The sequence below is a fragment of the Neoarius graeffei genome, chromosome 8, assembly GCF_027579695.1.
Source record: "Neoarius graeffei isolate fNeoGra1 chromosome 8, fNeoGra1.pri, whole genome shotgun sequence".
NCBI classification, from domain to species: Eukaryota; Metazoa; Chordata; class Actinopteri; order Siluriformes; family Ariidae; genus Neoarius; species Neoarius graeffei.
Genome location: NC_083576.1, coordinates 70,193,808 through 70,337,986, shown reverse-complemented (window position 1 = coordinate 70,337,986; position 144,179 = coordinate 70,193,808). Strand labels below are relative to the sequence as shown.

General features: G+C 40.8%; 4 protein-coding genes across 5 annotated transcripts in view; all 4 read right to left on the bottom strand.

Annotated features, from left to right (window-relative positions):
• Positions 1–7,763: 7,763 nt before the first annotated feature.
• On the bottom strand, positions 7,764–9,944 carry kcna1a (potassium voltage-gated channel, shaker-related subfamily, member 1a). The gene is made up of 2 exons (XM_060927024.1): positions 9,904–9,944; positions 7,764–9,264 (listed from the first exon to the last, which is right to left on the bottom strand). Exons 1-2 carry the CDS (start codon positions 9,942–9,944, stop codon positions 7,764–7,766), a joined length of 1,542 nt encoding a protein of 513 aa, XP_060783007.1.
• Positions 9,945–17,171: 7,227 nt separating this feature from the next.
• Positions 17,172–24,391, bottom strand: LOC132889928 (shaker-related potassium channel tsha2-like). Its single transcript, XM_060926738.1, has 3 exons — positions 24,308–24,391; positions 23,906–23,938; positions 17,172–18,554 (listed from the first exon to the last, which is right to left on the bottom strand). The coding sequence occupies exons 1-3, from the start codon at positions 24,389–24,391 to the stop codon at positions 17,172–17,174; spliced, it is 1,500 nt and encodes a 499-aa protein (XP_060782721.1).
• A 9,778-nt stretch (positions 24,392–34,169) lies between these two features.
• On the bottom strand, positions 34,170–116,595 carry gramd4b (GRAM domain containing 4b). The gene is made up of 19 exons (XM_060928142.1): positions 116,329–116,595; positions 92,948–93,155; positions 81,142–81,262; positions 63,134–63,254; positions 62,987–63,045; positions 59,682–59,817; positions 59,194–59,219; positions 58,947–59,038; positions 55,760–55,851; positions 53,894–53,942; positions 53,677–53,748; positions 53,521–53,564; positions 53,254–53,363; positions 52,490–52,644; positions 43,815–43,965; positions 43,499–43,592; positions 41,576–41,666; positions 40,905–40,973; positions 34,170–40,784 (listed from the first exon to the last, which is right to left on the bottom strand). Exons 1-19 carry the CDS (start codon positions 116,355–116,357, stop codon positions 40,668–40,670), a joined length of 1,836 nt encoding a protein of 611 aa, XP_060784125.1. The 5' UTR covers positions 116,358–116,595; the 3' UTR covers positions 34,170–40,667.
• A 12,720-nt stretch (positions 116,596–129,315) lies between these two features.
• celsr1b (cadherin EGF LAG seven-pass G-type receptor 1b) overlaps positions 129,316–144,179 on the bottom strand; it is a 146,999-nt gene continuing 132,135 nt past the window's right edge. Inside the window, exons 29-35 of one of the 2 annotated variants that reach the window (XM_060928140.1) lie at positions 143,702–143,827; positions 143,406–143,542; positions 140,876–140,970; positions 140,148–140,291; positions 136,892–137,104; positions 134,054–134,321; positions 129,316–130,382 (exon numbers count right to left, since the gene is read on the bottom strand). In XM_060928140.1, the coding sequence (XP_060784123.1) occupies positions 130,358–130,382; positions 134,054–134,321; positions 136,892–137,104; positions 140,148–140,291; positions 140,876–140,970; positions 143,406–143,542; positions 143,702–143,827 (1,008 nt within the window). In that variant the 3' untranslated portion in view covers positions 129,316–130,357. The remainder of the gene's footprint in view (positions 130,383–134,053; positions 134,322–136,891; positions 137,105–140,147; positions 140,292–140,875; positions 140,971–143,405; positions 143,543–143,701; positions 143,828–144,179) is intronic. The other variant, XM_060928141.1, reaches the window with a different exon arrangement.

The window sequence follows — 144,179 nt, the reverse complement described above, 5'->3', positions numbered from 1 at the left end:
TTCAAAATGGACCACATTCGCAGGTGTTCTAGCACAAGTAACATACGAACACTGAAAGGAGGTGATGTGTTTTTTCAGTTTTTAGTTTCATAGCAGCTAGCTTTAGCTAACTTGTGCCAGAATCACTGATTATGCCTTTAAATCATTGTAAAGGTTCTGTCATGAGATGTTTCTGTTTGAAACATGTATTTAAAATTTCCTGCATTGGATTGGCATCCCATCCAATTTGGATTCCCACCTCTTTCCTAGTGTTCCCAGGATAGGCTCTAGATCATCGCAAAATTGACCAGATTAAGGTATAGGAAAATGAATGAATAAATGAATCCATCCATCCATCCATCCATCCATCCATCCATCCATCCATCCATCCATCCATCTAACCATGACAGAAACATCAGATAAAATTGTTGGTTATTCTCACCAACAGCACAAAGATTCCCAGGAGTAAAATGTCCATTGATTGGTCACTTCAGTAAAGACTGTATTAAAGAGCTCCTTGACGTAAACTTTTTTTAATCACTTCAGTTTGGAGCAACAGAACAAATGTCTTCCATGGGCATTCATATTTTGATGTTCCTTACTGGGCTGCATCACTTCAAAATGCAGCACCATGCAGGCATTCTTACTTAAACAAAATGTGCGTGTGTTTTTATGCGGTGTGAGAACACTGAACAGAGATGCTGTACGTGTTTGGGGTGCCAAAACAGCCATATTCATCTAACGTCTGCCAAAATCACTGATTACACTTTTAAATCAGTCAAAAAAAATTACTCTGTTGCAGCCCAGTAAATTTAAATATGCAATGGTTTCAGAAGCTCCAACACTTCATGGAAGACAATGTTTATGATTACTGTGTATCTGTTTGTCAGTCTATTAGGAGTTCTGTAATGGAGATCTAGTTCAATAAAAAGGTGTAGTTAGAGCTGCTGGCCCATGCGGCCTGTCTGGCAGTAACCCAGGGCTATATGTCACTCGAAAGGTGCCAGAGACTGAACAGGCAAGCAGAAAGATCATGACAGCTCACACATCTGGGTATGTCAACCCAAGACAGAACTGAGATAAGATATATTTCTCTGTTTACTGTCAAATCTCTCTCTCTCTCTCTCTCTCTCTCTTCCTGAGGAAGATGCACTCGGCCTGATTCCAGCCCAACCCACACCCAAGGCTGCAGCAGAGAGGAGAAAAGAGACAAGCTGCAGAGCTGTGAAACAGAAGACAAGTGCAGTGGATCTGTTCATACTCTTCTTCACCAACGGACCCAGAGTCATTAACTGTCACAATGAATGAACCAATGCATGAATGAATGCGAGAATGTGAATTTTCATAATCTTTACATTTTCAAAGGTGTATGATCTACATTTGAATGCTTACTGTAAGATCCCTCCTTTACGTCACTAAAATTGAACTTAAAGTAAAAACTTTTTGCCAGGTGACTTGAGCTTTGAAGAGGCCTATTAAATACATTACAACTGACAGGATATGAAATAGGCGGTTATTTGTAATACATTTTATATCCCATGCAGAGAGATACAAATTTCATAACATTTTAATTTACCACTATTAATATTTTAACACATTAAATGTCCTGAATGTTTAAGTAGGGTCCATGGTTATCTTGATTTTTCCTGAGGCTATGCAAACTTTTGCACTCAACTTTATGTTGACTTGAAATACGGCCTAGGTGTTTGTGGACGAGAGGCTGAATTTGAATTTTAACACATGCTGAGAAAGAGGCTGACTATTGGGACCAAAAAAAATTGGAAAACATTACCAGAGGTAAATACAAATGCATTTGAAAAATTACAGATTAAGCTATAAGATCACATCTCTGAGATGGATTATAAGATGCAAACACATGCTATAGTGATATCACAGTAATGTCTGTGGCATTGTGAAACTATCCATCCATCCATTATCTGTAGCCACCAGTGGTGTGCACAGATAGACACGAGGTGGTGCTCAAGCACCTGCCCCTCTGCCCTCTGTCCAAAAAAGTGCCCTTTTGAATTTTTTTTTTTACAGTTTACTGAGGCCAATGTTGACATGACCTTTTAGAAAAGCTGCGGCATTAAAAGCGTGTGTGAAAATAATGTCCCGATGTGTGCCCCCTCCGCACACACACCGGACCTCTGTCTCTCTTGCTCTGTCACGTGAACAAGCGTGCAGTGCATTCAATGTGAGGTTGCAGCAGCATAGCGTCCTGGAAGCCACGGCCTTGTCGTAGTGCAGACAACACATCGGGCAGTCAGTCAGCTCTTCCCCTGCCCCACCAGCCAGGTAACACATGAATCGAGTGAAAATGTATTGTTTGCCCTCTAAGCCCAAGCTGTAATTATTTTGTCGTGAAGTAGCCCGTCGCATACAGAAACAACTGCACATAAGTATTATATTTTTTGCTAGACCATTTTCAGATTTAGGAAAACAAAAATTTCTTTTTCTATTTTGTTCAACTAGAGATTCCTGGCAAAGTCAAAAAGCCTTGATGTAATAAATTAACATTAAGTGGTTGTTTTACACCTTTAAAATCTAAAACGGGTCAGTGGCGACCCGAACACAAGAGGAGGGTTAAATCTCAGACTTTTATAATAAGGTATTCCACATGCGCAAAAAAGTGCCCTTTTTTCCCCCCAGAGCACTTGCCCCCCAAAATGTCTGTGCACGCCACTGGTAGCCACTTATCGTGTTCTACAGGGTCACAGGGAAGCTGGAGCCTATCCCAGCTGACTATGGGCAAGGCAGGGTACACCCTGGACAAGTCACCAGGTCATTGCAGGGCTGACACATAGAAACAAACAACCATTCACACTCGCATTCACATCTATGGTCAATTTAGAGTCACCAGTTAACCTAACCTGCATGTCTTTGGACTGTGGGGGAAACCAGAGCACCTGGAGGAAACCCACGCGGACACGGGGAGAACATGCAAACTCCGCACAGAAAGGCCCTCGTCAGCCTCTGGGCTAGAACCCACCACCTTCTTGCTGTGAATTATTTTGTAATTAATTATAAGAATGTAATTCGATTGCAATTTTGAGTACACTAAAACAATAAGCGGACATTCAAGGGCTCACACTTTCTTTTGGATTTTGCACACATAGACATGTCTTCTCTTCTACTCATTTCATTCATTATTTCCTCTTAGATTGCTGTGTTCTGCGAATCGAATTACCCATGAGTAAGGGAAAAGTTTTTTTTGCTTAGGACAAAAGGTGACCTCACTGTAAGAGTCAGCCAGGTTCAATCTAGATTTTTCACTGTCCGTCAACATTCGACAGCCAAGACACAAAATATGTCCTGCACTGACAAGCACTGTAAGGATAAAAAATGATTCATACACATAAACCAGAGAACTGATCCTTAAAAATTTATTGATTTAAATATATGGTGAAATTATAAATGACAGGAAGAAACAAAAATACCCTTGCATAGATCACAGACCATGCCTCTGTCAGCATCTGACAAATAAAAGCATTGTAACGCAATCCTTATAAGAAAATTCTAAAATTAAAATAAAAAAATCCCCCCCCAAAAAAACAACAGCATGAGTGTTACAAGGAACAAGCATGAGATCATTTTAAATGGGACAAACATGGAACTTGAACCATCATTTGTTTCACTTGTAGGTGATAAAGTCAAAAGTCAGTGACTTCTGCCGGTGTTTTGAGCATACGTCCACCAATTTCAGATCAAACACATGGCTAATGTTAAACTCTGTAGCCTTCTTCCTCAGCATCCTCACATGATATTCTGAACTATATGAGAAAACACATGATCTGTGAAGTTTGACTGAATTAAACATGAACAGAAAAGAATTCCCCAAAATGGAAGGTAAAAGATTGAGACAGACTCAGGTGTACACCAGAGCAAGGGCTTTAAATATGGTGCAAATAGAATATAGTCGATCTGTTTTGAAAGGCTTAAGCTCATGCAGTCATAGACCATGCATTTTTGGCGAACCGTTGCATTTGGGATATGTATCTTTACAGTACAATTTCAAAATGGTATTGAAGTTTGGTACGCTTGCATGATGGTGATAAAGTAATAAAAAAAAAAAGAGCTGACAGTACATTTTGGATGCTAATGCCATTTTACAATTCCATTTGGTGGTACAGATAGGAGTGGTTATAATCTTCCCATATATCAGTCATGGCTTTCCAGATGGGACACGTGATCAAGTCTTCTGTGGTTTTTCCAAGTGATAGTGCCACAGAGCTCAAATGGTTAATAGATAGCAACATGAGGCCACACAGGTGAAGAAACTGATCATATCTATAGATATGTCCTCTGAATCTGAATAGCCATGTCCCGCCTATTGACTACGCCATTTACTTTGGCTTGATAGCAGGAGTGTCAGACTCCAGAGAAGTGTTCTTGTGAACACAGCTGTTCAACTCATTTGCAAATTTAAAAGGCCCTCCCTCATGTGGTGTGTTAAAAGAAGTAAAAACACAAATCTCTATGACTGAAGTCCAGAATCTGACACCCTGCTGTATAGGAATTCTTTTAGCGCATTAATAGAAACTGCACTTACAGGATGGTGTGCCATTTTTCACTCTGTGAAGAAAGAAATCTTAACATGTCAGGGTTGTTCACTTTTTCTTAATGAAAACCTTCAATAATGAAATAAAACATGGTGTCTTTTACTCCGGATTACACACTAAGAGAATCACTTCAAACAAAAATTTCTTATTTTTTGGGGCTCTGAACTTAACCAGAGATTTCAGGTCAATAATTACAAGAAATGCACAAACACTGCAACAGCACAAAATCGAACAAACAATGTGAATAGCAGCTATTCGTTTAACCTTCCTGTCCCAGAAAAAAAAGTTCTTTCTTCAACATTAGAAATTACTAGACTACACGTAGCATATAAACAGAAACTAGTATTGCGACTTTTCCTCTTGCATCGTGGTCATAACTTAAAAAAAACCCCACACACATCTAGCCTTTAACAGCTAAACTACCCGCAGCCCTTAAATGTTGCATTCCTAAGAGACCCGTTGTAAATAGTAACGTGTAATATGGATCTCTAATCTCTATTGCTGTCATAGTGTATGTTGGTGTTTAATATCTGCATAGCACCATATGGCTCATTCGCTGTTGATGTACCATTGTTAGCTGATTCCCTCTAACATGTACATTTCAACACGCTGTTTGTAGCTTTGTCCTATTAATTTCCTAACATACCGTTAAAATGCTTTCTAAGGTTACATATTAATATGGTTGGTTAACCCTGTGTTAGTTAGCCTAAAGCCTTTTTTGTCTTATTATTGAAGGATCCTCTGTATAATATACAGAGGGGTGCTGAGAAGCCTCAATGTTTCAAATAAGTTTGAATCTAGTTACATATATATATATATATATATATATATATATATATATATATATATATATATATATATATATATATATATATATATATATATATATATATTTGTTTATTTATAATATTGTATGCCCAACAGAGTTATACTTTTCTACATACAGGTAACCTTCCCATTTAGGAAGGAATAACCTACACCAATGATGGACAATCTGGGATCATTTGATTTTATTAATAGCACATGGAAGACATATATTAGATCTAAATCCCAGTTTAAAAGGATCTAACCTGATTCTAATTTTAACCCTGTAGTTTAAGACACTGCTCTGTACATTATGCTTTGCAGGTCAGGCTGCAGATCCTTCCTACAATATAGCTATATGGATAAAAAAAAACGAATGAAGATGTAAAACAAGAATGATTGAGTCTTGATTGTGCGTAGCTAGGAGCATCAGGGAGTGGTTGCATTGTTGCATTTGTTTTAAGTGCTTCTCTGAAGGCTATTTGTTGGGCGACTCCAAATTTGGTTTACTGGAGTATCACTGGCCATAATTTCCCCACATGTACAGTCTCAACACCAAGGAGCTGTTTCACTCCATGGCAGGACCCACAGTGATCACCTCACTGAGGTAGACGCATTATGGCACATCGCAAGTGAAAACTACAATGCAAGGCAGATTTGAAGCTCTAAGAAATCCCATGCACTTCCCTGCCCTTCAAATGTGGCCCAATTTTAATTATGTAGTCAGGGCCTTAAGTGCATGACAACAGAAACTGTGAAGTTGTGCCTGACACCCATGTGTCGTTAGTTAGTTTTTGTACCCTTGTTTTGTTTTTTGTTTTCTGTCTTTTTTTTCTACACTTAGACACATTAGTACTCATCCTCAACACACGTGCTGTGGCAGGGGACTGCCCTAATTCCATGAAATCTGTCTTACCGAGGCACTTTCACCTATCCTGTTTTTAAGAGGGTCAAAAGGCACTATAAACTAATAAAAATAATTCTGCCATATTTTCTGTTGCATCCCACTAAATGAAATCCATGACATTTAAAAGATTTAAAAGTTTTGACTGCAAAAATGGAAGCATGAATTATATTTTGGTCGTTGTGTTTTTTTTACATTTTTTTCTTTGGAGGCCCATGCACAGCATTATTGACATTATATTGACTTTAACAGGTACTTAGTATGAGTATATGCAATTTTGTAGTATTATTTGTTTTGTTTTCTCTGCTTCTTTGACTACTTTTTAGATTAGAAAGTTTGCGTCCCTGTGCTGGGGCTTGCCTATGGTTTTTTTGTTTGTTTGTTTGGTTGGTTTTTTTTTGTTTGTTTTTTTAATTGTTGTTGTTTTTTTTGTTTTTGGTTTTTTTTGTCACATTTCAGAAAATTTCAGGACTCAAAGTCCACCGTTTCCCTGATTGTAACAATAACACCCCAGAGGAGTGTCTAAATAGCAAGAAACTGTATAATACTGCTGTCATGCATTAAATATACTAGGATACACAGTACCTTAGTTTGAATAGGCCATAATGCAAGTTATTTTAACATGCTATGATCCCATCAAGATCCTGTTTCCCTTACGTTTAAACATTCAGTCCTTACGATATGCTTAAATGTGAAGCATTTCAAATCATATCAAACCAGTGCACTTTTCATGGAAACGAACTATAGGGAATAAATGGCAAAGAAAAAAGATATCATATAGAATGAGGTAACGTCTCACACATGCTGATATCAAAATGAGAATAGTCTAAACATGCTTATTAATAAGCTATTTTTCCCCATCATTGTGCTGTCTTGCATCTAAAGGGCATGGCATCAAATCACTTGGTGATATCTATTACAGCTTCTGCTGGAGAATAGCAGCATTGCGGATGTCCAGGAGGAGATGACTTTTTCCCTCACAGCATCCCAGCAGGAGATCAGTTTTGTTCGTATAAGGTGCTTTGCTGGTCAGTAGGTCTGGAGTACTGTAGGGAGGACCAAATATAGGCCAAACACTGCAGATGACTTGGGCTTGTCCTTGTGGAACTGAGAAATTTTATGCTTTTTGTTTTGGATGCACTGTGCAACTTGCTGATATGTAATCTGTAATCCATGCATAATGCTTCAACATCACTTCACTTCTATCTCGGAACAGTCATCTAGAGTCCTCTCCATGGCCTTTTGGTTAAGTAAGAGTGTTCCCATACATTCGAGAGAGGGATGTTTTTCCTATGCATAGCCTATGTGCATTGCCCTGTCATAAATTCAGTAAACTAACTATATATATATGTACATATAGGTATTTAACTCATATTCTAACAGCATATTGTATGTTTTTGTCCGTTCTCCTTTCATCTGCAGAGAATAATGGTTGTAATGCAGGAGCACACTAGGGAATTAAATAAAGTATTCGACTACTGAATCGTGACGGTCCTGTCGTACATATCTGGACTCTAAACATCAGTTAGCAGCTTACTTTTGTTAACACAATTTTGGTTAGTTATTGTGCAGTTGCCAGTTCTAAGGTTGGCCTCTCTGAAGTTGTCCATGCTGTTGTTCATGTCTCCATCGATTTCCATGTACTCAGACTTGCTGACAACTGAGGAGCTGCGGCGGCTGGAATCGGAGTCAGAAGCGATGTTGGGGTTACTCACATTCAGAAGTTGGGCTTGCTCTTCACCCTCAGTTTCCCTGTGGTAGAAGTAGTTGAAGTTGGATACGATGACAGGCACTGGTAGGGCAATGGTCAGCACACCAGCGATTGCACAAAGAGAGCCTACAATTTTGCCCCCTATAGTGACAGGGACCATGTCTCCATAGCCAACTGTAGTCATTGATACAACAGCCCACCAGAATGCATCAGGGATACTATCGAAGTATGACTCTGCCTCTTCAGCTTCTGCAAAGTATACAGCACTCGAAAACAAGATGACACCAATGAAGAGGAAGAAGATAAGCAATCCAAGCTCTCGCATACTAGCTTTTAGGGTCTGCCCTAATATCTGCAGGCCTTTGGAATGTCTGGATAACTTGAAGATCCTAAACACCCTGACCAGACGAATCACCCTGAGAATGGCCAGTGATGTTGCCTGTTCCCCCTTGCCCTCTTTACCATCTGGTTCTTCTGCCATCTCTGTGCCCAGTGTAATGAAGTAGGGGATGATAGCTACTACATCTATGGTGTTCATCATGTTTTTAAAGAAGGCTGCCTTGCTGGGACATGCAAAGAATCGTACTATAAGTTCAAATGAGAACCAGATTATACAGAGGGTCTCTACAATGAAGAAGGGGTCTGTAAGGATGTTTGGTTTGTAGTAAAAGGTGGTGTTCCCTATTGTCTGTATTCTCCCTGCAGGGTCCTCCTTCAGTTCTGGCAAAGTCTCCAAACAGAAAATGACAATGGAAATTAAAATGACCATAACAGATACTATGGCAATTCCTCTGGCTGGCCCTGAGCTCTCAGGGTGCTCAAACAAAAGCCAGATCTGGCGTTGGAACTCCCGTTCGGGCAGGGGTCGCTCTTCTTCTCGGATGAATCCCTCATCCTCACGGAACCTCTCCATTGCCTCATATCCAAGTTCATAGAACTTAATTTCTTCAGAGAACATATCCAATGGGACATTTACTGGCCTCCTCAACCGCCCCCCAGACTGATAGTAGTAGAGGATTGCGTCAAAACTAGGACGGTTCCGATCAAAGAAATACTCATTTCTCAAAGGATCAAAATAACGCATTCTCTTCTTTGGGTTCCCCAGCAGCGTCTCGGGAAACTGAGCAAGCGTTTTGAGTTGTGTTTCAAAGCGCAGCCCAGCGATGTTGATGACCACCCTTTCACAGCATTCATGGTCATCGTGGTCAGGGGAATATGTGTCCTGAGGATGCCCTGGGACAGTTGATGTTTCGTCCATGTTATCTCCGGCCACTACGGTCATCCTGCACGTCTGCGTTGAAGCACTGCAGGAGATGTGGAACTGTGGTTAGTGTAATGGAACAACCATGTAGGCTAGTTCTCGTCCTGAATTCCTCCTCGGCTCACTTTCCCTGTCCTGCTTTGATTTTGTGGCCACAGTGCTGGCTCAGTTGTGCAGCTATGAGCTAGACCAGTTTTCCTCAACGTGGACCCACTGCAGCTCCTGCTGACTCCACCATCGCTCCTTTCCACTGCATCCGCTACTGCTGCCTCTGCCACCCAGTCAGAGAAAAAAAAATGGATCGAACAGTGGAGATATTCGCCAGCTCAGCAATTTCCACTATTTATTTATTTATTTATTTATTTCTCTCTCTCTCTCTCTCTCTCTCTCTCTCTATCTATCTATCTATCTATCTATCTATCTATTGATATGTTGTGCTGTTTCTTGCATTAAATGTGTACATTCCAAACCACTGCTCTGGTCCAAGTGAAAAAGATCTGACATGACCATGTCACTTTTACTCTTAGCTCACATGCAGGCTTGGCTACTTCTCAGGTTTGGAACACTAGCTCTCACTAGCTCCAAAACAAAAAGAGTAGACTGCACTTTTTGGAAGTAAATAAAGAGAAGCAATGCAGAGTAAAGCAAAAGAGCTTCATATCCACCAGATATTGGTGCTTACCTCTTGAAGAAACTGGAAACAGATGAAATGCTTCTTGTCATCTATTAGTAAAGCTCTTCTTTCGTCTTCTGTTCATTCATTAACACTTCACATGTCTTTTCGTATACTGACAGTCCTGAGAAGATGCAGTTGTTTTATCCTTGGCCATATGACACCTGACCATCTTAAGTCACAGCCGCTGACGTGTTATATTTATTCAAAACAAACGGGTGCTTTTAAATGCACACACAATATCATGCAGGTGAAATTGAGATGCAAAGATAGCAAAATGGAAATAAATAAATAAATAAATAAAAGTGCTCAAATGGAATAAAAACCGAAGCCGGGAAGCTGCAACCTCCCTCCTCTGGTGCCGTGCGGTGCGATGCGGTGCGCGTGTGGCGGCACCTCGGCGTGTGAATAGCGTTTATACCGCAGGAGAGATTCTACTGCTGCAGCTCGGAGGAAGGGTGGGGGGATGCATTAAAGTTGGGTGGGTGGGTGGATGGAGAGGAGAGGAGAGGAGAGGAGAGGAGAGGAGAGGAGAGGAGAGGAGAGGAGAGGAGAGGAGAGGAGAGGAGAGGAGAGAAAAAAAAGGGGGAGGTAAACGCAAAGCTCATGCCATTTCCAGACATCACTGAATCAGCAGAAATTTCCTCTCTTCCGCGTCAACAAGAGGACGAGAGTTCTGCTTTATCTGTCCGAGCGAGCAAGGGGGAATGGAGGTAGAAGAGTGCTTAAAGGGTGTGTGTGTGTGTGTGAGGGATCAATGAGAGACTAGAGAGTAATTCCTTAATACTAGGCAGTGTATACTGGTGCACATGGGGAAGCAGGAGCGCGCGAGGGTGGGGGAGGGAGTTCGACGCAATGCAGACCGGCTCTATAACGCAAGCTGCTGTTCCGCCACAAACACACCGGCTGAGACTAAACCGCATACGATCATACTTTCTGAATAGTATATCACGCCACCTATGGGACAGTTCAACCCCTGGGACAAAGGGTCGGTGATGTAAGGTAATGCACAGGGCAAATGATGAAGGGTTTCAGCTGTCACTTCCCCTGTACTGAACAGGACACCACACCACAGGACAACGAGTGTCAGCCACCTTAACTTTATTCACAATTTCCAGCTGCTGAAGTATAACTGACTAACAAGGGTTAAGAGCACACAGTGGATATATATGTCTATATAAAGACATATTAGCCTATGGAGGCATTTTCAGTACATATGATTCATGCGAAAACGAATGACCACACAATGACATAACAGCACTGACTGCATAGTTTATCTGCAGTTCCTAAGACTCAAGAGATTTGGACAAAATTCCAGCAACTAGATATGATGCGCTATAGATGATGAGCAATGAGTCCTTGAATCTGCATGATATTTATAGGAGTACTACACCTTGTAGAGATGAGACCCAAGACCTGAGACTTGGGTGAGTTGGGGAGGAAAGACCACAGCATACACCATTGGCAGCATGGATAGAGATGTGCCTGCATGGTTGTTTTTTAGTAAGCAGTGTCTGTGTTATATTTTCTTGGATTTTTTTTTTTTTAAGATTTGTTTGTGACTTTGAACTTTTTCGGGGGGGGGGGACAGAAAATATTCACAAGCCTGTTCTTCCAGTTAATTCCAAACTACTGTTCAAGCTGAACAGCACTGAAACTATATCATTATTATCAACCTAGCAATATAGATTTTGTCTTCGGGTACGACTGTAGGGAGCAGCTGAGGTACACTCTAAAAAATAATGGGGCCAGTACCGGTTCTTCAGGGCGATGCCATAGAAGAGCCTTTTTCAGGGCTTCAAAGAACCATTCATGCAATAGTTCTTTAAAGAACCATTTAAACCATTTGTTTGAGCAGTGAAGACAGATTTGTGTAAACATAGCCTATGTGCATTGACCAGCAAATGGTAAGAGAATGCCAGACTCTGAAGAACCATTTCCAATGTGAAGAACCTTTCGCATAATGTAATGGTTCATCACAGAGTTTTGACTCTCCATGGAACCATCCAGAGATTTGAAGAACCACTGAAGCACCTTTATTTTTTAGAGTGTACCAACAAATTAAAATGTTACCACTCCACACTGTAAGTGTGTACGGAGAGCTATAGCTTTGTGCTGTCTTCAGAAAACCTTGGATTTGGATACAATTTAATTACACTGCCTCGTTTAAAATGTTATATTGCAAGCATCTACTTTGAAATAGATTTTAATTAAGGCCATTTTATTTTCTATTATTATTATTATTATACATTCCATCCATTATCCATAATCGCTTATCCTGTGCAGGGTCGCAGGCAAGCTGGAGCCTCTCCCAGCTGACTATGGGTGAGAGGCGGGGTACATCCTGGACAAGTCGCCAAGTTATCGCAGGGCTGACACACAGAGACAAACAACCATTCACACTCACATTCACACCTACGGTCAATTTGGAGCCCCCAATTAGCCTAACCTGCATGTCTTTGGACTGTGGGGGAAACTGGAGCACCCGGAGGAAACCCATGCAAAACATGCAAATTCCACACAGAAAGGCCCCCCATCAGCCCCTGGGCTTGAACCCAGAACCTTCTTGCTGTGAGGTGACAGTGCTAACCACTACACCACCGTGCCACCTATTATTATTATTATCCATCTATCCATTATCTGTAGCCGCTTATCATGTTCTACAGGGTCACCGGCAAGCTGGGGCCTATCCATGGTGACTAGGGGCGAGAGGCGGGGTACACCGGACAATTGTCACCAGGTCATCGCAGGGCTGACACATAGACACAGACAACCATTCACACTCACATTCACACCTACGGTCAATTTGGAGCCACCAATTAGCCTAACCTGCATGTCTTTGGACTGTGGGGGAAACTGGAGCACCCGGAGGAAACCAGCAGACATGGGGAGAACATGCAAACTCCACACAGAAAGGCCCTCATCAGCCACTGGGTTCGAACCCAGGACTTTCTTGCTGTGAGGCGACAGTGCTAACCACTACACCACCGTGCCATCATTATTATTATTAGTCGTATCATTTGTCAATCATCAATGTATATTTTGTAAATCATAATACACTAACATCCATCCATCCATTATCTGTAGTCGCTTATCCTGTTCTACAGGGTCACAGGCAAGCTGGAGCCTATCCCAACTGACTACGGGTGAGAGGCGGGGTACACCCTGGACAAGTCGCCAGGACACTAACATTAATATGCTTAATTTATAAATTCATATTAAGCATATCAGCGTTAGAGAATACACTTTTCATTAAACTCCTCAGGAGGACTATGTTTCAGGTCAACTTGTATTGCTTGTTCAAGCAATATGAAACTATAAAATTATAAACAAATACAATATATGAACACTTTTGCTTGGAAAGGCAATTATCATACAGTATGCAATAATGACTGAATTTTAGATTTCCATTCAAGTAGCATACTTTTATTCATTAAATTACTGTACATTGTATATGAACTACTTAACCCTATATCAGTCAGAGAACATTTGTGGCTCCTAAATATTAGATAAAAACATAAATGTAAGTAAGAGCTAAGTTTGTTGACACCAAGGAACATAACAATGTCGATCTTTCAGCCAGCGTGTGTTTTAAACCTTAACAGTTTTCACCACGAGATGCTGTTTGGTCAGCAGCAGAAGTGAGTGAGTGCTTAACTGCTAAATGTCATAAATAAGAAATAGGCAGGCTTTTTCCACTCTGCACTTTGCATCTCAATCACTTCCTCCCCTTTCGTCCTTTTGCTTTGCAGAGCTACTCAGTCATTTATCTATAACAGTGTCATTGATCTCCCCTGATGTACGTACATGATTAATAAAAAAGTTTTCACATTTTTGATGAAGAGAGCATTATTTATTCTTAGCTTCTGGGAAGGATGTTGTCTGACTATAAGACAATGGGAATACTTGAGTGAATTTGATTTCATATCAGTCTGCTTGAACCTGATTGAGTAAGGCTGAGTAAAGCTAATCACCAGGGTTATATTTATCTTTCTATGTAGAAACCTACAACAGAGTGCTTCATTATGTGAAAAGGTTCCACATAAGGGACATTTCAGAGGGGAAAAAACTGTGGATAAAGAACCCACTGAGAAACCCTTGAAGTCTCTCTCTCTCTGTCAGAGTGTATAGCTTTATCACTGTTTGAATGCTGATCTAAAATAAATACAGGTATGAAGTTGTTGACCATGATATACTTCTGTTTAGCCTGTCTGGGGAAACTAAATGTAATCAGAAAAGAATAAAAATGTTTATGAGAAATACATTTATTTATCAAAAATAAAACAAAGTGCACAAGGATCATTGTAATGCAGTTAAGTTCCGTTAACCTGATATTTTACGCAGATTATAATATTTGAATTCAGTTTTTTTTTAAATATCATCATCATTCTGATACAAATGTAAATATTTACTAGGAAAGAGTATTTGTAGGCCTAATGGCTAGCACATTTGTAATTTTTACTGGCATGACAAATACACAAATTAGACCTATACATTATTTTACAGGTTCAGTGTCTAAGTAAATAGTCCTGAGTAGACAAATTGTGTCTTTTAGTTTTTCAGTTCTGAGACAAGAGCCACAAAAAGATTCAAATGCTCTAATTTGACATCCTCTAACCAGCAAATAGGATAAAATTGGCCAGAAAATTCAGTACATCTGTACAACAGAAATGCATGAATGAAAGCGCACAGAATTCGCCACAAGAGGGCGCCAGATAATGTACTGTAGTCCTCTGGATGCTTTTGACTATTTCGTATTACATATATTCGCTGGTCACTTTATTAGGAACACCATATTAATACTGGGAAGGACCCCATTTGCTCAATAGCATGTGCACATTCATGCACATTGAATATTTTCTTTTTCTAAAGATTTTTCTTTTTTTTTTCTTCTAATCTTCATCTGTCCTGTTTTGGTGAACATGTGTCCATTGCAGCCTTGTATTCCTAATATTGGCTGATGGGATTGAAATTTTGATGGTGGCTTCTACTGTTGTAGCTCATCTAGCTCAAGGTTCAACGTGTTCCGTGTTCTGAGATACTTTTCTGCTCACCACAGTTGTAAAGAGTGGTAGCCTTTTTGTTAGCTTGGCCATTCTCGCCTGAATTTTCTCACCAGCAAGGCTCACTGGAAGCTGCTCACAGGATGTTTTTGTTTTTCACACCTTTGTAAACGATAGAGACTGCATGTCGTGTGTGAAAATCCCAGGAGAACAGCAGTTTTTGAAATGTCCAAACCAGCTCATCTGGTACCAGTGACCATGCCATGGTCAGAGTCACCCCTGATTTTGTGCTGAAGATTGGCTGATTGGATAATTGCATGAATAAGCACGTGTACTGGTGTTCCTAATAAAGTGACCAGTGGGTGCAAGTATTAAGTGAAATATAAACAATGCCCTTAATGCAACCAAATATTCCTCTTACATATTTACAATATATTCTTTACATCAACAACACATAAGGCAAATGCGGTAACTCATTCACTCGTTTCACATAAACATCAAATTTCTCTTGGTTTCTGATGGAAATTTTTCATTTCCCATTCTTGTTTCTGGAGCTGATCCATAACACATCTGATACACATGAGCTTGAAGGGAAGGTGTTCAGTTTGCCAACCAAAACAGGGTTTTTATAAGACTGCAATGTTCTCAAATTCAGTACCATTTGTTATTTTAACTTTAGATTGGCCTATAAATCAGCTCTCTAATACAAGCCAGCAGGGACTCCTTCAACTGTAAAATACATTCCACAAACCCCATTAGCACATATTTATTTCATGAACATAATCCAACTATTCAAATAGCACACTCTCAGAAAAAAATAGTACTCAACTATACCTTTTCTCATGTGGTAGCCTCAAAGGTAGTGTTTGTGCCTTTAATATACAGTATATCTTTCACCTGGAAATGTGAAAGAGGCTTTAAAAATGATTTAATAAATAATCATAAATGGACCTCAAAGGTGCACCTTACTATATATATATATATATATATATATATATATATATATATATATATATATATATATATATATATATATATATATATATAAGGGGGCTGCAAAAGTAGGTATACAGTAATGAAAAACAAAACAGTATTAAATGAAACCTACCACCACTATTATAATACTGGTAATACTGGAATAATCCTTACTGTACCTACTTTTGAAGTTCCCTGTGTGTGAACACGCACACACACACACACACACACACACACACACACACACACATATATATATATATATATATATATATATATATATATATATATATATATATATATATATATATATATATATATATATATATGGGGTGGCACGGTGGTGTAGTGGTTAGTACTGTCGCCTCACAGCAAGAAGGTTCTGGGTTCGAGCCCTGTGGCCGGTGAGGGCCTTTCTGTGTGGAGTTTGCATGTTCTCCCCGTGTCCGCGTGGGTTTCCTCCGGGTGCTCCGGTTTCCCCCACAGTCCAAAGACATGCAGGTTAGGTTAACTGGTGGCTCTAAATTGACCGTAGGTGTGAATGGTTGTTTGTCTCTGTGTCAGCCCTGTGATGATCTGGCGACTTGTCCAGGGTGTACCCCGCCTTTCACCCATAGTCAGCTGGGATAGGCTCCAGCTTGCCTGCGACCCTGTAGAACAGGATAAGCGGCTACAGATATATATATAATTAAAGCAGCTTGAAGGTACCACACTATAGATAAGGAATGGTGCAGTACCTTTTTTCTGCAAATTAAGGGTTCTCAAACTTTTTGCAGACAAATGTTAATTAATTTAAGCACTCTTTAACAGTAAAATCAATTCAACAAACCCTTTATTTCATGAACATAATCCAACTATTGAAATATTACGATCATTACAAAAAATGCAGCTATTTATTGGAGTCATAGAGCTTTTACTCCTGACCTTTTCACCCACAGAACTCAGTATGTCCAAGCTGACATCATTTATAGGCCTTTTGAGTTATTGAAGTTTGGATTAAACACATTCAATGAATGCAAGGGACCAGTCAAACACTTAATGATAAATGTATTATAGCTTTCCTTGCTGAAATATCCAGTTTAGTCTGACCAGCTACGAGTTGCCAGAACACAGGCTGAACTGGTCAAACTGGTAGACCACCTTTGCCTGCTGCTAAGTTATTTTCCAACTTTCTTATTCATTCATTCTCAATAGCACTTATCCATTGTGGGTCAGGGTGCTTACTGACCCATCGAGAACCCATCCTGCTGCTTTAATGCCACTCTGGAAGTGTTATATTGTTGTTGTTTTGGGGGGTGCTCATACATCTGTCAGCCTCCCTGTGTACTTATCATGGTTAAAATTACAGTACATGGAGGAATTAGACTCATTATCCTCATCATGATCATCATTATTTTCTGAGCATTCTGATTTAATGAGTGTGAATTTGCATTTAGGCATGCTGTTTTCCTCAAACGAAGCCACCGGACGTGCACATGTTACATGCGTGTATGTGTTCGAATCCTTCACGTCGTTTTCCTGCTTGTAGAAATAGCTGAAGTTGGACACAATGACAGGAACGGGCAGGGCAATGGTGAGCACACCGGCCACGGCACACATCGAACCAACGATTTTACCACCGACCGTGACAGGAGTCATATCCCCGTATCCTACTGTAGTCATGGTAACCACAGCCCACCAAAACGACTGCGGGATGCTGGTGAAGCTCGACTCAGGGTCGTCCAGCTCAGCGAAGAAAGCCGCGCTGGAGAACAGGACAACACCTATGATGAGGAAAAAGATGAGCAGGCCCAGTTCGCGCATGCTGGCGTGCAGCGTCCGGCCCAGGATCTGTAGGCCCTTGGAGTGGCGCGAGAGTTTAAAAATGCGCAAGACGCGCACGATCCGGATCACCCTGAGCACGGTCAGTGTTGCGGTCTGTTGCGCGGCCCCTTGGTACTCTGCAAGCTCCAATCCCAGAGTTATGAAGTACGGTAAGATTGCTATGATGTCAATGGTGTTCATGAAGTCCTTGTAGAAAGCCGGCTTGCTCGGACACGACACGAACCTCATGAACATCTCGAAGGAAAACCACACGATGCACAGAGTCTCGAGCAGGAAGAACGCGCCTGAGAACCTGCTGCTGCTGCTGCTGCTGGTCCAGTTTGCTTCAGTGGTCTCGTTAACTGTTGCCTGTCTGCCCAGGACATCATCGGAACCGCTGAAGTCTGGGATCGTCTCCAAGCAGAAGATCACGATTGATATCACGATGATCATCACTGACATCACGGCGATCACTCGGGCCGCGCGCGAGCTGTCTGGATACTCGAACAGGAGCCAAACCCGGCGCTGGAGCTTGTTGGTGGGCATCGAGCGCACTTCCTCTCTGCCAAGCCCTTCATCCTCGATGAAGTTCTGGATCACAGCCTCGTCGATCTCGTAAAACTTTATCTCCTCGATGAAAATCTCAACCGGTACGTTCAGGGGTCGGCGGAGCCTGCCGCCGGATTGATAGTAGTACAGGATGGCATCAAAGCTTTGTCGGTTCCGGTCGAAGAAGTACTCGTGGCGGAGCGGGTCAAAGAAGCGCGTGCGTTTGTACGGGTTACCCAGCAGTGTATCCGGGAAGCGCGAGAGCGTCTTGAGCTGCGTCTCAAAGCGCAGTCCGGACACGTTAATGACCACCAGCTCGGTGCCGTCCCGCTCGTGACGCGGAGACGCGCGCACAGGCTCAGCCGAATCCGCCGGCATGCTGCCCCCTGGGACCGAGACCTGCCTGGCGTTCCTCCACGATCTCCTCCCTATCCACCAGTTTCTAGGGTCGGGCAAATCCAGCCTGGCGACTTAATCTACTGCACAAACTGGTGTAATAAAGCGACTGATTTTCCCCCCCTCTTCTTCTTCTTTGTAGGATGCTTAAAAAGTACCGAAAACGTCCCCAAACATGCTGAGCGTGCAGCGCACAGGGTAATACTCACAGATCGGTCCTCTACAGCTCTTTAAACAGCAAAGCCCACCCTGAGTGTGATTGGCAAACAGACTCCCAGCCGCTGGTGCCATGCTCTTTATAGCAAAAACAAATGCTCAGGTCACTGACTGAGCAATCCATGTGTTCAGAACAAAGCTACCAACATTATTAATAAAATATTTTCTTTGAAATATTTCTTACAATATATTTGAGTTAGGGCGGCACGGTGGTGTAGTGGTTAGCGCTGTTGCCTCACAGCAAGAAGGTCCTGGGTTCGAGCCCCATGGCCGGCGAGGGCCTTTCTGTGTGGAGTTTGCATGTTCTCCCCGTGTCCGCGTGGGTTTCCTCCGGGTGCTCCGGTTTCCCCCACAGTCCAAAGACATGCAGGTTAGGTTAACTGGTGACTCTAAATTGACCGTGTGAATGTGAGTGTGAATGGTTGTCTGTGTCTATGTGTCAGCCCTGTGATGACCTGGCGACTTGTCCAGGGTGTACCCCGCCTTTTGCCCGTAGTCAGCTGGGATAGGCTCCAGCTTGCCTGCGACCCTGTAGAAGGATAAAGTGGCTAGAGATAATGAGATGAGATGAATGAGATATTTGAGTTATTAAAGTTGTAATTGGTGTAGTGGTTAGCACTGTCACCTCACAGCAAGAAGGTCCAGGTTCGAGCCCAGTGGCCGGCGAGGGCCTTTCTGTGTGGAGTTTGCATGTTCTCCCCATGTCTGTGTGGGTTTCATCCGGGTGCTCCGGTTTCCCCCTGCTAAGTGGTGACTCTGGATTGACCGTGAGTGTGAATCTGTTTCTGTGTCAGCCCTGCGATAACCTGGCGACTTGTCCAGGGTGTACCCCGCCTCTCGCTCATAGTCAGCTGGGATAGACTCCAGCTTGCCTGCAACCCTGAAGAACAGGACAAGCGGCTACAGATAATGGATGGATGGAAGGCTGTAATTGTGCAGAGAATAAGCAAGTTTATTTTTGTAAAAGAAATCAGAACTATTAAAAAACTGATAAGGAGTAAAAGGCAATCCATCCATCCATTATCTGTAGCCTCTTATCCTGTACTACAGGGTCACAGGGAAGCTGGAGCCTATCCCAGCTGACTATGGGCGAGAGGCAGGGTACACCCTGGACAAGTCGCCAGGTTATCGCAGGGCTGACACAGAGACAAACAACCATTCACACTCACATTCACACCTACGGTCAATTTAGAGCCACCAATTAGCCTAACCTTCTGGGTTCGAACCCAGCAGCCAACAAGGGCCTTTCTGTGTGGAGTTTGCATGTTCTCCCCGTGTCTGCGTGGGTTTCCTCAAAGATATGCAGGTTAGGTTTATTGGTGGCTCTAAATTGACTGTGAGTGTGAATGGTTGTTTGTGTCTCTATGTATGTGTCAGCCCTGCGATGAGCTGGCGACTTGTCCAGGGTGTACCCTGCCTCTCGCCCATGGTCAGCTGGGATAGGCTCCAGCTTGCCCCCCGCGACCCTGCACGGGATAAGCGGTTACAGATAAAACAAACAATTAGCCTAACCTGCATGTCTTTGGGGGAAACCAGAGCACCTGGAGGAAACCCATGCAGACACAGGGAGAACATGCAAATTCCACACAGAAAGGCCCTCGCCAGCCGCTGGGCTCGAACCCAGGACATTCTTGCTGTGAGGCGACAGTGCTAACTACTACACCACCATGCTGTGGTGCAGTGCTGACACAGATACTAGTAAACGCTAGCCGTTGTCATGACACAATTCTTGTGGTCTTGATCGCTTTTCGCAGTGAATAAAAACAAACAAAATCATGTCACATAAAAATGCAAGAAAAAAAAACTTTCTTGAAAGAAAAAAAACCACTGTGAGTAGCCGGCGATGGAGTGTTTATAGGCGGCTAAAGGCTCTCAAAAGCTGGGTGCGTGTCTGCTTACTGTTTACATGTGTGTGTGTGTTCAATACTTCAATGATCAGGCTTATTTTTACAGCCAAACACTTGACACTTGGGCATCTTTAGGGTTGTTTACAATAATTTAGAAGTGATGTATCCACTAAATCTCAGCCTCGGTAAGTCACGTGGCATATACAGTGGGGCAAAAAAGTATTTAGTCAGCCACCAATTGTGCAAGTTCTCCCACTTAAAAAGATGAGAGAGGCCTGTAATTTTCATCATAGGTACACTTCAACTATGAGAGACAGAATGGGGGGAAAGAATCCAGGAAATCACATTGTAGGATTTTTAATGAATTAATTGGTAAATTCCTCGGTAAAATAAGTATTTGGTCACCTACAAACAAGCAAGATTTCTGGCTCTCACAGACCTGTAACTTCTTCTTTAAGAGGCTCCTCTGTCCTCCACTCGTTACCTGTATTAATGGCATGTGTTTGAACTCGTTATCAGTATAAAAGACACCTGTCCACAACCTCAAACAGTCACACTCCAAACTCCACTATGGCCAAGACCAAAGAGCTGTCAAAGGACACCAGAAACAAAATTGTAGACCTGCACCAGGCTGGGAAGACTGAATCTGCAATAGGTAAGCAGCTTGGTGTGAAGAAATCAACTGTGGGAGCAATTATTAGAAAATGGAAGACATACAAGACCACTGATAATCTCCCTTGATCTGGGGCTCCACGCAAGATCTCACCCCGTGAGGTCAAAATGATCACAAGAACAGTGAGCAAAAATCCCAGAACCACACGGGGGGACCTAGTGAATGACCTGCAGAGAGCTGGGACCAAAGTAACAAAGGCTACCATCAGTAACACACTATGCCGCCAGGGACTCAAATCCTGCAGTGCCAGACATGTCCCCCTGCTTAAGCCAGTACATGTCCAGGCCCGTCTGAAGTTTGCTAGAGAGCATTTGGATGATCCAGAAGAGGATTGGGAAAATGTCATATGGTCAAATGAAACCAAAATAGAACTTTTTGGTAAAAACTCAACTTGTCGTGTTTGGAGGAGAAAGAATGCTGAGTTGCATCCAAAGAACACCATACCTACTGTGAAGCATGGGGGTGGAAACATCATGCTTTGGGGCTGTTTTTCTGCAAAGGGACCAGGACGACTGATCCATGTAAAGGAAAGAATGAATGGGGCCATGTATCGTGAGATTTTGAGTGAAAACCTCCTTCCATCGGCAAGGGCATTGAAGATGAAACATGGCTAGGTCTTTCAGCATGACAATGATCCCAAACACACCACCCGGGCAATGAAGGAGAGGCTTCGTAAGAAGCATTTCAAGGTCCTGGAGTGGCCTAGCCAGTCTCCAGATCTCAACCCCATAGAAAATCTTTGGAGGGAGTTGAAAGTCCATGTTGCCCAGTGACAGCCCCAAAACATCACTGCTCTAGAGGAGATCTGCATGGAGGAATGGGTCAAAATACCAGCAACAGTGTGTGAAAACATTGTGAAGACTTACAGAAAACATTTGACCTCTGTCATTGCCAACAAAGGGTATATAACAAAGTATTGAGATGAACTTTTGTTATTGACCAAATACTTATTTTCCACCATAATTTGCAAATAAATTCTTTAAAAATCAGACAATGTGATTTTCTGGATTTTTTTTCTCATTCTGCCTCTCATAGTTGAGGTATACCTATTATGAAAATTACAGGCCTCTCTCATCTTTTTAAGTGGGAGAACTTGCACAATTGGTGACTGACTAAACACTTATTTGCCCCACTGTAAGTTACGTCACAGTCTTGGATTCTCTTGTGTACTTTGCACTCAGACTGTGATATTTGAACCTCGGAGAGAATAAGATGTCAGTGCCCAGGGACATTTTATTTTGAAAGAAAAACAATCTGTACACAGTGTACAGGTACAAATATGAATAAGTGAACATTCGAAAATGTCTTATATAGATATTATTTGGGGCGGCACGGTGGTATAGTGGTTAGCACTGTTGCCTCACAGCAAGAAGGTCCTGGGTTTGAGCCCAGCGGCCGACGGGGGCCTTTCTGTGTGGAGTTTGCACGTTCATCCCGTCTGTGTGGGTTTCCTCCGGGTGCTCCGGTTTCCCCCACAGTCCAAAGACATGCAGGTTAGGCTAATTGGTGGCTCTAAATTGACCGTAGGTGTGAATGTGAGTGCGAATGGTTGTTTGTCTCTGTGTGTCAGTCCTGCAATGACCTGGCGACTTGTCCAAGGTGTACCCCGTCTCTTGCCCATAGTCAGCTGGGATAAGTTCCAGCTTGCCCACGACCCTGTAGAACAGGATAAACGGCTACAGATAATGGATGGATGGAAACATTATTTGTCAGTATAAAGGAACTTATTTTATGGGTTTTGTTTGCCTTTGAGCAAGGTATCCTATGTAATGTTCCAAGGAATGTAATCCATTTTATGATGAACCTAAAATTTGACATACATCATAAAAATGAATATACTGAGCCCAAATTTTCTCCCTTACACTGAAACAATGAACACAAGGTCCTCATAAAACCATAGCAATGGAAACTTCAAGCTTGAGTGGCATCTGAGCAACAAAACAACACTCCCAGCAGTTATAGACTCTGGTTATACAGCCATAAACATCAGGAAAAAGTTGCAAGGCTGATGAGTTAAAAGAGAGCAATCTCCTGTGAATGATGAGTCTCAATCAGCATATATTTGAAAATGAGCATGGTTTCACAGACTCCCACTCAAGGGCAGGGGCCAGGGGAGGTAGTCCGCCGACCTCTGGTTAATGACGTAGAGAAGTACCAGGGCGGCACGGTGGTGTAGTGGTTAGCGCTGTCGCCTCACAGCAAGAAGGTCTGGGTTCAAGCCCCGTGGCCAACGAGGGCCTTTCTGTGCTGAGTTTGCATGTTCTCCCTGTGTCCGCGTGGGTTTCCTCCAGGTGCTCTGGTTTCCCCCAAAGACATGCAGGTTAGGTTAACTGGTGACTCTAAATTGACTGTAGGTGTGAATGGTTGTCTGTGTCTATGTGTCAGCCCTGTGATGACCTGGCGACTTGTCCAGGGTGTACGCCGCCTTTTGCCCATAGTCAGCTGGCATAGGCTCCAGCTTGCCTGCGACCCTGTAGAAGGATAAAACGGCTAGAGATAATGAGATGAGATGAGATGAGATGAGAGAAGTACCAAATGGTCGACTCTACATCAGCATCAGCCTTGAAAGACTCAGGATGACTCTAACCAGTAGATAGCATTTTGAACGATTTTCAACCCATAAAATGGTGATTTTTATTAAAATGGTCATTTTATTAATAGTAACACAAGCACTGATGGGCTTGATCACAGTATAGTCATATCATTTAGTTTACAGCTCAAAAACACATTTAAGTTTGCAGTACCTCTTTAACTAGCAATATTCGAGAGTGTTAAGCAAAATGATGTTAATGTGTGATGTTGGGATTAATCTGAGCTCTGCAGAAATGTGTTTAGGTGTCTCTTGTTTACTCAAAACATGAGGGTAAATATCTGAGCCACACCTATCTGAGACCCTTCCGTAGATGTTGTAGATACTCTGGATCCTAGTTTAGGCTCCAGCATCAAGTAACATGCATGTGCTTCCTGCTGATAATTGACCCTGCTGTGTTCACTGATGGACTGTCTACAGCAGGGGGAAAGGGCTCACCACTCATCGTGTTAGTACCAATATCTGCATGATTTTTCACTGCTAAACCATTTAGTGAGAATGTTTAGGATTTTAGGATTTTTTATTTTAAATATAGATGATTTTAGTGAGAGTCACAGGTTAGATTCCACGAGTTTACTGTGTTTTGTGAGCAACTGTTAAATTCTGATCAGACGATTCTGCATCTCATCTCATCTCATTATCTCTAGCCGCTTTATCCTTCTACAGGGTCGCAGGCAAGCTGGAGCCTATCCCAGCTGACTACGGGCGAAACGCGGGGTACACCCTGGACAAGTCGCCAGGTCATCACAGGGCTACGATTCTGCATATTTATATAATTTTAATAAAACTATGTAAATCACCATATACTATAGTGGTATTGAATTCTTGAATCTGATTGGTCATAAGGTCTGGATTCATTTTCTATAACAGCAGTTCTAACAGTGATGCCTCCTGCAATTCAAATCACAGGTTTATATTAATGCGCTTGTTCAAATATGTTATTATTTCTATAGTAGTGACTAATACGCAAGGAACTTTATGGCAGACACTACAAATAATCTAAGTCTAATAATAAACAGATTTTTAAAAGTGTTCTATAACAAAGATAAATGTATAATTAAATAAGATTGGCTGGTGTTGAGTGGTATATCAGATATATTCCATTCAGCTAGCATGCTGGATGAGTCGAAGACAAGTTATAGCTGAATCGAATATATCTGATATACCACAAAAAAGCCATTATTATTATTATTATTGTACATACACATTTGACAGTTTACTGCGGGGGCCGCTGGCGAACAAAGAAATGCTTCTGCTCATGCACAGCAGAAAACTTTCTTATTGGATATTCGCATCAGCAGTGATATGTGACATCATGTTATCTTGACATCCATGCAATATTGTAAACCATATTCAACGGTCATTCTCCATTGGGTAGAGTGATGTAATACACGTAGGATAAGCAATATGCTAACAATATTGCATGCTATCAAACCAAATTAATGGAACCCGCTAGAAGGGAGTAGAATACATGTTTTTATTCCATCGAAAAAGTATCCTGTATGTATAATAATTAAATAATGTTGGCTGGCTTTGACTGGTATATCAGATATATTCCATTCAGCTAACATGATATTGAAAGAGTCTTCGACTCATTCAATATCGTGCTAGCTGAATGGAATATATTTGATATACCATGAAAAAAAGCCAATATTATTATTATTATTATACATACATACACATTCGGGGCGGCACGGTGGTGTAGTGGTTAGCACTGTTGCCTCACAGCAAGAAGGTCCTGGGTTCGAGCCCCGGGGTCGGCGAGGGCCTTTCTGTGCGGAGTTTGCATGTTCTCCCCGTGTCTGTGTGGGTTTCCTCCGGGTGCTCCGGTTTCCCCCACAGTCCAAAGACATGCAGGTTAGGTTAACTGGTGACTCTAAATTGACCGTAGGTGTGAATGTGAGTGTGAATGGTTGTCTGTGTCTATGTGTCAGCCCTGTGATGACCTGGCGACTTGTCCAGGGTGTACCCCGCCTTTCGCCCATAGTCAGCTGGAATAGGCTCCAGCTTGCCTGCGACCCTGTAGAAGGATAAAGCGGCTACAGATAATGAGATGAGATGAGATTGTACATACACATTTGACAGTTTACTGCGGGGGCCGCTGGCGAACAAAGAAATGCTTCTGCTCATGCATAGCAGAAAACTTTCTTATTGGATATTCGCATCAGCAGTGATATGTGACATCATGTTATCTTGACATCCATGCAATATTGTAAACCATATTCAACGGTCATTCTCCATTGGGTAGAGTGATGTAATACACGTAGGATAAGCAATATGCTAACAATATTGCATGCTATCAAACCAAATTAATGGAACCCGCTAGAAGGGAGTAGAATACATGTTTTTATTCCATCGAAAAAGTATCCTGTATGTATAATAATTAAATAATGTTGGCTGGCTTTGACTGGTATATCAGATATATTCCATTCAGCTAACATGATATTGAAAGAGTCTTCGACTCATTCAATATTGTGCTAGCTGAATGGAATATATTTGATATACCATGAAAAAAAGCCAATATTATTATTATTATTATTATTATACATACATACACATTCGGGGCGGCACGGTGGTGTAGTGGTTAGCGCTGTCACCTCACAGCAAGAAGGTCCTGGGTTTGAGCCCCGTGGCCGGCAAGGGCCTTTCTGTGCGGAGTTTGCATGTTCTCCCCTCGTCCGTGTGGGTTTCCTCCGGGTGCCCCGGTTTCCCCCACAGTCCAAAGACATGCAGGTTAGGTTAACTGGTGACTCTAAATTGACCGTAGGTGTGAATGTGAGTGTGAATGGCTGTCTGTGTCTATGTGTCAGCACTGTGATGACCTGGCGACTTGTCCAGGGTGTACCCCGCCTTTCGCCCGTAGTCAGCTAGGATAGGCTCCAGCTTGCCTGCGACCCTGTAGAACAGGATAAAGTGGCTAGAGATAATGAGATGAGATGAGACATACACATTCGATGGAACAATTATAAATTTTTACAAAAAGTTAAGAACGGGGGAACTTGCCAATATTGAATGCTGATTCTGATCAAATGTAATTTAATGTTCTGTCAATCCAATGTACATGTACAAAGTCATAGTTCTAATAATAAAAATGATACAAGTCCAAAAAGCCTGAACAATAACCCAACTTATATGCAAACTTTATATAGGTTGACAGTTCAAGTTCAAAGTTACTTTTGGTCAGAGTTAATTGTTCCATTGCAGTTGTTCAAACCGAAAGGACTTTGCTGAGTGAAGTCCACGAGTGAAGTCCTCTTGTAAAAGTCTCCATCACTTTTCCTCACCTCCAAGTAGAACTTTGACAATATTTCCGCTATTGCTCTCTTTTCCAGTTTTTCGGTGTCCGTTGGTATGTTTTTCTCTTGTAAATATGCGTGAAGAAAATTTAGTGAAGTTTTGGTAGCCTTTCGGGTGTTCAGTGCATCTTTCTCTTTAAATCTTCCACTTTTAATGAAGCAAACATCGTGGCCATGTTTGTGTACAAACTGTCACAGTCACTCACTAGCCCGGAAGTTTTATGTCTCCAATGTGTCTCTTTTCCAGTTTTTTTAAATGTCCGTTGGTATGTTTTTCTCTTGTAAATATGTGTGAAGAATATATAATGAAGTTTTGGCAGCCTTTCCGGTGTTCAGCGCATCTTTAGTTTCAATTTTCAGTGTATTTATTTTGTGCTTAAACTGAGCACTAAATTAACCCCGTCTTCTCTCTCTCCCGGCTGACAAAGAAATGATTGTGTGCATGCACAGCAGAAAACTTTTGTAATTGGATCTTCGCATGAGCTCCGATGTATGACGTTGTGTTGTCTTGACAATGTGCAATATTATAACAATATTGCACGTTCATTCTCCATTGGGTAAAGTGGTGTAATATATGGAGGATAAGCGGTATGATAGCAATATTGCATGCCATCAATAAATCCACTAGAAGGGAATAGAATACATGTTTTTAGTCCATGGAAAAAGTGGCCCATATGTATAATAATTAACAATAATTACACTTGCACCCGTGTAGTTCTTCTGAATATTGGCAAGGCTGTGATTCGGCAGGCCACAGGTCTCGTGCTGGAGATACAATTACAGTTTTAGGAATAAGAAATTAATATTGAGGAATTTACATCTGGGGCACATTATGGCTAAATAATTTTATTATAAGTTTATTTTTGCTCTGCAAATGGAAATAGCTCACAATGATTTGTACATTCCTGTTAAAGGTCTATCTAGTGAAATTGGCTTCCCTTCTCCTTTTTATCTTCATCTGATGAGCTTTCATATTAATAATAGTTTGCAGCTGCTAAAAAATAAATGATATGCAGAAATAACTTGTTTTGTAGAAGTTACACAAATAGCTAATAAGTACGGTAACTATATTGTACCCACATTTAGCCTGTGGACAGGGTGTTAATGCCAAGTCTTCATAGTTTGATCTACAGTATCAAGACGTGGAAGAATCAAATGAGACATACTTTTTATATCAGTTAATAGGACTACATAGCAATTATTAGATTTTTGGCTCGGTCAGCAGGAAATAGTACTGTGCCAGAGAAGGGATGCCAGGGATTCCCAGGAGTATAAAACTCTGACAGTGGGCAACCCATCTCAGTCAATTGCAGCAGCCTCGCCCACATAGACGGACATCCCTGCAGAAACATGATACTTCCATGCCCTTCTACATACACAATGTATTAATGCCAGCCCCCTAGAGAAGATGAATGGACCCAGAATGTACTTCCTGAGGTTCACTATGGTTTTATTAGTGTAACTTCATGTATGTTAACCTACTGATACTTATGTTCCATCCTGGATACCGGACATGATACTATGAACCTTGTGATCCTGAACACACCTTAATGGTGCACTAAATCTGTATCTTGAATGAGCTTGAACTGAATCTTGTTCTGCATTTAGTTCCTGAGCTCACAAGCACTGGCTTGTGTCACTGTCACCTTCTGGGAGTGTGTGCAGTTAATATATATGAACAGGGGCCACGTGGATCATGTTCATTCATAAAACAGAAAACATTGCTTGGTGAAATGGGTCGCAAATTATGTACGCAAAGACCTGTGTGTTAATTAAAGTATGGATGAATTTTAACAGGTGTAATCCTAGCAGTCATCAGCACCTCTAATCAGCTTCTGGAACATTCTGTCACTGCGCCAATCGTATACAGGATCTTGGTTTGGTTTGGGTAGAGGATCACATATAGAGTTAAAGCTTCAGTTTAGTGGGACCAGTTGATGTGATAAGATGTAAACACATGCAGTTTTTCTATCCAGTTAACAGGTGCTAAGCCACCATTAGTCCATATCTCTAGCACACACGGAAACGCTTACTTGAAGCGCATCCATCTCAATGAAGACAGCATTTGTCCAAGGCAAGTGACAAAATTTCACTTATAGAAATGTTTATTCCCATTGAGCAAACCTCAGTGCACCTGCTGTTACATCTCAGCAAGCTCATACCTTGAGATCTTGCACGGATCAATTTCTTGAAAGGTGCTGAAGATCAAGACATCTTCCCAAGAAAGCTGATACGGAGGCAAGGCATCATGCCAGTTCCTGGCATTTGATTGCCACCAGTTTTAGCAAGCTGACATCTGAGTTGATGGACATGTTTTTGCTGATAGGTAAGCAAGGCATTAAGCAAGGGAATGAAACCTAAGCTTGAAGATCCGGAAGGGTAGACTCCTCTGAATATCGCTCACATTCTCCACTCAGGCATTGCTTATTTCCGGATTATGATTACAGTCCTTGGTTAGGCCTTGGCCTTTTTTAGTCGATGCCTCCAGTGGTGAAATGTCTGCAGGACATCCTGTTTGACTTGGACATACTGTAAACTGGTTATGAATCAGGAAGAAAACCAATGTTTTGTTCATGGTTCTTAGATGCAACAGTTTCTGCAGCAATGTTCAGTATTTCAACAATCATACTGATACACTTTAAAATAAAAAAACTTTAAGGGTTCTTGAAAGGTTTTGTATATAATTAAAGATTCTTAGCTTGCTAGAAGGGCTCTGCTTTGAAACTTTTCTCATAAAGAAATACTCAATTCTAGAGGAGTCAAGGTTTCCAGGTTGAACCTAGACTGGGTAGTGTTGCTGCCCCACAGTGCCAGGGTCTTCAGTTCAATCCTGAGCTTGGGTTACTGTCAGTGAAATATTTCACATGTACTTCCCAGGTCTGTATGGGTTTATTTCAGTTTCTCCAGTTTCCTACTACCTCCTAAAATGCATGTAGGTGGCTTAGCTAAGCTACTCGTGTGAATGTGTGTGCTCATAGAGTCCTACAATGGACTGGTGTCTCCTCCAGGTTGTTTTCTTGCCTCATGCCCAGTGTTCCTAAGATCGGCTCTGGACAAACCAGAACCCTGATCAGGATAAATGAACTGTTTTTATTTTTTAGGTTTTTGAAAGCGGAATACACAATCCTATATGTACCTGACTAGCATACTAATGTCTTGAAGACTTTGAGACCTTATAATGAGCAGGTCTTAAGCTGCATTCTTCCAGCTTTAGGATTAAGCACAAATATATGGCTGACTGTCTGAGTCACACAAACACTAAACAGTAATGGTTAAAACGAAGCCCCTCTCTGCAACCCGTTCATAAGTTTACTAGGACTGAAATACAGTTGAATTGATTATACATATTATTATAGTTATGTTATATATTTACTAGAAAGTATAGCTTTATGCAAAATAGTAAAACATTTTGGAGATGTAAAGTAATCCCTGGTGACCTAATGCCCAGTGAGGGCATGCTTACCATTTTATATAGCCCACATACACTGGAACGAGGACGATGAACTCTCCAAAGCTCAACCAAGAACACAACCTTGGAAAAGCTGTATGTTTACAGCTGGACCATTTTGATCCAAAATGAAAATTCAGCATCGGTTGCATTTGGTCCAATTTTGGCCCAGATTCTTACCACTGGGTCAATTTTGATTCACAACACACTCACCATTGTGATAACTGGCCCTTACGTGACTCAACACAAACATATTTGGCACACGTGTATTTAAATTAATCTTTTTTAAAAAAATATTTATTTATTTCCACGGGCGGCACGGTGGCGTAGTGGTTAGCGCTGTCACCTCACAGCAAGAAGGTCTGGGTTCGAGCCCCGGGGCCGGCGAGGGCCTTTCTGTGTGGAGTTTGCATGTTCTCCCCGTGTCTGCGTGGGTTTCCTCTGGGTGCTCCGGTTTCCCCCACAGTCCAAAGACATGCAGGTTAGGTTAACTGGTGACTCTAAATTGACCGTAGGTGTGAATGTGAGTGTGAATGGTTGTCTGTGTCTATGTGTCAGCCCTGTGATGACCTGGCGACTTGTCCAGGGTGTACCCCGCCTTTTGCCCGTAGTCAGCTGGGATAGGCTCCAGCTTGCCTGCGACCCTGTAGAAGGATAAAGCGGCTAGAGATAATGAGATGATTATACATATTATTATAGTTATGTTATATATTTACTAGAAAGCATAGCTTTATGCAAAATAGTAAAACATTTTGGAGATGTAAAGTAATCCCTGGTGACCTAATGCCCAGTGAGGGCATGCTTACCATTTTATATAGCCCACATACACTGGAACGAGGACGATGAACTCTCCAAAGCTCAACCAAGAACACAACCTTGGAAAAGCTGTATGTTTACAGCTGGACCATTTTGATCCAAAATGAAAATTCAGCATCGGTTGCATTTGGTCCATTTTTGGCCCAGATTAACATCTTACCATTGGGTCAATTTTGATTCACAACACACTCACCATTGTGATAACTGGCCCTTACGTGACTCAACACAAACATATTTGGCACACGTGTATTTAAATTAATCTTTTTTTAAAAAATATTTATTTATTTCCACGGGCGGCACGGTGGTGTAGTGGTTAGCACTGTCACCTCACAGCAAGAAGGTCCGGGTTCGAGCCCCGGGGCCGGCGAGGGCCTTTCTGTGTGGAGTTTGCATGTTCTCCCCATGTCTGCGTGGGTTTCCTCCAGGTGCTCCGGTTTCCCCCACAGTCCAAAGACATGCAGGTTAGGTTAACTGGTGACTCTAAATTGACCGTAGGTGTGAATGTGAGTGTGAATGGTTGTCTGTGTCTATGTGTCAGCCCTGTGATGACCTGCCGACTTGTCCAGGGTGTACCCTGCCTTTCGCCCGTAGTCGGCTGGGATGGGCTCCAGCTTGCCTGCGACCCTGTAGAACAGGATAAAGCGGCTAGAGATAATGAGATGAGATGAGATTTATTTCCATGACTCTCTAATGCAGCATACATTGCTTACATTTTCATTTGATCATTATTCTATAATTGTTTGCATATTTACTATGCATATGTACAAAACAGCAGTCAAGTAATATGATGTTTATGCAGAGAACAGAAATAGCAATATTTGCACTCAGGATAGACTTCTGTGGAGCTACATCCATACAGTAGTGTTCATTAATGTTGTTTTGCACCCAAGGTTGATGCGAGTGTCCACACTTGTCATAACCTCAGAGACCAACTCTACGACACTGCAGGCCAGTTGTAACTGTATCTGGGACAGGATCCTCTGGCTGAACTTCTGGGAACTACAGTTTCTATAAATATCCACTCCAATGTGAACAAGTTGTTATGGTTGCAGTGGTGATTCAAAAGTTGAGCCAATCAGTCCACCTGCTTCTACATGTACATATATAATGAATTCATTTAGCACAGAATGTGCAATTTGAAAGCAAAGCTTCCTTTCACACAATTTTGGTAATTCTTGTAATCAAGAGTTTATGCAATTGCTATGATAAGTAGTGCTTTCGGTTATATTTTGAGTTATTAGTAGATTTAGTTTATAAATAATTATTTTCTTTACTTACAAATCCTTGAGTCTTTGAGAACATTGTTGTCAGTAAATTACAATTTCTTAATGGAATATTTTATGCTACATCATAAAGTCTTATGTTAACAAGAATACATACTATACACTGTTAGAAATAGGGATACAGGAGTCCATTTCTGTCCTCCAAGTTACAGTCTACACCAATGTACCCCCAAAAGCACATTATTAGACCTCAAGGTAACTATGTGCACCGTTTCAGGGCCAAAAAGGTACATATGATCCCAAGCAGTATAAAAAATAAGTACCTTAGAAGGTACTGCCCCAGTGACAAGCCATTGTACCCCTAAAGGTACAATAATTTACTTTATTTTCTGAGAGTGTACAGTACCAGTCAAAAATTTGGACACTCCAACTCGTTCATAGGGTTTTCTGTATTTGGACTATTTTCTACATTGTAGAACAATACTGAAGCCATCAAAACTATGAAATAACACCTGGGATGTACGGTATATGGAATTATGTGGTAAACAAACAAACAAAAAAAGTGTTAAAAAACAAGATGTGTTTCATATTTTAGATTCTTCACAGTAGTCACCGTTTACCTTGATGACGCTTTCCACACTATTGGCATTATCTTAACCAGCTTCATGAGGTAGTCACCTGGAATGCTTTTCAATTAACAGGTGCCTCGTCAAAAGCTAATTAGTACAATTCATTTCATTCTTAATGCATCAGAGATCAAACAGTAAATAATAAAAATACAGTAAATAGCCCTATTCCATGCAGTAATCTATATTATGTCAAGAACCGCTCAACTAAGTAAAGAGAAACAACATCCATCATTACTTTAAGACATGAAGTGACTTAATTAATAAAAATAAAGAAAAAACATTGAATTAGAAGGTGTGTTCAAACTTTTGACTGGTACTGTATGTCCAAGTCTCCTAAACAATCACTGCTGCTTATCACCATCTTGCATGTATGGGATATATTTAGCATGAATTTCACTAAAGTGTTCAAAGAAAATGTATAGCCCAAGCGCTCATCTCATAGCAATGATGCCCTCTAGTGTGCTGAGAACATCCATGAGGAAATAAAGGACTACATTTCGAAGAGTAAATTACATTCAGGTTCCAGATCCTGAACACACAAAAAGGCTCCTCTCACTGAACCAAGTGCTGGTTGGAACACCGGTTAGGTGATCATTCAGGAGGTGATATTCACATGGGGACTTGTGTGTGTTTGTTTTTTTGTTTAAGATGGATAGTTGGCCTGAATGTTTGCTGTGATTTCAGACATTCTGATATAAGACAAGGGAACAATAAAGATGGAGCCATCACCTCTTCTCCTGTTCAAGCTTTGATAAATCAAAGCATACGAAAGCTCAACATACGACAGAGGAAGAGAGAACAAGACAGAACATATGTTAAATTAGTTTAATTAAATAGAAAAAAGGTACAACACATTTATATTAGACAAGTTCTTTAAAAACTGTTCAGAGGCATGTTAACATGATTTTTTTTGTGTGAAATCTTCCTTTCATTGATCACAGGGCAGCTCTATAGCTTACTGACAGATTGAGAACTTAGTAACCAAATGACCATAATGAACATTTACCTAGTTTTAAAAATGGCATCAATTAATTGATCTCAGGTTAATGATTAATTGTGGTTTATATATAGTTTTCTTAACTGGTTCAACTAAAGGTCATATTAAAAAAAAAAAAAGTTAGTCTTTGGCTAACCATATAAACATGGACAACCAAATCAAACAAAACAACTTAAAACATCCAACAAAACAGCAAAATGGGTGAAAGAGAAGGTCCCCAACATCTTGAGTGAGCTGACTGATGAATGAACAAGAGTGCTCTGAGAGCACAATATCCCCCGCTGGCAACTCTGCCATAACTCTGGCAAAATGCGACTGAACTGAACGAAATTGCAATATGCGTATTACCGACATATAACAAAAAATCCTGTCAAGTTTCGTGAAATTCCTCCAAAAATTGTCAGAGGAGTTGATTTCAGAAGGGGAGTACCCTTCCCAGGACGGACGGACGGACAGACGGACAACGCCACGACATAATCCCCCTTCAGGCCTTTCAGCCAGCAGGGGATAATAAAAATTGTGAGGGAAGTTGATTTCAGAAAGCAAGCACACCTTGATGAAATTGCCAAAGTACAAGTTTGTTAATAATCAAGGGCATAACTCTGGTAAAATTTGTCCAAATGAAACGAAATTTCTATGTGTATAACTGTTATATAACAAAGCCTTCTGCCAAGTTTGGTGAAATTCCTCCACAAATTGTGAGAGGAGTTGATTTCAGAAGAACATACACCCTCATGAAATTGTCAAAGTACAAGTTATTTAATCAAGGGTCAAAACTCTGGTAAAATTTTCACAAACGAAATTAAATCGCAATATGCGTATTACCGTCATATAACAAGGCCTTTTGCCAAGCTTCGAGAAATTCATCCAAAAATTGTGAAGAGTTGATGTCAGAAGGCAAGCACACCTTCATGAAATTGTGAAAGTACAAGGTTGTTAATCAAGGGCTGTAACTCTAGTAAAATGCAACCGAATTTAACAAAATTACAATATGCATACTACCAACATATAACAATGTGTTTTGCCAAGTTCGGTGAAATTCCTCCAACAATTGTGAGAGGAGTTGATTTCAGAAGGAAAGCACATTCTCATTAAATTGTCAAATTATAAATTTTGTTAATCAAGGGCTGTAACTCTGGTAAAATGTGACCGAATTTAACAAAATTACAATATGAGTACTACTGATATATAACAAAGAATCCTACCAAATTTCGTGAAATTCCTCCAAAAACTGTGAGAGGAGTTGATTTCTAAAAGTGAACACCCTTCCCAGGATGGACGGACAAATGGAAGGAAATCGCTACGACATAATCCCCCTTCGGGCCTTTGGGCCAGCGGGGGATAAAAACAAGACAGAAGAAAGCCTAACACTCAAAAAACAAACCTCTTCAAAATATCTGCTGATTTTAAAAATCAGTTTTAACCCTTAGTGCCTTGCAGTACCACTGACTCCACAAAAACAGTGGGCCCATTCTCATGCCCCTAGATCTCCTAGGGATCAAATCAGGCTAAGACAACTATTTGACTCTGTGAACAGAGCACATAAACGGCATAGCAAACAACAACAAACTGTAATACAGACATAATATTTGGCAAATCGTTTCCAGTAAATTCTGTGCTTCCTTTCTAATGTGCCGTCTGGCTCTTCACTGAGGTCATGTGATTCCTAGGATTATTTGTGAGCAACATTAGTTACTGAGAGCTTCAATCCTCCCCTAAAAACTCTAAAGGATTCAAATGTTGTGTTCACTGTTTGCTTTTGCACTCATTAAGAACTCTAAAATTTTAGTTACAGCATTGAACATTTAGAGTTAAATCATTGGTGACTCTATTCAACAAGACGGCGAGGAAAATAAGCAAACGCACAGAGTGAGACACTGACAGCTAATTAACAAGAATAATGTGCCATAGTAGTAGGAACAGAAACAACACACACACAGACACACACAATGCTACTTGGATAAAGTGCTGCTTAGCACAGGGTCATGTGGCTAGTCAAGTACATCGGCTTTAGTAGGTGATATCCACATGGGGAGGTTTTTTCCCCTAACAGACTGGCATAGTAAACTGTTTTGAAGTAAAATAAAAAAATAAAATAAAACAGCACGTTTGGATGGTTTTGCAAGTAAGGAGAAGGACAACAGAAATTAGGTCTTTCAGAAAAGCACAAAGAAGCCATGCCAATGCTACAATAACAGAGATTTACTACATTGTCCAGAGGCTACAATTAAATAAATTGGGTGCACAAATGATAAAGATCATAAGATCAAGTCATGTTTAAAAAAAAAAAGGCTTAATCTTTTTACTGGGTTTGTAGTAGCATTTGGGCAACTACTACAAACAAGAATTAACACATTTCTCTGTACTGTGTAAACAATGGAAAACAAAACGATTTACTTGAAAAATCACATATAATAGAAGTCTAAGGGCAGTCAGTCAATGTTTATGTTCAACTCAGATTTCTGTAGCACACTAACAAATTCTATCAAAGATTTTTGTAAATTATAGCTTTTATTTTTTTCGCGGTCCAGTTTCCATCAAATCGTGCGCTCCGATTGGCTCGTGAGCAGTCCGGAATCCTACAATACGGGCCCCGGTTACGGACCTTTGGTGACTCGCTCGTTCACAACAACAAACATAGTAGCAATTTTTTGTCAACATTTATTTTCGCATTTCTCAGTATAACAGCATTAATTTTAAAGCATAGATAGCGATGACAGTGTTCACAGCGAAAGCGAGTTTTACTACCCTGATGAAGACGAAATAAAACATTTCAGGAGAAAGCCAAAAACCTGTAACTGTTGCTAACGCCGAGCAAATCCAGCAGTTTATTGAGGAGCAAAGGGCAGAAAATACAACAAAAAAGACGACCTACGACCTCAATGTCTTTGGGAAGTTCTGTCGAAACCTAAATGAAGGTCGAAAGGTGGAAGACATACCTGGTGAAGAACTAAACATGTTGCTGTGCAACTTTTTCATGTCCGCAACAAAGAAAAATGGCAATGTGTACGAGCCGTCCTCGCTCACGTCTTTCCAGAGAAGTATCCAGCGCTATCTGAATCAGGTTTGTTCTAAACATGGTTTCCCTTTCGGGCGGTCTCATTTCCTGTTAGAATTTCGTAAAGAAAAAAATAAATATATTATTTACCAGCTTAAGGTCGGTCCGTATTGTGAAATACCGTGACCTCGGCCTTGAAAATACTGACCTCGGCCCAGAGGCCTTGGTCAGTGTTTTCAAGACCTCGGTCACGGTATTTCATGATACGGACCTCCCAGCTGGTAAATGTGTGTATATAAAGACTTACACTTTTAGTGTATAGCTACATGGTTCGAAAATTGAATAAAACTTGAACTTGAAAAAACTTGATAAGACTTAAGTCTCTTGTTCTAAAATCTTAATTGATTTGCAATTCTCAATCATTTCTTGCCCAAGATTCAACCTTGCTTCAGGGAGTAATCTCATCTGGATACTGTAGATTTTTACCCAAGAACTGCTACAGGAATCCAAGAATCAGAACATGAAGGATGTAGTAGCTCATCTGGCCTGCCATCAAAACAATCATGACCACCAAAACATCAAACAGAACCGAAATGTGACAAATGTGAGAGAGGACCAATTTCCACGACAAATTGTTTAGAGCAGGAAAATCAACAAAAGAACTACATTTTGTTCCCAGAGGGAAGATCTACCCAAAATATCGATCAGAACTGAATTTGAAAACTAGTTAAGATGACCTACTTAGCAGTTTGTTAGCAAAACATTGATAATACAATGACCATGTTTTGTGCAGAATGACTAGTTCTTTCAAACAAAACAATCAGAACTGAAATGCATTGAGAATTGAGGGAGGAGATATGATTTAACTGAAAATCAACAAAGTTGTAAACAAATTGTTTACAACAGGAAAATCAACAAACAAAGTTTTGTTCCTCAAGGGAAGATCTACCCAAAGCATCAATCAGAACTGGAATTGGATGAGAAATGAGAGAGGAGATACAATTCCAGTGAGAGGCCTGGAAAATTTGTTAATTTAGCGTAATTACTAACTCATTAGCAAAAAAATTGACAAAACAACCACCACGTTTTGTGTGATGTGATGCGTTCTTTCAAACAAAACAATCGGAACGGAAATCCGTGGAGAACTGATGGAGGAGATGCAATTTAACTGAATTGTGGATGATGGACGGACGATGAACGCCACGCCATGGCAATAACTCCTCAGCCTTATGGCCAGATGAGCGAATAAAATTTAATTGAATTGATTCCTGCTAGTGGTACAAGTCATTAATTTAAAAAAAAAAATACTGAAAGAATTTAATGACTGCCCTTAGACAACCATTATAAAATGTTTCAAGTCATCAGGGTTTCAGAAAAATGTGTTCGTCTCTGAAAAGCGCACACACGGTACAGACACAATGGATAGATATTAGGTTGAGTATTTCTGGAATATTCCTTTATATGGCATATACGTTTAGATGAAAAGTTCATTTGTCTGTGCAAAGGGTTTAAGTCGGTTAATGGAAGTATAGCTGCAGTATGGGGAAAGTAACCGCTCAAGTTTGGTAACAGTTAATGTATATACACAGCAAACAGGAGAATGCTCAAGCACAACATCCCTTCACGCTTCCTCAATGTTCAGTTCGTGATAAGACTTTACGGTGCGGTTGTGCTTATTGTATGAGCTCATTGAATTAATAAAAATGCATGATTCAGCGCGAACACTGATTACTCGAATGTTAATCCTATCGTTCCTGTCCTTGTCTGAAGAGCAGGAGAGTACACTACCATCAGTGCATCAATTACACACTAGAGAGTTGCATGGGAATGAGGATAGCGACAGTACAGCGGGACAAATTGTAAAGTATTCCCACAGTCACTACAGGAATAGAGATCAGTTTACAGTATGTGGCATTTTTTTTAACAACAGTAAGCTAGGTGAACTCCTTATTTATTAGTACATTTGTAAGAGAGAGAGAGAGAGAAACACTGTCATAAAAGACCGTCGGGAGGAGACAACGTTGGCACATGCAGGGTTCTAGCAGGGACATTTAATTTTCATACAGCTCTGTATGCCACACAGTGAAATGAAACCAGATTACAAGCCTAGTTCACACTGAAAATTTTTCAGAAGTGTTTTTTTATTTTTTATTATTATTTTTTTTTATATAAACTTGTCCATGTCACGGAACGTACAGGTTTCCAATTTAACAAACGGTCAGGAAGCCATGGCCTAATGGTTAGAGAAGCAGCTTTGGGACCAAAAGGTTGCCAGTTTGATTCCCTGGACCAGCAGGAATGGCTGAAGTGCCCTTAAGTAAGGCAACTGCTCCTCAGGCTGCTCTGGGTATGTTGTATGTCTCTGGCCTGTGATCAAAGAATAAATTCCATTCAGATCTCATGTTTCCTTGATCTAAACTCAAAGTACTGTATTAAAATTCATGATTGTTACGATCGTGTGGCCTGTAGCTGCAGGGCAGTGAAGATGGGTAACCACGCCGGGTTGGTTCCTGTCTCACTGTGTAATGTCTATTTTCTCACATGTACTGATAATCAAAATTCTGTTTTGTCTAAAATATTCCCATCTACTGAGTAGCTGGAAGTGGTGTGGGGTGTAATTTTGAACAGGGGGTTCTTTGTACTACTAAGTTGTTTCCAGCATAAATTCTAAGTAAAATCCAAGCTTGCAGCATAGAGGTTTAAAACAAAAGGCCATGGTATACATTTCTGAGCACTTCTGAAGGGACTGAAGCAGCTACACTTCATAAAACTTGATGCTTCGGCCCCTGGCATTCCCTATATCTCAGCACCACAAACTGCATTGTGTCTCCATGTGCAAGGCCAGAAGCGATACAATTAAAAAATAATAATAATAAAAGATAGAAAGAAAAAAGAGAGGGGGTTAAAACACAGGTGAGAAGAGTCTCGGAAACAGCAAAGAGAACCAGCTCCGGGATTAAAAGTTAGGTGACAAGACTGATATATATAAGACACAAAAATGACACAGAAGACTAGAATCGTGACGAGAAACTGTGAGAACCAGCTCCTGTTCCATAACAGCATTTCAGTGGATTGCAAATGAGATACACGATAAACACTGGTGCAAACGTCTCATCACGAAGGAGCCATGTTTAAAACACTTTCCTAAAAATGTAGCATGGGCACCCAAAGAGACCTGGATTCCTTTTTTTTTTTAATCTTTCTTTGTATCCCTACACCTCTTCGAAGAGGACAAGGAAAAATGGAAGAAGCTGCTCCTCAGCTGAAGTCTCCTTGTTCAATTGGAGCGCCAGCAAAACTCTTCACCACGTGTTCTACGTTTCTGGGTTTGTCACTGTGACAGGGGGAGTGGCACCGATGATCTTCGTGTACTGGCTGATGATGGCCTCAAAGGCTTCATCCCGGTGAATCATGGCACCAAAAACCAGAGGCTGGAGGATCATAGAGGAGAAAACAAGCATGGAAAGATGTACATAGACACACTGGGTGGGGACACACAACCTAGTATGAACATACCGATTCAAACCTGATGCAGAGTGTTTGCTTCTTACCTTTTGTGTAGATGGTGTGGCTATTGAGATTCCCATCCCAGATCCAGGCAATACTGACAAAACCTTATACTGTTACAAAAAAAAAATTGCCAGGTCAAATACCATATTTTTCGGACTATAAGTCGCACTTTTTTTTCATGGTTCGGCTGGCCATGCGACTTATACTCCGGTGCGACGTATATATGTTTTTTTTTTCACTGCGAGTAATAACGATAGTAACGATTAGTAATAGGCTACTAATATTAGTTATGATAATAATATAGGCTATTAGTAATAATGATAGTGATAGTATTAAATATAGTAGTAGATATTTAAAATAATCAGACTAGGCTACTTACAGGGCAAAGGGCGCGTTATCACTGCTCAGCTGTTCGTTTATTAAATAAACAATGCAGTCGCGCAGTAACCACGTGCCGCTTATCAGATAGAATCACAGATTCTATGGATAGAATAACCCTTCAAAAAAGTGCGACTTGTAGTGTGGTGCGACGTATATATGTTTTTTTCGTCTTCATAATCCATTTTTTGGCTGATGTGACTTAAACTCCGGAGCGACGTATAGTCCGGAAAATACGGTACTCAAATTTGAGTAGAGAATAGCTTTTCATAACCAGAAACAAATCACAGAATGATAAAATAGCATTGCACACTAAGGTACATCCAGTCCATACCTTCTGAATGTCTGTAATGTCCTGGAGTTTGATGACTTTATTCTTCTTCGAGGATGTAGAACGGGAGCTGGAGCTCTCAAAGCATAAGTAGCTACAGGACAAGAGAAACACTTTGTAACCTTTAAAGCTCATTAGTTTGTGATCAAAATAATCAGAAACGTAAACATTAAAGCCTCGGTTAACTTATTTCCATAACTACCTTATTACTATGAGCGTGAGTTTCTTTGATGAATTTATTATTTGCAAAAGACTGAATGGTGTCGAACTTTTCATCGAGACATGAAGGTCTCTTACAGGTCAGAATTGTAGGTCAGGTGGAATTTTTCAACCTAGGTTAGAATTTTTAACCCAGTTCATAATTTACTACTTGTCTTAGGGAGATTTACGATATCTAGGGTTAGGTTTAGGGATAGGATTTGGGGAAGACTGTATTTTAAATTACTTGATGATGTAAGACTGGACTCATTAATAAATTAAAAATATATATTACTCCAGCGGCACGGTGGTGTAGTGGTTAGCGCTGTCGCCTCACAGCAAGAAGGTCCGGGTTCGAGCCCCGTGGCCGGCGAGGGCCTTTCTGTGCGGAGTTTGCATGTTCTCCCCGTGTCCGCGTGGGTTTCCTCCGGGTGCTCCGGTTTCCCCCACAGTCCAAAGACATGCAGGTTAGGTTAACTGGTGACTCTAAATTGACCGTAGGTGTGAATGTGAATGGTTGTCTGTGTCTATGTGTCAGCCCTGTGATGACCTGGCGACTTGTCCAGGGTGTACCCTGCCTTTCGCCCGTAGTCAGCTGGGGTAGGCTCCAGCTTGCCTGCGACCCTGTAGAAGGATAAAGCGGCTAGAGATAATGAGATGAGATATATCACTCCTTCCATTGCAATCATTCCTGGTCTCATGGTTGAATTGTTGGGTTAAGAATCAGAAGGTTCTGAGTTTGAATCCCAGTTAAGTACGAAAAAGGATATTTTAAAAAAATGCTAATTAAGTAGACAGACAGACAAGGAAATATTAGGTGGGGTAGACAGAGCGGAAGTGGATGGAAGAAAGAGACACAAAAGAAGTGATGGAAAATCCCTTTTAAGAATCTTAGATAATCCAAAATTTTAGCTAGGTTAGAAATTATGAACTAGGTTAAAAGTTTTTAACCCAGGTCAAAAAAAAAAAGCCTCAATGAGGCTGTAGCTCATACCGGCCACTGTTGTGTGCGAGTTTGAAAACCAATCAATCCTGTAGGAGGAGTAGCAATTCATCAATTGTGAAATTGCATATGACTCCTGTGTAGCTGCATCCATGGTAGGTGGTGCCACCTGGTGAACAATTCTTGTTGGAATATGTCTTTAGAGTCTTCTGGGTGAGGTTCAATGAAAACGTCCCAGCAGTGTATGAAGAGTAGCGTTTAATGTGATGAGTCATCCAAAAATTTCAAACTGCCATAAAATGTTAAATATGACAGGTGGCACCACCATCTTGGCAAATTTTATCCATACCAACCTGAGGAACATTCCATACGAGTTTGATCAAAACTCGTAGGAGGAGTAGCGATTTTTGCAAATTGTGAACGGACGACGACGGACAACGTGTGATAGCTCAGCCAGGCCCGTGGCTGGATGAGCTAAAAATCACCTAGGTTGAAATTTTTTGAACGTATAACATTTATATAAAAATATTTTCTCTCCGTTTTGTTCTGGCCAGTTTGAATCGGGTATTGTAATTTTAACATACAACGTCATGGTCATGATTAGTTACTTATTAACTCCTATGGTCAATTTATAGCTGCCAATTCACTGACTCATATATTTATATAAGGAAACATGAAACCATGTTAACTGAGACTTTAGTGTACTACTTATCAATGCAGAGTAAATGTTAATATTAATTTATTAGCAATACTAGAGATGTGTGCCAGGAAAAGTAAAGACATACTTTTCAGTCACGTAGAGGTAGCCATTTCGGATGTAGTCAGTAGGCATTTTCCTGTCCCTGTTGATTAAGCAGCAGCGCCACCCGTTCTCACACACTGAACATAACGCAAAGAACTTGTTGATGTCATGCAGGAAGATTAAACTACAATTAAATACAAATCAGCATTCAGTGGCATCACCCATGTAAATGATATACTACTGTTTAACAGCACATTACAGAGTATCAACAGCATACTGTACACCTCATGAGTAAACAATACAAGCTAATGCATTGCCCATCCCTCTTATGAAATCAGTCTAAGATGCAGGCTGTCTACCCGGTAAGGGGCGCTCGTTCTCAGACAAGTTGAAGACTTCATGGAAAGGGCCTCTTTTGGTGCTGTAGGCACGCCCACTCTCCTCGTCACGCCCAACACCACATGGTACTCCGGCTACTAGGCTGCCACGGGTGACCACAGGTTGGATGTGCTGCAAGGACGAGACACATCGGTTAACAAAAGCAGCAATATTAGAGATGCAGTGGGGCGTAGGACTATTACAGCACCTCTGTACTGATGTCGGATCAGTCATCTGATCTTTCCCTGAAGAACACAAACGCCAGACTGATATTAAAACATGAAAGCCCATCTTCATCCAACCAATGACTTCATCAAAACAGTGTAGACAAGTGCGGAGATGAGAAGAATAGCCTTATTTCCTCTCTGGGTGTTAGGAATCAGCATTAGGAGAGCATGCCAAGTGCAAATGCATGAGATCACACAGGCACTGATTTACTTCAAGAGCTCAACTGGACTAACACGTTAAAAACATCTCTGGCTTATTTAGGTATTGCTCTAATGAACATTTATATAACGCCAAATAATACCCCCCCAAACAGGAACACCCTAATCTAGATAGAAACCAACCAATGATTTGCAAATGGATCCTGATTCATTTCAAAACACAGCCATTTCAGATGTACTGTAGTCAGTAGGCATTTTCCTGTCCCTGTTGATTAAGCAGCAGCAGCGCCACCCGTTCTCACACACTGAGCATAACACAAAAAACTTATTGATGCCATGCAGGAAAAAGAAACTACAACTAAATACAAATCAGCATTCTGTGGAGTCACCCATGTAAATGATATACACTATATTGCCAAAAGTATTTGCTCACCTGCCTTGACTCACATATGAGCTTAAGTGACATCCCATTCCTAATCCATAGGGTTCAATATGACGTCGGTCCACCCTTTGCAGTTAGAACAGCTTCAACTCTTCTGGGAAGGCTGTCCACAAGGTTTAGGAGTGTGTTTATGGGAATTTTTGACCATTCTTCCAGAAGCGCATTTGTGAGGTCACACACTGATGTTGGACGAGAAGGCCTGGCTCTCAGTCTCCGCTCTAATTCATCCCAAAGGTGTTCTATCGGGTTGAGGTCAGGACTCTGTGCAGGCCAGTCAAGTTCATTCACACCAGACTCTGTCATCCATGTCTTTATGGACCTTGCTTTGTGCACTGGTGCACAGTCATGTTGGAAGAGGAAGGGGCCAGCTCCAAACTGTAAAAACAGTCTGCATGCCTAGGTGCTTGATTTTATACACCTGTGGCCATGGAAGTGATTGGAACACCTGATTCCGATAATTTGGATGGGTGAGCAAATACTTTTGACAATATAGTGTATCTACTGTTTAACAGCAAATTACAGAGTATCCACAGCATACACCTCATGAGTAAACAATACAAGCTAACGCATTGCACATTCTTTTATGAAATCAGTTTAAGGTCCAGGCTTTCTACCTGGTAAAGGCCGCTCAGCAAACAGTTAGAGAGATATTCTGATCACAAAACACAGTCATGTAACTGACTTACCTAATGCATCATAAGAATGCATGAACTGCCAAACAGTGACAAAAGAAAAGGCAAGTTTGCATTTGAGTAACATACAGTACCAGTAAAAAGTTTGGACACACCTAATTCAATGTTTTTTCTTTATTTGTATTAAGACACTTCATGTCTTAAAGTAATGATGGATGCCGTTTCTCTTTACTTAGCTCTTCAGTTCTTGACATGATATGGATTACTACAGTTGTGGAACAGGACCGTTAATGTATTTTTATTACTTACTATTTACTGTTTGATCTCAAACGCATTAAGAAAGCAAGAAAGTGCACTAATTAACTTTTGACGAGGCACCTGTGAATTGAAAAGCATTCCAGGTGACTACCTCATGAAGCTGGTTAAGATAATGCCAATAGTGTGCAAAGAGTCATCAAGGTAAACGCTGGATACTTTGAAAAATATAAAATACGAAATATTTTGTTTTTAACACTTTTTTTTTGTTTACCACAAAATTCCATATCTGTTCCAGGTGTTATTTCATAGTTTTGATGTCTGCAGGATTGTTCTACAATGTAAAAAAAATAGTCCAAATACAGAAAAACTTATGAATTCGTAGGTGTGTCCAAACCTTTAACTGGTACTGAATATCAAAATGTACATAAGAAACTGATTTATTAAAAAGGTTCACAGCTTGGCTGTTCTGATGTCATATTAATTTGTCTGTGCTACCGAGTACTATAGCATACTATTCAACTGTAATCTCTCTATACACACACATACAATACGCACGCACACGCTTAGAAAATCACAGAGGTAGAAACTAATACCACGAGTACTAATGGCTATGGATCAAAAGACATTATGCTATTTTTTTTTTAAATAAAATACGCTTTCATGACCAAATATTTTGTGTGCAGACTGGTCAAAATGTTATCACTGCAGCTGTATCGTCACATCCTTTAAAAAACAGAGCTGAAAATCATATTGGAAAATCTGAATTATTGGACATTTGACAGGCGAGTGTTATTGCCTCATAAAATACAAGAACGCATCAGGGTTCAATATGCAAATAAAGGACATATAAGTTACAGCAGTACGGTAAATCTTATTACAACAAACTAGTTTTCCAGGTGAAGAGGTTGGGTGCATGGAGGGTTTCACCATTACCTTATGTGTCTATTTTATATATTTCACAGAATCTGGATTTTTTAAAAATAATATTAATAATAATTAAAAAAAAAAAATAGTGTAAGCATCCCCTCCTAGAACTGCCACCTTATTGTGGTGGAGGGGTTTGTGTGCTTGAATGATCCTAGGAGCTATGTTGTCGGGGGCATTACGCCCCTGTTAGGGTCTCCCAAGGCAAACAGGTCCTAGGTGACAGGCCAGACCAAGAGCAGTTCACCAAAACCCTTATGGATAATAATAGATCAAGGACCGTGACGTCGCTTGGTATGGCGCAGCCGGGGCCCCACCCTGGAGCCAGGCCCGGGGTTGGGGCTCGTATGCGAGTGCTTGGTGGCCGGGCCTTTGCCCACGGGGCCCGGCCGGGCTCACCCCAAAGTGGTGACGTGGGCCCGACCTCCTGTGGGTTCACCACCCACAGAGGTAGCCGTAGGGGGCCGGTGCAGTGTGGATTGGACAGCAGTTGAAGACAGGGGCCTCGACGACCTGATCCCCGAACACAGCAGCTACAGTAGCTGTTGGGACATGTCACTTCGCTGGGGGGGAAAGAGCCTGAGCTTGTGCGGGAGGTTGAGAGGTACCGGCTAGAGATAGTCGGGCTCACCTCCATGCACAGCTTGGGCTCCGGAACCCAGCTCCTCGAGAGGGGCTGGACTCTCCACTTCTCTGGAGTCTCCCATGGTGAGCGGCGGCAGGCTGGTGTGGGCTTGCTTATAGCTCCCCAGCTCAGCCGCCACGTGTTGGAGTTTACCCCAGTGAACGAGAGCGTCGCCTCTCTGCGCCTTCGGATCGGGGAGAGGGCTCTTGCTGTTGTTTGTGCCTATGGGCCGAATAGCAGTATAGAGTATCCGGCCTTCTTGGAGTCTCTGGGAGAGGTACTGAGGGGTGCTCAGACTGGGGACTCCATTGTTCTACTGGGGGACTTCAACGCTCACATGGGCGATGACAGTGACACCTGGAGGGGTGTGATTGGGAGGAACGGCCTCCCCGATCTGAACCCGAGTGGTGTTTTGTTATTGGACTTCAGTGCTAGTCACGGTTTGTCCATAACGAACACCATGTTCGAGCATAGGGGTATCCATAAGTGCACATGGCACCAGGACACCTTAGGTCGGAGGTCGATGATCGACTTTGTTGTCGTTTCATCTGATCTCCAGCCCTACGTCTTGGACACTCGGGTGAAGAGAGGGGCTGAGCTGTCAACTGATCACCACCTGGTGGTGAGTTGGATTCGCTGGCAGAGGAGGAAGCCGGACAGACCTGGCAGGCCCAAACGCATGGTGAGGGTCTGCTGGGAACGTCTGGCCGAGCACTCTGTCAGGGAGGTCTTTAACTCCCACCTCCAGGAGAGCTTCTCTCAGCTTCCGAGGGAGGTGGGGGACATCGAGTCTGAGTGGACCATGTTCTCTACCTCCATTGTAGACGCAGCTGTTCGGAGCTGTGGCCGCAAGGTCTCCGGTGCCTGTCGTGGCGGCAATCCCCGAACCCGGTGGTGGACACTGGAAGTAAGGGATGCCGTCAAGCTGAAGAAGGAGTCATATAGGGCCATGTTGGCCTCCGGGACTCCTGAGGCAGCTGACGGGTATCGGCTGGCCAGGCGTGCCGCAGCTTGGGCAGTTGCGGAGGCAAAAACTCGGAACTGGGAGGAGTTCAGTGAGGCCATGGAGGAGGACTATCGGTCGGCCTCGAAGAAATTCTGGCAAACCGTCCAGCACCTCAGGAGGGGGAAGCAGTACTCTGCTAATACTGTTTACAGTGCGGGTGGGGAGCTGTTGACCTCAACTGGGAACACTGTCGCGGTGGAAGGAATACTTCAAGGATCTCCTCAATCCCACTATCACATCTTCCATTGAGGAAGCGGAGGCTGATGACTCAGAGGTGGACTCGTCCATTACCCAAGCCGAAGTCACTGAGGTGGTTTGCAAGCTCCTCGGTGGCAAGGCACCGGGGGTGGATGAGATCTCAAGTCTCTGAGTATCTCAAGTCTCTGGATGTTGTGGGGCTGTCTTGGCTGACATGCCTCTGCAACATCGCATGGCGGTCGGGGATAGTGTCTCTGGAGTGGCAGACTGGGGTGGTGGTCCCTCTTTTTAAGAAAGGGGACCGGAGAGTGTGCTCCAATTATAGGGGAATCACACTTCTCAGCCTCCCCGGGAAGGTTTACTCCAGGGTACTGGAGAGGAGAATTCGGCCAATAGTCGAACCTCGGATCCAGGAGGAACAATGCGGTTTTCGTCCTGGTCGCGGAACACTGGACCAGCTCTATACCCTTCATAGGGTGCTCGAGGGTTCATGGGAGTTTGCCCAACCAGTCCACATGTGCTTTGTGGATCTGGAGAAGGCATTCGACTGTGTCCCTCGTGGTATTCTGTGGGGGGTGCTTCGGGAGTATGGGGTTCGGGGCTCTTTGCTAAGGGCTGTCCGGTCCCTGTATGAACGGAGCAGGAGTCTGGTTCACATTGCCGGCAATAAGTCAGACCTGTTCCCAGTGCATGTTGGACTCCAGCAGGGCTGCCCTTTGTCACCGGTTCTGTTCATAATTTTTATGGACAGAATTTCTAGGCGTAGCCAGGGGCCGGAAGGAATCCTGTTTGGGAACCACAGGATTTCATCTCTGCTTTTTTGTGGATGATGATGTCCTGTTGGCTTCTTCAAACCAGGACCTTCAGCATGCACTGGGGCGGTTTGCAGTTGAGTGTGAAGTGGCTGGGATGAGAATCAGCGCCTCCAAGTCCGAGGCCATGGTTCTCGACCGGAAAAGGGTGGCTTGCCCTCTCCAGGTTGGTGGAGAAGTCCTGCCTCAAGTGGAGGAGTTTAAGTATCTCGGGATCTTGTTCACGAGTAAGAGAAGGATAGAGCACGAGCTCGACAGGCGGATCAGTGCGGCCTCCGCAGTGATGCGGTCACTTTACCGGTCCGTTGTGGTGAAGAAGGAGCTGAGCCAAAAGGCAAAGCTCTCGATTTTCCGGTCGATCTACGTTCCGACTCTCACCTATGGTCATGAGCTTTGGGTAATGACTGAAAGAACAAGATCGTGGATACAAGCGGCCGAAATGAGTTTCCTTCACAGGGTGGCTGGGCGCTCCCTTAGAGATAGGGTGAGAAGAACAGTCACTCGGAAGGAGCTCGGAGTAGAGCCGCTGCTCCTCCACATCGAGAGGAATCAGCTGAGGTGGCTCGAGCCACCTCCCCAGGGAGGTGTCCAGGAGGCATCTCTTTCGGATGCCTCCTGGATGCCTCCCTGGGGAGGTGTTCCAGGCATGTGCCCCCGGGAGGAGGCCCCAGGGAAGACCCAGGACACGCTGGAGGGACTATGTCTCTCGGCTGGCCTGGGCAGAGCCGGCCCGTGGCATAGGCAATATAGGCAAATGCTAAGGGCGCTGCGTCCATCCAGGGGCGCAGAAACGGGGGGAGAAAAATTATGACTTCCACTATTCTGAAAACGAGTCAGCATTATAATGTCTTAGCCTAATTTAATTGTACAGCAAAGCATGTAGTCAGGGTGCGATTTGTCAAAAAAAAAGCGGGGTGGGGTGGTGGTTGTTAATCATGAAACAATAAGCGCTCAACAGTGGTTCGCCCTGTCTATAATGTGTCTTCGGGCACGCAAGTGCGCATCCGCGGCTATTCTCTGTTTTGGCCATGTAATAGCCTAAGTGTTGTTGGCTAAAGAGTGTTTTTGCATAACGTAGATAACTGACATAGATCTGTTGCTTGTTTTGAATATGGCTGCACTTGGAGCAGTCTGTTGGTGTCGTTGAGCAGTCTGGGCTGAAGTAAAGGTCTTTTGTGCACCGAACACGTTTCGCAGCGAGATATTCCAATGGTGCCTGGCACGTTTTTTTTTTTTTAATAAAACAAAGTTGTTTTGTTGATCTGTGTTCTCATTAAAATGACAGTTTAGCAGCTCATTCAAGCAACCATGTTGCGAAGAGCTTCCTGGAGGAAAATATAATAAACGCGTTGAAAACAAGAAACAATCTCAGTGCGTTAAGACTGCAGGGAAACAAAACAAGCACTCAGATGTGTTCTCTTTACAAATAGCATAAATGGCTGTGGTGTACAGCGTTTTCAACCACTGTGCTGCCGAACTCTAGTACCGCGGAACACTAGTGTGCCGTGAGAGATCACCAAGTGTACCGTGGAAAATTATAGAATGACTGTATATTGTAAATATTGGCAACAGCGTTTTAGTTTCAGTCAACATTTTCTATTGGTGATGTGCCTTGAGATTTTTTCATTGAAAAAAGTGCGCCCTGGCTCATGAAAGGTTGAAAACCTTTTTTACAACACCTCTGATGCGGCTGGGGATGTAGAAATACGCGCTCCTTACCTCTGCTGTTACACTACCTGTGACAGTAGCTTCTGCTGAAAGAAGCTTTTCAAAATTAAAACTGCTGAAGACATACTTAAGGTCAACAATGAGTCAAGAACGTCTGAATGGGCTTGCTCTTTGTTGCCATGTTTTAAATTTTACTTAACTTTTATTCTATTTTATTCTGCTGGGTTTTTTTAAATTGAACTTTTATCTCATTTTATTATTTTATTTCTACTATTGTTTAATTCTTATTAATTTTCTTCCCCATTTATTTTATGTAATTTTATTTTCTATTGTTTACTGTTTTGCTTTTACTTCTGTAAAGCACATTGAACTGCCACTGTGTATGAAATGTGCTATATAAATAAACTTGCCTTGCCTTGGTTGATGAACATCAATCAAGAGATCTCAAGAGAAATATCATTTGATGATATTATCAAGGAATTTGCCATTAGGAAGACCAGACGAGTCCCATTGTAATGTTACTTCAATAACAAAGTACCCATAATAGCACTTTTGTTTGAAAATACAGCCCATTGATGTCCTAACAGGATGCTTAAGTTTGCACAATTTAGAATTGTAGAATTTTTTATTCATTTAATTTGTTAATTCTTCAGAGATGACTTAACTTTTAATAGCAAAAAAGAAACTAAAAATAATTTCTTGTTTATTGTCCATGCACTACACTTTGAACAGGGTGCGGAAGAGTTTTTGCCCATTATATGGAGATATGTATTGAATTTGTGTGGTCAATTTACTTTGTGACACTTTATGTGAATAATGATAAAAATAATAACAATAATGAAAAAGATAAAAATGACTTCTTGTTTATTGTCCATGCACCGTACATTGTTTAATAGTAATAGAATAGAGTGATTAGATTAAAGTGTTATTTAGATGTTATTAGAGGGTTTTTTTTGGGGGGGGCGCCAAAACTCAATCTCGCCTAGGGCAGCCAAAGACCTAGAGCCGGCCCTGGGCCTGGGAACGCCTCGGTGTTCTTCCCGAGGTGCTGGCCGAGGTGTCTGGGGAAAGGGAAGTTTGGGCTTCCATGCTCAGACTGCTGTCTCCGCGACCCGGCCCCGGATAAGCGGATGAAGACGAGACAAGTGTAAACATGTTTCTTTTATCTGTTAATTTTATTTTGCAGAACTGTTGTCACGTAATCGTTCATTTAATTAAAAAAAAAAGTCTCCGGTTGTCAACAGTTTTGAGGCTTTTGAAGCAAGAACACTCAGAGCTACAGCTCTGCTCACACAGAGAATTTATGCCAAGTAGGTTTTTGATCCATTTGCCAGAAGAAATGTGGGTTCTGTTTAGAAACTATACCGGTATGTACCACCCCACCCACACACATAGGTGGCAAACACAGGCACTGCTGTGAAACCAGATGCCACTAGATCCCTACCTTTTCAAAGCCAGACAGCTGAGAAAGAAGGAAAAAAAAAACAGAACACAAGTGTGACAGACTATTTAATAATAATAATAATAATAATAATAATAATAATAATAATAAATACTGCCTGTATCTCTCTATCACACACTAAAGCTGACTTAAAATAAAAATCCAGTGCGTGGCATGACTGTTCCTATACATTTGGGGGGGGGGCACCACAAGAGTTTTTTGCTTTGAGGTTTGATTTGATGTGGATGAACTAGTGATACTCACCCGTCTGCTCAAGGTGCTGCCGTGACGTTCTTTGAGCTGTGGGTCAGTTGGCAGGCTTTTCCATACAATGTAGGGTGTGTCATATTTGTCTCTAAATTTGGGGCAGCTCTTGAAGATAAAGTCAATGATGAAGAACTTGATTCCAGCATAGAGCCCTATTGATAGAAATACTGCAGGTGTAAATATGGCAAAGCTACTGAGACCTGGTTGTAAAGACCAGGAAACAAAGCCATAATAAATACAGCACCAGTCAAAGGTTTGGACACCCCTACGTAGGTGTTTCTGTATTCTGACTATTTTCTATGTTGTAGAACAATACTGAAGATGTCAAAACGGAATGGCGGTAAACAAACAACAACAAAAAAGTGTTTAAAAAAAAACAAAAAACACACACAAAGTACATTTCATATTTTAGATTCTTCAAAGTAGTCACTGTTTACCTTGATAACTCGCACTATTGTCATTATCTTAACCAGCTTCATGAAATAGTCACCTGGAATGCTTTTCAGTTAACAGGTGTGCCTCGTTAAAAGTTAATTAATGCAATTTCTTGCCTTCTTAATGTGTTTGAGATCAAATAGTAAATAATAAACATACAGTAAATAGCCCTATTCTACAACTGTAGTAATCTATTATGTCAAGAACCGCTCAACTAAGTAAAGAGAAATGACATCCATCATGAAATGCCTTAATTAATACAAATTAAGAAAAAACATTGAATTCGAAGGTGTGTCCAAACTTTTGACTGGTACTGTATGTCTTACCGATTATGAAGCCTAAGAGTTTGTATGGCAGCAGGCAGGAAGCAATGAACGCCACCCACAAACCGACGTACAACTTCTGAGTGATTTCAGGCTGCACCCACATGAACAGGCTAAAGAATTCACATAAACGCACTGTGTGTATAAAATGTATCTCAACACGAGCTATATAAAAATATACAATAAGTAATCTACTTGCCATTCTGTAACATACTATATGCTGAGCTGTGTTTATATGGAAAATCATACCAAATTTCCAAAAGTACTAACTTTTTGATTTTCTCCAAAACATCAGACATCTTTCCAAACAGGTTCTGTGAAAAAAGACAGCTTGTGAAAAAAAACTGCTCAACACCTGAAATCTTATTTGATTGCTCTGTTCAGTGGCAGCTCTATTTTCTACTGTAGCAACTGGGCAGAATGTACCTGCGCTTTTTGTGCCACATCCAGCACTAACTGGAACTTCTCTGAGACAGTCAAGTCTTCTTTTGGAGGCTCCTGTAAGGAAAAGATGAGATATTATATACAGAGTCTCACCTTCTTCTGATTTTCCTTTGCTAGCGTAAAAAAAAATCTGTAAGTAACTTTAATAACATTGCTACTAATTATCAACAGCACTAAAAACATCCATGTTCATATTTACCACTGGCTCAGACACCTCAGGCACAATACTCCACTGTATCCTCCAGCCTCTGGAACAATAACACCGCTTTAGCACAGCGCATTCAACATTAGACCGCTTTAAAACTAAATGTGTGGTGGCCTGGGAAAACCCTTCACACAGTAAAATTGTATTATACAAGGCAAGGCAAGGCAGCTTAATTTGTATAGCACATTTCATATACTAAGGCAACTCAAAGTGCTTCAGAGAGCAATAAAATGGAGAACATGATAAAGGATACAGATTTACAACAAGATCAACTGTGAGCTACTGCTCACTTACGTATCCCCCTGCTCTCGATTATATCAGAATGCAAGCATTCAAAGTAATAGGACACTTATTATGAATGTTGACTTCAACCAATAATTAACCCTGAAACAAGTAAGTAAAGAGCAGTGTCTCTCCCCAGGGATTTCAAATAGCATCCCGGTAAACTGTCATTTTGAAATAGCATTTTACTTCTTGAAATAGCGCCAAAATACACCCTATATGTTTCGTAAATACATTCAATCGGTAAGCAGGAAGTCGATGTGGGACAGACCTGAAAACGATATATACGGTATAGAACCCCAAGCTGAAGCTCGGTACCAAATATCAAGCAGTTGTGATTTGTAGTTGCTGAGAAAAGTGTTACGAAAATTTTGTAAATCCACCCTATATGTTTTATAAATACATTCAGTCAGTAAACAGGAAGTCGATGTGCGACAGACCTGAAAACACTATACACCATATAGACCCCCAAGCTGAAGTTTGGCACCAAGTGGCTATGATTTGTGGTTGCTGAGGAAAAGGGTGTTTCGGATGAACAGAGATACAGACGGACGGACAGAGGTAAACCAATAAATCCCCCCCCCCTTTGGAGCTGGGGTATAATAATAATAATAATAAGAAGAAGAAGAAGAATAAGAAGAAGAAGAAGAAGCAGAAGAAGAAGAAAAGTAAAAATATAAAAGGTAAAACTTATTTCCAAAATTATTTACAATTTAAACTTGAAATTCATTAAATATAGCAAATGTGCAGACAAAAGGTGCAAGATTTTAAATGATTTAAAATTGAGTTTAAAAAAAAGAGAAATAAAATAGTCATCATTATAAGGTGGAATAGGCAGTGTAAAAAATGTTTTTAGTTTTGTCTTAAAATTGGTACATAGTTCATAGTACAGATACATAATTCTGAAAACTACAAACTTTTCTAAACTGAAAGTATTTCTCTTCTGCATGTATTCCATCTGGAAGTAAGTTTATAGCATTATAATATCTGTTGATCCCTCAAAGTGAACAGGATCAAAATTACATTTAAAAATTTCATTCTGACTGCAGCGTAGGACCATCGCAGACATTTTGACAGCTGGTATCTAATTATAATCTGAACTGATTAGGTTTATGTCCGTTTTGCTCTTCAACAACTTGACTAAAGTGTGACACTTCACTGTGTGAGGAAATCACATTTAGCTAGCAAGGGTTTAAACATCTTTAGTCAGTCTGACTGATGTATTTGTTAAACTGGCTCCTTATACAACACATTTTTGCAGGAAGATAATTGTTATTTTTAAAAAAAGGCAAAAACCTGATTGTCTTTTTTTGGGTGCCAGAATTCAGACACAGGTTAATACTATATTAAACAGTTAAAATCATCTTGACTTTACCCAGATTTTTGTGCCTATCTGCATTCAACTCTGAAGATTAGAAACAGGGTGAGAGGTGTTTAAAATGAAGTTACATACTGCAACTTTAATTGTTATTTATAATAACACATATCATGCCAGTCTTTGAAATCAGGAGTAGATCCATTTACATGCATGAATTAATTTAATAAGACTAAATGGGCATGAACTGGTCTTGGACTTACTTTGCTATGAGGTAATTTAAAGACAGACGGAGAATAGCTAAGAAGAGAAACATAGGAATTGCCCAGCCATGCCACACAGCATACATATAGATCTGTGGAAGAAACAAACAAAGAAAATAATCTATATAACATAACTGATATAACTAATATTTTTCAATTTCAGGCACAGTAGGCAAATGTGTACTGTTGTATTTATTTACTGCAGGAAGGGGAGAGTTTTATTCTGTATAATATCTACTCACACGACATAAACCAGTCACACAGAATTAAATGTACAGTATCAGTAAAAAAGTTTAGACACACCTAATTCAATTGCTTTTCTTTATTTTTATTAATTAAAAGACATGTCATGTCTTAAAGTAATGATGGATGTCGTTTCTCTTTATTTAGTTGAGCGGTTCTTGAGATAACATGGGTTACTACAGTTGTGGAATAGGGCTATTTATTTATATCTGTGAAGAAACTCAGTCGTCCAGGTACATAGTAATCTGTGGTTGGTTGAAGAGAGCAACTGGACTTGCTTGACGATTCTTGAAAACGTTTCGCCTCTCCTCCGAAAGGCATCCTCAGTTCTGTCTGACTACTAGGGAGTATCCAGTATTTATTCTCTCATGGATCATCATAGAATCCGAATCAGAATGCTGATGGCTGCATTGTGGGCGGCTGTTAAGATGTCATAGACACCCACCTCTGTTCAATGATGGTCGTTCCAGGTTGACAAAAATGAACGATCCACTCTGGCTAAGATGTCTGCCAGTTTTCTGGAAGTCCTCTCATACTCCTGCACCAGTCGAAGGGATCTCATCCCAAAGTGCGTAGAAACATATGCCCACAATGCAGCCATCAGCATTCTGATTCGGATTCTATGATGATCCATGAGAGGATAAATACTGGATACTCCCTAGTAGTCAGACAGAACTGAGGATGCCTTTCGGAGGAGAGGCGAAACGTTTTCAAGAATCGTCAAACAAGTCCAGTTGCTCTCTTCAACCAACCACAGATGGCTATTTATTTATTATTTTTATTTACTATTTGATCTCAAACGCATTAAGAAGGCAAGAAATTGCACTAATTAACTTTTGACGAGGCACATTTGTTAATTGAAAAGCATTCCAGGTGGCTACCTCATGAAGCTGGTTAAAGACCCACTGACACAACTTTTTACACCACGTAATATGTGTATTTATTGTTTTATTGCTGTATTGTGAAATAAAATATCCAAAACTCAACTTGAATAAAGGGTCGTCTTTGTAGAAAATCAAGAATTTCAGAGCCGATTTTGTGTTTTTTGCCCCAGCTTCTACAAGCGCCATGAGCCATTTGCCCGTTTTTGCCGCTAGGGCGAGTGACGTCACATCAGTGTATGTCGTTCTGGATTGCATGAAAACAAAACATGAAGCAGGGACGCTATCGAGATTGTCTGCCCTCACGTCTATTGAAGATTCTGTTTAAACAGCATAATGTCTTAAACATATGGTCCTGGTCACGTCACACTATTGGTCCCACTCCAAAAAACATCATGTCTAAGCTCCTGTTAGATCATGTTAGATACAGTAGCTACCAGAAGTTTAGGTCATATTTATGCAGAAATATCAAAAACTCTAAAGGATTCACAAACATGCCGGATGACATCTTATATCTATCACTCCACACATATATCATGTATATTATCCTAACTAAATATATGAAACAAGGTATTGGCCTTTCAGTTGTTGTACATTACTGGTATTAGCTGCTTTGGCCTATTGATAAGTAATATGCAATGGTATAAGACGCATTTGTGACGTTACAACAAATTTTAAACAACATACATGTATTGAATAACAACACATAGCCACGTACCCTGGCTCGTTCTCTTTTGGCAAAGGCACCACCGGACTTTCGCTTTTTGACTGCCCCTTCGGGGGGTCTGCTGTCATCTGTTTCTCTTTTGACAGATTGATTCGGCCCGGGCCTGTCAAACAACATCGGCACAGCTGACTCCTCCAACACCAGTGGATAAGTTGGATCAAACGTTCTTCGAGTTCTGGATGACAAAGTGAAACAGTGCTCCTCGAAATGTGCTGAACAGAGACGTGACCATTTTGTTGACTTCCAGTTCGCACGTGTTTTGGAAACGTTTCTTTCCCACTCTTTTGCTATTTCAGGGTGTTTTTTCCAAGGAAAGGAATGGAGTTTCACTCCTTCCGACGTGGTGTTAGAACACCCGTAAGCCACACATATAATCCCTTTTCGGTTAGACGCCATTTAACTTTTTCACGCAAGGAAATCACAACAAAACCACAGCTCAATATCACAAGACTTGTGAGAACTGAACCAACATAGTGACTTGTAAACAAAAATGACACACTGATGTGACGTCACTTCCGGCATCTATGAATGAGCCCAGTTCATATCCAGGTCAATCTCCCTGCGCGAAATTTAAAATTACTTCTGATGTTTAAAACGGACAGTTAAACCAAGAATTAAAACCAGAATTTATCTTTGGAGTCATATATTGTTTGTTTAAAAATTAATACGAAATGACTGTCAGTGGGTCTTTAAGATAATGACAATAGTGTGGAAAGCGTCATCAAGGTAAACGCTGGATACTTTGAACAATCTAAAATAAGAAATGTATTGTTTAACACTTTTTTGTTTAACACACAATTCCATATGCAGTATGTTATTTCATAGCTGTGATTTCTTCAGTATTGTTCTACAGTGTAGAAAATAGACCAAATATAGAATATGAGTGACCAAATATGAGCGAGTAGGGGTGTCCAAACTTTTGACTGGTACTGTGTATTCAAATCAAAACACTTTAATAGCATCTTAATAAAGTTTTTCATTAAAATTAAAGAGTCAAGTTGGCATTTATTCTTACTCCCGAGTTCCAAATTATTGTGATTACGACTGTTAGGCTTAGAATTATTAGACCCCTTGGGTCTTCCCTGAGTTGAGAACAATGGCTCTGTGTGTGTGTGTGTGTGTGTGTGTGTGTGTGCGCGCGCGCACGTGTGTGTGTGTGCATTTATGCAAAATGTTGAAATTTACTCTGATCATACAATAGCAGAATCAAATATACCACAATATCCACAACAGTTTAACAAGAGAATATTCAAAAAGATTGATAGGCTTTTTAATGTTTGGCTCATCAGTGATGAGCGTGCTGCTTTTCATTTTCTGAAAATGGCTGTGAGCTCACAATGAAGGCGATGGCTGATGTGTAGACAGAGTGCCAGCTGGATAAGGCAGAAAGGTTCCTCATGAAATTTGTCACAGGTTTAGCCCCTCGTTCTGGGAACACATTTACATGCACAGAGACAATCAGAATCCTATCTTCCCTAACTGGAGAAGAAAAAAATATTACAGTAATCATATTGCCCATGTTCCAACTCTGAAAATATAGAAAGTTAAATGCTAGAAAGTATTATTGTCACAACAATACTTACTGAGTCGTCTCATGTTTTCAGTTAATCTGTAATGAGAGCAGAAATCCACAGTTAATTATTTACAAGGGAACCAACAGCAAAAAAAAAAAGCAGCAAAAGAACAGCACTTCATCAACAGCATTCACTTGAGAAAAGCAATTGCTTTTGCACCATCAGACTAAACACAAAGCTGCGAAACTGCTTTCAGAAGGATCACAGCGTACATGGACTATCATATGGAAGTTTTCCATCAGGGGCAGGCAATCACTCTTTTTTTTTTTTTTATCGAACTTGGTTGCTTAAATGATCCAAAAATAGTGTGGACTGTGAGAAACGCCACGTCGCAAAACCCACCTGAGCTGTCAGCCTTACATCAAAAAAAAAAAAAAGTGCAAAAAGGTTCATCACCACCAGTGTCAAAGACTTTCACAGCTGTCCCACTGTATTGACGGTCTTTCAAGCCAGAGGAAAGCTTTATAAAAAGGATGAGAATGACAGGCTGTCATCACCTTTTAGCGCTGAGTGGCTCCTCCGTCTCCACCATGTTTTCCTCAGGCTGGAAGCGGAAGTCCTCGATGTACACGCCAAAGCGCTCATACAGCCATTTCCAAAGCTTCGAGCTCACAGACTCCTTCTGCTTTTCTCCTGTCGCAAAGTAGAAAAGTACTGTCAAGTAGGGCTGTGTTATTAATTTGATTTTAAGGCTGATAATTTTTGGTTACTTGCTCAATAAAAATTATACCACAATGCTGTGAAATTCTGATTGGTCAGAAAGTGTTGATTCGTTTTCTGTAACAGCATGTCAGTCCTGCATGCTGTGGCGCGTGCACCTGAAGGCACGCCTCGGGCTGTGCGCACGTCAAGCGGTCTCCAGCAAGCGCGCTGTTAACAAAGCACTCCTGAACTCTATTAAGGAACTACAGTGGTGCTTGAAAATTTGTGGACCCTTTAGAATCGTCTATATTTCTGCATAAATATGACTTAAAACATCATCAAATTTTCACACAAGTCCTAAAAGTAGACTAGACAGGGACACTCTAACGAGTGCAAACCCCGCCTTTTCCCTATTAAAATACTTTGGGCGAAAATTTCGAAGTTCTGCCATGACCTTGACCTTTGACCTCCAAAATTTAATGGTTTCCTTCCTGGGTGATTGGCAACACATGTAAAAAATTTGGTCCAAATCGATCCATTGGTTCTTGAGATATCTTGCAGACACACAGACAGACAGACAGACAGACAGATACACACACACACAGACTGACGCAGGTGAAAATAATAACCCCTCCGACTACTGTCGGCGGGGTTAATAAAGAGAACCCAGTTAAACAAATGAGACAAAAATATTATACTTGGTCATTTATTTATTGAGGAAAATTATCCAATATTACATATCTGTGAGTGGCAAAAGTATGTGAACATGTGCTTTCAGTATCTGGTGTGACCCCCTTGTGCAGCAATAACTGCAACTAAACATTTCCGGTAACTGTTGATCAGTCCTGCACACCGGCTTGGAGGAATTTTAGCCCGTTCCTCCGTACAGAACAGCTTCAACTCTGGGATGTTGGTGGGTTTCCTCACATGAACTGCTCACTTCAGATCCTTCCACAACATTTCGATTGGATTAAGGTCAGGACTTTGACTTGGCCATTCCAAAACATTAACTTTATTCTTCTTTAACCATTCTTTGGTAGAACGACTTGTGTGCTTAGGGTCGTTGTCTTGCTGCATGAACCACCTTCTCTTGAGATTCAGTTCATGGACAGATGTCCTGACATTTTCCTTTAGAATTCGCTGCTATAATTCAGAATTCATTGTTCCATCAATGATGGCAAGCCGTCCTGGCCCAGATGCAGCAAAACAGGCCCAAACCATGATACTACCACCACCATGTTTCACAGATGGGATAAGGTTCTTATGCTGGAATGCAGTGTTTTCCTTTCTCCAAACATAACGCTTCTCATTTAAACCAAAAAGTTCTATTTTGGTCTCATCCATCCACAAAACATTTTTCCAATAGCCTTCTGGCTTGTCCACGTGATCTTTAGCAAACTGCAGACGAGCAGCAATGTTCTTTTTGGAGAGCAGTGGCTTTCTCCTTGCAACCCTGCCATGCACACCATTGTTGTTCAGTGTTCTCCTGATGGTGGACCCATGAACATTAGCCAATGTGAGAGAGGCCTTCAGTTGCTTAGAAGTTACCCTGGGGTCCTTTGTGACCTCGCCGACTATTACACGCCTTGCTCTTGGAGTGATCGGTGTTGGTCGACCACTCCTGGGGAGGGTAACAATGGTCTTGAATTTCCTCCATTTGTACAGAATCTGTCTGACTGTGGATTGGAGGAGTCCAAACTCTTTAGAGATGGTTTTGTAACCTTTTCCAGCCTGATGAGCATCAACAACGCTTTTTCTGAGGTCCTCAGAAATCTCCTTTGTTCGTGCCATGATACACTTCCACAAACATGTGTTGTGAAGATCAGACTTTGATAGATCCCTGTTCTTTAAATAAAACAGGGTGCCCACTCACACCTGATTGTCATCCCATTGATTGAAAACACCTGACTCAAATTTCACCTTCAAATTAACTGCTAATCCTAGAGGTTCACATACTTTTGCCACTCACAGATATGTAATATTGGATCATTTTCCTCAATAAATAAATGACCAAGTATAATATTTTTGTCTCATTTGTTTAACTGGGTTCTCTTTATCTACCTTTAGGACTTGTGTGAAAATCTGATGATGTTTTAGGTCGTATTTATGCAGAAATATAGAAAATTCTAAAGGGTTCACAAACTTTCAAGCACCACTGTATGTGTGCACCTATTTAAGGACTGTGCTGATGCACGACCATTGCGAAGTATTACGATACGTCAGTACGCGTTACCGAGCCTTTCTACCGTGTTCTCGATTTCCTGTTTCCTGTGCCTGTTTCTCATTCTCGCTTAGCCTTAGATGTCCTGTTTGCGCCTTGCCCAACCCTTTTGCTTGTTTTCATGTTTTTGATCTAGCCTGCCATTTTGGATTGTTTGCCTATGTGTATATTGGTTCACTGTAAATAAACTTCATTGTTATTATTAGAATTGCTTCTGCGCTTATACTGCACTTATATCCCTTGTGTACCCGTCACAGCAGCTCTGACGACCATCATTCAAATTATAGGTTTATATTAATGTACTCGCTCTAATATGCTGTCGTTTCTATACCTCGAAGTTAGTCTAATTTTCACACTATTTCTTAAAGTTTCCACTGTCAGTACAAATCACTACGTTTTAATATTTTTACACACATTATATTTTATTTATTATGTTTGCCATTCATTTATATTTGTTATGCACAGCTTTCATGTAAATAAGTCTCAGCTTTTGAAACCCTCTTCCTAATAAAGATTATTGTTATTATTATTTATCCTGCCCCTCTTGAAGTGTGAATCCCATTCAAAACACCTCGCCTGGCGCAGTGCTTTATTGCCATAGGCTTGCTGAAGCATTTCAATGATCTCTGTTGATTAAAAATGCTTGTGCATGGTGCAAAATCGCAAATATGCATGTACACGTTGTCACAAAAACGTATGCAACACAGGTCCCGGTGTTGACAGTGAGACGTCGCAGGGCATACTAACTCACGAGAGTTACTGCTTGCTCCTATTGTACACACATGACATGACCACGCTCTGTAGGTTTGCAACAGGAATAGTCCTGGAATTTTTTTGATTACACAGTATTTACGAGAATCTAATGAAAAATAGCTGGTCTGTCCATCACACACGCAAGGAAATGTATAAATGTGTGTAGGTTATTTGCCTACAGCTCACCTGTTCCATTGTCAGCAGGACCATGAATTTTGGAAGGAGGTGGTGGGGAGTCCTCTGGTCTGAGAGCAAGACAAACATTTAGTAAAAGATACAACTTCACTATTAGTCTTACTGCATGAACACAAAAAACAAATCCTGTTCTCATACCTGGTCTTTAGGATTTCGTTCATTTTCTGTTCAAGTTCAAGTCTTTTCAACTTTTCTTTCTCAAGTTCCTGCTTCAGTGTCTCCACGTTCATCTCCTCTCGAAGTTTCCTCAACTCTTCCTCTGAAGGAGACAGGAGAACACAGTACAGTGAGACTGTCACTGAGAACAGATGATGGATTTCCTGACACCATTTAGGACCTGTATGATTATGCTCACAAAGCGCACACAGTCTATAGGACTTCTTTCTGGAGTTATACAAAAATGTCCCGAAACACAAAGACCTGAAGACCTAAATATGTCTCCTAGTCTCCATCTTCACTTCAGTTGTGACATTGAACTCTCTGGGCTGCATTTAGAATAAAGACAAGCAGTCGGCTCCAATTTCCATTATAAATATTAATAATATTTGACAGCCTTCATCAAGAAAAAAAAAAGAAAGAAATTCACACAGCGGACTCAGTTCCACTTTATCTAAACATAGGAGCAATCAGGCCGCAGCTCCAATATTCAAGGTCGCATAAAACACAAAATCATCCTCATCTATTATTCAGCCCTGGTTTAGCCTCACAATAGCTAATTATCCTTGTAATAAAGACCCCTTAGCGCTGATCAAAGGTAAGGTGAGATAAAGAATAGAGAGAGACACCCGAGTACGAGTTACAACCAGCAACCACCAAGACTTCAAAACATACAAGACTTTAGTTCTCAATCTGAAACAAACAACTGTGCTTCTTCCATTCCCACTACATAGTATAAAGCCTGGTCTTTATACTGCTTAAGTCCATTTGTCTCACAAATATATTTATTTGATGTTGCTTTGGATAGTTCTGATTGGCTCTTGTAGGACCAATCTGCAAGGTTCTGCCTTTTTTAATCATCATCTCTGCTGTAATGTCAAATTAATTTATCCCTCTTTTTCTCCTCATATCAAACAGAGGACGGCTAACAAAACATCCAAGGAGTTTGGTCAAGCTGCGGTTAAACTGCACATGAAATCACTGGCATATCCACAAGATAAAAACGATCCTCCATCACATTACGTCAATTTCTCTCTATAAAATCATTGCTTATTTTTAACTCTTTACCCCTTAATGACAACATATGATGACCCCATGTATATCCCATAATGATGACATATGACGCCTTGTCTAAAACCTTGTCAAAACCTTGTCTTTCGACTTTTTTTCTTGTAAATATGTTCTAACGGTGAACAGTATATACATATACAAGGGTGGCTGTAGCAACTGCTTTAAGGGGTAAAGAGTTTTAAGGGTTCCAGGCAGAATAACCTGGATTTTGATAGAAGGCGACAATGATATAGTCCAAGTGAAGCGAGCATTTCTATTTCACAGAGAAGACCAGTTATTGATCAGCTTTCTCAAAACCACATGAACTGAAATAAAGTAAATTTACTAGGGTTAAATCTAAATAACATTTCTACTTGATTGCATGTGACTTGCATTTAAAGAAAGATTTCCAACAGAATTTATTTATAAAAGGTATAAGAGATCCTGTGAAAAGCCATGCTTCATCGCACCTATTTTGTTTATCGTCAAGAAAGGAGTACTTCAGTGAAGAATGTGATAGTCTGAGAAGTTTTCAAGCCCTAAAATACCCAGAAAAGCTCATTGATTCAACCATTAATCAGTTCTGCTCCAGGATGGTGTAGGAGTTAGGGTTATCAGCTGCTGCCAATCAAGCACCTGATGACATGAAGACTGTTCATTTTTTCCATCCATCCATCCATCCATCCATCCATCCATCCATCCATCCATCCATTAACCATAACCACTTATAACAGCTTGTGCAGGGTCACGGGCAAGCTGGAGCCTATCCCAGCTGACTATGGGCGAGAGACGGGGTACACCCTGGACAAGTCGCCAGGTTATCGCAGGGCTGAGACATAGAAAAAAACAACCATTCACACTCACATTCACACCTACAGTCAATTTAGAGCCACCAATTAGCTTAACCTGCATGTCTTTGGACTGTGGGGGAAACCGGAGCACCCGGAGAAAACCCATACAGACACGCAAACTTCACACAGAAAGGCCCCCGTTGGCCACTGGGCTCAAACCCAGAACCTTCTTGCTGTGAGGCGACAGTGCTAACCACTACACCACCGTGCCACCTGTTTGTTTTTTTCTGGCCTTTTAAAGACCAGAAGCCTTCTGACATGGTGAGAAGACAGCTTGGATCTTTGAGTGCTAGACTTAAAGCATATATGCAAAACCATGGCCTCACTTTTGTTTATAAATGCCCTGAGACCTCAAGAATGGCACAGGGATAGTTTTAAGTGTTAACAATAAATCTAATATAGTAATTTTTACGATTAAAGTGATTCATATAGGTAGCGGCCTGAGTGAATGACCTTGATATCTGTAACATCACAGCAGGAAGTCTATCGGTCTCATTGCCATTTCCGCTATACTAAAAAACAGAGCTGACTGCAACTTCGAGCTTCCATTTTGAGCTAATTTATCGCCATGCCACGTAGATGTGTTGCTGGCAGGTGCAGCAAAATGACAGAAGGTGGATTTACATTGCATTCATGGCCCAAGAATGTTCAAACTGCAAAGATTTGGACGCGTTTTGCGAGAAGTTCATGGGCACATTGTGCGCCTACGAAGTGGTCTCTCCTCTGCTCTGCACATTTTACTGAAGACTCTTACGAAACCTCTGATCTGTTGAGGAGTGTTGGCTATAAACCCGTATTGAAAGAGGGTGCAGTACCAACAATTAAAGGAAAAGAAAACTACAAGAAAAGGAAAGTATTTTTATTTATTTATTTATTTATTTAAAAAGGAAAGTAAGTTCAGTTGCACCAGTTCTCCCAGAGTGTGAACCAAGGGTTGTTGCTAAAACCCAGGACGGAACGGGACATATTATCACTCAGGCAGTGACTTTGCTGCTAAAACTGGTGACCTCCTGTCCCATCCTGGGTTTTAGTAATTGCCTGAGCCAAGCAGTAATGGCGGAGTACTCAGTATGGAGAAAATGGAGAATGAGTGGACCAGCTGTCTGATTTCTCCGCTGGATATTGTTGCCATCTCGCCCTTACATGGAAGAAGCAAATGAACGAACAGCTGAAAGTCAAAACAATCGGCCACAAGGTCGGCCTTCAAGAAGCAAGAACGCAGACAGGTAAGCTCCGACTCTCATTTGGATACAAAACAACAAAAACAACACTCGCTGTTTACCTGCATTTAGATTAATACATGTAACTTGTATTGTGTATTTAAGTTACCGGTATAAGATTATTTAATTTGCTTCAGAATGTGATTGTCTCAGTTCATCTGATTATTTAATTAGCCTTTTACGTTTTATCAGTGAAAATGCATGCATGTACAGGTATGTTGCATAAGTTATAACACCTATCCTGTTTTAATGAGAGTCAACTCACAATCAACGAAGTCAAATCAGTCTTAGTTGAGCAAGTCGGTAACGGTATTTCTTACTTTCACCATAAATTTTTATTTATATGATTTGATTTTGGTCTATAGCTGTGAAAGGCCTTGGCCTTAAAACCAGTTATCGCTGTGACATCACACACTCAGGGCTGGCTGGCTCAGCGGGGCAGCTCGAATGCCAACTTTGTAGTCGATTTTAACTCTCAAAAATATATATTTTTTATTCCCATTTATGCAGCATACAAGAGTCAAGGAGGGAGATACTATCCACTCAGGAACGTATTTTAAAATAAAGGTTCTGCGTATTTGCTTTAACATCACTTTATTTCCTGTTTACACGAGTCGTAAAATTCAGGAGGAAGTCAAGTTACACGAAGCCAAACCATTGCTGGTTAGTCAACAGAACGTTGTTTATTTATACAAGTGTGGTCTGTGTGATGCAGACTATGTTGACCTGCAGGCATCTGTACCAGTGAATTGAAGAACATCACCACTCAACTATTGGTAAACACTAAGACTGTGTATGGCCTCCTAGCTGTCCCTGATTTGAGCAATCAATTTATTATTCTATGAAAACGCACTGGGTAGCTGAACTGTTTTGATTTATGAGATGTTGCTCACCCTAGCAAAAAAGCCAAAATTAAGCTGGAGGACCAAACTGCAACTCATTAGGTCAATTGGCAAAAGGTCATTAATATGACTGGGTTTTAAAAGAGCATCTTGGAGTGGCAGCGGCTCTCAGAAGTAAAGATGGGAAGAGGCTCACCAATCCACCTAATTCTGCGCCGACAAATAGTGGAGCAATATCAGAAAGGAGTTCGACAGTGTAAAATTGCAAAGAGTTTGAACATATCATCATCTACAGTGCATAATATCATCAAAAGATTCAGAGAATCTGGAAGAATCTCTGTGCGTAAGGGTCAAGGCCGGAAAACCATACTGGGTGCCCGTGATCTTCGGGCCCTTAGACGGCACTGCATCACATACAGACATGCTTCTGTATTGGAACTCACAAAATGGGCCCAGGAATATTTCCAGAGAACATTATCTGTGAACACAATTCACCGTGCCATCCGCCGTTGCCAGCTAAAACTCTATAGTTCAAAGAAGAAGCCGTATCTAAACACAATCCAGAAGCGCAGACATCTTCTCTGGGCCAAGGCTCATTTAAAATGGACTGTGGCAAAGTGGAAAACTGTTCTGTGGTCAGACGAATCAAAATTTGAAGTTCTTTATGGAAATCAGGGACGCCGTGTCATTCGGACTAAAGAGGAGAAGGACGACCCAAGTTGTTATCGGCGCTCAGTTCAGAAGCCTGCATCTCTGATGGCATGGGGTTGCATTAGTGCGTGTGGCATGGGCAGCTTACACATCTGGAAAGACACCATCAATGCTGAAAGGTATATCCAGGTCCTAGAGCAACATATGCTCCCATCCAGACGACGTCTCTTTCAGGGAAGACCTTGCATTTTCCAACATGACAATGCCAAACCACATACTGCATCAATTACAGCATCATGGCTGCGTAGAAGAAGGGTCTGGGTACTGAACTGGCCAGCCTGCAGTCCAGATCTTTCACCCATAGAAAACATTTGGCGCATCATAAAACGGAAGATATGACAAAAAAGACCTAAGACAGTTGAGCAACTAGAATCCTACATTAGACAAGAATGGGTTAACATTCCTATCCCTAAACTTGAGCAACTTGTCTCCTCAGTCCCCAGACGTTTACAGACTGTTGTAAAGAGAAAAGGGGATGTCTCACAGTGGGAAACATGGCCTTGTCCCAACTTTTTTGAGATGTGTTGTCATGAAATTTAAAATCACCTAATTTTTTTCTTTAAATGATACATTTTCTCAGTTTAAACATTTGATATGTCATCTATGTTCTATTCTGAATAAAATATGGAATTTTGAAACTTCCACATCATTGCATTCCGTTTTTATTTACAATTTGTACTTTGTCCCATCTTTTTTTGGAATCGGGGTTGTATATTAAACTTTGTCTTGTCAACATTTTGGAAATTGTTTGTGTTCACTGAGATATTGTTTAAAATGTTACTTTTCAAAGGGGGTGTACTCATTTACGCTGAGCACTGTACGTTCGTGAATCTTTGTTTTAAATCAAATAAAACATTCAACTGCTTTCCTTGGAGTTAAGACCCTGTGGATTAGAGTATAACTAACTCTAAGCCTTCATCAGTTCTGAACAAACACACAACCCTTCTCTGCACATATTAAACAAGCTGCCATCAAACCAAAGTCTTACCCCTGAGCCTCGTGTTACAACATGCCATTCCGATTAAGACTCGGAGACATGTGCTTTGCAGGTGATTGCCAAATGAACTGACTGAACACCAGTCCTGTGTCTAGGGGAACATCACTGGCCCACAGCACGCAATGCAGTCAGCGGCTAACACGAGAAACTGCACCTTTGGTATTCGTTCACAGATTTTGGCCCATGCAAATACATGCTTATGGAATTATGGAGCTTTTAAAAAGATGCATGACCTCTAAGCTACTATAAAAATGAAATCCATGCTTATATACAGGTTAATTATTTTAAAACCAGTAAATCATTCAGTGATTCGGCAAAAGTGCTGTGTGCTATCTTGCATGTCAATTTGTATGCCTGACAGACTTGCATTTAACCTCGCAGGTTTATGTTTCTGAGAAAAGGGAACTGTTACCTCCGTACGCATGAGTGTGAGCACTGCGATACAACCTGTGACACGGGCTCGAAAGTAACAGCTTGTAAATCTTGAGCAGGCCAGTGATGTGAACGAGTTTCTGACTGGAATAACACATTAGATTCTTTTGTTCTGAATGACATTGCAGGAAACCATCAGTGACTTACACAGTGCTAGCTCACCAGCCAAACCAAGTGCCAGAGAGAAGACTGGACTTGGGCCACCCATGAATACCGGTTTGTTCTTAAGGCTTGTGCTCAACCTGGAAGAAATACTTAAAAGAACACCCCAGAACTTCTTAACCCCTTCGGACACAAGGAAAAATGCTATGGAACGTCATGTGTACAACTGTACACATTATCCCCTTCGGACATAATCTTTAATGGCAATATTTGTAGTAAGCGTGTATCAATAGACAACCATTTTCATGTTTCCTTGTACTAAGAAAAAAGCTGCGAGTTGGCCTAGTGGTTAGCGTGTCCGCCTCTCGATTGGGAGATCACAAGTTCATACCTACTGGTCTGCATTGGTCAAACATGAGCCAATGCAGCACCAATAATCGCCATTTTTAAAAATCTGTGTAAAACGTTAGCTGTGTAAACAACATTAGTGTTAAAACTGGGGGGGGGGGAACCCACATCACAAACAAACAGACCGGCAGAGAAGTCCAGGCTTAATTGACCATATACACTATATTGCCAAAAGTATTTGCTCACCTGCCTTGACTCACATATGAGCTTAAGTGACATCCCATTCCTAATCCACAGGGTTCAATATGACGTCGGTCCACCCTTTGCAGCTAGAACAGCTTCAACTCTTCTGGGAAGGCTGTCCACAAGGTTTAGGAGCGTGTTTATGGGAATTTTTGACCATTCTTCCAGAAGCGCATTTGTGAGGTCTCACACTGATGTTAGACGAGAAGGACTGGCTCTTAGTCCCCGCTCTAATTCATCCCAAAGGTGCTCTATCGGGTTGAGGTCAGGACTCTGTGCAGGCCAGTCAAGTTCATCCACACCAGACTCTGTCATCCATGCCTTTATGGACCTTGCTTTGTACACTGGTGCACAGTCATGTTGGAAGAGGAAGGGGCAGCTCCAAACTGTAAAAACAGTCTGCATGCCTAGGTGCTTGATTTTACACACCTGTGGCCATGGAAGTGATTGGAACACCTGATTCCGATAATTTGGATGGGTGAGCAAATACTTTTGGCAATATAGTGTATTTGATGGAGGAAATACAGCCCGATATTGATGTGTCAAAGTGAAATATAAAAATCTTCGTTAGCATTTCCTGCTAACAATCACAGCTTATGTCCCTTTAGCATTCCTTCTGGTGGTGTGAATGCAAACAGAAAAAAAGCCCTTGAACATGCAGTATGTAGTTCTCAGGAGAGCTCCCCAGGGGGTATTTTCTCTCAATAAATCCCTCAAACTGTTTGGTCTAAAAGTGTGTAATGATAATTCCATTTAGTATAAATGTGGACGTGATTATAGGAAATTGCACACTCTGACTGGTCAAGAGATTTGGATTATTTCTCGATAATCACCTCGAGCGACTCGGCAAAATGGCGGCCAATCACTTTGACACCATAAGTGAGGAAGAATTAGAAAGTATGAAAGAAAATACTGTTCCTAAGAGCACTAAAGCTGCGAAGTTTGGTCTAAAACTATTCAAAGGTGGAATTGTGATTTATTTTATCGATTTCAAAACAAAAGTATTTTATGTGACAGCGTAGATGTGTGACATAAGCCGGTGTGCATGTTGCAAGTCTGCCCGCATTACATTTGCATGCAGCTTTTGAAGACTGAAGTAAATTATTTTTAAAAAAAAATTAATAAAATCACCGGTATATTTATACTAAAACAATTATCCACCTTCAGCTCAGTGAATATAAGTGAATGGTTGTTAAATAAATCCTATAAACATTCAAGCATATCGGACTAACAAGGATCTTAAATAGACGGACAGATAATAGACGGAGGATGGACGGACAACCTGGAAACATAATGTCTCTAACACCTGGTGGTGGAAGCATGAGAGAGACTATTTCTTTAAGCACACACAAAAGGTTTTCACAAAGCTCATTTAATTTCAGTCACTTAAATATATTAGACCTACAAAGTCCAAGATTAAATCATTTAATTAAAAGAACTGTGCCTGCATTCAGTCAATATTTGAAACCCTCAATTATCTTTTATTTACTTGGCACAGAGGAGCCAAAATACAGCTCAGACATTCTGTCTTTGCCTTCTTCAGTACACTCAGATGTGACTCAGATGTGCAGGTAATTATAACAAACAGTGTCACTTTTAAACTCGCATGATGTTTGATGTTTCTGCATAACGACCATTAAAGGGCCCATGGCATGGTGGTTTGTTGATGCTTTAAATGGGCTCATAGAGGCTTCCGGATGTTATATCCGCAGCCTTTCTCGAAATGAACCCTCGGCACGTAGATATAGCCTCCTGGGAGAAAGCCCCATTTCAGCCCTTTTCCCAGTGCGTCGTTTTGCTAATGAGAAGCAGGAGGCGGGGAAGGGTAGACGGTGGGGGCGTGCCATGGGGGGAGGGGGGCGTGCCATGGGGGGAGGGGGAGGGGCTGCCGTCTGCCTCCCAAGCCGGCCGAGAGCGCTCCTCGTTGGGCACGGCCAGGCGGGCGAATGCCCTGGTCTGTCCGCCCTGTCTAAAAAAATGGGTACCTGGCTAACTGCAGGAAGCGGTTAGCTGCACAGCTAATGTAGCCATTGCTAGGCTAACGCACCGATTTTAAAACACGGCAAAACGACCAGTTATACACTTACTTGTTCGGTGTTTGTTGCTGATGCGGCAGGGATGCTTGGCACAGACCCAGGCTTCAGTGACAGTTGATGTGCAAAACCTGCCCTGTACTGTCCCAAGTTGTGGAAACATTCCTCAGGAAAATGCTTCTGACAAACATACACTGTCTTAGGTAGACTCGACGGCGTATTATTGAAGTAAATAAAATTAAGCCACTGTGTCTTCAGGGGCTCTCCCGTCGGCAGTAAAAACAGACTCCTTTCTGTGTTGTCACATCCATGTACAGCCAATTTCCATGTTGTGTCTTCTATGGGCTCCTCACTACAAAATGTAGTCATGTGTTCTGCGCATGCGCAGTAGGCTTCGCGCATGCGCAGTAGGCTTGGTAGGACAAACAGCAACTTTTGAGTTGGGCGGGCAATCCATACAGTGGGTGGGAATCCAGAGGGGGGGCGTGGGGATCATCTCCCTTGCTGACGTAGACAAGGGAAGAGTTTATCAACGTGCCGTTTTGACGCGCCATTCTCAAATGTTGGGCATAGTTTGGTTTATACATTATGAAATTTCTAGCCACTGGGGTGACTTAAGGAGGTCAGAGGAACTCATTTTAACGTTAAAAAACCTCAGAAAGTGAAAATTTCATGCCATGGGACCTTTAATTACCGTTTTGTACCAACTTTTATGTAAACACTGTTTTAATGATGGATTAACCCAGACACTATGTACACCTCTGCTTTTTGAATACTTCTCATCTCATTATCTCTAACCGCTTTATTCTGTTCTACAGGGTCGCAGGCAAGCTGGAGCCTATCCCAGCTGACTACGGGCGAAAGGCGGGGTACACCCTGGACAAGTCGCCAGGTCATCACAGGGCTGACACATAGACACAGACAACCATTCACACTCACATTCACACCTACGGTCAATTTAGAGTCACCAGTTAACCTAACCTGCATGTCTTTGGACTGTGGGGGAAACCGGAGCACCCGAAGGAAACCCACGCAGACACGGGGAGAACATGCAAACTCTGCACAGAAAGGCCCTCGCCGGCCACTGGGCTCAAACCCAGAACCTTCTTGCTGTGAGGCGACAGTGCTAACCACTACACCACCGTGCCGCCCTTTTTGAATACATAATAATAATAATAATAATAATAATCTCATCTCATCTCATTATCTCTAGCCGCTTTATCCTTCTACAGGGTCGCAGGCAAGCTGGAGCCTATCCCAGCTGACTATGGGCGAAAGGCGGGGTACACCCTGGACAAGTCGCCAGGTCATCACAGGGCTGACACATAGACACAGACAACCATTCACACTCACATTCACACCTACGGTCAATTTAGAGTCACCAGTTAACCTAACCTGCATGTCTTTGGACTGTGGGGGAAACCGGAGCACCCGAAGGAAACCCACGCAGACACGGGGAGAACATGCAAACTCTGCACAGAAAGGCCCTCGCCGGCCACTGGGCTCAAACCCAGAACCTTCTTGCTGTGAGGCGACAGTGCTAACCACTACACCACCGTGCCGCCCTTTTTGAATACTTAATAATAATAATAATAATAATAATAATAGACACGACACATATCTTAAGTTACAAACATTAAACGCTAAAAACATAAAAATATAGACAAAGCGTGAAAAAAATACAAAAATGTAAAAAAAAAAAATCCTGTTTACAATTTATACTTAAAAATTAGTCTATTTACATAAGAATTCTTAAATCTGTTGGAATTTATTTGAGGGTGATGGCTAAAGTTTTCCTTACAAAATGTTTCTTATTGGGGCAGCATGGTGGTGTAGTGGTTAGCACTGTCACCTTACAGCAAAAAGGTCCTGGGTTCGAGCCCAGCAGCCGGTGAGGGCCTTTCTGTGTGGAGTTTGCATGTTCTCCCCGTGTCCGCGTGGGTTTCCTCCGGGTGCTCCGGTTTCCCCCACAGTCCAAAGACATGCAGGTTAGGTTAACTGGTGACTCTAAATTGACCGTAGGTGTGAATGTGAGTGTGAATGGTTGTCTGTGTTTATATGTCAGCCCTGCGATGACCTGGTGACTTGTCCAGGGTGTACCCCGCCTCTCGCCCATAGTCAGCTGGGATAGGCTCCAGCTTGCCTGTGACCCTGTAGGACAGGATAAGCGGCTACAGATAACGGATGGATGGTTCTTTCCTTTCTGGTAAAATTGCATAGAACGGATCTAAATTACATTTCTTAAAAATATTAACATCTGCTTTCTCAGATCATGAATATTTACTTTGTCTGAGCTATATCTCCTTTGATAACATCTGTCTAAAAAATTCTGGATTTGTGTAAGACATCTGAGCTGAAAGCACCATAAATAGAGAGTTCATACAAAAAATTAGGTAAAACTAAAGTATTAAAAAGTTGCTCTACCTTTACCTAAGAAAAACCTTCATTTCTGAGTGACCTAATTACATGCAAACATTTATTTACTTTATTTAACGTAGCCTGTGCATGCTTCGTGTACTTATAATTCTCTTGAAACATTATCCCAAGAAAAGGCAATTCTACACATTGGGGAACGTTATGAACAGGGGACAGATCTTGGCCGTAGACTTTCTTGCGGAAAATAAGCTCTTTACATTTAGATGGATTGCAGTTCCATGATAATGACTCGCATGTTTTTTTAATTACCTGGTGAAGGAAGCCCAGTTTACAGTGCCGTACAGGTATAGAAGTTATAGACAAAACAGGTGTTGTTTTGACTCAGCTGGCCAAAAAGTTTTTGTCTGCTGAAAGTTGAGAGTATGTAAAATACAGCACATTAATTACATTTGGATGGTCAACGTACCAAAAGAACAGTGGTTCTATCTTTATCAACCGAACAGGAGAAATCCAATTAAAGTGATCCATATAACTTGCAAAAAGACTTTATGCAGAATTTTAAGCTGCAAAAAGATAACTGGCTTTGTTCCATTCTCATTAACCGAGGCTGATTTGTCAAGTCAAGACTTGTCCGACTTGCTCCCATGGCGGTTAAACCAACCTGTCACTACTGCAGGCCATGCTGTAAACAATGCATAGCCCTTTCTCACACCGACTGAGTCGTAATATCTGTTGTGAATAGTACATGGAGCGACAGTGAATCCAAAGAGCTCATTAACAGTATATTCCGGATTAACGCAAGCAGTAAATAGCTAGGTATATTTTTCACACTTGTCTAGCTAGCTAGTTCATTTAAGTCGATCACCTGGTGCAGCTGCTAAAGAACACAGCTCCAATAAACTAGTAAGCAACAATAAGGGCATGAGCAGGACATAGTTAGTTCACTCATCTGGAGAAGGTACAGCTGCACAGTTGTGGTGTGCAGCAGGAGCAGGTCCCACACACAATGCTAACATCAAAAACACTTGATCTATCCATTTAAATCGAGATGGCACAGCCCCATTTTAGCCGTTTACAATCAGCGGTTTTCAATCAGACAGCTTCTTTAAAAATACCAGCTGCAGACATTCAAGCTACCACTTAAACTCTTAAAACGCTCCTCCTCATCTGGGCAAACAGCACAAAGCAATTTCTTTCTCACTTTGCTTGATGTTTGCTTGCATTTTTGTGCATTTAGGGATATTGCAGTGATTGTGAGCTGTATTTGCAGCCATTGTTCACTATCTCACCAAAACCTTTAAAGCATATACGCAGAGCCATGGCCTCACTTTTTGTTTATAAATGCCCTGAGACCTCAAGAATGGCATAGGAATAATTTTAAGTGTTAACAATAAATCTAATATAGTAATTTTTACGATTAAAGTGATTCATATAGGTAGCAGTTTGAGTGAATGACCTGGACATCTGTAACGTCACCGCAGGAAGGCTATCGGTCTTATTGCCATTTCCGCTACACTAAAACACAGAGCTGACTGCAACTTCGAGCTTCCATTTTGAGCTAATTTATCGCCATGCCACGTAGATGCTGTTATGTTGCTGGCAGGTGCAGCACCATAACAGAAGGTGGATTTATGTTGCATTCATGGCCCAAGAATGTTCAAACTGCAAAGATTTGGACACGTTTTGCAAGAAGTTCAAGTGCACATCGGGTGCCTACAAAGTGGTCTCTCCTCTGCTCTGCACATTTTACTGAGGACTCATACGAGACCTCTGATCTGTTGAGGAGTGTTGGCTATAAGCCCGTATTGAAAGAGGGTGCAGTATCAACAATTAAAGGAAAAGAAAACTACAAGAAAAGGAAAGCAAGTTCAGTTGCACCAGTTCTCCCAGAGCGTGAGCCGAGGGTTGTTGCTAAAACCTGGGACGGAACAGGACGGGACGGAACATGACATATCACTCGGGCAGTGACCTCCCCACAGTTGTTGCTAAAACCGGTGACGTCCCGTCCCGGGTTTTAGTAATTGCCTGAGCCGAGCAGTAATGGCAGAGTACTCAGTATGGAGAAAATGGTTCATCTGATTATTTAATTAGCTTTTTACGTTTTATCAGTGAAAATGCATGTATGTACATGTATGTTGCATAAGTTATAACACCTATCCTGTTTTAATGAGAGTCAACCCACAATCAATGAAGTCAAATCAGTCTTAGTTGAGCAAGTCAGTAACGGTATTTCTTACTTTCACCATAAATTTTTATTTATATGATTTTGGTCTATAGCTGTCAAAGGCCTCGGCCTTAAAACCGGTTAACACTGTGACGTCACACACTCAGGGCTGGCTGGCTCAGCGGGGCAGCTCAAATGCCAACTTTGCGGTCGATTTTAACTCTCCAAAATATATTTTTTTAAATTCCCATTTATGCAGTATACAAGAGTCAAGGATGGAGATCCTATCCACCCAAAAATGTATTTAGAAATAAAGGTTCTGCGTATCTCCTTTAAACTGCTTATTACTGTGGAAAAAAATGCCACTCTGTACAGGTCACACCCATAACACTACACTGGTCACACACACACACACACACACACACACACACACACACACACACACAAAAAAAAAAAAATCCTAATGAATGATCCAATTGCTATTGTAAGCATGGGAGTTGGACCAAAGCCTTTCTAACCCAGTGACAACATGCCCTCGTGCTGTGTTCAGCCAAGATACAGCCTGCCATCATCACAGAACAAGGTAAGACTGGCTGGAAGAATACAGTGACAGTTCTCCGAAAATCCTTCCATTTAATCAGCATTTTTGACCAAAAGTAATTTTCACATATGATGGGAAAAGGAATCCTGTCTCTCCAGTCCTACTCTCAATGCAGGAAGAAACAAGTACTACAGATGAGTTATAAATGAAGGAAAAACCAATATAAAAGGTGTGGTTGTAAGGTGTTGGGCCACAACAAGTAACGTGCCTTGATTCTGCAAGTCTCTGGAAATTTACTGGATGGATGAACACCCTTCTATAAATAATGCAATCCCGTCTATCCAGTCCTATGCTCAATGGGGACAGAAATATGCAAGAGCTACAGGCAAGATAAGACAAAGGAAAGAGCAAACTGATGGGCCACCACAAGTATAGCTTCAATGTGCATCGTCATTGACTCTACAAGTCTCAGGAAATTTACCTGAGGGAGATACACATACATACACACACAGGGTTAGTCAAAATTATGTTATCACGAATGGATTATTTTTCTCCTGCAGATAGACGTACGCCATAGGTGACAGATTAAATGATACTGTTGCTCGTTGGTTTTTGTGTGTTGAACACGATGGCGAACAGGTTGAGAGCGTCCTGTAAATCATCTTGCACATATGATGTATGTTTTGTGAATAAATGGTTTCTACCATTTAAGTGTTAACATCATTTTGACTAACCCTGTATACATACATGTATAATCCTCAGTTGATATTTTGATTATGGTGGGGATGAAGCATACTAACTAAGCCGTTCCTATAAATGAGGACACGGTCTTTCTGGAACTCAAGATTAGAAATGTTTCATCATCGGATAAAGGGCATCAGTCAGAAGAAATTTGTATTGAGCCACACGCTTTTCTCCAAGGTGACAAGTGGATCAACATCATGCCAGGAAAATACAGCATAACAGAATAACTAGTTTTTCCTTTAAATGTCACTCATGTGTCTATGCACATGTGCGCTCCTAAAGCTACAATAAATTCTAAATTATCATTATTTGACTGTATAACTGAATATCCTTCTAGTTGTCATATGACTCGGAATTTTCTTGAGGCACATTTATTTATTTAAAATCAATCAATATTTAGACAGGAACATCCAGTTTAGCATTGCCAGTTTAAACAGAGTCTTGATAGAACATAATAAATGTAAAAAAAAATTTTAATTAATTAAAAATAAAAAAAGGTCAGACTTACAAACCTTAATTCATTCTAAAAGGACACAAGCAGAAGCTAATCTTATGAAGTCATTAATGAAAGTGAGGAATCTCACTTGTTACAACAAACTAATCTGTTTTTTTGGGGGGGTTAGCACATGTGTAACTTGTACGTACAACTTTCTTCGATGGATAAAATTATTTTGGTAAAAATAAACTTAAAAAAGGCATAAAATGTCAAAACAGCTTAAGCATAAATTTCCCCAATTACTAGTTCTGCTCAACACTGCTAGCTTTCAGCTCCATGCTAAGCCTGGTCTTAAGTGGAATGATAAAGTCTAATCTAGACATTATTATATATGAAAAAAATTAGCAAAAAAAGATACCTTGATAGTGCAATTAGATAATCGGTAGGGATTGCTTTAGCACTTTGTTTTCACATAAGAGCACTTACACATGACAGTACATAACTACACACACACACACACACACACACACACACACACACACACACATATATATACACATATATTTCCATCCAGGCTTGTTCTGATTGGCTTCTGGTATATGAGAAGGGTGCGTAAGATACAAGGCTGCAAATGATCAAATTATCAGAGATACTGAATTCTCAGAAATTATTTCAAGAAATCAAATGACAGATCAGTAACAATTCAGCTCATAACTCACCCAGCTATAACCAATTCATGATTAGCTTTAGCAAGCTTGCTGGTTCCACCAGGCCCAGACTGAAAAATGAGATTAAAAAAAAAAAAAAAAGCTGCATCTGATGTCTCACAAGCCTGCTTCACTGGTCTTGCTGGTCTCCCCACAGTCTTTATTTACATCACCTCATTATCAGTACTGCATGTTTGAAAGAAAGGTCAGCTGCACAGCAACTGCATTGTAATTCTCTGAAAAAAAAAATCTTCCCACAGATCGTATTATTATCTGTAGCTTTGAGGTCTCTTGTCAAAGAATCAAAGACTCACTACAGTTCATCAGTGTTCATCTTTTTTGTGTTGTCCAACTGCCTATAAATAAATCTTACCGAGATTTACAGACAGTAACATGAAAAAGTCCTCGATTAACCTTTGTTGCTTTGCTGTACAACAGTACCCATGAGCCACACACACAGTCTAAAATTAGAACCATCTGCCCCTTGATACCTCTGATGTATGACGAGGCATAACCAATTAAAAGGACATTTGCTGTAGAAGACACTTTCATAATTTCTCCGACTTTAAATAAATACGAATAAGAAAGGATAGTGTCTCTTCATTAAATAGCAACAGAGATCAATAATCTATGCTTCACTGTGTGTGTGGTATGCGTGTGTGTCTGTGTTGATTCTTTAACCAGTAAAGGGCTGGTCTTTGACTTCTGTTTCCCCATTAACAGGACGGTGGTGCAGGTCACACAGCTCAGTGAAAAACGCCTGCTCAGCTCAGCTTGATTTGGCTGGCAGAGGAATAAAACAATAATGTACTCTGAAAAAGGACACACGCACTACAAAACAGTAGCTCTGGTGACCTCAGTGTTTATCAGTACAACACCTTACAGATCTGCAGGAAAGCCTGAAGCAGGGTTCCCGCTGGTGCTCGTCAGGCTCGTCATTGACGAACATAATCCATCAGTGACGAAGAGAAAACTACAAGCAGTCGTCACAGCAATGAATGTATCGGTCATCTTTATCGTCATCATCAGAACTCATCTTTTCTAGAAATCCCTCCACAAATTGCTACGTTTGCCGAAATCCAACCGCAGTGAAGAGACGGCAGGAAGCCAAAGTGTAAACTATGAGGACGTGCTTGTGACCAATTAAAAAAAAAAAAAAAGACTACACACAAGGACCAAATGAGCGCCAACCTTTTGACCAATCACAGTACGTCTTAAATCAGCCTGGTGTGGTGGTGTAATTATCTCTACGTGAACCAAACAATGGTGCAGGCTAAGCTGGCAAAATGTTTTGGGCGGGCTTCTTCAAGCACTGAAGAGGATTTAAGGGCTAGAACAGGTACGGAAGAGGCACACTCAGATCCTCTACTATCCCCGAGCATATTGCACAATGTCAGTAATACAGGGGTCGGTAAAAAACATCAAAATAAAAGTGCAGTCAGCTGTGGCAAGTGACTGAAGGGAGCTATGTTTCGGGGGGCGTGGCGTGTTGAGTTCCTGTGGCTAAAATATGGTGAAAAATGCAACGTCATTCTGTGTTCGGTTTGTCAATCAACGGAAAAATCGGATTCCTTCACTGTTGGTTGTTCCAGGATTCTTCTCGACTCCGTTCAATTGTAAATCAAGTTTTGTGTTGAAGTAAAGGCTAAAGGGAGTCTTAATACCTCTTTTGAATAATTCCATACTAAAATAATCTTCAGTAAGTTCAAACTAAAGAGGTTTATTTTAGCTTGATGGTGCACAGGCTGTCCAAAATCATGTCTTTCTTATTAGAGGCTGGAGTGGAGCCCAAATTTTATATGTAATGGAGAGACCTAGCTGTATCTGTAGAAATATTTGAATTGTGCCGGTTTGGTTGGTATAAACCTGTATTAAGTCCACTTTGATAAGTCAGTAACTAAGAAAAAAATACAGACTGAGTGAAGAAAAATAATAAAACGTAAAGAATATTTCTTTGACTTGATTTTTTAAGTGGAGAATATTTTCAGAACCCGGGGGAGCACTGCTGAAGTGATATCTTGGAACAATTACGCTCATTGACATTTGTTCTTGGGGTCACTGAAGTCTTTGATATTACTGTCTGATAATGGCAGGAAATGCTTAGAGTGGGAGAGTAACAAAAACACAGTCAATGAACTGACAATTCACAGTCTGAAAGTGCAGGATCTCTAATAATGCTGTAGCGGTACTTACGAAGGAAATGTTTCTCCAATAAGGCGATCTCAAGGTGACCCTTGACCTCATTGAGCCTGTCCACCTCTGTCCTCTGGTAGTCCTGGATAGTAGCAGCCATGATGATGGACCCTGAACCAGCCTGGACGCACAATGGGAGAGAAAGAAGCTCAAGAAAGTGAGGTTATATTCCAGGCACAGACTCATAGGAGATGTACAACAGTGACTCATGTACATAAAAACACAATGGCCCTTATAGGAAAGAAAAGAGCAAGGTGAGGCTGTTATGTCACTCAGGTGGGCCTGGGTGTTGTTGATGCCACTGTACGGCTAGTTGTTTACTCAAAGCTGTGGAAGTGTAGATAACAGCACTAACCAACACTCTATTTAACCTCTGTAGCTCATTCCTTCCACCTTTTCTACGTAGGCAACGAAAGCCAAATCAATCTTGTTCATGTCTGCAATTTACTTTCCAATTATACCGAAAGCACCCTGTGATGACCTGGCGACTTGTCCAGGGTGTACCCCGCCTTTCGCCCGTAATCAGCTGGGATAGGCTCCAGCTTGCCTGCGACCCTGTAGAACAGGATAAAGCGGCTAGAGATAATGAGATGAGAGAAGATGAGATTAATTATACCGAAAGCATTACAATTTTACACTTAACTGAGCCTTTTGCCTCATGAAATATTGTATTATTTTGTGACGAGATTGTGCATTTTGAAAGGTAATCCATGGGCCACTTTTCATCTAGTTTGACAGCGCCATCAGGACCTTGAATGACTTACATTTAAAAAAAAAAATTATCCACAGTTTTCCCAATTTATAGAGATCCAGGAAACATGCAAACTCCAATATGATACAAATAATTATCATATTGGAGTTTGCATGTTTCCTGGATCTCTATAAATTGGGAAAATTGTGGATAATTTTTTTTTTTAATGTAAGTCATTCAAGGTCCTGATGGCGCCGTCAAACTAGATGAAAAGTGACCCATGGGTTACTTTTCAAATTACACAATCTCATCACAAAATAATACAATATTTCATGAGGCAAAAGGCTCAGTTAAGTGTAAAATTGTAATGCTTTCGGTATAATTAATCTCATCTCCTCTCATCTCATTATCTCTAGCCACTTTATCCTGTTCTACAGGGTCGCAGGCAAGCTGGAGTCTATCCCAGCTGACTACGGGCGAAAGGCGGGGTACACCCTGGACAAGTCGCCAGGTCATCACAGGGCTGACACATAGACACAGACAACCATTCACACTCACATTCACACCTACGGTCAATTTAGAGTCACCAGTTAACCTAACCTGCATGTCTTTGGACTGTGGGGGAAACCGGAGCACCCGGAGGAAACCCACGCGGACACGGGGAGAACATGCAAACTCCGCACAGAAAGGCCCTCGCCGGCCACGGGGCTCGAACCCAGACCTTCTTGCTGTGAGGCGACAGCGCTAACCACTACACCACCGTGCTACCCACTGGCCAAGTCTTGTAGATAAAAAAGAAGAAGAAGAAGAAATAATAAGAATCCTTAGGAAAACAATAGGGCCTTGTACCTCGGTGCAGCGCCCTCTGGTGGACACCGGAGACCGCACACATCCAATGCTTGCACTTTAATTAAAGGCTAGTAAATGTGTCCAATAAAAAGTGTCCTGAATGTTGAAATCTGACTTAGCACTTATAAACGCAAAAGTCACACCACATAAATGGCTTTTAACTAGTTTATATCATTAGTTTATTTTCTTACCAAACATGTAATTATAATTATTCATTATTTTCCTTCATAAATCAATTTCTTACCTTCACCTTTAAAAGATTTCATGAGGATAACGGATACCCTACTTGTGGTCAGTTGGCACAAAGATACCAGGAGACAAGTCTGTTTACTTTGCTGTCCCTTTAAATAAAGTTTGCAGGATCAAGCATTCCGAACAAACTTGTAGCCACCCATTTCATCTCCATCACAGAGCGTCCACAACCTTCGACAGCGTCACTGGCAGGGCAGCCAGAGCACATTTTGACACTCTCACTGTTTTTGGTCTGAACCCATCACAACAGGGCTACCGACTGTTTATGAAATATTAAGGGTGTAGAAATTTGCACATGCAAGAACTTCATTTGGAAAAGCAGTGGTTGTAGCTCCCAAGTGTAAAGCTTGCACAGGGGCCCATTGTGAAACTGCCACCACTGGACCCTTCTGTCTATAGGCAGGCAAATCTCATAAAGTTAATTCTAAATGAGAGAACAAAAAAAAAAACATCATGTTTGGGGCAGCACGGTGGTGTAGTGGTTAGCGCTGTCGCCTCACAGCAAGAAGGTCCGGGTTCGAGCCCCGTGGCCGGCGAGGGCCTTTCTGTGTGGAGTTTGCATGTTCTCCCCGTGTCCGCGTGGGTTTCCTCCGGGTGCTCCGGTTTCCCCCACAGTCCAAAGACATGCAGGTTAGGTTAACTGGTGACTCTAAATTGACCGTAGGTGTGAATGTGAGTGTGAATGGTTGTCTGTGTCTATGTGTCAGCACTGTGATGACCTGGCAACTTGTCCAGGGTGTACCCCGCCTTTCGCCCGTAGTCAGCTGGGATAGGCTCCAGCTTGCCTGCGACCCTGTAGAACAGGATAAAGCGGCTAGAGATAATGAAATGAGATGAGACATCATGTTTGCAAAGCCCATTTGCAGAGGTTAACAGGAAGGCTAGTACAGTTACCAAGACTGAAATATAACACTACAGTGCACATGTGCACATAAATATTCCCAATATTAATAGTGACATCACTGCTGCCCAGACACCATCAAAGGTCAACATTTCCTCAAAAATTAGTGAGTAATTCTCATTTATGACTCACTAATTCAGCTGTAACTTGTCTAGCTGCCATTACTTTAACCTGCACAGGCATTAAACTGACATCTTCCTGGAAGTACCTCATTGCCAGGGACAGAACAAGGCTGAGGTCAACAATCAACGATCCCCATGGGAAGCGAACACAGTCCAACTGGAGCCAACGCAGACGTTATTCAGAAGCTTGTCTAGACACAACCTATCAATTCTACAGGCAAGGCAGAGCAGGTTTCAGATAGAGGACGGAGCCTAAAGCAATCCTACACAAAGGTACCAACAGGTTTTCCATCTTAGACAGTACAAATACACTCACTGGCCACTTTAATAGGAACTTTTGCTTGCTTCGAAGATTCCTGGTTTTGGCTGGCAGGAGTGCTCTTCTGCCAATGTGGTCTTCTGCTGTTGCAGATGATGTGTTTCTGCTCACCACTGTTGTAAAGAGTGATTATATGAGTTACTATATCCTTCCTGGCAGCTCAGACTAATCTGGCCATTTTCCTCTGACCTTTCTCATCAACAAGCCGTTTTCACCTACAGAACTGTCACTCACTCAGTGTTTTTCGCACCATCTTGTAAACTCTAGAGAGAGACTGTTGTGTGTGAAAACCCCAAGAGATCAGCAGTTTCTGAAATACTCAAGCCAGTCCATCTGGCACCAACACCCATGCCACAGTAAAAGTCACACTTTGAGATCACAATTTTTTCCCCATTCTGATGTTTGAAGTGAACATTAACTGAAGCTCTTGATTTGTATCTGCATGATTTTATGTACTGTGCTGCTGTCAAGGGATTGGCGGATTAGAGAACTGCATAAAACAGCAAGTGGATGGGTGTTCCTAATAAAGTGGCCAGTGAGTAAGTAAAGAATTAATTACACCAATAGCATTTCAAATGAAAGCACGAATATGCAAATGGAGGGAAAAGTGAGATTTTAAGTCTTGTATAAATCCAAAATAAAATATGATATACAAATATTACAATAAGCTCTCACCCGACAACAGTAATTCCAATAACAGGAAGAAGCAGTAGACACAAAGACACTGCCTCATTTGGACATTTTGAATGTCATTGTGTACTTTTGTATGTTAGTGCCACAGTGGTGCTTGAAAGTTTGTGAACCCTTTAGAATTTTCTATATTTCTGCATAAATATGACCTGAAACATCATCAGATTTTCACACAAGTCCTAAAAGTAGATAAAGAGAACCCAGTTAAACAAATGAGACAAAATTATTATACTTGGTCATTTATTTATTGAGGAAAATGATCCAATATTACATATCTGTGAGTGGCAAAAGTATGTGAACCTCTAGGATTAGCAGTTAGTTTGAAGGTGAAATTAGAGTCAAGTGTTTTCAATCAATGGGATGACAATCAGGTGTGAGTGGGCACCCTGTTTTACAACCCCGATTCCAAAAAAGTTGGGACAAAGTACAAATTGTAAATAAAAACGGAATGCAATAATTTACAAATCTCAAAAACTGATATTGTATTCACAATAGAACATAGGGAACATATCAAATGTCGAAAGTGAGACATTTTGAAATTTCATACCAAATATTGGCTCATTTGAAATTTCATGACAGCAACACATCTCAAAAAAGTTGGGACAGGGGCAATAAGAGGCTGGAAAAGTTAAAGGTACAAAAAAGGAACAGCTGGAGGACCAAATTGCAACTCATTAGGTCAATTGGCAATAGGTCATTAACATGACTGGGTATAAAAAGAGCATCTTGGAGTGGCAGCGGCTCTCAGAAGTAAAGATGGGAAGAGGATCACCAATCCCCCTAATTCTGCGCCGACAAATAGTGGAGCAATATCAGAAAGGAGTTCGACAGTGTAAAATCGCAAAGAGTTTGAACAGATCATCATCTACAGTGCATTATATCAAAAGATTCAGAGAATCTGGAAGAATCTCTGTGCGTAAGGGTCAAGGCCGGAAAACCATACTGGGTGCCCGTGATCTTCGGGCCCTTAGACGGCACTGCATCACATACAGGCATGCTTCTGTATTGGAAATCACAAAATGGGCTCAGGAATATTTCCAGAGAACATTATCTGTGAACACAATTCACCGTGCCATCCGCCGTTGCCAGCTAAAACTCTATAGTTCAAAGAAGAAGCCGCATCTAAACATGATCCAGAAGCGCAGACGTCTTCTCTGGGCCAAGGCTCATTTAAAATGGACTGTGGCAAAGTGGAAAACTGTTCTGTGGTCAGACGAATCAAAATTTGAAGTTCTTTATGGAAATCAGGGATGCCGTGTCATTCGGACTAAAGAGGAGAAGGACGACCCAAGTTGTTATCAGCGCTCAGTTCAGAAGCCTGCATCTCTGATGGTATGGGGTTGCATTAGTGCGTGTGGCATGGGCAGCTTACACATCTGGAAAGACACCATCAGTGCTGAAAGGTATATCCAGGTTCTAGAGCAACATATGCTCCCATCCAGACAACATCTCTTTCAGGGAAGACCTTGCATTTTCCAACATGACAATGCCAAACCACATACTGCATCAATTACAGCATCATGGCTGCGTAGAAGAAGGGTCCGGGTACTGAACTGGCCAGCCTGCAGTCCAGATCTTTCACCCATAGAAAACATTTGGCGCATCATAAAACGGAAGATACGACAAAAAAGACCTAAGACAGTTGAGCAACTAGAATCCTACATTAGACAAGAATGGGTTAACATTCCTATCCCTAAATTTGAGCAACTTGTCTCCTCAGTCCCCAGACGTTTACAGACTGTTGTAAAGAGAAAAGGGGATGTCTCACAGTGGTAAACATGGCCTTGTCCCAACTTTTTTGAGATGTGTTGTTGTCATGAAATTTAAAAATCACCTAATTTTTCTCTTTAAATGATACATTTTCTCAGTTTAAACATTTGATATGTCATCTATGTTCTATCTCATCTCATCTCATTATCTCTAGCCACTTTATCCTGTTCTACAGGGTCGCAGGCAAGCTGGAGCCTATCCCACCTGACTATGGGCGAAAGGCGGGGTACACCCTGGACAAGTCGCCAGTTCATCACAGGATCTATGTTCTATTCTGAATAAAATATGGAATTTTGAAACTTCCACATCATTGCATTCCGTTTTTATTTACAATTTGTACTTTGTCCCATCTTTTTTTGGAATCAGGGTTGTATTTAAAGAACAGGGATCTATCAAAGTCTGATCTTCACAACACGTTTGTGGAAGTGTATTGGCACGAACAAAGGAGATTTCTGAGGACCTCAGAAAAAGCGTTGTTGATGCTCATCAGGCTGGAAAGGGTTACAAAACCATCTCTAAAGAGTTTGGACTCCACCAATCCACAGTCAGACAGATTGTGTACAAATGGAGGAAATTCAAGACCATTGTTACCCTCCCCAGGAGTGGTCGACCAACACCGATCACTCCAAGAGCAAGGCGTGTAATAGTCGGCAAGGTCACAAAGGACCCCAGGGTAACTTCTAAACAACTGAAGGCCTCTCTCACATTGGCTAATGTTAATGTTCATGAGTCCACCATCAGGAGAACACTGAACAACAAATGGTGTGCATGGTAGGGTTGCAAGGAGAAAGCCACTGCTCTCCAAAAAGAACATTGCTGCTCGTCTGCAGTTTGCTAAAGATCACGTGGACAAGCCAGAAGGCTATTGGAAAAATGTTTTGTGGACGGATGAGACCAAAATAGAACTTTTTGGTTTAAATGAGAAGCGTTATGTTTGGAGAAAGGAAAACACTGCATTCCAGCATAAGAACCTTATCACATCTGTGAAACATGGTGGTGGTAGTATCATGGTTTGCTGCATCTGGGCCAGGACAGCTTGCCATCATCGATGGAACAATGAATTCTGAATTATAGCAGCGAATTCTAAAGGAAAATATCAAGACATCTGTCCATGAACTGAATCTCAAGAGAAGGTGGATCATGCAGCAAGACAATGATCCTAAGCACACAAGTCGTTCAACCAAAGAATGATTAAAGAAGAATAAAGTTAATGTTTTGGAATGGCCAAGTCAAAGTCCTGACCTTAATCCAATCGAAATGTTGTGGAAGGACCTGAAGCGAGCAGTTCATGTGAGGAAACCCACCAACATCCCAGAGTTGAAGCTGTTCTGTAAGGAGGAATGGGCTAAAATTCCTCCAAGCCGGTGTGCAGGACTGATCAACAGTTACTGGAAACGTTTAGTTGCAGTTATTGCTGCACAAGGGGGTCACACCAGATACTGAAAGGAAACATTCACATACTTTTGCCACTCACAGACATGCAATATTGGATAATTTTCCTCAAAAAAATAAATGACCAAGTATAATATTTTGTGTCATTTGTTTAACTGGGTTCTCTTTATCTACTTTTAGGATTTGTGTGAAAATCTGATGATGTTTTAGGTCATATTTATGCAGAAATATAGAAAATTCTAAAGCGTTCACAAACTTTCAAGCATCACTGTATGTGACGTGTAAGTGTAAGCAAAGCAAAAAGTAAGCAGGAAGCCTCAAAAATCTTCAAGGCACCTATCCGTTTTTCTGTTGAGCCTGTTCAGCAACCTGAGAAGCTGCCCTGGGTGGAGTCGAGCCAGCCTGCTTTCTTTTTACAGCTAAACTTTGGATCTCAACAGATTTCACTGGTTAACACATGGATGCCAATGAATCACAGGATGCAGAATGTGCATTCACACTAAGTGCATGAACACACCTTTCAGGATCTCATGATAAGGTGTGGCAATTTACTTCTGTTTAGTTCATCTGCAACATATTTTAGTGCCACGTATATTACATAAAAAAGGAACACCTGAAAATATGAAAGTGCAATAATAATAATAATAATAATAATAATAAAACCAAAGCTTCCAACATGGTATAACTGAAGAAAAGAATGATAATAAAGGCTGTAGGTCTATTAATGTGGAGGTTTTGGGAAAAAGCCCACACCCCAGAAACACCACAACAATAGTGGACTTACTACAAGGACACATACTGTATAACTGACCAAGACGTTCTGTACACACACGAGAAATGTGCATTTTTAAAATTATTATTTATTTATTTTTACAACCATTCTAACCACCAACACAAACCTTCATATACCAGAGTTAACAATAAAAGCCCACTGTCAGCACCGAAACGTCACAGTTTTCCAAAACTAAAAGTTAGTGATATTATTGTCTAGCGTTCCCTAAAGAGTCCGGTATGTTTCATCAATAATTGTGAACAAGAAGAGGCCATTTGCAAATATGCTAACATTGCTAATAAGGAAATCTTAGCAGACAAACTGAATTTTACCACAAAAACCCAAGGGTATGTCGGTAAATAGGAGAGCTTCATGCTAACAAAAATAAATGACTAAATGATGAAATACGTAAGGGTTGAACTATTGTTTGACTATATGGATCATTAAATATACACTATATAGTGAAAAACTATTAAATTGTGACCCGACTCTGTTTAATTACAAAGAGCTGCAAAATACAAACTCCTGCTTTCAACTGGCCGACAAGACAGAGGTTTGCGAAATCAAGTTCAAAAATCAAAATCAAGATGAAGTCAAAGCAAAACCAAAAGGAACCACAAATGCACATCTTTCATGTCCCATGTCCTTTTCTTTTAGTGAACTGGTTTTTATGACAAAAGAATCTTATGAGCTCATCCAGCCGACAGGCAATGAACTTATGCCATCATGTGCTGTCCATCATCCGGATTTCACAAAAATCGCTTCTTCTCTCTCAATTCGTCACCGATTTTTATTCTTTTTGGCAGGAAGGCGGGTCTGCCTGGGGTGCATATAGCTTCTACCCAAATTTGCATAATTGCAATTAATAATGAGGATATGGAGTAATTAAGCCCTAATGGGCAGTTTCCACACAAATCGCTTCTTCTCCCTCCATTCTTCACCAATTTTGATTCTTTCTGGGATGAAGGTAGGGGTACCTAGGGTGCATATAACTTCTACCCAGATTTGCTTAATTACAATTACTAATGAAATCATGGACTAATTAAGCCTTAATGAGCAGTTCAACAAAAATCGCTTCTTCTCGGTCAATTCCTCGCCATCTTGGATTCTTTATGGCAAATAGGTCGGTATTCCTAGGGTGGATATAGCTTCTGTATATAGCTTATATATACTAGTGCATCTCAAAAAATTAGAATACCATGAAAAAGTTCCTTTTTTTCATAATTTAATTCAAAAAGGTAAACTTTCATATATTCTATATTCATTACATGTAAAGTGAAATATTTAAAGCCTTTTTTGTTTTAAATTTTGATGATTATGGCTTATAGCTCATGAAAATCAGAAATCCAGTATCTCAAATTATTAGACTATTCCCTAAGATCAATCAAAAAAAGGATTTACAATACAGAAATGTCCAACTTCTGAAAAGTATAATCATTTATACACTCAATACTTGGTTGGGGCTCCTTTACCATGAATTACCGTATCAATGCGGTGTGGCATGGAGGTGATCAGTTTGTGGCACTGCTGAGGTGTTATTGAAGCCCAGGTTGCTTTGATAGTGGCCTTCAGCGTATCTGTATTTTTGGGTCGGGTGTTTCTCGTCTTCCTCTTGAAAATACCCCATAGATTCTCTATGGGGTTCAGGTCAGGCAAGTTGGCTGGCCAATCAAACACAGTAATATCATGGTCAGCAAACAATTTGGTAGTAGTTTTGGCACTGTGAGTAGGTGCTAAGTCCTGCTGGAAAAGGAAATCAGCATCTCCAAAAAGCTCGTCAGCAGATAGAAGCATGAAGTGCTCTAAAATCTCCTGGTAGATGGCTGTGTTGACTTTGGACTTGATAAAATACAGTGGGGGCGGCACGGTGGTGTAGTGGTTAGCGCTGTCGCCTCACAGCAAGAAGGTCCTGGGTTCGAGCCCCGGGGCCGGCGAGGGCCTTTCTGTGTGGAGTTTGCATGTTCTCCCCGTGTCCGCGTGGGTTTCCACCGGGTGCTCCGGTTTCCCCCACAGTCCAAAGACATGCAGGTTAGGTTAACTGGTGACTCTAAATTGACCGTAGGTGTGAATGTGAGTGTGAATGGTTGTCTGTGTCTATGTGTCAGCCCTGTGATGACCTGGCGACTTGTCCAGGGTGTACCCCGCCTTTCGCCCGTAGTCAGCTGGGATAGGCTCCAGCTTGCCTGCGACCCTGTAGAAGGATAAAGCGGCTAGAGATAATGAGATGAGAAAATACAGTGGACCAACACCAGCAGATGACATGGCACCCCAAATCATCACAGACTGTGGAAACTTCACACTGGGCTTCAAACACCTTGGATTCTGTGCCTCTCCACTCTTCCTCCAGACTCTAGAACCGTGATTTCCAAATTAAATGCAAAATGTACTTTCATCTGAAAAGAGGACTTTGGACCACTGAGCGACAGTCCATTTCTTTCTCTCCTTAGCCCAGATAAGACACTTCTGACATTGTCTCTGGCTCAGGAGTAGCTTGATATTAGGAATGCGAAAGTCGTATCCCCTTTCTTGAAGATGTCTGTTCGTGATGGGTCTTGATACACTGACACCAGCCTCAGTCCACTCCTTGTGAAGCTCTCCCAAGTTCTTGAATCAACTGTTCTTGACAATCCTCTCAAGACTGCAGCCATCCCTGTTGCTTGTGCACCTTTTCCAGCCACCCTTTTCAGCAATGACCTTTTGTGGCTTACCCTCCTTATGGAGGGCATCAGTGATCATCTTCTGGACAACAGTCAAGTCAGCAGTCTTCCCCATGATTGTGGTTGTGTGTACCGAACTAGACTGAGAGATACACTGTGTTCATACTGTTTTACTCAAACTCGAAATGAAATATTCTAATATTTTGAGATGGGTTTTTTTTTTATGTTTTTGTACTGTATGCCATACTGATTAAAATAGAAAAATGCTTGAAACATTTTAGTTTATGTGTAATAAGTCTATAATATATAACATTTTCACTTTCTTAAATAACTGATGGAAAATATTGAACTTTTTCACAATATTCTAATTTTTTGAGATGCACTAGTAGTGTATATAGCTTGCAACATTTATTGCACTTTAGACCGTTCCTTCTGGACAAGACGGGGCCGGAGTGAGCTACGCCATCATTGACAGTCTCATTATTATTTGGGGAAAGCCATGGCCTAATGGTTAGAGAAACAGCTTTGGGACCAAAAGGTTGCTGGTTTGATTCCCAGGACCATCAGGAATGGCTGAAGTACCCTTGAGCAAGGCATCTAATCCCCAGGCTGCTCTGGGTATGTTGTACATCGCTCTGGATAAGAGCGTCTGCTAAATGCCATTAATGTAATGGTCTGACAACTGCTTTAGCCAAAAAAAAAAAAACCCACACAATTACAAGAATGTAATTATTACGTAGCCATGACATGGCAAGGAGTCAAAACGCATAAATGCTATGACGAAACCATACATGCTAGCATCTCTGCATTTAACTAACCACAGATGTTTTCCCCTGCTTTTACTGTTTACTTAAAGTTGAAGTAATGACTCTGAAATCTTAAACGTTAAACCAATCTTACATAGAACACATTTTGTGCTATAACTGTAGTTTCAAGGACTGCAACTGGAAATCATCTGTCCAGTTTATATTCCATGTCAACCAGAAACCATTCAATCTAATCTATTTAGAAACAATTCAATATTTAAGAGATTAAATAACCATTTTCTCATAACTTTATTACTACAGTAATTTACTGTAAGCGCAGACACTTAAACATGATATAGTAATTAGGCTTTGATGAAATCAAAAGTTATCTTAAGTCCAATGATCAAACCCGTTAAGACGGTGACTTTTCTGTAAAGCTGCTTTGCGACAACGTCTATTGTTAACAGGGCTGTACAAATAAACTTGACTTGACTTATCTCCAACAGCTGTCAGTAATCCAGGGAGAGCACATTAAACACCTCACTGCACAGCAGGACAGTGTCTCCTGTATTAGTATTATGCTAGAAGACTACAGGAAGCACATTACTCTGATTAGGACCCACATGACTTTAAAACAGCACTCACAGAGTCCCGTATTTCCTCTCCATCTTTAACGGAGGCTGGAGGTTTTATCAAGAGGTCATCGTTGCATTCGCTGTCCGAAGCATTGGGCGACTCTGCAATGTCCAGGAACTCGTCACGCTTCTGTCCTCTGAATCTTATCTTGTCCAGGCGCTTTAGCATCTTCAGAACACGGTTCCGCACCTTTATCTTAGCATGGTGGATGGCAACTCTGCAGGGACATAAAAAAAGAAAAGCCTGAAGTATGAAATGTATGACTGTGGCTTATGAAAAGGTAGTAGGTAAGGATGAAGAAAGAATGACAGCCTGTATAAAACTGTACGAACTGTGTTTGTATAAAGAGGTGTGTTTGGAATAACCTTCCACTAAATATAACTTTGTTAAACATTTACAGCTTGAGTTATTCCTTTCTAAACTGACACGTCATCTACTCAGCTGGTGAACCAAGATTCTGTCAAATGGCGAGCTGTCTTTCTTTATTTCTGTATTTACTGCCAGCTTGGCTCCAGGTTCCCCCATGACCCTGATGGATAAGCGGCATAGATAACAGATGGGTGCAGGGCTTTCCACAAGCGCCGGCTGCCGGCCATACAGCCGACTACACAATTAAGTCCAGCCGGCTACTTTAATGACTTATTTTTGTAGCCCACAGGCTCTAAATATTAATTTTCGATTTGAATAAAATTAAATGTTTATCTAACGGACTGACAATAATGTCAAACTGAACCGCACTCATTTAAGTTGTGATTCGCGCTGTTTGTACCGATAATAACCACAAATTCCCCGCCGACTTCGTTGATCAAGGGAGAGTAACTCATCCGCGGCCCCGACATGCGGTGTGTGCGCGCGCACTCAGCGGAGGCAGTAGTGTGTCGGGGCCGTCGAAGGGAACAGAAGCAGAGATAATGCTTATTTTGTCTCCAGTAAACCAGTCTTCTCTCGTTCAATTACGTGCTGGCATCAAAAGATACCGTTGGTTGTAAATGAAACCAAACTGAGTTGTTGGAGTGTATTTTCATACGCAAATGGAGAAATGTTTGCTGAGTGTTTAATTGTGTAGCCACCACTGCAGACCGTTGTCGTTGTTAATTCATAGCATGCTCAGCTGCGTGAATGTGTCATGCACCGAAAATAAGAGATTTACAAGCCAGGAACGCCTCATGATGCAATACGCAAGAAAAGAAAGAAGATTTACTGCCATTTTACTTTGTATTTGAGTAAAGTGAATAAATAAATGGTCTGTGGAAAATACATTTAATCCTGGGAACTGCGTGCACAGGAGTTTATTTTGTGTTTACTCCCCCCCGGCTGGCTACTTATTTGTCATGGCTGGCTAGTATGAGCCTTAAGGCCCTTTTCCACTACCCTTTTTCAGCTCACTTCAGCTCGCTTCAGCTCACTTGAGCCCGACACGGCTCGCGTTTCGACTGCCAAAAACCAGCATGACTCAGCTCGTTTCAGCCCTGCTTAGCCCCTAAAACTCGCACGGTTTTGGAGTGGGGCTGAAGCGAGCCAAAGCGAGCCGAGTGAGGTTGGGGGCGTGAGCAGACACTCCCCTGTGCACTGATTGGTGAGGAGGAGTGTCCTCACATGCCCACACACACCCCGCGAGCACGCTGGGATCTGTAAACCCGGAAGGAGAATAATTACGAATTACGAGAATTTCTGAAGCCTTATGCGCCTCGCCTCATCTATACGCTCTTGCCGGTATCTGTCCGCGTTGTCGGTGACAACAAGCCACAGCACCAAGACCAGCAACACTAACGACACCATGTCCTCCATGTTTATTGTTTACTATCCGGGTCGTGAGACTACCGCTTAAAAGCTCACTGATGTCACTGTTTGCGCCGCCTAACGACATCACCTGACGTCCACCCACTTTCGCTAACTCCACCCAATGTGTCCACCCACTTCCAGCCAGCACGGTTCAGCGCGGTTGTAGTCGAAATGCAACTCCAACAGCCCCGCTCAGCCCGACTCAGCACGGCACGGCTCAGCCCGACTCAGCCGCGTTTGTAGTGGAAAAGCGGCATTAGTGGAAAGCCTTGTGGGTGGATGGATTTTTAATTCATGGCACATTCTTGTTTAAGTAAGCAATGAAACAAAAAAAGCAACAACGTGGCATCAGTGTTCATCTGTTCAGTCAGGTCATCAACTGTAGAAAACAGCATGGCTCCATTCACTCCCTGTCTGTAGGAATGAAGCCAAAATATCGCCACCATGTTGTCAAATTTGAAGCCAGCATCTGCAGAGTAGAGACTTTCTCCTGCTAGAGTCTGTGCAGTTGAGATGAGAGTCAAAGTGAGATTACACACTGAGAAAGTACCAGGTGCGCACAAGATACTACATGCGAGAAGCACAAACTCCATAAATATGATGAAGCGTTTCTGAGAGGAGAATGGCCGTAAAGAGGGATATATGCGAGAACTCAAAACGTACCAGAAGATATCCTACATCAATTACCAGATGATGTGTGAACCAGAAACTTTCAAAATTTGTTTTACATGTTCCTTTAGGGGCTGTGCAGTCGATGGGTCAGGTCTAAAGAACTTAAGGCTCATTTATCAGTTTTTATATCTCAGTAGCCTCAAATGAGCTTTTACAGTTAAACAAGGAGTTCCGTTTTCATTTTCCGTTCATCCAGGGATCAGATTGAATGTTAAATCAATGTAATCGACTTGATAAAATCAGTGTGTAAATTAGTTTCCAAAGAATTTTACATTTCCTGCATATAATATTTACTGTTTGCTTAAAACGTCTTCTCTTATTTGTTAAATTAGCTACAAAACAAGGAAACCGTATTCAACTGATTATTTAGTTCCTCATCATCTCATCTCATTATCTCTAGCCGCTTTATCCTGTTCTACAGGGTCGCAGGCAAGCTGGAGCCTATCCCAGCTGACTACAGGCGAGAGGCGGGGTACACCCTGGACAAGTCGCCAGGTCATCATAGAGCTGACACACAGACACAAACAACCATTCACACTCACATTCACACCTACGGTCAATTTAGAGTCACCAGTTAACCTAACCTGCATGTCTTTGGAGTGTGGGGGAAACCGGAGCACCCGGAGGAAACCCACGTGGACACGGGGAGAACATGCAAACTCCACACAGAAAGGCCCTCGCCGGCCACGGGGCTCGAACCCGGACCTTCTTGCTGTGAGGCGACAGCGCTAACCACTACACCACTGTGCTGCCTATTTAGTTCCTTAAATATTTAAATAATACTCGCTTTTTTATGGTATATCAAATATATTCCATTCAGCTAGCATGATATTCAACAAGTCGAAGACGAGTTATAGCTGAATGAAATATATCTGATATACCACGAAAAAAAGCCAGCCGATATTATACATACACATTCTTTTGGGTGTTTAACGCGTCTTTCTCTTTCAAATTCTCTCAAAATCTTCCGTATTTAACGATGCAAACCTGGTCACCATGTTTGTTTACAAACTGTCACAGGTGCTCGCTAGCGTGGAAGTTTTATGTCTCTGAAGTGTGACGTCATGTTGTCTTGACAACCATGCAATATCGTAACCCATATTCAACACTCGTTCTCCATTGGGTAGAGTGACATAATACACGTAGGATAAGCAATAAGCTAACAATATTGCATGCTATCAAACCAAATGAATGAAACCCACTAGAAGGGAATAGAACATGTTTTTATTCCATCAAAAAGTGTCCTGTATGTATAATATTTATGCAAATTATTTTGTTACATTTTATTAAAAAAAGTGTTATAATTGAGAACATTTAACCGTATAATCATGCTAGCTAACAGCAAAGCAATTGGCATTTATTCATTTGTTGTGTAAGAACGTGATTCCAGGGACAGTGCCAAGAAATACACTCAAGAGTGGTTTTGGCCTTTTTCACTGTACAAAGTGTACCACTGAACAACATACTATATAGTCAAACAAAAGTTTCCATTTAGGTCATTTTATGTTCAAGTGTTCACTACCAAGCATAGTGTTAACTCTAACCCTGTGTCCGAAACCACTCACTCGTTCACTACTCCCTACTCCCTATATAGGGAATTACTATATCGAGGACTATATAGTGAGCTCACTGGTAAAATGAAAAAAACGCTTTCAGACACTACTTCGTCACACTGCCGCACAATTAAAACGTGCCAGATCAGCTTTCAAAATAATAAATATATGGATGCATTTTTGTGATAAATCCATATTATACTGAACGTATTTCCCACAATAATCAACACAAAGTACCTGCATCTTTCAGTTTTTTTTAAATCAAGGCTGAATACTTTCTTCTTTGCCGCTGTCTTTTATTAAATCAAATTTGAGACTTTTAATTTGATTTCTTTCAGCACGACAGCAATGCGTGATGAGATATATTGCTTTGGCTAGTGACCATCGGTCGTACACTACTTTTCGTGATGCATTGTGGGATACTTTGAGTGCACTATATAGGGTGTAAATAATCCTCACTAAGGTTTCGGACAGCACTACAAAATGGCGTCCCCACTATATAGTGCCCTATATAGTGAGTAGGGAGCAATTTCGCTCTATATGGTTTTCTTAGATGACATGTTAGACAGGTTCAATCAGACAAGGTGAAGAGAGGATAAAAATACCAACCCTGTCTGGGGAAAAAAAAGAAAAAAAATCCCAGTCAATAAAAGAGCTCACTAGCAAAGTGTGACAAAGACATTTTGTATTGGCAGAGAGCACAGGAGGAATTCAGGGCTTACAGACAGCCTCGCAATCATAATGAGAGCTTCTGGAAAGGAGAGGAAAATCTTTGAACTGGAAGGGGCAAGTTGTGGGACAAGTAGTATGGGAGAATACGGCCGAGAAATGGGCTGGGTGTGGGGAAAAAAAAAAGCCTTTGCGACTGACTAAGCCTGAATGGGAGAAAACCTTTTGCTTAATACCATGTAAACCCCCAAGCTGGGTTAATAAATGCAGCTACATAAATTATGCAAACAGGCTTTCCGGTTCTCCAAATATTACAAATGCTCTCTGGAGCCATAGTTCTCATGGTGGGGTCTGCAGCATATAGCCAGGGAGGGGTGTTTTTATCGTTAATTATCCTTATCTATGGTGGAGCTCACTATCAATTCCTATCAAAGTCGTTATAAGTAATATAATCATTATAATTACTTCAACAAAGCAATATGCAAATACTCTTTGACTACAAAGTGCTTGACTTGAATAAGTTTCAACAATTTAAAACGAATAAAAACAGCAAACCTGAAACAACTGCAAGTTTAACAAAACTCGGAAAGATGCAGTTAATACAACATGAAATGTTTATCTACTTTTATTAAACAGCATGTAAATCAGACCTGGGCATTTTACGGCCCGCGGGCCGCATCCGGCCCTTTGGTTCATTCTGACCGGCCCACGTAAGGTTAATTAGAAATTACAAAATAAATGTATTTTCTAATTTTACCTCATGCATGGACTGAATGTGCATTGCTTTTATTTTGAAGTTGTGTTCAACAAAAACGCAATGCACGCGACATGAACTCCCACGAAACCTAATCCCGCGATAACTACTTCCGTAATTTGTCCAGACCAACCACAAACTTGTACGTCATCCTTCAAACGGTCCAGCCAATCACATAGTGTGACGTCACTAGCAGGCGCCGGAGCCCGAGCCGATCTGTAGATCTGATTCCTACACCGAATCGACTGATGATCATCTGTCAGCTGTGCTTCGCATCTCCACCTCAGACATTCAACCTGACTCTGATGCATTCGTTAAAGACCAACAGAGACTAGAGATTTCTCTCATTGAACAAATAAAAAACTGAAAAACACCAAATGAGGTGATTAGACTACAAATGTGGGCATCATTATTATAATATGATGTATCTTGCTTGATATTTGGAGTAGAAAGACAATATTGTGATGTCTTTATTGTGTTTTGGGGTGAATGTGACTGAAAAAAAAAGGTACAAATGTTCACATTTTGTTAACCATTGTTTTGGGAAATTTGATTGAATAAATGACGTTGTTTGTAAGGCAACCTCGCTTTTTCCATACTCTTACCAGTCTTAGCAGCTTGTAAAAACAATGTTATTTATTGCTTTATATAAAGATATACAATTAATATTATGCAGAATTTAGTTCAGCCTTTTGGTCTGGCCCTCCACAAAATTTTCTGTTTCTCATGTGGCCCCATGGAAAAAATAATTGCCCACCCCGATGTAAATGGTTTGGGTTTTGTTAGTGAATAGTTGGATTATTTAAATAACATATTTGTCCAAGGACATCATGAAATTTTATTTTACACTAGAAGAGGTCGATGAACACAGAAATAAATTAGTAAAATCTCCAGTCCCATATTTTGGTTGCCCAAAAACCTAACTGACCAGGTTAAAAGTACTAGTTACCATAATGTAATAAAGCATGGTGTGCTGAGACAAAGTCGAGGTTATTATTTAAATAATGCTGGCTGGTGTTGAGTGGTATATCAGATATATTCCATTCAGCTAGCATGATATTGAACGAGTCAAAGACGCATTATAGCCGAATGAAATATATCTGATATACCACGAAAGAAAGGCAGCCAATATTATTATTATTATTATTATTATTATACACACACAGTCCTTTCAGGTGTTCAACGCATCTTTCTTTTTCAAAAGTCGCTCAAAATCTTCCATATTTAACGAAGCAAACCTGGCGGCCATGTTTGTTTACAGATTGTCACAGTCACTCGCTAGCATGTCAGTTTTACATCTCCGAAGTGTCTCTTTTCTTTTTTGATGTCCATTGGTGTGCTTTTCCTCTTGTAAATATGTGTGAAGAACTTCTAATGAAGTTTTGGTAGCCTTCTGGGTGTTCAACGCATCTTTCTCTTTCCCGGTGAACAAAGAAATGCTTTTGCACATGTGCAGCAGAAAACTCTCTCACTGAATGTTCAGATCACCTCCGATGTGTGACGTCATGTTATCTTGAAACCAACGCTTGACAACCAACTATTCAACGCTCATTCTCCATTGGGTAGAGTGGCGCAATACAAGTAGGATAAGCGATATGCTAACAATATTGCATGCTATCGAACCAAATGAATAAAACCCACTAGAAGGGAATAGAACACATTTTTATTCCATTGAAAAAGTGTCCTGTATGTATAATAAATCACTGATATTCACTGAGCCTGAGGCGAGTAATTGTTTTAATATAAATACACAGGCGATTCTTTTTTAAAAACTGAATTTAAAAAAATAATTTATTTCAAACTTCAGAAGTGGCATGCAAATGTAGTAAAAGGTGCAACACAGACTTGTCACTTATCTACGCCGACTCATAAAATACTTTGTTTTGAAATAGATAAAATAAATCACAATTCCACCTTACCTTTGAATAGTTTTAGACCAAACTTCATAGCTTCTTTAGTGCTTTTAGGAGCAGCGTTTTCTTTCATAATTTGCAATTCTTTCTCACTTATGGTGACAAAGTAATTGGCCGCCATTTTGCCGAGTCACTTAAGGTGATTATCGAGAAATAGTCCGAATTTCTCAACCAATCAGTGCGTGATTTCCTATAATCACCTCTGTATTTATACTAAAAAGGCATTAGTACAGACCAAGTAAAATGAATGAGTATATGATCATGCAACACAGCACATTTGATCTTTGGTCAATCTTTCAGCTATGAGATATTGTGTACCGTCCTTGTATTGCACATAAAATATTATTCGAGCCTGACTTTATTTTCTCTCCATGTGTTTAACAGTGAGGGAACTGCATGTTGTACTAGCAACAGAGTTATACAATGACACTGCTCTTGAATTTATTTGAGAAACCCTGCTCTGGGGGGGAAAAAAAAAAATTATTAAGGTAATTAAAGCCGTAAGGGAATTTTCCATGTTCCATTTCAACATTCTCTGCAAATATTATAACACACATTCACACAGTTTGGCTCTGATTTGAATTATATGTATGAAATGTTTCAGGGCTTAATAATGCAATTCAGGCAGCACAAAATAAAATATGATGGATATAAAACAGAAAAACCTTGAAACCTATCTATAAGCCAGAAGCCCACACTGAGCAGAAAACTCAGTATGGTGTGCCAACTCAGTATTCAGCACAGTGGTTTGACCTCCAAGACAAAAACACACAGCCTGGGAACAAAGCATGTGGGCCTGGGCTCAGACGCTCCAAAGCTTCAGCTCTGCTCCCTTTTTCTACCTCGAGCAGAAGCACGTGCTTCTCATGATAACGAGAAAACCCAAGCTTCCTCATCCAGCAACTATCTGCTCTTGGAATTTCCTGAATGAGAAAAGAGTCTTTCTGATTTGTTTCGAGACTGGCTCTCTCAATAGAAAAGTCTTGAGATTGTTTGGGACATTCAGGGCAAGGCCTGACCAATCCAAACCAGGCTTGCTCAGAAGGCACATGCATTTAATACATTTATAAACATCCAACATCAAGTTATTTATTAATCTTGGCTTAGAACTAATTTATTATATAGTCAACACCATGATGACTGCAAGCTGGCCTAGTAGTTGGCGTGTCCGCCTTTTGACCGGGAGATCACGAGTTCTACTTGCAGTCGGGTCATAACAAAGACCATCATAAAAATAGTACCTACTGCCATCTGGCAAGCCATGCTGCAATAAAGATGCGAGTAGGGAAGTCAAACTCTCGTAGTTACCAGAGGACTAGCCCCCCCACTGTAACCCTAGCTGTATAAGCGAGAGGCCGAGGGCTATAGAAATGGAGATCGGTGCCGCACCCATGCGCCTCAAAAGAGTTGATTAGTACTGGGACAAGAGACTGCCTGAGAAGACCAGATCCCGGTATGGAAGGGACTTTGACAATACCATGACATTTTACATTAAATAACATTACAGGCACTTAGCAGATGCTCTTATCCAGAGCGACATACAACATACTCAGAGCAGCCTGGGGAGCAGTTGGGGGTTAGGTGTCTTGCTCAAGGGCACTTCAGCCATTCCTGCTGGTCCAGGGAATCGAACCGGCGACTTTTTGGTCCCAAAGCTGCTTCTCTAACCATTATGCCATGGTTTATAGTAGTTTGTTTATTTTCTTTATTTATACTACTACTTTACTCATTTGGCTTGCTTATTGTTGTTTGTGTGTATTGTAATATGATGTGTATCTTTGTGATTTGATGTGCCTTGTACTGCTGTGACAAGATTTCCCTCAGGGATCAATAAAATACTCGTCTTCTCTCCCTCTCTCCATCCATCCACCCACCCATCCATCCATCCATCCATCCATCTCAGACCTGGGCATTTTACGGCCCACGGGCTGTATCCAGCCCTTTGGTTCATTCTGACCAGCCCGCGTAAGGTTAATTAGAAATTACAGAATAAACGTATTTTCTAATTTTACCTCATGCATGGACTGAATGTGCATTGCTTTTATTTTGAAGTTGTGTTCAACAAAAACGCAACGCGTGCGACATGAACATGACATGAAATCCCACGAAACCTAATTCTGCGATAACTACTTCCGTAATTTGTCCAGACCAACCACAAACTTGTACATCATCCTTCAAACGGTCCAGCCAATCACAGTGTGACGTCACCAGCAGGCGCCGGAGCCCGAGCCGATCTGTAGATCTGATACCTACACCGAATCAACTGATGATCATCTGTCAGCTGTGCTTCACATCTCCACCTCAGACATTCAACCTGACTTTGATGCACTTGTTAAAGACCAACAGAGACTAGATTTCTCTCACTGAACAAATAAAAAACTGAAAAACACCAAATGAGGTGATTAGACTACAAATGTGGGCATCATTATTATAATATGATGTATCTTGCTTGATATTTGGAGTAGAAAGACAATATTGTGATGTCTTTATTGTGTTTTGGGGTGAACGTGACTGAAAAAAAAATGGTACAAACGTTCACATTTTGTTAACCATTGTTTTGAGAAATATGATTGAATAAATTACATTTTTTGTAAGGCAACCTCGTTTTTTCCATCCTCTTACCAGTCTTAGCAGCTTGTAAAAACAATGTTATTTATTGCTTTATATAAAGAAATACAATTAATATTATGCAGAATTTAGTTCAGCCTTTTGGTCCGGCCCTCCACAAAATTTTCTGTTTCTCATGTGGCCCCATGGAAAAAATAATTGCCCACCGCTGATCTATCCTACCTAGGCAATAAGGAAGCACAGAAACTGGTGTATTGTTTTAGCAGAGCGGTCCAACCCTCTTTGTTTGCCTGTCAAACCCAAATTAAACAGTACAGTCCATTATTCAATTCCAAAGTCTTATCCATGTTGCTAACAAAAGTATATTAAAAAAGGCTTCCCTGAGCTTTTAACCAATCCAAATTAAAAAGGCTCCAACAATAAGAACTTTGTAGAGTACGGCAAAAAGTGTAAAATCAAACAGTTTGAAAAGGGTGGCTTGATCTATTCAAGTTGTTCCTACTTTAAAACTGTGAGAGTGATCTGGCTAATAGTGCAGCCTTTGGATGGAGCTCACTACTATACCTGGCCTGACTTTCAGACACATTAGGAGATGTTTCCAGCTCTTAAACACATTGGATTATGTACAAATAAGAAGATAACGTTGGCTATTCTTCAACACAGAACTTATGAGAACAGCCCATTCTTTCCTCAGTGAGCTGTTTTATTAGATAGAAATGAAGCGAGTTGAATTCCTATGGATTATTGATGAATGTCACTCTTCCAGCCATGACCTGCCAAGAGAACAGTGCCATGCCATGGAAGCTCAGCCTAAAACTTTATACCTGTAATTAAGAATACCAGACAACTCATTGCTGGATGATTAGATCAGTACACGAGTTTTAAAACCTCAAAGTCCTATACTTTTGAAAATGCAACCTCTACCCACCATTAAAGGGGAACTGAAGTCATTTTTAAACTTGCTTTATTTCTTAATTAACGTGTTATTCAATTACGTTTTTGGTTTTAGTAACCTTATATCGTGACTCGTATTGGCAACTAACTGCAATTAAATATTATACTTATCAGCCTATTCGGTTTTTAGCCGTGTTGAATTTAGCTCGTTTGGTCCACAGCAGGCGTCACTTATCCGTGCGATCTTCATGAGACTTGTGCAAGACTTCGAAACATGAAGTGTCAGCCAGGTGTCAGTGCTGCCATTTTGAAAACTGTTTTCCAAATGAAATATTTCACAAAAACAAGTTTAAATGACGATTACTGCCTACTTTTTTCAAACTTTCCTGGTTGCTATCAAAACAAACAAAACTTCCAGCTTGATTACGTCAGCGTTCGAAAGAGGGTGCGCGTGTCTTTTGACAACGTTGGCAGATGTTGGTCACTTTTGGCCCTTTTCCACTACCCTTTTTCAGCTCACTTCAGCTCACTTCAGCCCGACACGGCTCGCGTTTCAACTACCTCAGAACAGCACGACTCAGCTCGCTTCAGCCCTGCTTAGCACCCAAAACTCGCACAGTTTTGGAGTGGGGCTGAAGCGAGCCAAACCGAGCTGAGTGAGGCTGGGGGCGTGAGCAGACACTCCCCTGTGCACTGATTAGTGAGGGGGAGTGTCCTCACATGCCCACACACGCCCCACGAGCACGCTGGGATCTGTAAACACCGTAAACCCGGAAGAAGAATTACGAGAATTTCTGAAGCCTTATGCGCCTCGCCTCATCTATACGCTCTTGCCAGTATCTGTTGGCATTGTCGGTGACAACAAGCCACAGCACCAAGACCAGCAACACTAACGACTCCATGTCCTCCATGTTTATTGTTTACTATCCGGGTCGTGAGACTACCGCTTAAAAGATCACTGATGTCACTGTTTGCGCCGCTTAACGACATCACGTGACATCCACCCACTTTCGCTAACTCCACCCAATGTGTCCACCCACTTCCAGCCAGCACGGTTCAGCGCGGTTGTAGTCGAAATGCAACTCCAGTAGCCCCACTCAGCCCAACTCAGCAAGGCACGGCTCAGCCCAACTCAGACGCGTTTGTAGTGGAAAAGCGGCATTTGAGTTCCGCTGTACGTTTTACTTCTGTCCTACGATGTCTCGCACAGGTCTCAACGAATCTCGTTTACGGCCATTGCTTTGACATATGGACTGATATATTACACAGCATATTTCAAACACTCATCACTTGCTATAGCAGCGACAAAATAGCGATCAAAAATGTATTCCTACATTTAATAAAATTAGATAAGTAGAATTTTGATAATAAAAAAATTTGCCTTCAGTTCTCCTTTAATGTATCACTATCAATCATTTATTCTCACATTCCGAGATGCCAGTGTGAGTCTCTGCTACAAATTTGTGAATTTATATAACGCACTATAATCCTGCACTGGAAATGTGCATGTTCTGTAACCCCTTATATTACAACGACTGTTGGTGTGAACATTATATTTGTTTTACAGGCAGAGCTTTAATTTATTGATGTGCACCAGTGAAAGCAATTACTACCAATCTATCAAACAGCAATAAAAGCTTCCAGTTTATACTCTCATTATAAATCAGTTCCACCCCAACCACAAAGGAATCCAAAAAGGTTTGGTTCCAAGTCCATTCTTCATGACATACCGAACTATGTCTAATATCAGTTGTTATGACCATCATCATTCTTATACATACAGGACACTTTTTCGATGGAATAAAAACACATGTTCTATTCCCTTCTAGCGGGTTTCATTCATTTGGTTTGATAGCAATATTGTTAGCATATCACTTATCCTACGTGTATTATGCCACTCAACCTAATGGAGAATGAGCGTTGAATATGGTTTACGATATTGCATGGTTGTCAAGACAACATGACGTCACACGTCAGAGACATAAAACTTCCACGCTAGCAAGTGACCGTGACAACTTGCAAACAAATATGGCCGCCAGATTTGCTTTGTTAAATACAGAAGATTTTGAGAGAATTTTGAAAGAGAAAGACATGCTGAACACCCGAAAGGAACATCTCATCTCATCATCTCTAGCCGCTTTATCCTGTTCTACAGGGTCGCAGGCAAGCTGGAGCCTATCCCAGCTGACTATGGGCGAAAGGCGGGGTACACCCTGGACAAGTCGCCAGGTCATCACAGGGCTGACACATAGACACAGACAACCATTCACACTCACATTCACACCTACGGTCAATTTAGAGTCACCAGTTAACCTAACCTGCATGTCTTTGGACTGTGGGGGAAACCGGAGCACCTGGAGGAAACCCACGCGGACACGGGGAGAACATGCAAACTCCGCACAGAAAGGCCCTCGCCGGCCACGGGGCTCGAACCCGGACCTTCTTGCTGTGAGGCGACAGCGCTAACCACTACACCACCGTGCCTCCTCGAAAGGAACATGTATTATAATAATAATAATGGCTTTTTTTCATGGTATATCAGATATCCCATTCAGCTAGCATGATATTGAACTCCTCTTCAACTCATTCAGTATCATGCTAGCTTAATAGAATCTGATATACCTCTCAATGCCAGCTAACATTATTTAAGTATTTGACAGTCACACTGATTCCTGCATACCGTACCTTTTTCTGCTGAATGACTGGAAATAATCTACAGACATAAATAAATGTATTCATATTCATTGATTACATGTTACACCTACAAATGTTTACTTCTAGGTCTTGATGTAGTTATTTGGGCATTATGAGAAACACACACTTATCGGTCCCAAAAAAGTCTCATTATTTGCATATTAGACTTTCTAAAAATAGAAGATCAAGGAATGAGCTCCAAAAAGCATACTCTTATATTCCTCTAACTCAGCATGACCTCAAGCGTGATATTGCTTTTATACAACAGTTCTATAAACTAAACATTAATATTGAGTACGTGACATTTCGGACGCGATATGGCCAAATGTTCTGTTTATTTTAGCTCTTCTAGTGGAAATGGCTCCCGAAGAAGCTACACTCAGTTTATAGCACGTCGGCTTAAGTCAAAACTTATATTCCAGAAAAGTTATCATTCACCGTGTCCTCTGATGATGTCGCTAACAACATTGTAGTAACCGTTTCGAACCAGGAAGTGGAGTTTTACATATAGGACACAGAGGAGCAGAGTGATAACACACAGTGAAAAGGCCCAGTGCCGTAATGCGAATTATTATACATACAGGACACTTTTTCGATGGAATAAAAACATGCATTCTTTTCCCTTCTAGCGGGTTTCATTCATTTGGTTTGATAGCATGCAATATTGTTAGCATATCGCTTACCCTACATGTATTACGTCACTCAACCCAATGGAGAATGGGTGTTGAATATGGTTTACGATATTGCATGGTTGTCAAGACAACATGATGTCACATGCCGGAGACGTAAAACTTCCGCGCTAGCGAGTGACTGTGACAATTTGTAAACAAACATGGCCACCAGGTTTGCTTCGTTAAATACGGAAGATTTTGAGAGAATTTTGAAAGAGAAAGATGTGTTGAACACCCAAAAGGAATATGTATGTATAATAATATTGGCTGGCTTTTTTTCTTGGTATATCAGATATATTCCATTCAGCTAGCATGATACTGAACTCATCTTCGACTCATTCAATATCATGTTAGTTGAATAGAATATATCTGATATACCACTCAACACCAGCCAATATTATTTAAATATCAGCACTCTTGGAACGCCGCTAGACCAATCAAATTAGTGGACTGGAACTAACTGTTGTATAATGTGTTTTAGTATAAATATGGAGGTGATTATAAGAAATCACACATGCTGATTGGTCAAGAAATTCAGACTTTTTTCTTGATAATCACTTCGAGCGACTCGGCAAAATGGAAATCAATCTGTGAGGAAGTGAGGAAGAATTACAAATTATGAAAGAAAATGCTGTTCCTAAAAGCACTAAAGATGCTACGAAGTTTGGTCTAAAACTATTCAAAGGTAAGGTGGAATTGTGATTTATTTTATCCATTTCAAAACAAAGTATTTTATGTGCATCAGCATCAATAAGTGACACAAGTCTGAGCACATCACCTGTGTATTTATACTAAAACAATTATCCGCCTCAGGCTCAGTGAATATTAGCGAAATAATAACCTTGACTTCGTCTTGGTTAGTATTCACCGATATTCATCTCGCCTTCGGTGAATAATTGTTAAATATTATTAAACTCATGAACAATTTACAAGAATAAATATTAAACATATGTTTTATGTTTTGCAGTAATTCTCAGATTTACAGTTCATTCAGTTTTGACTATACACTGGTTCTATAAAATGTGCCTTATTATTAATTAATAATGGTACAATAAAGTGATACTATCCCAAACATTTAAACATCTATCTAAACTCTTTTTCTTCTTGGAGAAATTTCAGAATGTGTGCGTGTGTAAGAGCGACAGTTACTGTTTGACATATTTGGAATTACGACCTCTATTTTGCGCCGTAGTTTTTACATTTGACCCCCTGACTGTGTTAGCAATGACATACTTATAATAGACTATTGATTTTGTTTAACATTGACATAACATATTACACATTTGGAAATGGCATCTATATGTAAAAAATGAAGTCATTCGACTGCATTGTTCCATCACTCAGTCAGTCTAAAGTAAAGCGTAGCATGTGTGACAGACTTTAATAACATGGCACCAGAGTATCAGGGTCTGAGGAACGGTCGGGACTGGTTTCTGTATCATCAGATAATATTTGACACATTACAATGACAGAAGATATTCTAATAGCAGAGCACCATGCTTAAGAGAATATGTTAACGCATCGAACTGATTTTTGACGGCTTTTGCGACCGTACGACATACAAACAACAAACGTGTAATACCACAGGGAACCTGAACGTAACTGCAAGGCAACGTATCTCAAACACGACCATCAGACAACGAAATTTGTATCTTTATTTACATAAGTTGGGTTGGAGGTGTTTTTATCCCACGCTTATTTTTAATTTGAATTTTAAAACTAGTTAAAACAGTTTTAGTAGTCCACTAGCTTGCTGGACAGTTGACAGTTTTTGTCTTGTAAGGGCGGTAAACAGCTCTAAGTGCAGGAAGAGTTTTATTGAAACACGCTCGCAAACAGATCCAAAACGTAGACAAAGGTAGAATCGAAAAATAGGCAGTGGTCAAGTGAGGTATAGACAGGACATCAGAGGTAATACAATACAGTACAGTCCAAAAACATAAACAGGGTCAAAATCAGAAAAGCGATACAAAATACAAGTCTTTCGCAAAATCTGTTACTGAGAGTCATATGTATGTGCTGTGACTGCACACTGACCAGGAACAGGTGCATGGTAATTAGTCCAAATGGCGGGCACGTGTTTTGCAGTCTGCCGCTGCGCACTCGAAGCACCAATGTTTGTGGATGTGAAAGATGTAACCAGACAACAGTTTGATATTCAAAGGTTACATAGTAAAGTGAAATCAGAGTCGCACTATAATAAATGTCATGGTAATGTTTCTGGCGCATGGCATGTGGTGTCAAAGAAAGGAATAAATATGGATTCATAACTGTGATACGTATCTCATTTTTGGGGTCACTGTCACAAGACAATGCAGCAATTTATTGATGTGAAATACATAACTCAATGGTTCATGTGCTACGATATTATTATTCTATTCAAGTTGATTTTGTGCCCTTGCAAATATTTTGCTCATACACTCATCAGGAGCTCTGCTTTTAGGCAGTGCCTAAATATAATATATATATATATATATATATATATATATATATATATATATATATATATATATATATATAAATTCTTAATTTGTCATCACAATTAGTCATGCTCATGATGTGTTCATAGAGCTCGGTTTCACTGTAATGTGGAGTTACTTTATTTTAATAAATATATTTTAATTTTTATAGACAAGGCGTCCAAGTAGTGTGAACTTGATGAGTCATTTGTATACACTGCCAACTGTTATTTATTGTATTTTCTTTTTAAATGTTTGGTCAAAAACCTCCCAAATTAACAATGCAGCCTACAATCAATATATCAAACCTACTGATAACCAAAACTTCCCTGTTTTGGGGGATCAAATCTCAGAAGTCTCTGAATAACATGAATCGCTTGTTAATAAATTACTGCCGTCTTTATAAATAACATGTCATTAAGATGACAGAACATATCAGGAATGTCTAAGAGCAGTGGCGTAGTGAGGCCCTATCACTCAGGGCTATAGCCCCAGGTATTTTGAGCTTAGCCCTGGGTATTTTTGCCCTCAAAAAAAGTAAGAGATTAATAAGAAACAACTGACTGAAACAGATCAGAACTTGACTTACAGCATCTGAAGATGGAGGGGGGACACAGGGGAAGCGGTGATGGGGGGGACATAATTGAGCGTTGTATAGTGCACATTCAAAATTCTGGTCACCGCCAACAGAAGAACATCGTTCAAAACTGGTTGGAAGACGACTTCAAAAAACAATCCACCAACAATTGTTGGATTTTTCAAGATGAAACCAGATGGTAAGTCATAGACTGTGGGTGTTTATACAGAATGCATCAACAATCTAACCTATTGAATTACATTGATACACAAAACCCGCTCCGTGTAGCCTGGTTATGTTGAATGTACAGCGTAGGGTCTGCATGATTAGTGTACCAGGCAAGCTCAAAGGTTCGAGTGAATATTAATGAATATCTACAGTGGTGGTCTATTTGCCCCGACTAAGTTTATTTAACAGGTCAACAATAATGTGTGTTCATGTAGACACCAATAGTTGCCCTGACATAATTTAAGCATACGTTTTAATGCTGCATGTAGCCTACACAGAACCAGCCAGCCGACCATCCCATAGCCAGCCTTTGGCATATTATTCATATAGAGGGATAAAACAGGTTTTTTGTTCTGCCATGCGATATTAATGTCAACACAAATTTGTGTTGTTCAGACACTACAAATGAGCTGCTGCAGTCAGCTGAGTCTGGACGCATTGGAGAAAATGGTATTTATGTGTGTGTGTGTGTGTGTGTGTGTGTGTGTGTGTGTGTGAGAGAGAGAATATCTACAGTGAATAATATCTATATGATCATAGTCTTGTGAGATGGGATGTCATCTCGGATTTTGAATGTTGTAATATAATAATGTAGCTTAGAATTTGTGTCTCCATGGTCCTAAAGGAGAGATATACAGTAGGAGTGGGAAATTATATTTTTATTCAACTGATGATAAATTTGACTGATATTTAATAATCAGTTGGCACATGTTTCAGTTTCCTGAGACATTATGGATGTTGATAATAACAATAATAATAATACAGAAGGGCAGCACGGTGGTGTAGTGGTTAGCACTGTCACCTCACAGCAAGAAGGTTCTGGGTTTGAGCCCAGTGGCCGGTGAGGGCCTTTCTGTGTGGAGTTTGCATGTTCACACCTGTGTCTGCGTGGGTTTCCTCCGGGTGCTCCGGTTTCCCCCACAGTCCAAAGACATGCAGGTTAGGCTAATTGGTTGCTCCAAATTGACCGTAGGTGTGAATGTGAGTGTGAATGGTTGTTTGTCTCTATGTATCAGCCCTGCGATAACCTGGTGACTTGTCCAGGGTGTACCCCGCCTCTCACCCATAGTCAGCTGGGATAGGCTCCAGCTTGCCTGCAGAACAGGATAAGCGGCTACAGATAAGGGATGGATGGATGGATGGATGGATGGATGAGACAAAAACTGAAGTGAACGACAAATTTAAGAGCAGTGAAAAAAAAAAATCAGTAATAAAGCTGTCATAACCTTTGAATGTGTGTGGGTGATAATACTGCATTTCTTGGAAAGTTAGATATAACGTCGCCAACCTTTCTATGCCAATCTCCATTAAAAATACAAGCCCCAGGAAAACTTGACTTCGCCCATCATCTTCTCAATAGCTAGAAACACCTTTGTCTAAGAGTGAAATGTGATAGCCAAGTCAGTTTTCACTGCATGTTTGAACAGGAACAAGACTACGTTTATATACATCAGGTCATGTAAACAATCTGGATTTCAAAACTTTGATACGGTTTGAATAAATAGGTTCTTTTTGCCCAAATTATTCAAACGAATTGGATCACCGTCACTGATTGTATATACGTATCTTCTTCTTCTTTTGGCTGGTCCTGATTAGGGGTCACCACAGCGGATCTTTCGTCTCCATTGCTCCCTGTCTTCCGTATCCTTCTCTACCACACCTGCCACTTTCATGTCCTCTCTCACCACATCCATGTATCTCCTCTTTGGCCTTCCTTGTTTTCATGTGCCTGGCAGCTCCATCCTCAACATACTCTGCATCTCTTCTCAGGATGTGCCCATACCATCTCAGTCTCATCTCTCTTAGCTTAATTCCCAAGCTTTCCACATGTGCTGTCCCTCTGATGTGCTCGTTCCTTATCCTGTCCAACCATCCATCGCAAATCTTAACATCCTCAACTCCGCCACCTCCAACTTTGCCTCCTGTCTCTTCGTTAAGGGTACGGTCTCCAATCCATACATCACAGCTGGTCTCACTACTGTCTTATACATCTTACCTTTCACTTTTGCTGGAACTTTCCTATCACAAATGACTCCCGAAATCCTTTTCCAACTGCTCCACCCTGCCTGCACTCTCTTCCTCACCTCACTATCGCAGCCCCCATTTTCCTGCACAGTTGACCCCAGGTACTTGAATTCACCAACTTTCTTTACGTCTACTCCTTGCATCTTCACTACACTCTCATCCCCATTCTCATGTATGTAGTATGTAGTCCACCTGTGTAGATCTTCCTCCACTCAAACATCACCCTGTGCTGCTCTTTCTTCTCGAAGTATGTATTGACTATTGTCAAATTCATCCTCTTTGAAAAATCAACCACCATTTACCCTTCCACATTTCTCTCTCTTACACCATATCTGCCCATCACACCCTCATCTCCTCTGTTCGTCCCAATTCTTCTTTGCTAGTCTCTTCTCTTTTATAATTTCCTGCACTTCTTTGTTCCACCACCATGTCTCCTTGTCTTCCTTCCTCCTTCCCGATGACCACCCTAGCACCTTCCTTGCTGCCTCTCTTACTAGTACAGCAGTAGTATTTAGGGGTGGGTATTGCCAAGGACCTCACGATACGATACGCATCACGATACTTGAGTCACGATACGATATTGCGATATCAAAATTTTGCGATATATTGCGATATTCTACATAGTTCACTGAAAAATGTAAAATGCATTATGCATCTTAAAATCCAAGTTGTATGTACATCAGATGATAGTGATAATTCATGGGACAAACTGAGTCAAAACAATGTAATTCAAATTATTCATGCCATTTTATTGTAACTATACAAGCGCAAGTTACAACATATTTGCAGGAACAACACACTGTCTGAAACACATTGAAAAGTGCAGTGTGCATCTTAGTCTCCCTGAGCACAATGATGAAACAAAGTGCAGTGTGGGTCAGTGTCCACACACTGAAACTGAATTGAAACCTCAGTGAATAATGTTTCTTCTGAACTTAGAGTAAATAGTCAAAATAAAATGCAGTGTCTCACACACACTAAAATTGAAAATGCAAAATAAAGTGCAGCTTCTTGCCTTTGGCCTTAAATGACAAAATTAAGTTCACAGTTACAGTAAGTCACACATCACTGAAGTAGATGGGAGGACTTTGGCGCTGTCCAGTGTAGTTTGCTTCGGGTCGGGTTTCAGCGGCTCCGGCTGAGCTAATATGTCGGGGTGGTGTCGTGCTAAGTAAGTTCGCAAGTTTGTTGTGTTACCTGAATATCTAATTGGAGCGAAACAGGTTTTGCAAAGTGCGTACTCTGTCCAGCTCACTGTTTTTTTTTCTCCTTTCCTTTGGAATCCAAAGTACCTCCAAACATCTGCCATAAAGTTCGGCGTCGTCTCTAGGTTTACGTTAACAGCCATGCTTGCTTGTTTTTTTTTTTTTCCTCACTGCAACTGCCGGGGAAAAAAGAGAAGACGAAGAGTGCCTTGCAGTGAGGTAGCGGCACAGCGACACCTCGCGGAGCGGAGGTGCAGAAGTCGTACTGGATTTGCAACCCGTCTGAAACATAATTTATTATTTGAAAAAATATCGATATTCAAATTGAGTATCGATATTGAATCGGAAGACAAAGTATCGCGATATATCGCCATATCGATATTTTTGCCCACCCCTAGTAGTATTCCAATCTTCTGGCAGACTTCCATGACCACTCAATGCTTGTCTCATTTCTTCCCTAAACTCCTACTGATTGTATATACGTATATGGGCATAAAAAGAAAAGGACTATACAAAGAACAACAACAACAACAACAACAGCTACAGGAAGAATTATTATTATTATTATTATTATTATTAAGGTGGCATGGTGGTGTAGTGGTTAGCACTGTCGCCTCACAGCAAGAAGGTTCTGGGTTCGAGCCCAGTGGCAAGCGAGGGCCTTTCTGTGTGGAGTTTGCATGTTCTCCCCGTGTCTGCATGGGTTTCCTCTGGGTGCTCCAGTTTCTCCTACAGTCCAAAGACATGCAGGTTAGGCTAATTGGTGGCTCTAAATTGACCGTAGGTGTGAATGTGAGTGTGAATGGTTGTTTGTCTCTGTGTGTCAGCCCTGCGATGATCTGGGGACTTGTCCAGGGTGTACCCCATCTCTCACCCATAGTCAGCTGGGATAGGCTCCAGCTTGCCTGCGACCCTGTAGAACAGGATAAGCGGCTATAGATAATGGATGTATTATTATTATTAATCCATCTCATCTCATTATCTCTAGCCACTTTATCCTGTTCTACAGGGTTGCAGGCAAGCTGGAGCCTATCCCAGCTGACTGTAGGTGAGAGGCGGAGTACACCCTGGACAAGTTGCCAGGCCATCACAGGGCTAACACAGACAAACAACCATTTACACTCACATTCACACCTACGGTCAATTTAGAGCCACCAATTAACCTAACCTGCATGTCTTTGGACTGTTGGGGAAACCGGAGCACCCGGAGGAAACCCACGCAAACACAGGGAGAACATGCAAATTCCACACATGCCCCTTTTCCACCAAAGCAGTTCCAGGGCTGGTTCGGGGCCAGTGCTTAGTTTGGAACCGGGTTTTCTGTTTCCACTGACAAAGAACTGGCTCTGGGGCCAGAAAAACCGGTTCCAGGCTAGCACCAACTCTCTGCTGGGCCAGAGGAAAGAACCGCTTACGTCAGCGGGGGGGGGGGGGGGGGGGGGGGCTTTGTTGTTAAGACCAACAACAATAACAAGACCACGAAAGGTCACCATTTTTAAGCGACGAGAAGCAGCAGCTGTACAAACGCGAAGTCATCCATTATTAATTATTGTTGTTGCTGCTGCTTCTTCCGTGTTGTTTTTGCTTCGATATTCGCGCCAAGGTTTATGCAAACGTAGCGACGTAACTGACGTATACAACGATGTAACTGACGTATACAGCGACGTACTGTAATGACGTGGCTTTCCTTAGCACCGCGAGCTATGGAAAAGCAAACTGGTTCTCAGCTGGTTCGCAAGTTGAACGAGTTGTGAACCAGCACCAGCACTGGCCCGAACCAGCCCTGGAACTGATTTGGTGGAAAAGGGGTAACAGAAAGACCCTTGCCGGATGCTGGGCTCGAACCCAGGACCTTCTTGCTGTGAGGAGACACCACTGTGCCGCCCCTTATAATAATAATAATAATAATAATAATAATAATAATAATAATACCAGTGCCCATTTGACCTTTACAGTGCAGATGCCCCTGTGATATAATGAATGAATGAATGAATGAATGAATGGGCGGGGTCATTACACTGACTCACTTTCTCACATTTCTGATTTCATGTCTAATGCGCTAAAAATCTAATGTATTTTCTGTCAGCAGTCTGGAGAAGTGTTTTCAGTAAAACTCTGCGATTATCCTTTAATGTGATCATCGCCCCATCAGCAGTGCACACTGTATCCTCCTCCAACACAGGCTGCAGCCAGACGCTGCTTCCCATCCACACCTCTTTGTTCTCGTCATGCTGGGATACAGATCTCAGTGGCAGCAGTGAAAACTTGGACTACAGACACGTTGTGATTAAACATGCAGCAACATCTGGACGCACGCGATCACGACGCAACGCCAAATCCCTGAGAGACGAGCTTTAATTTCTCAAATAAAAATCAACAGGCTAATGCATTTCAGCGACTGGATATAACAGTACGACCACATCAGCCAAATCACTGTCCGTTTTTCTGCTTTATTTATTCTTTTTTTTTTTTTGCGTAACAGCCTCATGATGTATTATATTCCATTACTCCATACAGATATTATTGCTGCACTCAAGGCTGAAGCAGTATGAAGGGAAATGCAACAGGAAGCGTGAGACCTCAGCACACACAGGTCTGAGAACACGCAACACTGATGTGTAAAGGTCAAACAAGACAAGTGCAAAGCTTTGCGGTCAGTCAGACATCAACACCGGGATGAGACAGGACTCGAGGAGCCGCAGTGTTTCTCTCTCTCTCTCACTCACCCTGCACGGAACCCGGAGCAAAGTTGCATCAACAGAAAAAGGCAGAATATCCCAGCTTTGTGTCTCTTTCAGTCCACAACCTGCACAGAAAATCCGCCTTCTGCAAGCTGCACGTTAAATACAAACACAAAATCTCAAAAAACAGTTCTCATACTTAAAAAAAAATTAAAATAATAATAATACAGGCTTCCACTTTCCCAGTAAGTCAGGAAGCCGAGCAGCGCTCAGCGGTAATAAAGGCCCTCTGAGCTCATGATCGGTTTCAGTCTGCTACTGCCTTCTAAGGTGGTAACGTCACCGGAAGTGTCGTCAATGAGGCGGAAGGGCTTATTTAAATTATTTTTTTAAACACTATTGAAAAAGTACAAATATACAAAACCAATATGGCACCAGTCAAAAGTTTGGAAACACCTTCAAATTCGATGTTTTTTCTTTATTTTAATTATTTCTCTTTACTTAGTTGAGTGGTTCTTGACATAATATGGATTACTACAGTTGTCGAACAGGGCTATTTACTGTATTTTTATTATTTACTCTTTACTGGTTGATGATGTCAAATGCATTAAGAAGGCAAGAAATTCCATTTTTGACAAGACACACCTGTTAATTGAGAAGCATTCCAGGTGACGACCTCATGAAGCTGGTTCAGATGGTGCCAATAGTGTGCAAAGCTGTTATCAAGGTAAATAGTGACGACTTTGAAGAATCTAAAAGATGAAACATGTTTTTAACACTTTTTTTGTTTACCATATAATTCCATACGTTCCATATGTTATTTCATAGTTTTGATGAGTTCAGTATTGTTCTACAATGTAGGGGGGAAAAAAGTAAATAAAAACATCGAATTTGAAAGTGTTTCCAAACTTTTGACTGGTACTGTATATAAAATAAAATCATCATGTTATCATGATGGGCGGCACGGTGGTGTAGTGGTTAGCGCTGTCGCCTCACAGCAAGAAGGTCCTGGGTTCGAGCCCCGGGGCCGGCGAGGGCCTTTCTGTGTGGAGTTTGCATGTTCTCCCCGTGTGGGTTTTCTCCGGGTGCTCCGGTTTCCCCCACAGTCCAAAGACATGCAGGTTAGGTTAACTGGTGACTCTAAATTGACCGTAGGTGTGAATGTGAGTGTGAATGGTTGTCTGTGTCTATGTGTCAGCCCTGTGATGACCTGGTGACTTGTCCAGGGTGTACCCCGCCTTTCGCCCGTAGTCAGCTGGGATAGGCTCCAGCTTGCCTGCGACCCTGTAGAAGGATAAAGCGGCTAGAGATGATGAGATGAGATGTTATCATGATAATAATATCATGATAATAATACCTCATAATATATTATCCTAATATATGATAGATCATCATATATTAGGATGATATATCATGCTTATATATCAGTCAAAAGTTTGGAAACACCTTCAAATTCGATGTTTTTATTTATTTTTTTATTTATTATTTATTTTTTTCAATGTAGGAAAAAATAAATAAATAAAAACGTCAAATTTGAAGGTGTTATATATAATATATAAAAGCATGATATACTAATATATGATGATCTATCATATATTAGGATAATATATCATGATATATTATTATCATGATAACATGATGATTTTATTTTATATACAGTACCAGTCAAAAGTTTGGAAACACTTTCAAATTCAATGTTTTTATTTATTTTTTCCCCCTACATTGTAGAACAGTACTGAACTCATCAAAACTATGAAATAACATATGGAACGTATGGAATTATATGGTAAACAAAAAAGTGTTAAAAAACAACATGTTTCATCTTTTAGATTCTTCAAAGTCGTCACTATTTACCTTGATAACAGCTTTGCACACTATTGGCACCATCTGAACCAGCTTCATGAGGTAGTCACCTGGAATGCTTCTCAATTAACAGGTGCGTCTTGTCAAAAATGGAATTTCTTGCTTTCTTAATGCATTTGACACCATCAACCAGTAAAGAGTAAATAATAAAAATACAGTAAATAGCCCTGTTCGACAACTGTAGTAACATTTGAGTTCTCAGGTAACTTTTACCAAGGTTCCAGACCTTAATTATCTTATTGAGCTGTGGCTTGTTCAAATTCTTCGTGAAGAAAGGTCAGATGATGCAGATTTCAAAGCTGTATAAATTCTCTGACTCCTCAAACTTGTCCCTAAAATCAACAGCCATGGGCTCCTCGAAGCAACTCCCTCGCATTCAGAATAATAAAATAATTGATGCTCACAAAGCAGGAGAAGGCTACAAGAATGTAGCAAAGTGTTTTCAGGTAGCTGTTTCCTCAGATTGTAATGTTATTAAGAAATGGCAGTTAACAGAAACAGTGGAGATCAAGGTGAGGTCTGGAAGATGAAGAAAACTTTCTGAAAGAACTGCTCATTGGATTGCTAGAAAGGCAAATAAAAACCCCTGTTTGACTGCAAAAGACCTTCAGAAAGATTTAGCAGACCCTGGAGTGGTGGTGCACTGTTCTACCATGCAGCGACACCTGAACAAATATGACCTTCGTGGGAGAGTCATCAGAAGAAAACCATTCCTGCGTCCTAGCCACAAAATTCAGCGTCTGAAGTTTGCAAATGAACATCTAAATAAGCCTGATGCATTTTGGAAACAAGTCCTGTGGACCGATGAAATCAAAATATAACTTTTTGGCCACAATGTGCAAAGGTATGTTTGGAGAAAAAAGAGTGCCAAATTGCAGGAAAAGAACACCTCTCCAGCTCTGAAGCATGGGTGTGGATCAATCATGCTTTGGGGTTGTGTTGCAGCCAGTGGCACAGGGCACATTTCATTGGTCGAGGGAAGCATGGATTTGAATAAATACCAGCAAATTCTGGAAGCAAACATCACACCATCTGTAAAAAAGTTGAAGTTAAAAAGAGGATGGGTCCTACAATAAGACGATGATCCAAAACACACCTCAAAATCTACAATGGAATACCTCAAGAGGCACAAGCTGAAGGTTTTGCCCTGGCCCTCACAATCCCCTGACCTAAACATCATTGAAAATCTGTGGATAGATCTCAAAAGAGCAGTGCATGCAAGACAGCCCAGGAAACTTGTAGAACTGGTAGCCTTTTGCAAGGACGAATGTGTGAATCCCCCAGGTAAGAACTGAAAGATTATTAGCTGGCTAGAAAAAGTGTTTACAAGCTGTGATACTTGCCAAAGGGGGTGTTACTAACCATGCAGGGTGCCCAAACTATTGCTTCAGGCCCTTTTCCTTTTTTGTCATTTTGAAAATGTAAAAGATGAAAATAAAAAAAAATTGTTTTTGCTTAAAATATAAAGGGAATGAGTAATCTTTAACTTTATGCCTTTTGGAGATCGTTTCATCTTCAACTTACTTAACTGTTCACAGTAACAGCAATTTTGACTAGGGGTGCCCAAACTTTTGCATACCACTGTGTATATATATATATATATATATATATATATATATATATATATATATATAATAGGGAAGAACAAAGAATATATCAACGCAAACAATCTGATAAAAATTGAATATAAACAACTTCAGAATCACAATCAGAATCATATTTATTGACACACACACACAAGGAATTTGGTTCTGGCAGTTGGTGTCTCTCTAGTGATACAGGAAAGGGGGAAAAAGTATGAATATATGTAAGATATGTCGATGTAATATAAGAAAAATGTATATATGTAGTATATGTAATGTATAATAAGGACAATAACTAGTATAACTATTATATACAATATACATAATATACAATACCTATATTATACACAATGCTTAAAATGTCTGTATTATACAATATCTATCTGTAATCTAAATATCTATATCTATCTATAATAAACACTACAACCCTGATTCCAAAAAAGTTGGGACAAAGTACAAATTGTAAATAAAAACGGAATGCAATAATTTACAAATCTCAAAAACTGATATTGTATTCACAATAGAACATAGACAACATATCAAATGTCAAAAGTGAGACATTTTGAAATTTCATGCCAAATATTGGCTCATTTGAAATTTCATGACAGCAACACATCTCAAAAAAGTTGGGACAGGGCCAATAAGAGGCTGAAAAAGTTAAAGGTACAAAAAAGGAACAGCTGGAGGACCAAATTGCAACTCATTAGGTCAATTGGCAATAGGTCATTAACATGACTGGGTATAAAAAGAGCATCTTGGAGTGGCAGCGACTCTCAGAAGTAAAGATGGGAAGAGGATCACCAATCCCCCTAATTCTGCACCGACAAATAGTGGAGCAATATCAGAAAGGAGTTCGACAGTGTAAAATTGCAAAGAGTTTGAACATATCATCATCATCTACAGTGCATAATATCATCAAAAGATTCAGAGAATCTGGAAGAATCTCTGTGCGTAAGGGTCAAGGCCGGAAAACCATACTGGGTGCCCGTGATCTTCGGGCCCTTAGACGGCACTGCATCACATACAGGCATGCTTCTGTATTGGAAATCACAAAATGGGCTCAGGAATATTTCCAGAGAACATTATCTGTGAACACAATTCACCGTGCCATCCGCCGTTGCCAGCTAAAACTCTATAGTTCAAAGAAGAAGCCGCATCTAAACATGATCCAGAAGTGCAGACGTCTTCTCTGGGCCAAGGCTCATTTAAAATGGACTGTGGCAAAGTGGAAAACTGTTCTGTGGTCAGACGAATCAAAATTTGAAGTTCTTTATGGAAATCAGGGACGCCGTGTCATTCGGACTAAAGAGGAGAAGGACGACCCAAGTTGTTATCAGCGCTCAGTTCAGAAGCCTGCATCTCTGATGGTATGGGGTTGCATTAGTGCGTGTGGCATGGGCAGCTTACACATCTGGAAAGACACCATCAATGCTGAAAGGTATATCCAGGTCCTAGAGCAACATATGCTCCCATCCAGATGACGTCTCTTTCAGGGAAGACCTTGCATTTTCCAACATGACAATGCCAAACCACATACTGCATCAATTACAGCATCATGGCTGCGTAGAAGAAGGGTCCGGGTACTAAACTGGCCAGCCTGCAGTCCAGATCTTTCACCCATAGAAAACATTTGGTGCATCATAAAACGGAAGATACGACAAAAAAGACCTACTGTAAGACAGTTGAGCAACTAGAATCCTACATTAGACAAGAATGGGTTAACATTCCTATCCCTAAACTTGAGCAACTTGTCTCCTCAGTCCCCAGATGTTTACAGACTGTTGTAAAGAGAAAAGGGGATGTCTCACAGTGGTAAACATGACCTTGTCCCAACTTTTTTGAGATGTGTTGTTGTCATGAAATTTAAAATCACCTAATTTTTCTCTTTAAATGATACATTTTCTCAGTTTAAACATTTGATATGTCATCTATGTTCTATTCTGAATAAAATATGGAATTTTGAAACTTCCACATCATTGCATTCCATTTTTATTTACAATTTGTACTTTGTCCCAACTTTTTTGGAATCGGGGTTGTATAATTTACTGTATCTATAGTATGCATAAAAAATATCCATATCAATAATTAAATAATATTGGCTGTCTTTTTCATGGTATATCAGATATATTCCATTCAGCTAGCATGATAGTGAACTCGTCTTCAACTCATGACACATTGACTCGTTCAATATCATACTAGCTGAATGGAATATAGATATCTGATATACCACGAAAAAAAAGCCAGGCAATATTATTATTATTATTATTATTATACATACACATTTGATGGAACAAACCTGGCGGCCATGTTTGTTTACAAATTGTCACAGTCGCTCGTTTGTGTGGAAGTTTAACGTGTAATACGTATCATGGCATTTTCAATTCACTGCGACAGTTTACTGTGGGGCTGCTGGTGAACAAAGAAATAATTCTGCACATGCGCAGCACAAAACTTTCTCATTGGATAGTTGTATCAGCTCCAATGTGTGACGTCATGTTTTCTTGACAATGTGCAATATTGTTACAATCGGGGGTCTGAGTGACATATCTAAATTATACTGGCTGGTGTTGAGTGGTATTGCAGATATATTTCATTCAGCTAGCATGATATTGAATAAGTCGAAGACAAGTTCAAGATCATGCTAGCTAAATGGAATATATCTGATATACCATGAAAAAAGCCATTATTATTATTATTATTATTATTATAATACATTCCTTTCGGGTGTTCAACGCGTCTTTCTCTTTTAAAATTCTCTCAAAATCTTCCGTATTTAATGACGCAAACCTGGCCGCCATGTTTGTTTACAAATTGTCACAGTCACTCACTAGCACGGACATTTTACATATATGACGTTTGACGTTATGTTGTCTTGACAACCATGCAATATTGTGAACCATAGTCAATGCTCGTTCTGCAATGGGTAGAATGAGGATAAGCAATATGCTAACAATACTGCATGCTGTCAAAACAAATTAATGAAACCCGCTAGAAGGAATATACTAGCTGAATGGAATATAGATATCTGATATACCATGAAAAAAAGCCATTATTATTATTATTATTATACATTTGGGGCGGCACAGTGGTGTAGTGGTTAGCGCTGTCGCCTCACAGCAAGAAGGTCCGGGTTCGATCCCCGTGGCCGGCGAGGGCCTTTCTGTGTGGAGTTTGCATGTTCTCCCCGTGTCCGCGTGGGTTTCCTCCGGGTGCTCCGGTTTCCCCCACAGTCCAAAGACATGCAGGTTAGGTTAACTGGTGACTCTAAATTGACCGTAGGTGTGAATGTGAGTGTGAATGGTTGTCTGTGTCTATGTGTCAGCCCTGTGATGACCTGGCGACTTGTCCAGGGTGTACCCCGCCTTTCGCCCGTAGTCAGCTGGGATAGGCTCCAGCTTGCCTGTGACCCTGTAGAACAGGATAAAGCGGCTAGAGATAATGAGATGAGATTATACATTTGATGGAACAAACCTGGTGGCCATGTTTGTTTACAAATTGTCACAGTCGCTCATTAGTGCGGAAGTTTTATGTGTAATACGACTCTTATGGCATTTTTAATTCACTGCGGCAGTTTACTGCAGTGCTGCTGGTGAACAAAGAAATGATTCTGCACATGCGCAGCAGAAAACTTTCTCATTGGATAGTAGCATCAGCTCTAACATGTGATATCATGTTTTCTTGACAACGTGCAATATTGTAACAATATTGCATGCTCATCCTCCATTGGGTAGGGTGATGTAATCCACGTAGGATAAGCGATATGCTAACAATATTGCATGCTATCAAACCAAATGAATGAAACCCGATAGAAGGGAATAGAATACGTTTTTTTATTCCATCGAAAAAGTGTCCTGTATGTATAATAATATACAATATCTATAATATACAGTATACATTATAAATATGTATGCTATCAACAATATAAACAGTACACCATATACAGAAAATATGCAGGATATTTACGGTCCTGTAGTTCAAGATGCACATGGATAGAAAGAAAAGGAAAACAAATTAACAAGCAATAATAATAATAATAATAATAATAATAATAATAATAATAAAGTAAAAAAAAATACATACAAGGGGAAACAGTTTTTTTTTCCCTTCATTTATCTAATCTCATCTCATTATCTCTAGCTGCTTTATCCTGTTCTACAGGGTCGCAGGCAAGCTGGAGCCTATCCCAGCTGACTACGGGCGAAAGGCGGGGTACACCCTGGACAAGTCGCCAGGTCATCACAGGGCTGACACGTAGACACAGACAACCATTCACACTCACATTCACACCTACGGTCAATTTAGAGTCACCAGTTAACCTAACCTGCATGTCTTTGGACTGTGGGGGAAACCGAAGCACCCGGAGGAAACCCACGCGGAGAACATGCAAACTCCATACAGAAAGGCCCTCACCGGCCACGGGGCTCGAACCCGGACCTTCTTGCTGTGAGGCAACAGCACTAACCACTACACCACCGTGCTGCCCCCAGTATGAAAATGTTTTAAAATATTATACAATCTTTCTGCTTTTGCAAATTTTTAGGATCTTAATTATAATTTAAATTCATTCAAGAAAGAAATTATTTGGGGGATGATTTTAGGATTCTGTTCTTGTGTATAAAAAAAAACTTATCCAGACATACAGTAGAATTACATTACTAGAGAGTTCATCGTGTTTGTTTCGCAAGATCATACTAAATGTTATACTGTCTCTTGAAATGGAATCTGGAAATGATGAGACTTTTTGTTTTATCCATTTGTGAATGTCAAGCCAAAATGTATTTATGACACCACGAGAAAAATATATGTTCTGTAGTTTCAATATCATTTTCACAAAATGACCCTAAATTATCATCAATGTTAAAACGTAGACTGAGTTATTCTTTAGAATAGACTGTTTAAATGTTAATGTGAACCTTTCAAGCTCACAGCTGTACCAAAGTTTCTCACAGAAAAAAATGTTTTGTGTTTATACACATGAAGAATTAGCAGTAGCGCTACTAAAACGGATGTTGTAATTAAATATTATGGCAGTGATGTTATGTTGCTTGTTTACAACAGTTCACAAAGTAAGGAGAAAACAATACAAAGAAACTGTAATCTATTGTAGTTTTAATTATCTGTTTTGAAGATCAGACATTTTGTCCTCCACAGAGTTTCACTACTGCTGTGCAACAGCGTAGATGAACAGATTTTGTTGAGCCTGTAAACTAGCGGCTAGTATGGCTCTTGAGTAAAACACTCCTCATCTCATCTCATTATCTCTAGCTGCTTTATCCTGTTCTACAGGGTTGCAGGCAAGCTGGAGCCTATCCCAGCTGACTACAGGTGAAAGGCAGGGTACACCCTGGACAAGTCGCCAGGTCATCACAGGGCCGACACATAGACACAAACAACCATTCACACTCACACCTACGGTCAATTTAGAGTCGCCAGTTAACCTAACCTGCATGTCTTTGGACTGTGGGGGAAACCGGAACACCCGGAGGAAACCCACGTGGACACGGGGAGAACATGCAAACTCCGCACAGAAAGGCCCTCGCCGGCCACGGGGCTCGAACCCGGACCTTCTTGCTGTGAGGCGACAGCGCTAACCACTACACCACCGTGCCACCCCCAAGCACTCCTGTTTAATAAAAAGAAAACCCAACTGAGATATATATACTTTGGACACTGCAATACTTTAATTACATATAAAGCATAACTTTTTTCCCAGCTTCTGTAGAAACAAGGTAAACATGACATAGGTTTCCTCACTGCATGAGGGAGAAATTAGCTTTTGTTTCTACTGATTTATCTCAGAATGAATCAGTATTGCGTTTGACCGCCATCTAGCGGCGAAGATAATTAAATGCACGGAAATAATATTTATGTATTTAATTTAATTCTTTTGCATTAATAAAGTCAAAATTCTTCCCAATACGACCAAGTCGTATCTTATCTTTGTCTAGTACTTTTTTAAAAAATTATTTTCTAGTTTTGATGCTTGGTTAGTTTCAAACTGCGACCATTATTGTTGCTTAGCAACCCGTGGTGAGCGGAATGATACAGAACAATTTTCAGCCAATCAGATTGCATGATCAGAACTAAGTTTTTTTTTTTTAATTAATATTTACATTTACAACAAAGTGAAGCAGGGTCCTGTATTCCACAGCTCTCACTCACTTCTTCCAGCTTGTCCCGCCTATGTGTGTGGGGTCGCTGCCATGTAGACCCTATTGATCCACGTATTAATTGTTATAGGGTGACACGGTGGTGTAGTGGTTAGCACTGTCAACTCACAGCAAGAAGGTTCTGGGTTTGAGCCCAGTGGCCAACGGGGGCCTTTCTGTATGGAGTTTGCATGTTCTCACCAAGCTCCGGTTTCCCTCACAGTCCAAAGACATGCAGGTTAGGTTAACTGGTGGCTCTAAATTGACCGTAGGTGTGAATGTGAGTGTGAATGGTTGTCTGTCTCTATGTGTCAGCCCTGCGATGACCTGGCGACTTGTCCAGGGTGTACCCCGCCTCTCGCCCATAGTCAGCTGGGATAGGCTCCAGCTTGCCCATGACTCTGCACAGCATAAGCAGTTACGGATAATGGATGGATTAATTGGAGCAGTTTTATGCCAGATGCCCATCCTGCCACAACTCTCCCATTTCCAGGCTCGGGAAACAACCATTCACACTTATGGACAATTTAGAGTAGCCAGTTAACCAAAACCACGTCTTTGGACTGTAGAGGAAACCAGAGCACCTCGAGGAAACCCACGCAAACATGGGGAGAACATGCAAACTCCACACAGAAAGGCCCCTGCCACCCTCTGGGCTTGAACACAGAACCTTCTTACTGTGAGGCAACAGTGCTAACCACTACACCACCATGCTGCTCTTATATTCCACAGCTCTTAGCACATAATGGAAACCTTAAAAAGATGTTCCCCAGCTCTGTATTCGCGTAATACCACATGGACTATTGTGGGGGTCAGGGGTCAGGAGGTTAGGGATAGGACCAGGGCCAGGGATATGGTTAGAACATAAAACATTTCACCTCCTGCTTTATTTCACCAATCAATATTACTGTCCACTCTCAGCACAGCAGTGACCCTGATGCAGTAGTGTTGGTCATGCATCAGGTAAAGGAGAGATGATGGGGTATTTATACTTTGACCAAAATAGAACAATTACTACCAATCTAGATACTATATCTCATCTGTTGTCTATGCACATCCTCTAGCCAGTTATTAGGGTGATTGTGTTTACAGAACTGCTAATGGCTGAATATATTTGGTTGCTGGACATTTCCTCAACCCAGCAGTGACAGTGAGATGTTTAAAAATCCCAGTATCGCAGACCTTTGCCACTTTATCTGATACACTCATATCAGCATAACACACAACACATGCCACAAACCATGTCAGTGTCACTGTTGCATTAATAATGCTGCATCCTAATAATATCTAATCATTCAACTATTATCTGGTCAGTTACCATGGTACCCTTTCAATGGTGGACAATGAGAAACGGACCTAACTGAACATAGCAACAGCTGTACTACAGTCAGCAGCTGCATACACACAAAATGCATCTACATGGTACATAAGGTTTGCCTAATCAATTGGTATAGATAGAAGATAGGAGTACTTAATACGTAATAAATAATACATCATGCAGCGCTGAATGTAGTATTATCAATGCTCAGAATATCTCTAATGAAGTGTAGTTGTATTAAAAATTCAGAACATTTCTAGTGAAGCAAGATCATGGTTTTGCACAAGACAGAAAACCCAACCTTTATATAAAAACTTTCATGGTGTTTATTTACAGTCTATGATTTTAGTGCAAACATATGAATGTCCAACTTTCATATCTGTATCCAGTGTCTGACTGCCTATAAGCAAATAGAAGAAAACTGAGAAAACTCATTAAAAACCAAAGGAAACTGTTTTTAGAAACACTCGTAGATTGATTGATTTTAATTCAGAAAACAGTCCTTCTCATACACCCCTTAGTCACTTCCCCTTGAAGAACTCCTGTTATAGTTGTTTACATACAACCCCAATTCCATAAATTTGGGACACTGTGTAAAAAGTAAATAAAAAACAAAATATAACGATTTGCAAATCATGGAAACCGTATATTTCGTTGTAAACAGTACAAAGACAACATATGTTGAAACTGAGAAATTTTAGTGTTTTTTGAAAAATATATGCTCATTTTGAATTTGATGTCAGCAACACGTTTCAAAAAAGTTGGGACGGGGCATGTTTACCACTGTGTCGCATCACCTCTACTTTTAACAACACTCCATAAACATTTGGGAACTGAGGAGACCAATTGCTGTAGTTTTGAAAGTGAAATGTTGTCCCATTCTTCCCTGATACACAATTTCAGTTGCTCAACAGTTCGGGGTCTCCTTTGTCGTATTTTGGGCTTCATAATGCGCCAAATGTTTTAAATGAGAGACAGACTCAGGCAGGCCAGTTTAGCACCTGGACTCTTTTACTTCAGAGCCATGCAATTTTAATATGTGTAGAAAGCAGTTTGGCATTGTCTTGCTGAAAGAAGGAAGGCCTTCCCTGAAAAAGATTTTGGCTAGATGGCAGCATATTGCTCTGAAATGTGTATATATCATTCAGCATTAATGATGCCTTCCCAGATGTGCAAGCTACCCATGTCATGTGCACTAATGCCCCCATACCATCACATATGCTGGCTTTTGAACTGCGCACTGATAACAAGCTGGATGGTCCCTCTCCTCTTTAGCCTGGAGGACGTGGTGTCCATGATTTCTAAAAAGAATTTCTACTTTTGATTTGTCAGGCCTCGGGACAGTTTTTCACTTTGCTTCAGTCCATCGTAAAAGAGCTCGGACCCAGAAAAGGTGGTGGTGTTTCTGGATATTGTTTATATCTGGTTTTAACTTGCATTTGTGGCTGTAATAATGAACTGTTTTCACAGACAATGGTTTTCTGAAATGTTCCTGAACTTTTCACTACAGACACGTGTCTGCTTTTAACACAGTGTTGCCTGAGGGCCTGAAGATCACAGGCATCCAATGTTGATTTTCAGTCTTGTCTCTTGCATACAGAGATTTCTCCAGATTCTCTGAATCTTTTAATGATATCATGTACCATAGATGATGTGATCCCCAAATTCTTTGCAATTTTACATTGAGGAACGTTATTCTTAAATTGTTGCACTGTTTGCCCACGCAGTCTTTCACAGAGTGGTGAACCCCTCCCCATCTTTACTTCTGAGAGACTCCGCCTCTCAGGGATGCTCTTTTTATACCCAGTCATGTTACTGACCTGTTGCCAATTAACCTAATTAGGGTTTTTTTTGCATTACACAACTTTTCCAGTCTGTTGTTGCCCCCGTCCCAACTTTTTTGAAACGTGCTGCTGACATCAAATTCAAAATGAGCACATATTTTTCAAAAAACAATAAAATTTCTCAGTTTCAACATTTGATATGTTGTCTTTGTACTATTTTCAATGAAATATAGGGTTTCCATGATTTGCAGATCATCATATTGTTGTTTTTTTTTTTAAATTTACGTTTTACACAGTGTCCCAAATTTATGGAATTGGGGTTGTATATTATCCTCCTTTTTACTAATAAAGTTTGTTCATAATTTACCTTAAAATCAACACTTGAAAAAAATTAAACACTGTTGGATTTGGGGGGAAAAGTTAATCTCTGTGTTATCTGGCTTTGCCTTGAGCTGATTTGCAGTTAAATTTTGGCCATTGCATCCACAGCAACCAAAAACAATGTAGGAGATGAACAAACATAAAATGCTCCATGAAGCAGTTAACGAAGGAAAAGGGGTCGTTTATCCTTCTTGTTTCGCAGAGCCCAAAAATCCTCTTTGAGAATGAATCAGAGAACTGCCCATTCCACTAACAAACATAACATAAATGTTAAAATTAAAAAGGCATGCTCTACACATTCAACATCGAAACACTATGTGGTGTTCATTATTTTAAAAAAATGTGTCAAGGTAAAAAAAACAGCATCCACTATAATAAATGTGTGTTCCTTGGAGTATCACAGTATGTTTGAACCAGTGTTGGACTCCTTCATTTGACTAAAACTCAGGTAAACACTGGAACAGGCCACAGTCATATAGATGGTCACAATATTCATCATTCAAAATAATACAAAAAAAAAGTAACAGCAAACAAAAGTAAACATTCAATGTTGGCAAATTCTTACAGGTGGAAATTACAACCAATTATACAAATTCCTATAAACAACAGAAGAGCAAAAGACCTACTGTACATATTACTTACATTTTGAGACCGTGAAAGGAGTTTTTGACAGGTACAGTCATAATTTGATTACGTAATTATGACATACCAGGCCAAGACAACACCGCATTGGGTTGCTGACTCCAAACATTCGTCCCAACATTATTATTATTTTTTTTAATAACACATCCTGCTCAGCTCTGTAGAGTGGCACATGGGGATCAATAGTTCACAGATTCAGCTCGGTTTAAAGTAACAGTTTACACCTTGTTCCCTTTTTCTCTTGCAGACAGAACAAAGTTCTGGAGTAATACTGTTCTCCATAGGAGCAAAGTGATCTCCAGCTGGTAGCTGTCCTTCATAAAAACAAAGGTCCTGAGCAGCTACATTTCAGCTTCAGATTGAGGTTTCATTGCTTGCACTAAGAAAGACAGTGACAGAGAGAGAGGTAGGATTAGGTAAGCAATGCTGACCAACACGACGCAAATCCAAAACATCACAATGCAATTATGTCCAACAATGAGATAATTAACAGTTATTCTACGAAACCGAGTCGTACATGAGCTGATAGCCGATGAGGTGCGTAGCACCAAGTTGGCTATAAGCCATGTATGACAAGATTGAGTGAAATAACTGTTTTATTCTATCCACATTCACTGGATTTTGAGAAAGAGCATTTTTATTTTTTGCAAATTCAATAAATAAAAACTTTATACAAAATGTCTGACAAAATCATTTCCACTTAGAATGTAAACAAACCGGCGAAATGACTAGCAATTTGTTAAAAATGCTATAATAATAATTCTTAAACAATAAAAAAAGGATACATTCTTACCATCAAATACTTTTATTTCATATTTTGTTGCTTTTTTTGTGGTTTTGTTTTCAAGTAGAGTTTTTATTTCGTCCTCGGTTGGTTCAGGAACACACGCGACCATTTTGTTTTTCTCTACTCACGGTATATGAGCTGATAGCTTAATAGTAGAGTAGCCAAACAGAGCACGCGATTGCTCATATCCAGTGAATGTGGATAGAATAATACCCAATATATTTTATCTTTATGTAATAAGTTAGCAACATGAACATTTCTACAAAATTGCAATTACTTCCTACGCTTGGGCATCATTTTGATGGCAGATGTAAATACAAAATGGGGGTCACATGATGGACTAAAATCATCTTTTTGTTTCATATTTTTAGTGTTATTTTAATATTATATTTCATATACGGCCACACCAATTCGATTAGTTGGTTCTTGGAATCGCCACTTGAAGAAAATGCAAAATGAAAAAAAAAATCGAAATCGACTGCAGGTTGAGGTCACGTGACATCGAAAACCAATCAAATCGCCCCTTTCACTTTAGATAAAGACTTGTGGAAGAAACATGCCTGCAGAGGGGAATCCTGCAAAGCCCATTTGTGACTGCTAGGATATTCAGCGAACAGAAGCGTAAAATCTTTGACAGGTGTGTCGAAATTCAAGAGGGGGAAAACTTTGCACAGTTGTACTCAAGATGCCGTGAGCTTGTTACCCTGCGATGTGCCAACTTGGACTACAACTCTGTGGAGTTGGGTTTGATTTACAGTGGTGCTTGAAAGTTTGTGAACCCTTTAGAATTTTCTATATTTCTGCATAAATATGACCTAAAACATCATCAGATTTTCACACAAGTCCTAAAAGTAGATAAAGAGAACCCAGTTAAACAAATGAGACAAAAATATTATACTTGGTCATTTATTTATTGATGAAAATGATCCAATATTACATATCTGTGAGTGGCAAAAGTATGTGAACCTCTAGGATTAGCAGTTAATTTGAAGGTGAAATTAGAGTCAGGTGTTTTCAATCAATGGGATGACAATCAGGTGTGAGTGGGCACCCTGTTTTATTTAAAGAACAGGGATCTATCAAAGTCTGATCTTCACAACACATGTTTGTAGAAGTGTATCATGGCACGAACAAAGGAGATTTCTGAGGACCTCAGAAAAAGCGTTGTTGATGCTCATCAGGCTGGAAAAGGTTACAAAACCATCTCTAAAGAGTTTGGACTCCACCAGTCCACAGTCAGACAGATTGTGTACAAATGGAGGAAATTCAAGACCATTGTTACCCTCCCCAGGCTTGGTCGACCAACAAAGATCACTCCAAGAGCAAGGCGTGTAATAGTCGGTGAGGTCACAAAGGACCCCAGGGTAACTTCTAAGCAACTGAAGGCCTCTCTCACATTGGCTAATGTTAATGCTCATGAGTCCACCATCAGGAGAACACTGAACAACAATGGTGTGCATGGCAGGGTTGCAAGGAGAAAGCTACTGCTCTCCAAAAAGAACATTGCTGCTCGTCTGCAGTTTGCTAAAGATCATGTGGACAAGCCAGAAGGGTATTGGAAAAATGTTTTGTGGATGGATGAGACCAAAATAGAACTTTTTGGTTTAAATGAGAAGCATTATGTTTGGAGAAAGGAAAACACTGAATTCCAGCATAAGAACCTTATCCCATCTGTGAAACATGATGGTAGTAGTATCATGGTTTGGGCCTGTTTTGCTGCATCTGAGCCAGGACGGCTTGCCATCATTGATGGAACAATGAATTCTGAATTATACCAGCCAATTCTAAAGGAAAATGTCAGGACATCTGTCCATGAACTGAATCTCAAGAGAAGGTGGGTCATGCAGCAAGACAACGACCCTAAGCACACAAGTCGTTCAACCAAAGAATGATTAAAGAAGAATAAAGTTAATGTTTTGGAATGGTCAAGTCAAAGTCCTGACCTTAATCCAATCGAAATGTTGTGGAAGAACCTGAAGCGAGCAGTTCATGTGAGGAAACCCACCAACATCCCAGAGTTGAAGCTGTTCTGTACGGAAGAACGGGCTAAAATTCCTCCAAGCCGGTGTGCAGGACTGATCAACAGTTACTGGAAACGTTTAGTTGCAGTTATTGCTGCACAAGGGGGTCACACCAGATACTGAAAGCAAAGGTTCACATACTTTTGCCAATCACAGATATGTAATATTGGATCATTTTCCTCAATAAATAAATGACCAAGTATAATATTTTTGTCTCATTTGTTTAACTGGGTTCTCTTTATCTACTTTTAGGACTTGTGTGAAAATCTGATGACGTTTTTGGTCATATTTATGCAGAAATATAGAAAATTCTAAAGGGTTCACAAACTTTCAAGCACCAGTGTATATATTTCATTGATTGATGTGAGGGGCAAACAAAAAATCATTTGAAGTATTTAGCCATCAGAAGTAGCCTACTCCTGGTCAAATCTTTTTTTCTGTGCATTGTAGATGTTCAATTGACTGTAATTCAATCGTTTATTTAGCCCATCTGTTTACTGGTTTGCCTGATAAAACACGTGCAGCCAGAGCTAGCCCTTAATGCATACGGGTGGAAATAAGATAAGCTATTAAAAGAGCCATATGAAATGTGTAACAATAATGTATTGTCTTTGTTTTGTTTCTCTATTATGAAAGCCCTCTATTTCCACCGCTAATTTTACCATCAGAGCATTTTTTAAATTTTATTTTTATTTAGCGCGCTCGCTTCATATTTTTCCCGAAAAAAATCCAACTAATTAAAAAGAACCAACTAATTAAATTGGTGTGGCCTACGCTAAACAAAATGTCTGTAATCTAAAATGTATTTTAAAATGATATTTCATGCCATTCATGTTTGATCCATTGAAAAACGGATTAATTTTTTTTCTCATAATTTGGCCATTTGCCAATTTCCACCCACTAACTATCTCATGATAGGATCCAACCAGGGAGCGTGAGAGCTAACATGAGACATGCAGTTGTGAATCTTTTTGCACTGCTGCTCATGCAATGTCACTGGGCAGTTGAATGCATATGGAGGAGATGCTAATTGCCCTCAGTGATGTACATAAGCTCACAGTCACCTGATGGAAAGGGGACAGAGTAATGGCATCCTCCCCATCCAGAAAGCAGGGCCAATTACACTCTACTGGACTCTGCCAATGGATGGCTATGACATTGGCACATTGCTCCAGAAAGGATCATTCTGACCAAAAACAGAACTTCAAAATGAGTAAATTGAGAATTCATGGCATTACTGACTCTGAGTCTGTGTCTTCCTCCACAAACGCAGGACTTGTGCTGGGTTCCATAGAGACCGTGTTCAGTGTGTTGGTGAGTGGAAGAGCTGGGGCTTCAATAATGATACTGTCAGTCTCAGTACCACAGCGCAGGACTTCATTTGACCCTATTGAGGGACTCTTGTACGAAATGGTGGGGGAGTTGTAGTCACCCAGCTTCTCTCGCAAACGGTTCTTCAGGTTCTTATCAGTCAGTGGAGGAGGGTATGTGATTTTGTTCTTTAAAATGCCTAAAGTGGAGGAGAAGGACATGGGAATGGGGGGATATTGGGGAAAGAAGAGAGAAAATAGTTATATACATAACATTACATTGAGGTGATTGAGCCCTTTAATGAGATGGAGGACTGGAGGCTAGAACCAATCCTGTGAATCTGGAAGGCAGGAATACACTTTGAATGAGACACCAATCCATGCAGGGTATCGCACATACTCATTCACACACACTGTGTGACACAGAGATAATTTAGAGTGGCTAAGCGACCTACTAATATGTTTTTGGGATGTTACAAAGGAAGCCAGAGAACCTGGAGTAAACCCACACAAACACAGAGACACTATATGGTCAAAAGTATGTGGATCCCTGACCATCACACCCATATGACAGCCTTCCCCTTGACCCTGACCTATTACCACAAATTGAAAGCGTACAATGATCTAGAGGGCAGCACGGTGGTGCACTGGTTAGCACTGTCACCTCATAGCAAGAAGGTTCTGGATTCGAGCCCAGTGCCCAACGGGGCCCTTCTGTGTAGAGTTTGCATGTTGTGTCTGTGTGGGTTTCCTCCAGGTGCTCCGATTTCCCCCAAAGTCCAAAGACATGCAGTTAGGTTAACTGGCTACTCTAAATTGTCCGGAGGTGTGAATGTGTGTGTGAATGGTTGAGAGAAGAAAACCTTTATGATAAATCCAGTACAAGGCAACGGGAAACCACTACTGTAATCCTTCCCTAGAAACTTTGATGGCTGAAGCTGTCAGAGTGGACCTGACATCAGAGAGAATGATCTAGAAGAGGGGTTTCAATCTTATTCACAAAGGGCTGTTGTGACTGCAGGTTTTCATTCCAACTAACCACAAGCGACCTGATTCCACTTGTTTAATCAGTTCATCTTGGTCTACACCCAACTGTCAAGTGTACCATCAAGTGCCATTTGTAGATAAGATCTCCTGGTCTAGAATGTGTATGATAAAGCACAATGATTTCCCTTCAGTGGAACTAGTCCAAGGCTATTCCAGCCTGACAATGCCCTTGTCCACAAAGTGAGGTCCAGGAAGACATGCCCTATGTCCGAAATCGCTCCCTACTCACTATATAGGGCACTATATAGTGAGGACGCCATTTTGTAGTGCTGTCCGAAACCTTAGTGAGGATTATTTATACCCTATATAGTGCACTCAAAGTATCCCACAAATGCATCATGAAAAGTAGTGTACGACCGATAGTCACTAACCAAAGCAATATATCCTATCATGCATTGTGATCACGCTGAAAGAAATTAAAAAAAAAAATCGCTTAAAAGTCTCAAATTTGATTTAATAAGGGGGCATCGTGGCTCAGGTGGATGAGGTGCCATACCATAAATCCGGGGACCCGGGTTCGATTCCGGCCCAAGGTCATTTCCCGATCCCTCCCCGTCTCTCTCTCCCGCTCATTTCTTGTCTCTGCATTGTCCTATCCAATAAAGGTGCAAAAAGCCCAAAAAAAATCTTTAAAAAAAAAATTGATTTAATAAAAGGTAGCGGCAAAGAAGAAAGTATTCAGCCTTGATTTAAAAACAAACTGAAAGATGCAGGTACTTTGTATTGATTAATGTGGGAAATGCGCTCAGTATAATATGGATTTATCACAAAAATACATACATGTATTTATTATTTTGAAAACCCACCAGCCGACTGATCTGGCACGTTTTAATTGTGTGACAGTAATGACGTAAATACCAGCGCAACGGAGTAGTGTGAGCTCACTATATAGTCCTCGATATAGTAATTCCCTATATAGGGAGTAGTGAACGAGTGAGCGATTTCAGACACAGGGATGGTTTGCCAAATTTGGTGTGGAAGAACTTGAGTGGCCTGCATGGAGCCCTGACCTCAACCCCAACGAACACATTTGGGATGAACTAGAATTAGATCCAGGTCTCTTCACTCGACATCAAAGTACCTAACCTCACTCACGCTCTTGTGGCTGAATAAGCAAATCCCCATAGCCATGCTTCAAAATCTCGTGGAAAGCCTTCCCAGATGAGTGGAGGTTATTATAAGAGTAAAGAGTGGACTAAATCTGGAATTGGATACTCAACATGTACATGGATGTGTGATGGTCAGATGTCCACAAACTTTTGGTCATACAGTGTATGCTTGTGTCATTTCTGTCAGACTATAATGTGTCATTTCTGTGTATGAAGTGTTCATTTCCTTTCTGTTTTTTCGTAAATTAACGTCTAGTTCATTTTAATCCTTTTTTAGCCTCACCGTCGAAGAAGAAAACAGAACACCACAGGAACTGCACTTGTATCCTGAACATAATTTCCTGAACTATAAAAGGTTTGTTATTATGCATCTAATGTTTTCTTTTCTAAATTAGGAGAAAATATCCAGCTAATGTAAATGGGCAAGGCAGGAGCACAGGAACATCAGCCTCCTCAAATTTCTCTCATGCAGTCTTACTATCGTGTCTTTAGCCATTCATTTATTCAAAATCAATAATAATTTAGTTTTTCCAGACGTACCCAATGCCACCGTGTGTGTGTGTGTGTGTGTGTGTGTGTGTGTGTGTGTGTGTGTGTGTGTGTGTCCCCCCGACCTTTTCTGGGCAACTGGGTGCTGCTTGGCTGGCTGGGAGGGCCTTCGCTTGACGAAACATCTCCTTTTGGATTTAGCTTATTGGACTGCTGGAGCTCCACACTGGCTTTGGTCTGCACCTGCAGCGTATCCGGACCACCAGTCCCCTCTCTCTCACTGGTTATGGGGTGCTCTACTGACCAGCAAGGCTTCACGTGATTTGCCACAGCATCAACTAAAACAATAAGGAGTGCAATCAACTAATTACAAAGGAGGGTTTTTCTCATTCTCATCTCATTATCTCTAGCCGCTTTATCCTTCTACAGGGTCGCAGGCAAGCTGGAGCCTATCCCAGCTGACTATGGGCGAAAGGCGGGGTACACCCTGGACAAGTTGCCAGGTCATCACAGGGCTGACACATAGACACAGACAACCATTCACACTCACATTCACACCTACGGTCAATTTAGAGTCACCAGTTAACCTAACCTGCATGTCTTTGGACTGTGGGGGAAACCGGAGCACCCGGAGGAAACCCACGCGGACACGGGTAGAACATGCAAACTCCGCACAGAAAGGCCCTCGCTGGCCACGGGGCTCGAACCCGGACCTTCTTGCTGTGAGGCGACAGCGCCAACCACTATACCACCGTGCCCCCCCACAAAGGAGGGTTTTTTTGCATTTAAATCCAATGCTCACAGACAATACATCAACACCACAGTGCAAAATACAGTACATAGTATAGGGATTCTTTCACTTTAATTTTATTTTATCCATGAAAACTTAGTACTTAAATTAATTTGAAAATAATTGAGCCCGTTACATAAACTACAACATTTTGTTGTTTTCATGAGCAGCAATTTCATTTTATAATAAGTATTATTACTCTATCCACATTCACTGGATATGAGCAATCGCACACTCTGATTGGCTACTCTACTACTAGGATATCAGCTCATATACCGTGAGTAGAGAAAAACAAAATGGCGGAGCGTGTCGCTGAACCAACTGAGGACGAAATAAAAACTACTCGAAAACAAAACTCAAAAAAATACAAAAAAAGCAACAAAATATGGAATAAAAGTGTTTGACGGTAAGAACATATCTTTTGTATTTTGTTGGATGTTTTGTATAAAGTTTTTATTTATTGAATTTGCAAAAAATTCAAATAAAAATGCTCTGTTACTTAAAATCCAGTGAATATGGATAGAATAAAACAGTTATTCCACTCAATCTCTTCGTACATGGCTTATAGCCGACTTGGCGCTACGCGCTTCATCGGCTATCAGCTCATGTACGAAGAGATTGAGTGGAATAACTGTTAAATATATCAGATTCATTTTTATGTATTTACCCCACAATAGTTAGGATTATTTAAATCCCTCAATATAGAGTATGTGCTCACTACATTGGGGATACAGCACCTTCCATTGGCAGAAAAGAAATAGATGGTTGCTCAGACTCATTTAATAGAGCTAAAAATTCACAAGCAGTTAAAAATATCATTAAGCACAATCAGGAGCATAATTATTAAAAAAAAAAAGCTTTAAATGTCTGGAAAGGTTGGATGTTTGTCAGAAAGAGGACCCATGAGCACAGATAAAGGTTCAGGATATGTATGGTTTAATTCAGGGGTTCTCAACCTTTTCTACTTTAAGGCCCACCTATTCATAATTGTAATGAGTCAGGGCCCATTAAAAAAGATCCCCAATTGTTTTGGCTCATTTATTCTATTGGAATCTAATAACCTATTGTAACGTATTAATGGGATGCAACATTACGCCATTACAGATGGGAGCCCAGGAATTAAATAAATGCAATAAAAGCAAGCTGTTTTTAATTGTAGGTATGGTATTTAAAACTGTATGGATGTGCCAGAAGCCAACATGAAACCATGCATGCAGGCCATTCTCACTCAAAAGGGATTAATGATCCAAAAGTGGAGTCTGGTCGATTAACACAAGAACTTATTGCTATGTTTGTGTACAGCACACAAGCAAGTTATTAAAACCAAGAAGTACACTCAAAGGAAGTGGATATAGAAACCACTCAATAGGATTAGATCCTTACACGTTAACAAAGAAGGATTTTCCTATGAAAGAAAAATGTACTAGCTAAATATGACATTAGTAAAATAATTTTTGATCCTATTGTAGCTGTAACTAAATACAAAGACAATAGTTATCCACACTATTAATTAACTTAATGTGAAGATAATCAACAGATTTAAGGTTTTTTAAAGATTGTGTTTATTTTTAGTCTTTTGTATTTGTAATTATTTGTATCTGTACATGCACGACCACACCAGCTCTGCTGATCAACTTATCGTGTTTAAATAAAGTTATTCATTCATTCATTCATTATGAGTTGGAAAATCATCCATCTGTTGAGTTCCCCGACATCTCCAACTACCTGGTGCTGCAGACATCATTCTACACGGACAAACAGATGAAAACCTGAAAGAGCATGGAAGAGTACAACTTTTTATATGTGGCTGGATTAAAGATCTGGGGATCAGGACACTACAAGATAAATCCTGTATCGTTTTTGCCTGGGTAAATATGAGTTTCTGGGCTTTTTGTACGCATCTTTGAGAAGGTTGCTAGGATGCTACAAGTTTTAGTATCGGGTGTAAACAAACCACAGCCGCTCAAGTCTCAATCCTCCCTGCTCTTCTCTTCCAGCAAGCATCACAGATCCATAGAATTTACCCGCAAATGTATTTATTTATTTATTCAGCCTGCTGTGCTTGCTCTGTTTCTCTCTCTCTCTCTCTCTCTCTCTCTCTCTGTGTGTGTGTATGTCCGCACATGCGGGTTAAATGTGACAAAATAAACGCTTGTTCTTCTTAATTTACTCACAAATGTATTTATTCCACTTGAAAAGTATACGACAAACCAGCTACTGGATTTGGGACACTGTGACGTCCTGAACTATTTAGTATTTGGCTTCCAGCTTGAAAAAATTTCAAGGCCCACTAGATGGCGCTTCGCAGCCCACTAATGGGCCACAGCCCAGTGGTTGAGAAACACTGGTTTAATTGACTTACATTAAATGCCAGCACTATAACATAATACCTTAACCAGTCAAATGTAGATTTCTGCTTTTAAAAATAGAAACATGAAAATCCCAATAGTGCACACGTGGTTAAATTAGTTCTCACAGCCTTTATACAAAGAGTGCTTTTATCATCCGTGTCAGTGTGAAACTCAGAGCTAAGTGTGTGGAAATGTCAGTAAATCCTGATTGAACTGTTTGTGACTGAAGAAAAGCCGTACCTTTTGGAGTGCTGTGAACTGGACTCCTCTCGTTGTTCCACTTCGGCTTGGATCGCTTCTTCTCTTCTTCACTGTCAGATGAATGGGATGAAGCATACGAGCTGCTGTGCTCATCCACTGAGAGTTCACTATCTGAATCAGAGTCTGAGCAATATGTGGAAATACACATAACACAACACAATGGGAAAAATTATTCTCTTTTTCAGTAACAGCAGGATTCATGAGAATAATACAAATATCCTGAGATTACTGATGTAACACTGATGCAGTAACTTTACTGACGGTATCATGGCATATTTTGAGTTTTCTAACCTATTGAGTTTCATGGCCTAATGGTTAAAGAAGCAGTTTTGGGACCAAAAGGGCGCTGGTTTGCTTCCCTGGACCAACAGGAATGGCTGAAGTGCCCTTGAGCAAGGCATCTATCCCCTATCTGCTCCCCAGGCTGCTCTGGGTATGTTGTATGTTGCTCTGGATAAGAGCATCTGCTAAATGGCAGTAATGTAATAACCATAATTACCATTAAGTACCTTCATAAAACCATAATAATCTTGAGTGAATTGTTGTAAGGAGGTATGATTCAGAACACAAATGGATCACCAAAGACAGTATGCAAATCTGAAATATTTTGAAAATTATCACTTGAGCTCAGCTCTCTAAAATAAGCCAATGTTGAAATTGACCAATCGGTTAAAGATCAGGTAAAGTGCTAATGACTTTATCCATACCTTCTTTTCTCTTGTTCTTTTTGAAGCTTAAAGACGAGTCTCCACCACATTGTGATTTTCTGCTGCTCTGGGTCACAATGCACTTCTGGTCACCCCTAAAAAACACACGTCTTGAGTAAGCATGCTCACATCCATCATAATTAGCTTTACATAACATTCCCAAAACTTCCTAAAAGTATACCGGTATGATGGAAAGCCAGATTTGTTGAAGCAACATGAAGAAGGCTAAACCGATATGAGAATTATGCAGAGGGGACCGTCAGGGTCTCTAGGCCTTCAGAGAAGGCCCAAACATATCAGCATTTCAAATATTATATTTCCGTTATTTCATTCTTTCATAATTGCATTATAATTATTCTCTTTTAATTCGGCCTCATTTTCTATCAAATTTGCTTCAGAAATAAAAGGGTTACTGGTCTGAAAACATTAAAATAGAGTTATCCAGTGAGATCTTTTTGTTTGTTGTCTCTAGGCTGAGAAGAGTTTAGAGCTGGCTCACTCATTGGTTAGGACATCATTGCCAGGACAGAAGGCCATGGCAGTGTATGTTTATGTAGGAAGTGATAGATGAATTAACCAATTAGATTTTGATTTATAGTGGGAGGGACCAAAAATGTATCGCCCTCAACCTTCTCGAAGGCCAACGCTAGCTTAACCGCAAGTCAGCACCGTCTATGCAGCAGTGAAGTCACCTTCCAGCCGGTATAACGTAACAATGTGTTGTGTAGTGTGTTAGCAAATGCTAATAAAGTGGTCAAGCCAGTGCTATCAAGAGCAAGTAGGAAAAAGTCACAAAACCATCTCTAAAGAGTTTGGACTCCACCAATCCACAGTCAGGCAGATTGTGTACAAATGGAGGAAATTCAAGACCATCGTTACCCTCCCAAGGAGTGGTGGAACAACAAAAATGATGTTTAGTCGTCTTCCCAGCCAGCTCTAAAGCTCTAAGTCCTTCAGTGTCAACAACTATAATGTAGTCAAACTTCACTAAGAGCAAGGCGTGTAATAGTCGGCGAGGTCACAAAGGACCCCAGGGTAACTTCTAAGCAACTGAAGGCCTCTCTCACATTGGCTAATGTTAATGTTCATGAGTCCACCATCAAGAGAACACTGAACAACAATGGAGTGCATGGCAGGGTTGCAAGGAGAAAGCCACTGCTCTCCAAAAAGAACATTGCTGCTCGTCTGCAGTTTGCTAAAGATTACGTGGACAAGCCAGAAGGCTATTGGAAAAATGTTTTGTGGACGGATGAGACCAAAATAGAATGTTTTGGTTTAAATGAGAAGCGCTATGTTTGGAGAAAGGAAAATACTGAATTCCAGTAGAAGAACCTTATCCCATCTGTGAAACATGGTGGTGGTAGTATCATGGGTTGGGCCTGTTTTGCTGCATCTGGGCCAGGATGGCTTGCCATCATTGATGGAACAATGAATTCTGAATTATACCAGCCAATTCTAAAGGAAAATGTCAGGACATCTGTCCATGAACTGAATCTCAAGAGAAGGTGGGTCATGCAGCAAGACAACGACCCAAAGCACACAAGTCGTTCTACCAAAGAATGGTTAAAGACGAATAAAGTTAATGTTTTGGAATGGCCAAGTCAAAGTCCTGACCTTAAACCAATTGAAATGTTGTAGAAGGACCTGAAGCGAGCAGTTCATGTGAGGAAACCCACCAACATCCCAGAGTTGAAGCTGTTCTGTACAGAGGAATGGGCTAAAATTCCTCCAAGCTGGTATGCAGGACTGATCAACAGTTACCGGAAATGTTTAGTTGCAGTTATTGCTGCACAAGGGGGTCACACCAGATACTGAAAGCAAAGGTTCACATACTTTTGCCACTCACAGATATGTAATATTGGATCATTTTCCTCAATAAATAAATGGCCAAGTATAATATTTTTTTCTCATTTGTTTAACTGGGTTCTCTTTATCTACTGTTAAGACTTGTGTGAAAATCTGATGATGTTTTAAGTCATATTTATGCAGAAATATAGAAAATTCTAAAGGGTTCACAAACTTTCAAGCACCACTGTACATTTATTTAGTTACTTTTAAAATCAACATTGACCACTACATACAACGGAGCGACCTGGCAGCTTGCCACTAATCCCTTGCAAAATCCTTTGCCCTGTTGCTTTTTTGGTGTGTCTGGCTAACTTTTGGCTGAGCTCAAGTCCCAGCTCTAATAGTAACGGTTCGCCACTGGAATTATGACAGGCCTTACTCGAGTTCTGATGTTTGCTATCGATATAATTTAACGTTATTTGCTACAAACACAATCCCTCAGATTTCAGTTGAAAAGAAGTTTATTTTGAGACAGCTGGCACAGCTGCAGGCCAGACACCTCATTCATTAGCCCTGAGTCCATTTACAATGTCATATCCGCTTTCATATTTTACCAATTATTCCACTATTACAGTTCCAGTCTGTTAATCAGAAATGAGAACAGAATACGTTTTTTGAGAAATCTTTCCGTCTTGTTTGCTTCAGAGACACCCAGCTGTAGGTGAGGGAAAAAGTGCACTACCTGAGTGTGTAGGCGATGTAGCTGCTCCCGTGGCTTTTGCCTGATCTGACCGAGTTCTCCATGGACACTGTGGACTCTCCGATCGGTGTGCGGTACAGACAGCCGTCCTCTGTGTATACATTCCCGTTGAAAGTGCGCTGTACAGAAATCAAATGATCAGAGTTCTGTCAGGTGTAAGGTGGTAGATGTAATAACACCATGTAAAAGAGATAATAAGTAGGGCAAATAAGTGGAGATACAAAAGTGGAGTTGTATACACTGCAGCTGATGTAGTGCTGACTCTTAACCCCACTTACAGTGAGCAGAGTGGTATGGGTGGCAGTGGACTCCTCCGCTGGTACCTTCTTCCCTCCAAAGACACTCTTCAGGTTTGTCCTCACATCTTTGTTAAGGATACAGTGAAAGAAAAAGATACAAATACCCTGCAAGGAAAAGCAAGAGTAAGCAAGTGATGTATACATCAGACATCCTGAAATCACTGAGACAGTTTAAGCAAGCATGATTAAAAAATACAAAAAAAAAACCCAGAACAATGACTTAAACATACAAGAAAATGATCTAAAATATATAAATTTTTAGTTAAACTTATCCTTGTCAGTATTTGTGTACCGAAGTTCATCTTTCTATATTCTATCCACATTCACTGGATATGAGCAATCGTGCGCTCTGACTGGCTACTCTCCTACTTGGCTATCAGCTCATATACCGTGAGTAGAGAAAAACAAAATGGTGGAGCGTGTTGCTGAACTAACTGAGGATGAAATAAAAACTCTA

Excerpts from the sequence above, each read along its gene's own strand:
- kcna1a (XM_060927024.1), bottom strand. The coding sequence starts at position 9,944 with ATGACAAGAAGCATTTCATCTGTTTCCAGTTTCTTCAAGAG. Across the intron at positions 9,265-9,903 it reads GTTTCCAGTTTCTTCAAGAG|TGCTTCAACGCAGACGTGCA; the intron begins GTAAGCACCAAT and ends CATCTCCTGCAG.
- LOC132889928 (XM_060926738.1), bottom strand. The coding sequence starts at position 24,391 with ATGAGTGGTGAGCCCTTTCCCCCTGCTGTAGACAGTCCATCAGTGAAC. Across the intron at positions 23,939-24,307 it reads TCAGCAGGAAGCACATGCAT|AGTCATCCTGAGTCTTTCAA; the intron begins GTTACTTGATGC and ends TCTACTGGTTAG. Across the intron at positions 18,555-23,905 it reads CTTTCAAGGCTGATGCTGAT|CGGGACGGCACCGAGCTGGT; the intron begins GTAGAGTCGACC and ends CCGCGTCACGAG.
- gramd4b (XM_060928142.1), bottom strand. The coding sequence starts at position 116,357 with ATGCAACTTTGCTCCGGGTTCCGTGCAGG. Across the intron at positions 52,645-53,253 it reads ACTCTTAGGCTTCATAATCG|GGCTCTATGCTGGAATCAAG; the intron begins GTAAGACATACA and ends TTCTATCAATAG. Across the intron at positions 43,593-43,814 it reads GAACGAGCGCCCCTTACCGG|TGTGTGAGAACGGGTGGCGC; the intron begins GTAGACAGCCTG and ends CGTTATGTTCAG.